Source organism: Leuresthes tenuis, unplaced genomic scaffold (genome assembly GCF_036924035.1).
Source record: "Leuresthes tenuis unplaced genomic scaffold, fLeuTen1.0.hap1 SCAF_1, whole genome shotgun sequence".
Taxonomy (NCBI): domain Eukaryota; kingdom Metazoa; phylum Chordata; class Actinopteri; order Atheriniformes; family Atherinopsidae; genus Leuresthes; species Leuresthes tenuis.
The window spans coordinates 30,687,628-30,811,879 of record NW_027325355.1 but is presented as its reverse complement, the minus strand read 5'-3'; the positions used below and the strand labels follow the sequence as shown (position 1 = coordinate 30,811,879).

The 124,252-nt window shown below is 43.4% G+C and overlaps 4 protein-coding genes across 4 annotated transcripts; 2 read left to right on the top strand and 2 right to left on the bottom strand.

Annotated features, from left to right (window-relative positions):
- Positions 1–36,017: 36,017 nt before the first annotated feature.
- Positions 36,018–57,181, bottom strand: nhsl1a (NHS-like 1a). The gene is made up of 8 exons (XM_072379139.1): positions 57,100–57,181; positions 55,191–55,301; positions 53,274–53,404; positions 49,559–49,793; positions 48,060–48,544; positions 44,172–47,970; positions 41,055–41,142; positions 36,018–37,941 (listed from the first exon to the last, which is right to left on the bottom strand). Exons 1-8 carry the CDS (start codon positions 57,155–57,157, stop codon positions 37,278–37,280), a joined length of 5,571 nt encoding a protein of 1,856 aa, XP_072235240.1. The 5' UTR covers positions 57,158–57,181; the 3' UTR covers positions 36,018–37,277.
- Positions 57,182–70,021: 12,840 nt separating this feature from the next.
- Positions 70,022–72,800, top strand: LOC140293994 (uncharacterized). Its single transcript, XM_072379569.1, has 3 exons — positions 70,022–70,165; positions 71,406–72,169; positions 72,338–72,800. Exons 2-3 carry the CDS (start codon positions 71,407–71,409, stop codon positions 72,706–72,708), a joined length of 1,134 nt encoding a protein of 377 aa, XP_072235670.1. The 5' UTR covers positions 70,022–70,165; position 71,406; the 3' UTR covers positions 72,709–72,800.
- A 263-nt stretch (positions 72,801–73,063) lies between these two features.
- fbxo3 (F-box protein 3) lies at positions 73,064–81,487 on the bottom strand. The gene is made up of 12 exons (XM_072379137.1): positions 81,353–81,487; positions 80,328–80,417; positions 80,085–80,248; positions 79,499–79,613; positions 79,218–79,422; positions 79,083–79,128; positions 76,393–76,477; positions 76,147–76,269; positions 75,957–76,072; positions 75,768–75,875; positions 75,608–75,690; positions 73,064–74,266 (listed from the first exon to the last, which is right to left on the bottom strand). The coding sequence occupies exons 1-12, from the start codon at positions 81,451–81,453 to the stop codon at positions 74,117–74,119; spliced, it is 1,386 nt and encodes a 461-aa protein (XP_072235238.1). The 5' UTR covers positions 81,454–81,487; the 3' UTR covers positions 73,064–74,116.
- Positions 81,488–82,090: 603 nt separating this feature from the next.
- LOC140291102 (NLR family CARD domain-containing protein 3-like) lies at positions 82,091–95,971 on the top strand. Its single transcript, XM_072379391.1, has 12 exons — positions 82,091–82,144; positions 82,337–82,445; positions 82,523–82,660; positions 86,497–86,575; positions 86,738–86,864; positions 87,093–88,989; positions 89,083–89,247; positions 89,731–89,889; positions 92,233–92,406; positions 92,822–92,983; positions 94,089–94,135; positions 94,258–95,971. The coding sequence occupies exons 2-12, from the start codon at positions 82,378–82,380 to the stop codon at positions 94,803–94,805; spliced, it is 3,564 nt and encodes a 1,187-aa protein (XP_072235492.1). The 5' UTR covers positions 82,091–82,144; positions 82,337–82,377; the 3' UTR covers positions 94,806–95,971.
- The last annotated feature ends 28,281 nt before the right edge of the window (positions 95,972–124,252 follow it).

Here is a 124,252-nt window from a genome sequence, read left to right as displayed (position 1 = left end):
AAACTCATGAAGGGCAGCCCCGTGATGAGGCTGGGAAACGCTGCAGGCTGCTGCTCTCACAAGAAGACCGTTGTTTTCAACAAAAAGCGCCTAAAGTTTCCGTGGCAGAGTTTATCTCTACCCGCCAGGCGACGCAAAGGTCGACTGAGGCGTACAGAGATTTGATGGAGGTCACGCTGTGTTCTCCAGTTTAAGATGTTAAACCTCTAAACCAAACTTCCTCATTGTCATAAAGAACTGAGTTTGATAACAGCAAAGTTGTTCAAGTGAGAAATAACGTGACGTCTGGATCCATTTGTCTGTAACACAACCATTTCCTGTGAATCTGTCGACCAATCACAGCCCGTTTTCACTGCTTCTGTTTAAAATGTTTGTCTGATAAATTTGGCAAAGTTTTAGTTTAAAAAAAGGTGATAAAATGGAAACAAACAGATGGTGAAAAAGCAGTTCTGGAGGTCAACTACGGCCAGGACAAGGTTCTGGTTCAAATATCTGGAACCCCATAAAAAGCTGTGGGAAATAAAAATTTGACATGCAATAATCTTTAACTCTTCACTTCAAGGCCCGGCTTGTTTTGTATTTCCTTTGGGGAAAAATACCCTAAAACTGTCCTGAACAGCTGCAGAGTCCCGCCTGGGCTCTATGGATCAGGAACCCTCGAGATGCATGAGGAAAAATATTGGTGTCTCTTTGAAGACGTCTGAAAACTGCAGCAGAAACTGACAGTTTTGCTTCCTCCAAACCAAAGTTATGAATCAGAGAGTGAAGAAAAGCCTCATCACGATTGACTCATTTGTCATGTGATTTGTGTGGTTTGTCTGTCTGATAGGACGATTACGCAAAGACTATCAAGATGAATTTCATGACATTGGTGGAGTTAGAGCATGGAAAGTAAGAGCCCATCACATCTTAATGTAAATTGTGAAAGGTAACACCGGCCGGGGCTGAAGATGTGCTCTCTGAGCTCCCATGTTCAACATTTTAAACAAACAAGTTCTCCAGTCTAACTGACCTCAACTCCTTCGTTTATCACGGACCTGCCAGGACACTTCATCACAGAAAGTAACTGGTGAGGTTTAGGAATCAAAACTACTTCCTCACTCCCATCCAGTCTGATAGGAGTACACTTGTTACCTCACTGGGTCTGCCAGGCTTTTTCAGTGTGCTAACACCTGCCCTGCAGCTGATGCACTGGACATGCCAATGCTAAATGCTAACAGCTTTTTCAGTGTGCTGACACCTGCCCTGCAGCTGATGCACCGGACATGCCAATGCTAAATGCTAACAGCTTTTTCAGTGTGCTGACACCTGCCCTGCAGCTGATGCACTGGACATGCCAATGCTAAATGCTAACAGCTTTTTCAGTGTGCTGACACCTGCCCTGCAGCTGATGCACTGGACATGCCAATGCTAAATGCTAACAGCTTTTTCAGTGTGCTGACACCTGCCCTGCAGCTGATGCACCGGACATGCCAATGCTAAATGCTAACAGCTTTTTCAGTGTGCTGACACCTGCCCTGTAGCTGATGCACCCGACATGCCAATGCTAAATGCTAACAGCTTTTTCAGTGTGCTGACACCTGCCCTGCAGCTGATGCACCGGACATGCCAATGCTAAATGCTAACAGCTTTTTCAGTGTGCTGACACCTGCCCTGCAGCTGATGCACCGGACATGCCAATGCTAAACGCTAACAGCTTTTTCAGTGTGCTGACACCTGCCCTGCAGCTGATGCACCGGACATGCCAATGCTAAACGCTAACAGCTTTTTCAGTGTGCAGACACCTGCCCTGCAGCTGATGCACCGGACATGCTAAATGCTAACAGCTTTTTCAGTGTGCAGACACCTGCCCTGCAGCTGATGCACCCGACATGCTAAACGCTAACAGCTTTTTCAGTGTGCTGACACCTGCCCTGCAGCTGATGCACCGGACATGCCAATGCTAAATGCTAACAGCTTTTTCAGTGTGCTAACACCTGCCCTGCAGCTGATGCACCGGACATGCTAAATGCTAACAGCTTTTTCAGTGTGCCAACACCTGCCCTGCAGCTGATGCACCGGACATGCCAATGCTAAACGCTAACAGCTTTTTCAGTGTGCTGACACCTGCCCTGCAGCTGATGCACCAGACATGCCAATGCTAAACGCTAACAGCTTTTTCAGTGTGCTGACACCTGCCCTGCAGCTGATGCACCGGACATGCCAATGCTAAATGCTAACAGCTTTTTCAGTGTGCTGACACCTGCCCTGCAGCTGATGCACCGGACATGCCAATGCTAAATGCTAACAGCTTTTTCAGTGTGCAGACACCTGCCCTGCAGCTGATGCACCAGACATGCCAATGCTAACAGCTTTTTTCAGTGTGCAGACACCTGCCCTGCAGCTGATGCACCCGACATGCTAAACGCTAACAGCTTTTTCAGTGTGCTGACACCTGCCCTGCAGCTGATGCACTGGACATGCCAATGCTAAATGCTAACAGCTTTTTCAGTGTGCAGACACCTGCCCTGCAGCTGATGCACCAGACATGCCAATGCTAAATGCTAACAGCTTTTTCAGTGTGCAGACACCTGCCCTGCAGCTGATGCACCAGACATGCCAATGCTAAATGCTAACAGCTTTTTCCAGTGTGCTGACACCTGCCCTGTAGCTGATGCACCAGACATGCCAATGCTAAACGCTAACAGCTTTTTCAGTGTGCAGACACCTGCCCTGCAGCTGATGCACCAGACATGCCAATGCTAAATGCTAACAGCTTTTTCAGTGTGCTGACACCTGCCCTGTAGCTGATGCACCCGACATGCCAATGCTAAACGCTAACAGCTTTTTCAGTGTGCTGACACCTGCCCTGTAGCTGATGCACCGGACATGCCAATGCTAAACGCTAACAGCTTTTTCAGTGTGCAGACACCTGCCCTGCAGCTGATGCACCGGACATGCCAATGCTAAATGCTAACAGCTTTTTCAGTGTGCAGACACCTGCCCTGCAGCTGATGCACCGGACATGCCAATGCTAAATGCTAACAGCTTTTTCAGTGTGCAGACACCTGCCCTGCAGCTGATGCACCAGACATGCCAATGCTAAATGCTAACAGCTTTTTCAGTGTGCAGACACCTGCCCTGCAGCTGATGCACCGGACATGCCAATGCTAAATGCTAACAGCTTTTTCAGTGTGCTGACACCTGCCCTGTAGCTGATGCACCCGACATGCCAATGCTAAACGCTAACAGCTTTTTCAGTGTGCTGACACCTGCCCTGTAGCTGATGCACCCGACATGCCAATGCTAAACGCTAACAGCTTTTTCAGTGTGCAGACACCTGCCCTGTAGCTGATGCACCGGACATGCCAATGCTAAACGCTAACAGCTTTTTCAGTGTGCAGACACCTGCCCTGTAGCTGATGCACCGGACATGCCAATGCTAAACGCTAACAGCTTTTTCAGTTTCAAAAAATGATGATATTTTATTCTTTTCTTGGACAGTTTCTACAATCAGTCAACTGCAGCTCTACCAAATCTGATGAGCTGATCCTGCTACATGAACTATTCCAGAGACAACAGCACAGTCTGAACAGCAGTGTCCAGTCCTCATCCACACCAGATTTGAAAGTCTCTCTTTACCTATTCTCCAGCTCTCACTTCACTTTGGTGACGGATTGACCGTTTCAACCACAGAAACATCCTGTTCAGGATGTTCCAGGAGTTGAATAAAGGCACCGAAAGTTTCAAATACATCCAGTTCCAATAACAGAAGTGTTGCGATGAACAGGGTCAAGCAAAATAAACAGCTGTACAACTCTGCTGGAGAATGAAACCACTGGGGAAAAGTTAAATATGTACATAGCTCTCCGGCTGCTTCATGCAACAAGTTTGTTTTATTAGGTTTGTATTATTTTATGGCTGTATGAAAGCCAGCTGCCACAACACCAGCTTTATAGAGAGCATAAATGCTCTTTCAATCTGGATTTTATGCAGATAATCAATCCTGCGGTTTGCCTGAAAACCTTTAGGACAAAAAACAACAGGGATCATTTAAATTCACATGAGGATGACACCGATTTCCCATCACATACGTTTCCTTTAAATGTTTTAATGCTGGTTTAGTGCTGGTTTTGTCACTTAAAGTCGGAAGAAGTTGCATTTTAAAGCTCTGATGTCTGGAAGATTCATTTAAACTGTTTATTTTAAGACACTGAATTATTTCTCTGTTGTTGAAAGACAGTTTTAAAGCAAAGCCTCTGCAGGATGTGCTAATTCTGTAAACCTCTGATGAGCAAAGTGGGCTTCATCTTACTGATCCAAATACAAAAAGCTCTCAAATGGCTGTGAGCTGTGGGCCATTTCTGCTGTTTCCACACCGGCTGCAGAAGGTTATTCAGTTTTTTCCCCACAGATACATAAAAGTAATAAAAGTTCTGCACTTAATTGAAGCAGAGGAAGGGGCAAAGGACTCATTCTTCAATGATGCAGCAGATGTACAGTTTTTTTAGAGGGTAAGAACATAAAAAAGGGCCTCATATAAAGGAGCTCTGAGGAGAAATAACTTTTTCAGTCATCAATAAGTTCCAACAAGCAGCATTTAATCTTTCCATGCCTCAGTCCTGAATAATAAGGTCACAGACACCTAAATTTAAATGACAGCAGCAGCCCCTCCCTAACTGATTCACTCATTCATCATTCAGACAACTCCAGTCAATGACTGACTTCCTCAGTTCAAACGGAAACCACAGACCACAGACTGATAACCATCTCATCACTGTTCAGGAAAGACAAGGATCAGTAAAGCGCAGCATCGATAGAAGTACTGACCCAGCCCGGTGTGCGACCTGCCTCCCCTCTCCTGGGCTTTTACTGCGTGTCCAGAGAAGCCCACCGGCGACCTCTGGTGCCGGCCGACCGGCTCCATCTGGCTGCGGTTGTCCGCACGCCCCTCCCCGCGGGTACCGGAGCCTCTGAGCCGGGCCGCCGAGGTGCAACGTCCCGCGGCCAGCAGCAGGAGGAGGAGCGCGGACAGGACCGGGAGCCGCGTGTGCAGCATCACTGTGGACCTGATGGAGCACAGAGGTGTGCAGATCAAAGTTAGAAATCTGGCTTCTCGAGATTTATAACTTTTCAACCAACAAGATTAAAAGTTGGAATGCAAGCTGATAAAATGCTGCCTCTTTGGCGCTAAATCCCTGATTTCCAAGAAAATTCTGAGAAGTCATTTAAATTAATATTGTTCAGATAGAAAATCCAAACATGCCACATGTGCACTTCTGCCGGTTTTACTTTCTGGTCCTCTTCAACGAGCTGCTCTCACCTCTCCTCTCTGCGCCTCTTCGTGCGTCTCAGCGCGCCTCCGCTCCCCGGCGCACGGCTCTCTGATCCCGCGTCGGGGAACGTGAACGACTTTCTGTTGTGTGTCTTTGGTTTCTTATCCCGGGTTAGTTTCGATCAGAACCGCGTGTCGTGCGCCGGAGCCCGGTGACATCTTAGACCGGTGTGGGGAGCTGACGGAATCCGTGGAGCGGATCAAGCACCTTCATCATCATCAGAATCAGCCTTTCTTACCCACTGCAGCTTGCAAGGAGCTGAACGGGTTCATACCTCTGACCTGCGGACCGAACAGAAGTGAAGTCCTGACCCGCGTTTGGCACGAGACACCTGCAGCCCCGGGACACCTGCTGATCCACTCTATTGATCAGGCTGATCAGGTCTGAGAGCTGCACCGCGCTCTTCTGAGCCTCCTCGTTCGTCTGTGGAAATAACCTCCGTCAGTTTTTCTCTCCACACGCGCAACTCTGCCAGATTACGGAAATAAGGGAGAGGAGGGGGGAGGAGGAGGTGCGTGCGTGCGTGCGTGTTTGGACAGTGCACACACATAGGCACACGTGCGAAGCAGAAGAGGAGTGTGACAGATAAGAGTTTCAGTCTGCAGACTGTGGTGCAGCACTCCCTCTCAGTGGATGGAGTGAAAAACGCTCTTCATCATCTCTGTTTGTACTTTTTGACTCTTAGTTTGCAGATAGGCTGGATTATCTACAAAGTCCAGACTGTTCATCAGCAAACCAAAACAAAAGTGGGACAAAGCCAGAACTGAAGAGATTTGAAGTGTCCAAAACAACCTAAAAACACAGACATTCTCGTAAAATGTCTCATATAAAGCATATTGGACATTCAACACAGACTGAGCATATGTGCTCTTTCTGTCTTCTTCTGCAAACAGGCCAGAATAAATCTGTGATGTCAAAGTTTATTCAAAGGCAAGCCTGAAAATCATCAAAACTTATTACAGGGTTCTGTCAGTTTTCAGGTGTGTTTTAACACGATGCCAAGGAGGAAAGACACCAGCAATGATCTCAGAGAAGCAGCTGCTGCTGCCCATCAGTCTGGGAAGGGTTATAAGGCCATTTCCAGACTATCTGGAGTCCATCATTCTACAGAGAGAAAGATTATTCACAAGTGGAAAACATTCAGGACAGCTGTCAATCTTCCCAGGAGTGGACGTCCCAGCAAGTTCACCCCAAGGTGAAGAAGCCCAGAGCTACATCTCAGACTCTACAGGCCTCAGTTAGCATGCTAAAGGTTAAAGGTCACCCCAAGGTGAAGAAGCCCAGAGCTACATCTCAGACTCTACAGGCCTCAGTTAGCATGCTAAAGGTTAAAGGTCACCCCAAGGTGAAGAAGCCCAGAGCTACATCTCAGACTCCACAGGCCTCAGTTAGCATGTTAAAGGTTAAAGGTCACCCCAAGGTGAAGAAGCCCAGAGCTACATCTCAGACTCTACAGGCCTCAGTTAGCATGCTAAAGGTTAAAGGTCACCCCAAGGTGAAGAAGCCCAGAGCTACATCTCAGACTCCACAGGCCTCAGTTAGCATGTTAAAGGTTAAAGGTCACCCCAAGGTGAAGAAGCCCAGAGCTACATCTCAGACTCTACAGGCCTCAGTTAGCATGTTAAAGGTCAAAGGTCACCCCAAGGTGAAAAAGCCCAGAGCTACATCTCAGACTCTACAGGCCTCAGTTAGCATGTTAAAGGTTAAAGGTCATACATATCAGACTCTACAGGCCTCAGTTAGCATGCTAAAGGTTAAAGGTCACCCCAAGGTGAAAAAGCCCAGAGCTACATCTCAGACTCTACAGGCCTCAGTTAGCATGCTAAAGGTTAAAGGTCATGACAGCACAGTTAGAAAAAGACTGAACAAGGATGGCTTGTTTGGAAGGGCTGCAGGAGAAAGCCTCTTCTCTCTAAAAAGAACATGGCAGCACAGCTTAGGTTTGCAAAGCTGCATCTGTTCCAGAAGTCTTGTGCTTTGTTCAATGTCCTTTGGACAGACCAGAGCAAAGTGGAGATGTTTGGTCCTAATGCACAGCAGCACGTTTGGAGGAAACCAAACACAGCATATCAGCACAAACACCTCATACCAGCTGTCAAGCACGGTGGTGGAGGGCTGATGATCTGGGCTGGTTCTGCAGCCACAGGACCTGGGCACCTTGCAGTCATTGAGTCCACCATGAACTCCTCTGGATACCAAAGTATTCTAGAGTCAGATGTGAGGCCATCTGTCCCACAGCTAAAGCTGGGCTGAAACTGGCTCATCAACAGGACAAAGATCCCAAACACAGCAGCAGATCTACAGCAGAATGTGGGAAAAAGAGAAGAATCAAGGTGTTGCAATGGTCCAGTCAGAGTCCAGACCTCAGCCTGACTGAAATGCTGTGGTGGGACCTTAAGAAAGCTGTGCAGAAACCAATGCTGCAAACCTCAATGAGCTGAAGCAGCGCTGGAGAGAAGAGGGCCGAGATTCCTCCAGAACCACGAGAGAGACTGATAATGGGCTCTACAGAAGAGAGACAACGCAGTTCATCCATCTTCTATACCCACTTTATCCGTCGGTCGGGTCGTGGGGGGGGGGGGGGGGGGGGAGCCTATCCCAGCGGTCATTGGACGAGAGGCGGAGTTCACCCTGGACGGGTCGCCAGTCCATCACAGGGCCACACACTCACTCCTAAGGACAAGTTTAGAGTCACCAGTTAACCTAACAGCATGTTTTTGGACGGTGGGAGGAAGCCGGAGAACCCGGAGAGAACCCAGGAATACACAGGGGGGAACATGCAGACTCCACACAGAAAGAACCAGCCGGGAGTTGAACCTGGAACCCTGCTGTGAGGCGACGGTGCCGAGTGTCTAATTCAGAAGCATTTATTTTGGAATTTCAGAGGAAGACATGAAGAGCTCCTAAATTCCTCGAGCTTGGTCATCATCTGTCCTCTGAGAGATATCTGAGGTGGTGAATTGTTCAGGATTCTGAGGCAGGGAGGCTGGCTGCAAGTGGTTCAGATGGAAAAGCATCACAATCCTGGGAAGCACAAAATTACCAAAAACAAGAGACTTCCCCAACCACACAACCAACTCTTAGCCCTACTGAGTACCAGGAAGACAAACTGGTAATGAGAGAGAGCAGCAGACTGGGGCATTTAAGCAGCTGAGAGGTAATGAGCCACAGGTGAGTTGAATGAGCAATCACCACCCAGCAGCCGGGCCAAGGGGAAAACAGAGACTGACAGGGGAGGACAGACAGGGGAAAAGGGAAAGGAAACAAAAGGAAAGAGAAGCAGCAGCCGGGTCCTAACACTGATACATGAAACCTTTTTCTTTTTCACAGGCCTGATGGAAGAGCAAAAACATCTGTACTGAGGAGTTTGGTGGTGGCAACGCTAATATGAAGCCAGGAGACCACCTTCTGTCTGTTTGGTTGGGTTTAGACATTTAAAACTTCAGGAAATCATCGTGGCTGTTCTCAAACTGACCACCTCACAACATCTGCTGCGTGTTTCTGGGTTACTGGGAGGCAAGTTTAAACGCCATCAATAAAAAACACGATGTGGACTTCCTTCTGAAATGCGTTTCTCCTGCCGGGAGTCATGCAGTCTGTGTTCTCTCTGTAATGAATGTTTCTCCTTCAAGCATCACCAGGAATTGTGGCCATTTTTTCTGTCTTTGGCGTCCTCTGCAGCTGGAGAAGGTCATAAAAACCAACTCTGTCTGAACCCTGTGCATTCACAGCTGTACATATGCATCTGATGTCATGCTACCAAGGATATCCCTCATATACTGTGATGTATGTGAGGAGCAATTAAAAAAAGACAGTTTATACTGTTATACACTTTATTTCTTTGTGAAATCAGTTCATGTGCAACATAAAGCAGACTGTTCCCTGTTCAGGAAGTAGTTGTCCTGCAGAGGCCTAAAGGCAAAAGAGCTTCAGTGGCATCTTAACTTATCAAAAAGCAGACTTGAAGCCCCTGAAGGATCTGGAAGTCTGGGATTCTTGTGCAGTTGTCGGTGTTTGATCGTCTCATCTTGAGTTAGCAGAGACTGAGGAGGGAGACAGTGATGGGTTTGTTAGAGAAGTTTGCAGACATGCTGGGTGAAGGAGGCTGCAGAGTCACAGTTTTATTCTATTCTTTTATTCTATCCTCATGGGTGCAAACATTTGTTTCAAGGGGATTTTAGGTGAGTTTGACAAGGTTTGGAGAGTTCATGCAAAGTCACATTCTGGGTTTGGGAACCATAAACATCCCTGCAGGATATCTGTTGGTGTTATCTGAAGGTTTGGGATGTTAGTGAGGGTCCATCAGGTTTTTAAAGCGCGTTTTTTTCAGGATATCTTTAAGAAAGCATCAAAGATTCTAAAAGGTTTCAGTCATCATGTAGTTTTACATGATTTAAGTATCTATAAAGTGCCTTGAAGAGGATGCTGATGAAAACAGTCAAAAATTCCATCTTTCTGAACTTTGGACCAAAATCTTTACACTTTTTTACAAAAGCATTGTCACGGCATGAAAAGGTTGCTTTGAGATTTTTGTTGCTTGGAACAGTCAATCTAAACCAGTATGGATCCACATGACAGAAACCCAGCAAATACTAAATTCCCTTTAAGGACCAGTGTAACACAAAATGGAAACACAACAACTGATCAACAACGGCTGAGGCTTCAAACGCACACCTCTTCCTGTTGGTGTGAATAGCGGTCTGTACTCTGAGTTCCACCCTTATTTGTTCATCTGCTTTATCAGATATCAAATCACTCAGCTGCACTCACTGTTAGCGTGTGTGTGTTTGACTGTGCATATAAACATATTTGCACATTGGTGCACGTACTTTACTTTAAGAAATGTGATCTTCCAAAGATCCGGATTTAACAGGAATGTATATGGGGACACCGACGGGTCACATGTATGTGTATTTGTATGTACAGCAGGTATGCGTGTGCACACGCATGTACATGTGTGAGTGGGTATTAATGTTGTTTAAACCTCTATTTATACAGGGTTTAAAGGGAGGGTTTGCAGAGGAATGACAGTCTATCTCAGAGAGGAGGCTGTTTATTCATGCAGGTCACTACAGTGCAGTTTTCTCACGACCATTGACTCCACTTTGTTCATATCCAGACCTGCATCACAGCGCTGCAGCGTTTTCTACATGCCCTGCTTTGGAATGTCTCCAAGAACCTCTGGCAACCTCCCCGAGGAGCCCATTAAATGTCTTTAAGGATACTTTAAACCTTTTTGACCTCAGTAGTCTGAGATATCAGAGGGACCTCTGGACTCCCAGAAGGAGTTACACAAGTTTCTTGGAAAGATGCCTCGAGAGCTTCCTCAAGTATTCCTCAAACCCACTTAATGGCTTGCAGAACCTGAAACAGCACTGAAATGTTGTCAAGTTCTTTAAGTGAAGTTCTTTAAGCGAAGCTCTTGAAGCAAAGTTCTTTCAGCAAAGTTCTTTCAGCAAAGTTCTTTAAGCAAAGTTCTGAAAACTAAGTTCTGAAAGCGAAGTTCTTTAACCGAAGTTCTTAAAGCGAAGTTCTGAAAGCGAAGTTCTTAAAGCGAAGTTCTCAAAGCAAAGTTCTGAAAGCTATGTTCTGAAAGCGAAGTTCTTAAAGCTAAGTTCTTTAAGCGAAGCTCTTGAAGCAAAGTTCTTTCAGCAAAGTTCTTTCAGCAAAGTTCTTTAAGCAAAGTTCTTAAAACTAAGTTCTTTAAGCGAAGTTCTTTAAGCGAAGTTCTTAAAGCGAAGTTCTGAAAGCGAAGTTCTTAAAGCGAAGTTCTCAAAGCAAAGTTCTGAAAGCTATGTTCTGAAAGCGAAGTTCTTAAAGCTAAGTTCTTAAAGCGAAGTTCTTAAAGCGAAGTTCTTAAAGCGAAGTTCTTAAAGCGAACTTCTTAAAGCGAAGTTCTTAAAGCGAAGTTCTTAAAGCGAACTTCTTAAAGCGAACTTCTTAAAGCGAACTTCTTAAAGCGAAGTTCTTAAAGCGAAGTTCTTAAAGCGAAGTTCTTTAAGCGAAGTTCTTAAAGCGAAGTTCTTAAAGCAAAGTTCTTTAAGCAAAGTTCTTTAAGCAAAGTTCTTAAAGCGAAGTTCTTAAAGCGAAGTTCTTTAAGCAAAGTTCTTAAAGCGAAGTTCTTGAAGCAAAGTTCTTTAAGCAAAGTTCTTAAAGCGAAGTTCTTTCAGCGAAGTTCTTAAAGCGAAGTTCTTAAAGCGAAGTTCTGAATGCGAAGTTCTGAAAACTAAGTTCTTTAAGCAAAGTTCTTAAAGCGAAGCTCTTTAAGCGAAGTTCTTAAAGCGAAGTTCTTGAAGCAAAGTTCTTAAAGCGAAGTTCTTAAAGCGAAGTTCTTTCAGCGAAGTTCTAAAAGCGAAGTTCTTAAAGCAAAGTTCTTAAAGCGAAGTTCTTAAAGCGAAGTTCTTAAAGCGAAGTTCTTGAAGCAAAGTTCTTTAAGCAAAGTTCTTAAAGCGAAGTTCTTAAAGCGAAGTTCTTTCAGCGAAGTTCTTAAAGCGAAGTTCTTAAAGCGAAGTTCTGAAAGCGAAGTTCTGAAAACTAAGTTCTTTAAGCAAAGTTCTTAAAACTAAGTTCTTTAACCGAAGTTCTTTAAGCGAAGTTCTTTAACCGAAGTTCTTTAACCGAAGTTCTCAAAGCAAAGTTCTTAAAGCGAAGTTCTCAAAGCAAAGTTCTGAAAGCGAAGTTCTTTAACCGAAGTTCTTTAAGCGAAGTTCTTTAAGCGAAGTTCTTTAACCGAAGTTCTTAAAACTAAGTTCTTTAAGCAAAGTTCTTAAAGCGAAGTTCTCAAAGCAAAGTTCTCAAAGCAAAGTTCTTAAAACTAAGTTCTTAAAACTAAGTTCTCAAAGCAAAGTTCTTAAAGCGAAGTTCTTAAAGTGAAGTTCTTAAAGCGAAGTTCTCAAAGCAAAGTTCTGAAAGCTATGTTCTGAAAGCGAAGTTCTTAAAGCGAAGTTCTTAAAGCTATGTTCTCAAAGCTATGTTCTTAAAGCGAAGTTCTTTAAGCAAAGTTCTTAAAGCGAAGTTCTTAAAGCGAAGTTCTTAAAGCGAAGTTCTGAAAGCGAAGTTCTTAAAGCTAAGTTCTTAAAGCGAAGTTCTGAAAGTGAAGTTCTTAAAGCGAAGTTCTGAAAGCGAAGATAACTGGCACAAAAGTGGTCATTCTTTGAATTTAGCTTTTGGTTTGAGAACTCTTCAGAAACTTCTCTGAAGGAAGAAAAAAAACATTGAAAATCATCCCAGAACCCCTGGAAGTTCAGAGGTTTTGGAGCCTCCGTGGGACACTTTAAAATACAAATCATGGAGGAATCATACTGTTCTCTAAAGATCCAGGAAGCTGGTACCTGGTAACCAAAACGGTCACCTAAACTAATGTCTCAAAGCAAAGTTCTTAAAGCTATGTTCTTTAAGCTAAGTTCTTAAAGCTAAGTTCTTAAAGCTATGTTCTTAAAGCTATGTTCTCTAAGCAAAGTTCTTAAAGCTATGTTCTTTAAGCTAAGTTCTTAAAGCTAATTTCTTAAAGCTATGTTCTTTAAGCTAAGTTCTTAAAGTGAAGTTCTCAAAGCAAAGTTCTTAAAGCTATGTTCTTTTAGCTAAGTTCTTAAAGCGAAGTTCTGAAAACTAAGTTCTTAAAGCAAAGTTCTTAAAGCAAAGTTCTTTAAGCGAAGTTCTTAAAGCAAAGTTCTTTAAGCGAAGTTCTGAAAGCGAAGTTCTTAAAGCTAAGTTCTTAAAACTAAGTTCTAAAAGCAAAGTTCTTAAAACTAAGTTCTTAAAGCGAAGTTCTAAAAGCTAAGTTCTTAAAGCGAAGTTCTTAAAACTAAGTTTTTTAAAGCGAAGTTCTTAAAGCAAAGTTCTTTAAGCGAAGTTCTTAAAGCAAAGTTCTTTAAGCGAAGTTCTGAAAGCGAAGTTCTTAAAGCTAAGTTCTTAAAGCGAAGTTCTTAAAGCGAAGTTCTAAAAGCGACGTTCTCAAAGCAAAGTTCTTAAAGTGAAGTTCTTAAAGCGAAGTTCTCAAAGCAAAGTTCTGAAAGCAAAGTTCTGAAAGCTATGTTCTGAAAGCGAAGTTCTTAAAGCGAAGTTCTTAAAGCGAAGTTCTTAAAGCGAACTTCTTAAAGCGAAGTTCTTAAAGCGAAGTTCTTAAAGCGAACTTCTTAAAGCGAAGTTCTTAAAGCGAAGTTCTTAAAGCGAAGTTCTTAAAGCGAACTTCTTAAAGCGAACTTCTTAAAGCGAAGTTCTTAAAGCGAAGTTCTTAAAGCGAAGTTCTTAAAGCGAAGTTCTTAAAGCGAAGTTCTTTAAGCAAAGTTCTTTAAGCTAAGTTCTTAAAGCGAAGTTCTTAAAGCGAAGTTCTTTAAGCAAAGTTCTTAAAGCGAAGTTCTTGAAGCAAAGTTCTTTAAGCAAAGTTCTTAAAGCGAAGTTCTTAAAGCGAAGTTCTTTCAGCGAAGTTCTTAAAGCGAAGTTCTTAAAGCGAAGTTCTGAAAGCGAAGTTCTGAAAACTAAGTTCTTTAAGCAAAGTTCTTAAAGCGAAGCTCTTTAAGCGAAGTTCTTAAAGCAAAGTTCTTTAAGCAAAGTTCTTAAAGCGAAGTTCTTTCAGCGAAGTTCTTAAAGCGAAGTTCTTAAAGCGAAGTTCTGAAAGCGAAGTTCTGAAAACTAAGTTCTTTAAGCAAAGTTCTTAAAGCAAAGTTCTTAAAGCAAAGTTCTTAAAGCTAAGTTCTTTAACCGAAGTTCTTTAAGCGAAGTTCTTTAACCGAAGTTCTTTAACCGAAGTTCTTAAAACTAAGTTCTTTAACCGAAGTTCTTAAAGCGAAGTTCTCAAAGCAAAGTTCTTAAAGCGAAGTTCTCAAAGCAAAGTTCTGAAAGCGAAGTTCTTTAACCGAAGTTCTTTAAGCGAAGTTCTTTAAGCGAAGTTCTTTAACCGAAGTTCTTAAAACTAAGTTCTTTAAGCAAAGTTCTTAAAGCGAAGTTCTCAAAGCAAAGTTCTCAAAGCAAAGTTCTTAAAACTAAGTTCTTAAAACTAAGTTCTCAAAGCAAAGTTCTTAAAGCGAAGTTCTTAAAGTGAAGTTCTTAAAGCGAAGTTCTGAAAGCGAAGTTCTTAAAGCGAAGTTCTCAAAGCAAAGTTCTGAAAGCTATGTTCTGAAAGCGAAGTTCTTAAAGCGAAGTTCTCAAAGCAAAGTTCTGAAAGCGAAGTTCTTAAAGCGAAGTTCTCAAAGCAAAGTTCTGAAAGCTATGTTCTGAAAGCGAAGTTCTTAAAGCAAAGTTCTGAAAGCTATGTTCTGAAAGCGAAGTTCTTAAAGCTAAGTTCTTAAAGCGAAGTTCTGAAAGTGAAGTTCTGAAAGCGAAGTTCTTAAAGCGAAGTTCTTAAAGCTATGTTCTGAAAGCTAAGTTCTTAAAGCAAAGTTCTTAAAGCGAAGTTCTGAAAGCGAAGATAACTGGCACAAAAGTGGTCATTCTTTGAATTTAGCTTTTGGTTTGAGAACTCTTCAGAAACTTCTCTGAAGGAAGAAAAAAAACATTGAAAATCATCCCAGAACCCCTGGAAGTTCAGAGGTTTTGGAGCCTCCGTGGGACACTTTAAAATACAAATCATGGAGGAATCATACTGTTCTCTAAAGATCCAGGAAGCTGGTACCTGGTAACCAAAACGGTCACCTAAACTAATGTCTCAAAGCAAAGTTCTTAAAGCTATGTTCTTTAAGCTAAGTTCTTTAAGCTAAGTTCTTAAAGCTAAGTTCTTAAAGCTATGTTCTTAAAGCGAAGTTCTCAAAGCAAAGTTCTTAAAGCTATGTTCTTTAAGCTAAGTTCTTAAAGCTAATTTCTTAAAGCTATGTTCTTAAAGTGAAGTTCTCAAAGCAAAGTTCTTAAAGCTATGTTCTTTAAGCTAAGTTCTTAAAGCGAAGTTCTGAAAACTAAGTTCTTAAAGCAAAGTTCTTAAAACTAAGTTCTTAAAGCGAAGTTCTAAAAGCTAAGTTCTTAAAGCGAAGTTCTTAAAACTAAGTTTTTTAAAGCGAAGTTCTTAAAGCAAAGTTCTTTAAGCGAAGTTCTTAAAGCAAAGTTCTTTAAGCGAAGTTCTGAAAGCGAAGTTCTTAAAGCTAAGTTCTTAAAGCGAAGTTCTTAAAGCGAAGTTCTAAAAGCGACGTTCTCAAAGCAAAGTTCTTAAAGTGAAGTTCTTAAAGCGAAGTTCTAAAAGCAAAGTTCTTAAAGCGATGTTCTTAAAGCGAAGTTCTTAAAACTAAGTTCTGAAAGTGAAGTTCTTAAAGCGAAGTTCTTAAAGCGAAGTTCTTAAAGCGAAGTTCTAAAAGCGAAGTTCTCAAAGCAAAGTTCTTAAAGTGAAGTTCTTAAAGCGAAGTTCTAAAAGCAAAGTTCTTAAAGCGATGTTCTTAAAGCGAAGTTCTTAAAACTAAGTTCTGAAAGCGAAGTTCTTTAAGCAAAGTTCTTAAAGCGAAGTTCTGAAAGCGAAGTTCTTAAAGCGAAGTTCTTAAAGCGAAGTTCTTAAAACTAAGTTCTGAAAGCGAAACTCTTGAAGCAAAGTTCTGAAAGCGAAGCTCTTTAAGCAAAGTTCTTTAAGCAAAGTTCTTAAAGCGAAGTTCTGAAAGCGAAGTTCTAAAAGCAAAGTTCTTAAAACTAAGTTCTCAAAGCAAAGTTCTTTGAGTGAAGTTCTTAAAGCGAAGTTCTTAAAGCGAAGTTCTGAAAGCGAAGTTCTTAAAGCGAAGTTCTTAAAACTAAGTTCTGAAAGCGAAGTTCTAAAAGCGAAGTTCTTTAAGCAAAGTTCTTTAAGCAAAGTTCTTAAAGCGAAGTTCTGAAAGCGAAGTTCTAAAAGCGAAGTTCTTTAAGCGAAGTTCTGAAAGCGAAGTTCTGAAAGCGAAGTTCTGAAAGCGAAGTTCTTTCAGCTATGTTCTTTAAGCTAAGTTCTTAAAGCTAAGTTCCTAAAGCTATGTTCTTTAAGCTAAGTTCTTAAAGCAAAGTTCTTAAAGCAAAGTTCTTAAAGCTAAGTTCTTAAAACTAAGTTCTTAAAGCGAAGTTCTCAAAGCAAAGTTCTTAAAGCTATGTTCTTTAAGCTAAGTTCTTAAAGCAAAGTTCTTAAAGCAAAGTTCTTAAAGCTAAGTTCTTAAAACTAAGTTCTTAAAGCAAAGTTCTTAAAGCAAAGTTCTTTAAGCTAAGTTCTTAAAGCTAAGTTCTTAAAGCTATGTTCTTTAAGCTAAGTTCTTAAAGCTAAGTTCTTAAAGCTATGTTCTTAAAGCGAAGTTCTCAAAGCAAAGTTCTTAAAGCTATGTTCTTTAAGCGAAGTTCTTAAAGCGAAGTTCTTAAAGCTAAGTTCTTAAAGCGAAGATCTTTCAGAAAAGTTCTTAAAGTAAAGTTCTTAAAGCGAAGTTCTTAAAGCTAAGTTCTTAAAACTAAGTTCTTAAAGCTAAGTTCTTAAAGCAAAGTTCTTAAAGCAAAGTTCTTAAAGCAAAGTTCTTAAAGCAAAGTTCTTAAATCTAACTTCTTAAAGCAAAGTTCTTAAAGCTAAGTTCTTAAAGTGAAGTTCTTTCAGCAAAGTTATTTCAGCAAAGTTCTTAAAGCGAAGTTCTGAAAGCGAAGTTCTTAAAGCGAAGTTCTTAAAGCGAAGTTCTAAAAGCGAAGTTCTCAAAGCAAAGTTCTTAAAGCGAAGTTCTTAAAGCTAAGTTCTTAAAACTAAGTTCTTAAAGCGAAGTTCTGAAAGCGAAGTTCTAAAAGCGAAGTTCTTTAAGCGAAGTTCTGAAAGCGAAGTTCTGAAAGCGAAGTTCTTTCAGCTTTGTTCTTTAAGCTAAGTTCTTAAAGCTAAGTTCTTAAAGCTATGTTCTTAAAGCGAAGTTCTCAAAGCAAAGTTCTTAAAGCTATATTCTTTAAGCTAAGTTCTTAAAGCTAAGTTCTTAAAGCTATGTTCTTTAAGCTAAGTTCTTAAAGCTAAGTTCTTAAAGCTATGTTCTTAAAGCGAAGTTCTGAAAGCGAAGTTCTGAAAGCGAAGTTCTTAAAGCGAAGTTCTTAAAACTAAGTTCTAAAAGCAAAGTTCTTAAAACTAAGTTCTTAAAGCGAAGTTCTAAAAACTAAGTTCTAAAAGCAAAGTTCTTAAAACTAAGTTCTTAAAGCGAAGTTCTAAAAGCTAAGTTCTTTAAGCGAAGTTCTTAAAGCAAAGTTCTTTAAGCGAAGTTCTGAAAGCAAAGTTCTTAAAGCAAAGTTCTTAAAACTAAGTTCTTAAAGCGAAGTTCTTAAAGCGAAGTTCTTAAAGCTAAGTTCTTAAAGCAAAGTTCTTAAAGCTAAGTTCTTAAAGCTAAGTTCTTAAAGCGAAGTTCTCAAAGCAAAGTTCTTAAAGCTAAGTTCTTAAAGCTAAGTTCTTAAAACTAAGTTCTTAAAGCTATGTTCTTAAAGCAAAGTTCTTAAAGCAAAGTTCTTAAAGCGAAGTTCTCAAAGCAAAGTTCTTAAAGCTATGTTCTTTAAGCTAAGTTCTTAAAGCTAATTTCTTAAAGCTATGTTCTTAAAGTGAAGTTCTCAAAGCAAAGTTCTTAAAGCTATGTTTTTTAAGCTAAGTTCTTAAAGCGAAGTTCTGAAAACTAAGTTCTTAAAGCAAAGTTCTTTAAACGAAGTTCTTAAAGCAAAGTTCTTTAAGCGAAGTTCTGAAAGCGAAGTTCTTAAAGCTAAGTTCTTAAAACTAAGTTCTAAAAGCAAAGTTCTTAAAACTAAGTTCTTAAAGCGAAGTTCTAAAAGCTAAGTTCTTAAAGCGAAGTTCTTAAAACTAAGTTTTTTAAAGCGAAGTTCTTAAAACTAAGTTCTTAAAGCAAAGTTCTTTAAGCGAAGTTCTTAAAGCAAAGTTCTTTAAGCGAAGTTATGAAAGCGAAGTTCTTAAAGCTAAGTTCTTAAAGCGAAGTTCTTAAAGCGAAGTTCTAAAAGCGAAGTTCTCAAAGCAAAGTTCTTAAAGTGAAGTTCTTAAAGCGAAGTTCTAAAAGCAAAGTTCTTAAAGCGATGTTCTTAAAGCGAAGTTCTTAAAACTAAGTTCTGAAAGTGAAGTTCTTTAAGCAAAGTTCTTAAAGCGAAGTTCTGAAAGCGAAGTTCTTAAAGCGAAGTTCTTAAAGCGAAGTTCTAAAAGCAAAGTTCTCAAAGCAAAGTTCTTAAAGTGAAGTTCTTAAAGCGAAGTTCTAAAAGCAAAGTTCTTAAAGCGATGTTCTTAAAGCGAAGTTCTTAAAGCGAAGTTCTTAAAGCGAAGTTCTTAAAACTAAGTTCTGAAAGCGAAACTCTTGAAGCAAAGTTCTTTAAGCGAAGTTCTTAAAGCAAAGTTCTTTAAGCGAAGTTCTGAAAGCGAAGTTCTTAAAGCTAAGTTCTTAAAACTAAGTTCTAAAAGCAAAGTTCTTAAAACTAAGTTCTTAAAACTAAGTTCTTAAAGCGAAGTTCTAAAAGCTAAGTTCTTAAAGCTAAGTTCTTAAAACTAAGTTTTTTAAAGCGAAGTTCTTAAAGCGAAGTTCTTTAAGCGAAGTTCTTAAAGCAAAGTTCTTTAAGCGAAGTTCTGAAAGTGAAGTTCTTAAAGCTAAGTTATTAAAGCGAAGTTCTTAAAGCGAAGTTCTAAAAGCGACGTTCTCAAAGCAAAGTTCTTAAAGTGAAGTTCTTAAAGCGAAGTTCTAAAAGCAAAGTTCTTAAACCGATGTTCTTAAAGCGAAGTTCTTAAAACTAAGTTCTGAAAGTGAAGTTCTTTAAGCAAAGTTCTTAAAGCGAAGTTCTGAAAGCGAAGTTCTTAAAGCGAAGTTCTTAAAGCGAAGTTCTAAAAGCGAAGTTCTCAAAGCAAAGTTCTTAAAGTGAAGTTCTTAAAGCGAAGTTCTAAAAGCAAAGTTCTTAAAGCAATGTTCTTAAAGCGAAGTTCTTAAAACTAAGTTCTGAAAGCGAAGTTCTTTAAGCAAAGTTCTTAAAGCGAAGTTCTGAAAGCGAAGTTCTTAAAGCGAAGTTCTTAAAGCGAAGTTCTTAAAACTAAGTTCTGAAAGCGAAACTCTTGAAGCAAAGTTCTGAAAGCGAAGCTCTTTAAGCAAAGTTCTTTAAGCAAAGTTCTTAAAGCGAAGTTCTGAAAGCGAAGTTCTAAAAGCAAAGTTCTTAAAACTAAGTTCTCAAAGCAAAGTTCTTTGAGTGAAGTTCTTAAAGCGAAGTTCTTAAAGCGAAGATCTGAAAGCGAAGTTCTTAAAGCGAAGTTCTTAAAACTAAGTTCTGAAAGCGAAGCTCTTTAAGCAAAGTTCTTTAAGCAAAGTTCTTTAAGCAAAGTTCTTAAAGCGAAGTTCTGAAAGCGAAGTTCTAAAAGCGAAGTTCTTTAAGCGAAGTTCTGAAAGCGAAGTTCTGAAAGCGAAGTTCTGAAAGCGAAGTTCTTTCAGCTATGTTCTTTAAGCTAAGTTCTTAAAGCTAAGTTCTTAAAGCTATGTTCTTAAAGCGAAGTTCTCAAAGCAAAGTTCTTAAAGCTATGTTCTTTAAGCTAAGTTCTTAAAGCAAAGTTCTTAAAGCAAAGTTCTTAAAGCAAAGTTCTTAAAGCAAAGTTCTTAAATCTAACTTCTTAAAGCAAAGTTCTTAAAGCTAAGTTCTTAAAGTGAAGTTCTTTCAGCAAAGTTATTTCAGCAAAGTTCTTAAAGCGAAGTTCTGAAAGCGAAGTTCTTAAAGCGAAGTTCTTAAAGCGAAGTTCTAAAAGCGAAGTTCTCAAAGCAAAGTTCTTAAAGCGAAGTTCTTAAAGCTAAGTTCTTAAAACTAAGTTCTTAAAGCGAAGTTCTGAAAGCGAAGTTCTAAAAGCGAAGTTCTTTAAGCGAAGTTCTGAAAGCGAAGTTCTGAAAGCGAAGTTCTTTCAGCTTTGTTCTTTAAGCTAAGTTCTTAAAGCTAAGTTCTTAAAGCTATGTTCTTAAAGCGAAGTTCTCAAAGCAAAGTTCTTAAAGCTATATTCTTTAAGCTAAGTTCTTAAAGCTAAGTTCTTAAAGCTATGTTCTTTAAGCTAAGTTCTTAAAGCTAAGTTCTTAAAGCTATGTTCTTAAAGCGAAGTTCTGAAAGCGAAGTTCTGAAAGCGAAGTTCTTAAAGCGAAGTTCTTAAAACTAAGTTCTAAAAGCAAAGTTCTTAAAACTAAGTTCTTAAAGCGAAGTTCTAAAAACTAAGTTCTAAAAGCAAAGTTCTTAAAACTAAGTTCTTAAAGCGAAGTTCTAAAAGCTAAGTTCTTTAAGCGAAGTTCTTAAAGCAAAGTTCTTTAAGCGAAGTTCTGAAAGCGAAGTTCTTAAAGCAAAGTTCTTAAAACTAAGTTCTTAAAGCGAAGTTCTTAAAGCGAAGTTCTTAAAGCTAAGTTCTTAAAGCAAAGTTCTTAAAGCTAAGTTCTTAAAGCTAAGTTCTTAAAGCGAAGTTCTCAAAGCAAAGTTCTTAAAGCGAAGTTCTTAAAGCTAAGTTCTTAAAACTAAGTTCTTAAAGCTATGTTCTTAAAGCAAAGTTCTTAAAGCAAAGTTCTTAAAGCGAAGTTCTCAAAGCAAAGTTCTTAAAGCTATGTTCTTTAAGCTAAGTTCTTAAAGCTAATTTCTTAAAGCTATGTTCTTAAAGTGAAGTTCTCAAAGCAAAGTTCTTAAAGCTATGTTTTTTAAGCTAAGTTCTTAAAGCGAAGTTCTGAAAACTAAGTTCTTAAAGCAAAGTTCTTAAAGCAAAGTTCTTTAAGCGAAGTTCTTAAAGCAAAGTTCTTTAAGCGAAGTTCTGAAAGCGAAGTTCTTAAAGCTAAGTTCTTAAAACTAAGTTCTAAAAGCAAAGTTCTTAAAACTAAGTTCTTAAAGCGAAGTTCTAAAAGCTAAGTTCTTAAAACTAAGTTCTTAAAGCAAAGTTCTTTAAGCGAAGTTCTTAAAGCAAAGTTCTTTAAGCGAAGTTATGAAAGCGAAGTTCTTAAAGCTAAGTTCTTAAAGCGAAGTTCTTAAAGCGAAGTTCTAAAAGCGAAGTTCTCAAAGCAAAGTTCTTAAAGTGAAGTTCTTAAAGCGAAGTTCTAAAAGCAAAGTTCTTAAAGCGATGTTCTTAAAGCGAAGTTCTTAAAACTAAGTTCTGAAAGTGAAGTTCTTTAAGCAAAGTTCTTAAAGCGAAGTTCTGAAAGCGAAGTTCTTAAAGCGAAGTTCTTAAAGCGAAGTTCTAAAAGCAAAGTTCTCAAAGCAAAGTTCTTAAAGTGAAGTTCTTAAAGCGAAGTTCTAAAAGCAAAGTTCTTAAAGCGATGTTCTGAAAGCGAAGTTCTTAAAGCGAAGTTCTTAAAGCGAAGTTCTTAAAACTAAGTTCTGAAAGCGAAACTCTTGAAGCAAAGTTCTTTAAGCGAAGTTCTTAAAGCAAAGTTCTTTAAGCGAAGTTCTGAAAGCGAAGTTCTTAAAGCTAAGTTCTTAAAACTAAGTTCTAAAAGCAAAGTTCTTAAAACTAAGTTCTTAAAACTAAGTTCTTAAAGCGAAGTTCTAAAAGCTAAGTTCTTAAAGCTAAGTTCTTAAAACTAAGTTTTTTAAAGCGAAGTTCTTAAAGGAAAGTTCTTTAAGCGAAGTTCTTAAAGCAAAGTTCTTTAAGCGAAGTTCTGAAAGCGAAGTTCTTAAAGCAAAGTTCTTAAAACTAAGTTCTTAAAGCGAAGTTCTTAAAGCGAAGTTCTTAAAGCTAAGTTCTTAAAGCAAAGTTCTTAAAGCTAAGTTCTTAAAGCTAAGTTCTTAAAGCGAAGTTCTCAAAGCAAAGTTCTTAAAGCGAAGTTCTTAAAGCTAAGTTCTTAAAACTAAGTTCTTAAAGCTATGTTCTTAAAGCAAAGTTCTTAAAGCAAAGTTCTTAAAGCGAAGTTCTCAAAGCAAAGTTCTTAAAGCTATGTTCTTTAAGCTAAGTTCTTAAAGCTAATTTCTTAAAGCTATGTTCTTAAAGTGAAGTTCTCAAAGCAAAGTTCTTAAAGCTATGTTTTTTAAGCTAAGTTCTTAAAGCGAAGTTCTGAAAACTAAGTTCTTAAAGCAAAGTTCTTAAAGCAAAGTTCTTTAAGCGAAGTTCTTAAAGCAAAGTTCTTTAAGCGAAGTTCTGAAAGCGAAGTTCTTAAAGCTAAGTTCTTAAAACTAAGTTCTAAAAGCAAAGTTCTTAAAACTAAGTTCTTAAAGCGAAGTTCTAAAAGCTAAGTTCTTAAAACTAAGTTCTTAAAGCAAAGTTCTTTAAGCGAAGTTCTTAAAGCAAAGTTCTTTAAGCGAAGTTATGAAAGCGAAGTTCTTAAAGCTAAGTTCTTAAAGCGAAGTTCTTAAAGCGAAGTTCTAAAAGCGAAGTTCTCAAAGCAAAGTTCTTAAAGTGAAGTTCTTAAAGCGAAGTTCTAAAAGCAAAGTTCTTAAAGCGATGTTCTTAAAGCGAAGTTCTTAAAACTAAGTTCTGAAAGTGAAGTTCTTTAAGCAAAGTTCTTAAAGCGAAGTTCTGAAAGCGAAGTTCTTAAAGCGAAGTTCTTAAAGCGAAGTTCTAAAAGCAAAGTTCTCAAAGCAAAGTTCTTAAAGTGAAGTTCTTAAAGCGAAGTTCTAAAAGCAAAGTTCTTAAAGCGATGTTCTGAAAGCGAAGTTCTTAAAGCGAAGTTCTTAAAGCGAAGTTCTTAAAACTAAGTTCTGAAAGCGAAACTCTTGAAGCAAAGTTCTTTAAGCGAAGTTCTTAAAGCAAAGTTCTTTAAGCGAAGTTCTGAAAGCGAAGTTCTTAAAGCTAAGTTCTTAAAACTAAGTTCTAAAAGCAAAGTTCTTAAAACTAAGTTCTTAAAACTAAGTTCTTAAAGCGAAGTTCTAAAAGCTAAGTTCTTAAAGCTAAGTTCTTAAAACTAAGTTTTTTAAAGCGAAGTTCTTAAAGGAAAGTTCTTTAAGCGAAGTTCTTAAAGCAAAGTTCTTTAAGCGAAGTTCTGAAAGCGAAGTTCTTAAAGCTAAGTTATTAAAGCGAAGTTCTTAAAGCGAAGTTCTAAAAGCGACGTTCTCAAAGCAAAGTTCTTAAAGTGAAGTTCTTAAAGCGAAGTTCTAAAAGCAAAGTTCTTAAAGCGATGTTCTTAAAGCGAAGTTCTTAAAACTAAGTTCTGAAAGTGAAGTTCTTTAAGCAAAGTTCTTAAAGCGAAGTTCTGAAAGCGAAGTTCTTAAAGCGAAGTTCTTAAAGCGAAGTTCTAAAAGCGAAGTTCTCAAAGCAAAGTTCTTAAAGTGAAGTTCTTAAAGCGAAGTTCTAAAAGCAAAGTTCTTAAAGCGATGTTCTTAAAGCGAAGTTCTTAAAACTAAGTTCTGAAAGCGAAGTTCTTTAAGCAAAGTTCTTAAAGCGAAGTTCTGAAAGCGAAGTTCTTAAAGCGAAGTTCTTAAAGCGAAGTTCTTAAAACTAAGTTCTGAAAGCGAAACTCTTGAAGCAAAGTTCTGAAAGCGAAGCTCTTTAAGCAAAGTTCTTTAAGCAAAGTTCTTAAAGCGAAGTTCTGAAAGCGAAGTTCTAAAAGCAAAGTTCTTAAAACTAAGTTCTCAAAGCAAAGTTCTTAAAGCTAAGTTCTTAAAGCTAAGTTCTTAAAGCGAAGTTCTCAAAGCAAAGTTCTTAAAGCGAAGTTCTTAAAGCTAAGTTCTTAAAACTAAGTTCTTAAAGCTATGTTCTTAAAGCGAAGTTCTTAAAACTAAGTTCTGAAAGCGAAGTTCTTTAAGCTAAGTTCTTAAAGCTAAGTTCTTAAAGCTATGTTCTTAAAGCGAAGTTCTCAAAGCAAAGTTCTTAAAGCTATGTTCTTTAAGCGAAGTTCTTAAAGCGAAGTTCTTAAAGCTAAGTTCTTAAAGCGAAGTTCTTTCAGAAAAGTTCTTAAAGTAAAGTTCTTAAAGCGAAGTTCTTAAAGCTAAGTTCTTAAAACTAAGTTCTTAAAGCTAAGTTCTTAAAGCAAAGTTCTTAAAGCAAAGTTCTTAAAGCAAAGTTCTTAAAGCAAAGTTCTTAAATCTAACTTCTTAAAGCAAAGTTCTTAAAGCTAAGTTCTTAAAGTGAAGTTCTTTCAGCAAAGTTATTTCAGCAAAGTTCTTAAAGCGAAGTTCTGAAAGCGAAGTTCTTAAAGCGAAGTTCTTAAAGCGAAGTTCTAAAAGCAAAGTTCTTAAAGCGAAGTTCTTAAAGCTAAGTTCTTAAAACTAAGTTCTTAAAGCGAAGTTCTGAAAGCGAAGTTCTAAAAGCGAAGTTCTTTAAGCGAAGTTCTGAAAGCGAAGTTCTGAAAGCGAAGTTCTTTCAGCTTTGTTCTTTAAGCTAAGTTCTTAAAGCTAAGTTCTTAAAGCTATGTTCTTAAAGCGAAGTTCTCAAAGCAAAGTTCTTAAAGCTATATTCTTTAAGCTAAGTTCTTAAAGCTAAGTTCTTAAAGCTATGTTCTTTAAGCTATGTTCTTAAAGCTAAGTTCTTAAAGCGAAGTTCTTAAAACTAAGTTCTAAAAGCAAAGTTCTTAAAACTAAGTTCTTAAAGCGAAGTTCTAAAAACTAAGTTCTAAAAGCAAAGTTCTTAAAACTAAGTTGTTAAAGCGAAGTTCTAAAAGCTAAGTTCTTTAAGCGAAGTTCTTAAAGCAAAGTTCTTTAAGCGAAGTTCTTAAAGCAAAGTTCTTTAAGCGAAGTTCTGAAAGCGAAGTTCTTAAAGCTAAGTTCTTAAAGCGAAGTTCTTAAAACTAAGTTCTAAAAGCAAAGTTCTTAAAACTAAGTTCTTAAAGCGAAGTTCTTAAAGCGAAGTTCTTAAAGCTAAGTTCTTAAAGCGAAGTTCTTAAAGCGAACTTCTTAAAGCAAAGTTCTTAAAGCTAAGTTCTTAAAGCTAAGTTCTTAAAGCGAAGTTCTCAAAGCAAAGTTCTTAAAGCGAAGTTCTTAAAGCTAAGTTCTTAAAACTAAGTTCTTAAAGCTATGTTCTTAAAGCAAAGTTCTTAAAGCAAAGTTCTTAAAGCGAAGTTCTCAAAGCAAAGTTCTTAAAGCTAATTTCTTAAAGCTATGTTCTTAAAGTGAAGTTCTCAAAGCAAAGTTCTTAAAGCTATGTTTTTTAAGCTAAGTTCTTAAAGCGAAGTTCTGAAAACTAAGTTCTTAAAGCAAAGTTCTTAAAGCAAAGTTCTTTAAGCGAAGTTCTTAAAGCAAAGTTCTTTAAGCGAAGTTGTGAAAGCGAAGTTCTTAAAGCTAAGTTCTTAAAACTAAGTTCTAAAAGCAAAGTTCTTAAAACTAAGTTCTTAAAGCGAAGTTCTAAAAGCTAAGTTCTTAAAGCGAAGTTCTTAAAACTAAGTTTTTTAAAGCGAAGTTCTTAAAACTAAGTTCTTAAAGCAAAGTTCTTTAAGCAAAGTTCTTAAAGCAAAGTTCTTAAAGCTAAGTTCTTAAAGCGAAGTTCTTAAAGCGAAGTTCTAAAAGCGAAGTTCTCAAAGCAAAGTTCTTAAAGTGAAGTTCTTAAAGCGAAGTTCTAAAAGCAAAGTTCTTAAAGCGATGTTCTTAAAGCAAAGTTCTTAAAACTAAGTTCTGAAAGTGAAGTTCTTTAAGCAAAGTTCTTAAAGCAAAGTTCTTAAAGCGAAGTTCTTAAAGCGAAGTTCTAAAAGCAAAGTTCTCAAAGCAAAGTTCTTAAAGTGAAGTTCTTAAAGCGAAGTTCTAAAAGCAAAGTTCTTAAAGCGATGTTCTTAAAGCGAAGTTCTTAAAACTAAGTTCTGAAAGCGAAACTCTTGAAGCAAAGTTCTTTAAGCAAAGTTCTTTAAGCAAAGTTCTTAAAGCGAAGTTCTGAAAGCGAAGTTCTAAAAGCAAAGTTCTTAAAACTAAGTTCTCAAAGCAAAGTTCTTTGAGTGAAGTTCTTAAAGCGAAGTTCTTAAAGCGAAGTTCTGAAAGCGAAGTTCTTAAAGCGAAGTTCTTAAAACTAAGTTCTGAAAGCGAAGCTCTTTAAGCAAAGTTCTTTAAGCAAAGTTCTTAAAGCGAAGTTCTGAAAGCGAAGTTCTAAAAGCGAAGTTCTTTAAGCGAAGTTCTGAAAGCGAAGTTCTGAAAGCGAAGTTCTTTCAGCTTTGTTCTTTAAGCTAAGTTCTTAAAGCTAAGTTCTTAAAGCTATGTTCTTTAAGCTAAGTTCTTAAAGCTAAGTTCTTAAAGCAAAGTTCTTAAAGCGAAGTTCTGAAAGCGAAGTTCTTTCAGCTTTGTTCTTTAAGCTAAGTTCTTAAAGCTAAGTTCTTAAAGCTAAGTTCTTAAAGCTATGTTCTTTAAGCTAAGTTCTTAAAGCTAAGTTCTTAAAGCAAAGTTCTTAAAGCGAAGTTCTGAAAGCGAAGTTCTTTCAGCTTTGTTCTTTAAGCTAAGTTCTTAAAGCTAAGTTCTTAAAGCTATGTTCTTAAAGCGAAGTTCTGAAAGCGAAGTTCTGAAAGCGAAGTTCTTAAAGCGAAGTTCTTAAAACTAAGTTCTAAAAGCAAAGTTCTTAAAACTAAGTTCTTAAAACTAAGTTCTTAAAGCTAAGTTCTTAAAGCAAAGTTCTTAAAGCAAAGTTCTTAAAGCAAAGTTCTTAAAGCAAAGTTCTTAAATCTAACTTCTTAAAGCAAAGTTCTTAAAGCTAAGTTCTGAAAGTGAAGTTCTTTAAGCAAAGTTCTTAAAGCGATGTTCTTAAAGCAAAGTTCTTAAAACTAAGTTCTGAAAGTGAAGTTCTTTAAGCAAAGTTCTTAAAGCAAAGTTCTTAAAGCGAAGTTCTTAAAGCGAAGTTCTAAAAGCAAAGTTCTCAAAGCAAAGTTCTTAAAGTGAAGTTCTTAAAGCGAAGTTCTAAAAGCAAAGTTCTTAAAGCGATGTTCTTAAAGCGAAGTTCTTAAAACTAAGTTCTGAAAGCGAAACTCTTGAAGCAAAGTTCTTTAAGCAAAGTTCTTTAAGCAAAGTTCTTAAAGCGAAGTTCTGAAAGCGAAGTTCTAAAAGCAAAGTTCTTAAAACTAAGTTCTCAAAGCAAAGTTCTTTGAGTGAAGTTCTTAAAGCGAAGTTCTTAAAGCGAAGTTCTGAAAGCGAAGTTCTTAAAGCGAAGTTCTTAAAACTAAGTTCTGAAAGCGAAGCTCTTTAAGCAAAGTTCTTTAAGCAAAGTTCTTAAAGCGAAGTTCTGAAAGCGAAGTTCTAAAAGCGAAGTTCTTTAAGCGAAGTTCTGAAAGCGAAGTTCTGAAAGCGAAGTTCTTTCAGCTTTGTTCTTTAAGCTAAGTTCTTAAAGCTAAGTTCTTAAAGCTATGTTCTTTAAGCTAAGTTCTTAAAGCTAAGTTCTTAAAGCAAAGTTCTTAAAGCGAAGTTCTGAAAGCGAAGTTCTTTCAGCTTTGTTCTTTAAGCTAAGTTCTTAAAGCTAAGTTCTTAAAGCTAAGTTCTTAAAGCTATGTTCTTTAAGCTAAGTTCTTAAAGCTAAGTTCTTAAAGCAAAGTTCTTAAAGCGAAGTTCTGAAAGCGAAGTTCTTTCAGCTTTGTTCTTTAAGCTAAGTTCTTAAAGCTAAGTTCTTAAAGCTATGTTCTTAAAGCGAAGTTCTGAAAGCGAAGTTCTGAAAGCGAAGTTCTTAAAGCGAAGTTCTTAAAACTAAGTTCTAAAAGCAAAGTTCTTAAAACTAAGTTCTTAAAACTAAGTTCTTAAAGCTAAGTTCTTAAAGCAAAGTTCTTAAAGCAAAGTTCTTAAAGCAAAGTTCTTAAAGCAAAGTTCTTAAATCTAACTTCTTAAAGCAAAGTTCTTAAAGCTAAGTTCTTAAAGTGAAGTTCTTTCAGCAAAGTTATTTCAGCAAAGTTCTTAAAGCGAAGTTCTGAAAGCGAAGTTCTTAAAGCGAAGTTCTTAAAGCGAAGTTCTTAAAGCGAAGTTCTTAAAGCGAAGTTCTAAAAGCAAAGTTCTTAAAGCGAAGTTCTTAAAGCTAAGTTCTTAAAACTAAGTTCTTAAAGCGAAGTTCTGAAAGCGAAGTTCTTAAAGCTAAGTTCTTAAAGCGAAGTTCTCAAAGCAAAGTTCTTAAAGCGAAGTTCTTAAAGCTAAGTTCTTAAAACTAAGTTCTTAAAGCTAAGTTCTTAAAGCAAAGTTCTTAAAGCAAAGTTCTTAAAGCGAACTTCTTAAAGCAAAGTTCTTAAATCTAACTTCTTAAAGCAAAGTTCTTAAAGCGAAGTTCTTAAAGCGAAGTTCTTTCAGCTTTGTTCTTTAAGCTAAGTTCTTAAAGCTAAGTTCTTAAAGCTATGTTCTTAAAGCGAAGTTCTCAAAGCAAAGTTCTTAAAGCGAAGTTCTCAAAGCAAAGTTCTTAAAGCTATATTCCTTAAGCTAAGTTCTTAAAGCTAAGTTCTTAAAGCTATGTTCTTTAAGCTAAGTTCTTAAAGCTAAGTTCTTAAAGCTATGTTCTTAAAGCGAAGTTCTGAAAGCGAAGTTCTCAAAGCAAAGTTCTTAAAGCTATGTTCTTTAAGCTAAGTTCTTAAAGCGAAGTTCTGAAAGCAAAGTTCTTAAAGCAAAGTTCTTAAAACTAAGTTCTAAAAGCAAAGTTCTTAAAACTAAGTTCTTAAAGCGAAGTTCTAAAAGCTAAGTTCTTAAAGCGAATTTCTTAAAACTAAGTTCTTCAAGCGAAGTTCTTAAAGCAAAGTTCTTTAAGCGAAGTTCTGAAAGCGAAGTTCTTAAAGCTAAGTTCTTAAAGCGAAGTTCTTAAAACTGAGTTCTAAAAGCAAAGTTCTTAAAACTAAGTTCTTAAAGCGAAGTTCTTAAAGCGAAGTTCTTAAAGCTAAGTTCTTAAAGCTAAGTTCTTAAAGCTAAGTTCTTAAAGCTAAGTTCTTAAAGCGAACTTCTTAAAGCGAACTTCTTAAAGCAAAGTACTTAAAGCTAAGTTCTTAAAGCGAAGTTCTTTCAGCAAAGTTCTTTCAGCAAAGTTCTTAAAGTAAAGTTCTTAAAGCGAAGTTCTTAAAGCTAAGTTCTTAAAGCAAAGTTCTTAAAGCAAAGTTCTTAAAGCGAACTTCTTAAAGCAAAGTTCTTAAAACTAACTTCTTAAAGCAAAGTTCTTAAAGCTAAGTTCTTAAAGCGAAGTTCTTTCAGCAAAGTTCTTTCAGCAAAGTTCTTAAAGTAAAGTTCTTAAAGCGAAGTTCTTAAAGCTAAGTTCTTAAAACTAAGTTCTTAAAGCAAAGTTCTTAAAGCAAAGTTCTTAAAGCTAAGTTCTTAAAACTAAGTTCTTAAAGCAAAGTTCTTAAAGCAAAGTTCTTATACCTAAGTTCTTAAAACTAAGTTTTTAAAGCAAAGTTCTTAAAGCAAAGTTTTTAAGCGAAGTTCTTAAAGCTAAGTTCTTAAAGCGAAGTTCTTTCAGCAAAGTTCTTAAAACTAAGTTCTTAAAGCAAAGTTCTTAAAGCGAAGTTCTTAAAGCGAAGTTCTTAAAGCAAAGTTCTTAAAGCAAAGTTCTTAAAACTAAGTTCTTAAAGCAAAGTTCTTAAAGCGAAGTTCTTAAAGCAAAGTTCTTAAAACTAAGTTCTTAAAGCGAAGTTCTTTCAGCAAAGTTCTTAAAGTAAAGTTCTTAAAGCAAAGTTCTTAAAGCTAAGTTCTTAAAGCGAAGTTCTTTCAGCAAAGTTCTTTCAGCAAAGTTCTTAAAGTAAAGTTCTTAAAGCGAAGTTCTTAAAGCTAAGTTCTTAAAGCGAAGTTCTGAAAGCAAAGTTCTTAAAGCAAAGTTCTTAAAGCTAAGTCCTTAAAACTAAGTTCTTAAAGCAAAGTTCTTAAAGCAAAGTTCTTAAAGCGAAGTTCTTAAAGCTAAGTTCTTAAAACTAAGTTCTTAAAGCAAAGTTCTTAAAACTAAGTTCTTAAAGCAAAGTTCTTAAAGCAAAGTTCTTAAAGCTAAGTCCTTAAAACTAAGTTCTTAAAGCTAAGTTCTTAAAGCGAAGTTCTGAAAGCAAAGTTCTTAAAGCTAAGTTCTTAAAGCGAAGTTCTTTCAGCAAAGTTCTTTCAGCAAAGTTCTTAAAGTAAAGTTCTTAAAGCGAAGTTCTTAAAGCTAAGTTCTTAAAGCGAAGTTCTGAAAGCAAAGTTCTTAAAGCAAAGTTCTTAAAGCTAAGTCCTTAAAACTAAGTTCTTAAAGCAAAGTTCTTAAAGCAAAGTTCTTAAAGCGAAGTTCTTAAAGCTAAGTTCTTAAAACTAAGTTCTTAAAGCAAAGTTCTTAAAGCAAAGTTCTTAAAGCTAAGTCCTTAAAACTAAGTTCTTAAAGCAAAGTTCTTAAAGCGAAGTTCTTAAAGCGAAGTTCTTAAAGCGAAGTTCTGAAAGCAAAGTTCTTAAAGCAAAGTTCTTAAAGCTAAGTCCTTAAAACTAAGTTCTTAAAGCAAAGTTCTTAAAGCAAAGTTCTTAAAGCGAAGTTCTTAAAGCTAAGTTCTTAAAACTAAGTTCTTAAAGCAAAGTTCTTAAAGCAAAGTTCTTAAAGCTAAGTCCTTAAAACTAAGTTCTTAAAGCAAAGTTCTTAAAGCAAAGTTCTTAAAGCGAAGTTCTTTCAGCAAAGTTCTTTCAGCAAAGTTCTTAAAGTAAAGTTCTTAAAGCGAAGTTCTTAAAGCTAAGTTCTTAAAGCGAAGTTCTGAAAGCAAAGTTCTTAAAGCAAAGTTCTTAAAACTAAGTTCTAAAAGCAAAGTTCTTAAAACTAAGTTCTTAAAGCGAAGTTCTAAAAGCTAAGTTCTTAAAGCGAAGTTCTTAAAGCGAAGTTCTTAAAGCGAAGTTCTTAAAGCGAAGTTCTTAAAGCTAAGTTCTTAAAGCGAAGTTCTTTCAGCAAAGTTCTTTCAGCAAAGTTCTTAAAGCAAAGTTCTTAAAGCAAAGTTCTTAAAGCAAAGTTCTTAAAGCAAAGTTCTTAAAGCGAACTTCTTAAAGCGAAGTTCTTAAAGCGAAGTTCTTAAAGCTAAGTTCTTAAAGCTAAGTTCTTAAAGCTAAGTTCTTAAAGCTAAGTTCTTAAAGCGAAGTTCTGAAAGCGAAGTTCTTAAAGCGAAGTTCTGAAAGCGAAGATAACTGGCACAAAGGTGGTCATTCTTTGAATTTAGCTTTTGGTTTGAGAACTCTTCAGAAACTTCTCTGAAGGAAGAAAAAAAACATTGAAAATCATCCCAGAACCCCTGGAAGTTCAGAAGTTTTGGAGCCTCCGTGGGACACTTTAAAATACAAATCATGGAGGAATCATACTGTTCTCTAAAGATCCAGGAAGCTGGTACCTGGTAACCAAAACGGTCACCTCAAAACACTTCAAATCAACTTCATTAACCTAATTAATCCTCATAAAGAAACTACTATCATAGCTTTGAAACCCCTTTACCGCCTGGGATCAAACTTCAGAGAAGGGAAGTGTTTTTTTCCACTTTGTGCAGCTCTACGAACCTCAGAAATAACACAAATCTACACATCTGTGGAGTTATTAAACACTTTGTTTGTAAATTCATACAGACTCTGTTCATCTTCATGGCTTTCAGAACCGCTTCACATGTCCGAGAAACTTTCTCAAAGACAGGATTCGAGCATTAAGAGACCAGAGACTTCATCAAATGAACTTAACTAATCAAGAAATCCTGTCAATGAATCCCAGCAAAGTCTCACGGCACCACGTTAGGATCCTTAAAACCTTCTCCAACGTCTGCCTGCAGAGTCGAGCAACACCTCTGGGAGCTGCTTTCTCCCGGATGAAGAAGGAATTAAAGAAGGATGAACAGGAACATGTTTGTTGACAGAATCAACCGCCGGTTGTCACGTTAGCAGCGGTGCCGTCTCTCTGGGATGATTGAGATGACTGAAAGCGTTCCGTTCTGCCAGCTTCACTTCGTGTTATCATTCCTCACACGTTTCTGCTGTCAGCAAACTGTTGCCATGACGACGGAACAGCGCACACACACACACGAGACATTTACCCGAATTCTTACACTTGCGATGAAACAAAGAGCCAAAAACAACACCAGGTGTGTGAAATATGCGATGGCTGCCATTCTCAGGTGTTTCGGCATCACTGGGCCTGGCGGGAGGGATGGGCCCCTGGCCACAAGCTCGGGGGCCCCTGGCATCAAGATCAGGCTCCCCAATACATATGTAAAATAAATCAATTCAGTGCTTGAAAAGGAGAGAAAAGAAGCCAAAGTTGAACATGTTACTACAAAGTAACCAAATGAGAAAAAAGAAAAACAACAGCAGTGATGTTTTTGGCTCAAAAATCAGACATTCATAAACTTCTGAGACTTCATAATGACACACATTAAACACATTCATGCACAGTCAGGGATCAAAGGTTACTCAAGGCCGTGGTAAACTATGTGTTCACAGAGTTTTTTAAACTCTAGAGACGTCCAAACACATCCAGTCTCCACCATAACAGCTCCATAAATCCGTCTCCAAAGTCTTAATGATTGACTCCGCGTCGTTTTTGTCTGCTTTATTCCCCCCGGATCGAACTCGCCGCCATGTAGATGCTCTGCTTCTTCGCCCGGCAGCCACACGTGTTCTGGCCTCATACCTCAGCCAGGCTGACATTAACAAAAAGTCTCATAAATAAAATGTCTTTTCTCTTTCTTGTTTTGAGGCAAATGAGCAATAAACATTTGAGATTTTCTCGTTCCTCCGGGATAAACACACTGCTGCATCTGACTTTCTCGACGTACAAAGAGACATTTCCTGACAGTGCGAGGAACAAACCGCCTGTTTGTTCTATCCGTATTACAGTTATCTGGGTTTCCTCTGGCACGAGTTGACCAGCTCACAAGATTTCCCTCACATTTACTGATTGTAAAACTCCTAATCTGACTGATCTGGTGGCGCTGGCACAGATTAATAAACTTCCTCTAAACCTCTGGAACATCCCAAAAGTTCCTTTGATGGCCTTCCATCCCTGATGACTTGTGAACATTGTTCAGAACCACTTCTGCCTCCCAGTTAGCACCTTCAGGAGCTCCAAAGTTTAATTAGGAACTCCTAGAACATACACATGAAGTCATCCAAACTGATTCAGATTCACCCTAAGAAGCTGTCAGAAACATCCAAGGACCCAACAAAGCAAAGCTTTGGTGCTCCATCCGGGTCGGGATGAGTCTCTGCCTCAGCTGGAGCATCTCTGGACCTGGTTCTGAACCTCCGGGTCGGGATGAGTCTCTGCCTCAGCTGGAGGAGTTTCAGCATCTCTGGACCTGGTTCTGAACCTCCGGGTCGGGATGAGTCTCTGCCTCAGCTGGAGAAGTTTCAGCATCTCTGGACCTGGTTCTGATCCTCCGGGTCGGGATGAGTCTCTGCCTCAGCTGGAGCAGTTTCAGCATCTCTGGACCTGGTTCTGAACCTCCGGGTCGGGCTGAGTCTCTGCCTCAGCTGGAGCAGTTTCAGCATCTCTGGACCTGGTTCTGATCCTCCGGGTCGGGCTGAGTCTCTGCCTCAGCTGGAGAAGTTTCAGCATCTCTGGACCTGGTTCTGATCCTCCGGGTCGGGATGAGTCTCTGCCTCAGCTGGAGCAGTTTCAGCATCTCTGGACCTGGTTCTGAACCTCCGGGTCGGGATGAGTCTCTGCCTCAGCTGGAGGAGTTTCAGCATCTCTGGACCTGGTTCTGAACCTCCGGGTCGGGCTGAGTCTCTGCCTCAGCTGGAGCAGTTTCAGCATCTCTGGACCTGGTTCTGATCCTCCGGGTCGGGCTGAGTCTCTGCCTCAACTGGAGCAGTTTCAGCATCTCTGGACCTGGTTCTGAACCTCCGGGTTGGATCAGAGATGGACAGACGGATCGGGGCTTCGTCAGCAGCAATGAGGGCGCTGCTCCGGTCCGTTTGGTGAAGCTGAGCCGGAAGGAGAAGCTTTCAGGTTCCTGCTCCATCTTTGTTCCAACCCTCACCTGAGCTCACAGATCTGGGTTCTGACCCAAAGAAGGAGGTCATTAGAATTAAGTCTTAAGAACTGAACATTGTCTTCAAAATCTCTGAAGTGTTGATAACACCCCAATGGCCAAGTCTCCTCGGACTGTCATCCAAAGCCTCCTCTGGAATCTCCTCTTTAGGTGCGCTTCCATCAGCCGGTTCCGATGCAGAAGTATCGCATCGGAAAATTATGATGGAAAAATTCGAATTCAAATCCCCTGATTCGCACAAATGAAAATACGCTCGCAAGCGCCGGGTTTTGGTTGATTAGAAAGGGATGGAAACAGCTGTGTTCGCATCAAATCTGACCCACCGACACTCCAGAGGTCATTAAATTAATTAAAGGGCATTAAATAACACCTCTTGCCGCCTTGCAGCCCCTCCAGGACTGACTGGGCGGACAGCTCCAATACCACGTGTGCGATTCTTAATAAAGGTTCAAGTCCTGTCTCCATGGTGACACAATCCGGGTCGGGAAGCCGGTAAAACGTTTACAGGCCGGATGTCATACCAACCCGCGGAAAACGGGAAAAAGTCCGTACTTTTGATGGAAACACATGATTCGAATTTCTTTTCACGCGCATTTCCCAATGATTCGAATCCCTTTTGCATGGAAACATGACCAATGACCCTTTAATTCTTTGGAATCTGCTCAGAGCCAAGTATGCACCACAAACAAGTAGCTTTTTGGATTTGTACACACCTGAAAAACTGTTCAGGAAACCGGAGCAGGACCAGTGTGTTTGAGCTCTGCAGACAGTGTGGCTCGAGACCGCCATCCAGTGGCCAAGAACAGAACTGCACCCTAATACAATCCAGAAACTTTCCAAAGAAAGATGTTCTGCTCTGACTACTGAAGTAGAGACCTGAAGACCTTGGAATAATCCTAACTCTATTAAAACCTATCAAGACTAGTTCAATTCGAAGCCCAATAACTGAGTACTTGTTGTGTTTTGGAGGGTTATTCATGGAGGACTCACATTATATTGATCTGGACGAAAAGACTTTCTCTTTAAAGCTTTCTGTTGCAGATCCTCTGACATTTAGTTGCTCCTGTGAGTTAAAGCATGCAGTAGTCTATGTCCGATTCAAATGATTCTCGTGGCTCTAAGGGGACAGAGGGCTTGTTGAGTAAATATTCTCTGCAGAACTTGAGTGAGTTGGCTGGAAACTGACCTGTAATAGTTTTTAAATACATGTTCTAACTGTTCATAAAAGCCATTATCGACGCCGAGTCTGATCCATAAATCCCACTTGTGTTCAGGAGTTGTTGTTCTGCCACCATTAGGCTAAGACTGGAGTCACTTATGCCGGCTCAAATTAAAACTAAATCCAAAAATGTAACGACCACGGCACACACACTGCAAAGGGAGGGAAACAACCTCAAAGAGGTTTAAAATAAACACAAAGGCATGCAAGATGGTTGCTTAAAATGTAATGCAAGGCAGCTGCAGATATTAGGACAGATACACCGACCACAGCAACGTGCAAAATAAGATCAGTCACACAATACAACAACAGAAATACGTAGAAATGCAAAGCAATTGCATGAATGTCTGCAACAAAGAGACAAAACAGCTGGAAAAAAAGCATAAAGAAAAGCCAAATAACTACAGACGGGATATAAGTCTCAACACAACTACAAGAAGACACCAAGTTAAGCACATATTAAACACAGGACTCACAAAGACACAATATGATCACCGAGCAGCGCGAAACACCTTCTAAAATATCTAAAAACGGATACAAATACAGATAAGCAATACAGCCACAAAGAGACGAAGTACATCCACTATAAGAAACCAACAGAAAGGCAACATAAAGCACCTAAAACAAAGAAAACTACTGCAAAAAGGAACAAAGACTCCACAGGGACACAAAGCAGACGGTTAAGATGCTGTTTTTCTTCCATTTGATTTCCTATTCTACATAATTAATTAAATCTATATAATCTTGAAGGAGGAAACAGACAAAAAAAACACAGCTGCAGAATACAATCAGTTCTTTATTGCTTCATTTCCTTTGTTATAATCATACAAATCCTTTTTCTTCTCACATTCGGCTCCCTTCGCGTCAGACTCTTCACTTCCACCATTCAGTTTCCATGTTATATACTCTTTTTATCATTATCACAGTAAATCCGAACCCTTTGCATTCACACAGATACAATATATTCGCTTCTACATTCAACATCTTCACCTTAAAGACTTAAATCCTCTCACTACCTGCTACGTTTAGAGAAACCTTCACCCGAGGCTCCGAGCTACAGATAAGAAACAAGAATCCAGCTGCAAATCTTACAGAAACACCTTAAGACAATGAAAGAGAAGGAAGAAACGGGATTATTTACAGTACAGGATCAGCTAGTTGTATTATCAGTGATAAAGTAAGTCAGTGTAGGTGGTAATAACACAGAAAATTAGACTTTTAAGGAATTAAACTGAGTAAAAAGCCCCTAAAAACACAAGATGCTGTTGAGATACTTTCCATGTTGCTTTAGCTTGAAGGGAAACAGTTCACTTATAATCATAAATCACTTTATATATCCAAAATGAGCTGATTTAAAAGTGACAGTTGAAGTTTTCTGGGTGTTTCCACCTTTGGAACTATGATGATATTATTATTATTATTATAAGTTTTACTTTATATGATGTTTTCATGCATTAAATCTGTTTGTTTTTATGTTCTGGGTAATTACTAATTTTACTTCCAATATGTCCAATGGCTGCAAATTAAAGGCTAGAATATTAAATATCGGTACAAAATCTTTAATTATTGAAAAGTTGCAGCTTTGTACTGGATTTCCACAGATAATAATAAAAAGTTTACGTCAGCAGGCCAATAATGAGTCATAAAAACCCTTTAAATACAACTGCTTAACATCATTATTCTTACACTACGTTATGACACTTTAAATGTGATCTCAAGAAAACAAACGTCACAAATGAGTTCAGTGTCAAAGTTAATAACCCAAAGGATTCATCCACAAAAGGTTCTCAGTAGTAAAGTGCAAAACAACCTAAAAGATACTTTGATTAACGAGACAACATGCACTCAGCAAGCTTGTTTTCTTGAGATGTTCATTCCCTAATCATGACGAAATCCGAGAGAAATGTTATGCACACGTCCTTTTCCGACCTGTCTGGCGTGTAAAAGTGGCGGCAGGTCCATCGGCGGTTGTGCTTCAGTACATTCAGCTCAATGTGTGCAGTTTTAACAGTTTTAAACACATTCAGGGACGACTTCTGCCCACAAACTTTGGCCTGTCGATCAAGAAGTCTCCACCAAGCTCAGGTTTGATTCTTTACAGTCTCCTGGTGACTCAGCATCATCTTCCTCCTCGCCTTCCCCTTCCTGGATGGCAGTCATGGGGGCGGCAAAAAGGCGGCAGCGAGCGGCAAAGCGCCGGCTGGCAGAGCAGGGAGGAGTGAGGGAGCGAGGGCGCATGTGGGAGGAGGAAAGGACGAAGACGGGAGAGGAGGAGGTGAGGAGGAGGTGACTGTGGGCCAGAACCCGCCGTCTCCACCTCAGCATCATAGAGAGGGTGCAGGCGGACGCTGGCGGCCCAGTCAGCGTCAGGCGGCTGCTGATGTCATCTGCTGAATGGGAGGGGCTTACGTGCTTCACGTGGCCCGGCGCTGGAGGAGGAGCCGGCGCCCTCTGGAGGATGGTGGCAGAAGATGGAGCCGGAATGACACGAAGCCGCTCAACTGCCGAGATACGAGACGACAGATCGGCACGACTGCCTTTCCTCAGCAGGAGCGCTTTAAAGCTCTCGCTCTTTGCTGACCTGTGACTCCCCAGGGATGCTGGTCGGGTCCGGTTGGGGAGGGAGTCGGTGGATGTCTCCCAGGACTGGGAAGAGGAGGAGGAGGAGAGGATGTGATGCCTCTCTTGTTCTGAATCCCTTCTTCCAAGCAGCTTCCGTTTTGACCTAAGAGTAGTGCGACAGAAATGAACAGTTAGATTCAGTCTGGGCCTGAAAGCTGAAGTCATCTCTTAGTGTCACTCAGACGAATAGCCTCGGTTTCCAGATACAGATACTGCTTTAGGTGCTACAGATACTGCTTTAGGTGCTACAGATACTGCTTTAGGGGCTACAGGTACTGCTTTAGGGGCTCCAGATACTGCTTTAGGTGCTACAGATACTGCTTTAGGGGCTACAGATACTGCTTTAGGGGCTCCAGATACTGCTTTAGGTGCTACAGATACTGCTTTAGGGGCTACAGATACTGCTTTAGGTGCTACAGATACTGCTTTAGGGGCTACAGATACTGCTTTAGGGGCTACAGATACTGCTTTAGGTGCTACAGATACTGCTTTAGGGGCTCCAGATACTGCTTTAGGGGCTCCAGATACTGCTTTAGGTGCTACAGATACTGCTTTAGGGGCTACAGATACTGCTTTAGGGGCTCCAGATACTGCTTTAGGGGCTACAGATACTGCTTTAGGTGCTACAGATACTGCTTTAGGGGCTACAGATACTGCTTTAGGGGCTACAGATACTGCTTTAGGTGCTACAGATACTGCTTTAGGGGCTCCAGATACTGCTTTAGGTGCTACAGATACTGCTTTAGGTGCTACAGATACTGCTTTAGGGGCTCCAGATACTGCTTTAGGGGCTCCAGATACTGCTTTAGGGGCTACAGATACCGCTTTAGGTGCTACAGATACCGCTTTAGGTGCTACAGATACTGCTTTAGGGGCTCCAGATACTGCTTTAGGGGCTCCAGATACTGCTTTAGGGGCTCCAGATACTGCTTTAGGGGCTCCAGATACTGCTTTAGGGGCTCCAGATACTGCTTTAGGTGCTACAGATACTGCTTTAGGGGCTCCAGATACTGCTTTAGGGGCTCCAGATACTGCTTTAGGTGCTACAGATACTGCTTTAGGGGCTCCAGATACTGCTTTAGGGGCTCCAGATACTGCTTTAGGTGCTACAGATACTGCTTTAGGGGCTCCAGATACTGCTTTAGGGGCTCCAGATACTGCTTTAGGTGCTACAGATACTGCTTTAGGGGCTCCAGATACTGCTTTAGGGGCTCCAGATACTGCTTTAGGTGCTACAGATACTGCTTTAGGGGCTACAGATACTGCTTTAGGGGCTACAGATACTGCTTTAGGGGCTACAGATACTGCTTTAGGGGCTACAGATACTGCTTTAGGTGCTACAGATACTGCTTTAGGGGCTACAGATACTGCTTTAGGTGCTACAGATACTGCTTTAGGTGCTACAGATACTGCTTTAGGGGCTCCAGATACTGCTTTAGGGGCTACAGATACTGCTTTAGGGGCTACAGATACTGCTTTAGGGGCTACAGATACTGCTTTAGGGGCTACAGATACTGCTTTAGGTGCTACAGATACTGCTTTAGGGGCTACAGATACTGCTTTAGGGGCTACAGATACTGCTTTAGGGGCTCCAGATACTGCTTTAGGGGCTCCAGATACTGCTTTAGGGGCTCCAGATACTGCTTTAGGGGCTCCAGATACTGCTTTAGGGGCTCCAGATACTGCTTTAGGGGCTACAGATACTGCTTTAGGGGCTACAGATACCGCATTAGGGGCTACAGATACTGCTTTAGGGGCTACAGATACCGCTTTAGGGGCTACAGATACTGCTTTAGGGGCTACAGATACTGCTTTAGGGGCTCCAGATACTGCTTTAGGGGCTACAGATACCGCATTAGGGGCTCCAGATACTGCTTTAGGGGCTACAGATACCGCTTTAGGGGCTACAGATACCGCATTAGGGGCTACAGATACTGCTTTAGGGGCTACAGATACTGCTTTAGGGGCTACAGATACTGCTTTAGGGGCTACAGATACTGCTTTAGGGGCTCCAGATACTGCTTTAGGGGCTACGGATACTGCTTTAGGGGCTACAGATACTGCTTTAGGTGCTACAGATACTGCTTTAGGTGCTACAGATACTGCTTTAGGGGCTACAGATACTGCTTTAGGTGAACAGTTAGATTCTTGGACATGTTCAGTCTGGGCCTGAAAGCTGAAGTCATCTCTTAGTGTCACTCAGACGAATAGCCTCGGTTTCCAGCCCCATTTTAAACAACTTTGTGAATCCTATCTGATCTGCCGAAGACGAAAATGAAGATGAAGACACACCAACTTGTTACTCAAAATGTCTTTTAGGTTTGTGGGCAAACAATAAACTAACATGACTGACCGGCATCTTCCCAGAAAAGATCTTATATCTGTATCCGTATCAGACCCATGATAAAAACTCTTTCTGTAATTGGTTTCAGGCTTCTCTTCCTCAATGTGGTGCGTGTTTAATATCTGTTGCATATTAAAACAACCGTGTGTGTGATCTAAGGCCAGTCTTTAAGTCCCAGTTTGAAGTTGCCCTTCTCAGCCAATACTCTTGCCCCGAAGTACAACACACTGGACTGGAAGTATCAAGTTCAGGCCACCACACGTGGTCCAAAATCGGTCCAAATACAAGCTAAATTTGATCATTCACAGCACAAACTGGAGGACGGCCACCTGGCAGAGCCTGGCAGTCATTACTGGACAAGAACACGTCCAAGTGTGCCAACATTCAGCCTCAGTCCCTTTGCTTCAGTGGTCAACTGGGTCTGCAGCATTTTCACGTGAAAGACAAAGCAGTCAAAAAGCTAGTGCATGTGCATGGGAAAAATAGAAACTACTGGATAGACAGCAAACAAAAGGACACGTTTGGAAAAAGCCTCTAGTTTAGGATACAAAAATAAGGGAAGGAAAGATTTCTGAAGACTGGGGGGGACTGAATAAAGGTCCATATTTAAGCTACACGGACAGCGGTTGGATTGGTTTCTACATGAGGTGGGAAAGACAAGGAGCTAGTTTCTGATCACACTCCACTCTCTATACATTCCTGGACAAGTCAGAGACTTTACCTGCAGCCACACCCAGACATGCAGGGTGTTCATGCTGTGCCTTCCCACACTGCACTGCTCCAGAGGCACAGGGAAGAGTCAAGCACACATGTGAGGATGCTCTTTCATGGAGGTAGAAACAGTGCTCAGCCTGTTTTTAAGTGTTTTCTACCTGTGGATGACAGCAAACAGATCCTCTGTGGTTCGAGGTCGACTGGAGACAAGCATCTGGTCCGCCGAAACACCGACAAACAAGTCATCTGTAGAAGACACAAAAGCGTTGGCTTATTATTCTTTAGTCAGGATGAACTTGAATTAAAAACATGCTCTAAACTACTTTACTTGCTTACAGGCCAGGCTCTGCACAGACCATCTATAAACATCTCTCGAGAGCAGAAATAGAGGCTCTTATTCAGCAGTTGCCAGACTACCAGCTGCTATCTTGTCCCTTTCATAGCAGCTGCATGTTTTTATCCTCTTTTAAGGTTTATTTGAGCGGGGAAACTTGACCTATTTTGCTCCACACTTGCATAAGAAAAAGGTGGACCTTAATTTATTAGAGTAGCAGTATAACTCCTAAAGAAGAACTGGGACCCAGTTTGAGGGCAACTTGTGGTTTATCTTTTTTAATTGAACTGTATTCAACACAACTAAACTGAACTGAAAACTAGACTGAATTGAATTGAATTGAAGGGAAATTAAGGGAAATCATGTAAATATGCTGTTCCACTATGTGATACTGCTTTAGGTGTTACAGATACTGCTTTAGGGGCTACAGATACTGCTTTAGGGGCTACAGATACTGCTTTAGATGCTACAGATACTGCTTTAGGGGCTACAGATACTGCTTTAGGTGCTACAGATACTGCTTTAGGGGCTACAGATACTGCTTTAGGTGCTACAGATACTGCTTTAGGGGCTACAGATACTGCTTTAGGTGCTACAGATACTGCTTTAGGTGCTACAGATACTGCTTTAGGTGCTACAGATACTGCTTTAGGGGCTACAGATACTGCTTTAGGTGCTACAGATACCGCTTTAGGGGCTACAGGTACTGCTTTAGGTGCTACAGGTACTGCTTTAGGGGCTACAGATACTGCTTTAGGGGCTACAGATACTGCTTTAGGGGCTACAGATACTGCTTTAGGGGCTACAGATACTGCTTTAGGTGCTACAGATACTGCTTTAGGGGCTACAGATACTGCTTTAGGTGCTACAGATACTGCTTTAGGTGCTACAGATACTGCTTTAGGGGCTACAGATACTGCTTTAGGTGCTACAGATACCGCTTTAGGGGCTACAGGTACTGCTTTAGGTGCTACAGGTACTGCTTTAGGGGCTACAGATACTGCTTTAGGGGCTACAGATACTGCTTTAGGGGCTACAGATACTGCTTTAGGGGCTACAGATACTGCTTTAGGGGCTACAGATACTGCTTTAGGGGCTACAGGTACTGCTTTAGGGGCTCCAGATACTGCTTTAGGGGCTACAGGTACTGCTTTAGGTGCTACAGATACTGCTTTAGGTGCTACAGATACTGCTTTAGGGGCTACAGGTACTGCTTTAGGGGCTCCAGATACTGCTTTAGGGGCTACAGATACTGCTTTAGGGGCTACAGGTACTGCTTTAGGGGCTCCAGATACTGCTTTAGGGGCTCCAGATACTGCTTTAGGGGCTCCAGATACTGCTTTAGGGGCTACAGATACTGCTTTAGGGGCTACAGATACTGCTTTAGGGGCTACAGATACTGCTTTAGGGGCTACAGATACTGCTTTAGGGGCTACAGATACTGCTTTAGGGGCTACAGGTACTGCTTTAGGGGCTCCAGATACTGCTTTAGGGGCTACAGATACTGCTTTAGGGGCTACAGGTACTGCTTTAGGGGCTCCAGATACTGCTTTAGGGGCTACAGATACTGCTTTAGGGGCTACAGATACTGCTTTAGGGGCTACAGATACTGCTTTAGGGGCTACAGATACTGCTTTAGGGGCTCCAGATACTGCTTTAGGGGCTACAGGTACTGCTTTAGGGGCTACAGATACTGCTTTGGGGGCTACAGGTACTGCTTTAGGGGCTACAGATACTGCTTTAGGGGCTACAGATACTGCTTTAGGGGCTACAGATACTGCTTTAGGGGCTACAGATACTGCTTTAGGGGCTACAGATACTGCTTTAGGGGCTACAGATACTGCTTTAGGTGCTACAGATACTGCTTTAGGGGCTACAGGTACTGCTTTAGGGGCTACAGATACTGCTTTAGGGGCTACAGATACTGCTTTAGGTGCTACAGATACTGCTTTAGGTGCTACAGATACTGCTTTAGGTGCTACAGATACTGCTTTAGGTGCTACAGATACTGCTTTAGGTGCTACAGATACTGCTTTAGGTGCTACAGATACTGCTTTAGGGGCTCCAGATACCGCTTTAGGGGCTACAGATACCGCATTAGAGGCTACAGATACTGCTTTAGGGGCTACAGATACTGCTTTAGGGGCTACAGGTACTGCTTTAGGTGCTACAGATACTGCTTTAGGGGCTACAGGTACTGCTTTAGGTGCTACAGATACTGCTTTAGGGGCTACAGATACTGCTTTAGGGGCTCCAGATACTGCTTTAGGGACTAAAGGTACTGCTTTAGGGGCTACAGATACTGCTTTAGGGGCTACAGGTACTGCTTTAGGGGCTACAGATACTGCTTTAGGGGCTACAGATACTGCTTTAGGGGCTACAGGTACTGCTTTAGGTGCTACAGATACTGCTTTAGGGGCTACAGATACTGCTTTAGGTCAGAAGAGTAGCAGTCTTAGTTTGGGCAGACTTAAGCTGTTTCTGTGGTTGGCAAAGGACTAACAGCACACGAGGAAGGTGTTCATCCTATTTTGGGCCGTCAGTGTAAAAGTGTCAAATGCAACCAGAACACATCCAGAGTCACTTTGGCAGTTGCTAGTTCAACATACAAATGGTGACTTCTCTTAAGGGCGTTATGTTTCCGGTTCCCAGACCTACAACTCTGAAAATAATGCTCTTAAATCCAAAAGGTCTGCTATAACTGAAGACCAGAAACCTCTTGGATCTGTAATAGGAACTATGATGACATCATAAGTGAATACCTCTGAAGGGAAAAACAAGTAAAAGTTCTGGGAACAAAAAGCTTTATCCTCTGGTTTATCAAACTAGTGGAACCGCAGGCTTGTTCTTATCTAGGTACCTTAGTAGCAGAGAGTAAAGAAATATAAATAAGTAAGATCACACAGTATCATAAACCATGACTCAAATGAACCCGACTCACCATCTGGACTTCTGTTGGCCTCCTTCACCTCTCGGTGTGTCCTCCCTGCTCCCTCCTGCCCCTCCTGTTCTTTGTCTGGTTCCTGAATCAGGAGGTCGGGCAGTGACAGCTCCTCCCGCAGGCTGTCAGTGGACAGCGCGCTGCTGAGGGACAACCTGCTCTGACCAATCACAGAGCAGGAACCTTCAGAGTCACTCGTCTCTTGATTGCACATTTTCATCATTCTCATCCTCTCTTTCCTGGCTTTTATCAAATCTCGTTCATCTTCAGATGAGGAAGAAGATGACGACGACGACGACGATGATGAAGGAGAGGGCTCCATGGTTGATGACATCATCAGCAGTTGCCTGCCCAGCCTCTTCCTCCTTTTTCTTCTTGCTTTGTCTTTGTTGGCCGAAGTCATCATCATCATCATTGTTGTCTTCCTCTCTTGCTGTTCCTCTCTTTCCCTCTCATCTTCCTCCTCATCTTCAGCCAGTGATGACCTCATCATTCTTCTATGAAACGTTTTCTCCTCATCCGGATGTTGTCTGGTCTTGACAATCCCACCACAGCAGGGTTCTGTTACCCCACCATGGACAACCCCTGTCCAGGTAGAGGTATTTCCATGGCCCTCTGATATACCCATACCTATTGTACCGGTGGGCCCACACTTCCCATAGATGTCCACGGCCCCTAAGGTGCAACAGGCCTCACTGAAAGTGGTTTTAGCCCTTGTGTTGTCCATAGTAACTAAGGTGCCACTGGTCCCCGTGGTGCTCTGAGTCTGGAAAATACTGCTGGCTCCAGTGGTCCCGTTGAGTTTTTCTCCAGTGTTTTTTGATGGAAAGGATTGTTTTGCTGTTTTTGGAGAGGTCATAAAGATATCTGGCTTCTTGTGCAAAATCTGTGGCTTCTGCCGCTGAGGGGAGCTGGCAGGTGAGTGTGTGGTGTTCATTGAGCCACCAGTGACTGGCGTACTATGGATCACATGAGTGTGCAAAGGTGCAGAAACAGAATCATCTGGAAGGTGTGATGGGCTGTTCGGCCCAGGAGAGGGTGATGTGATTGGTCCACCGCTACTGCAAACACTTGGTCCTTTTCTGATCTTGGGGGATGCCATCAGACCCAGAATGCAAAGATCAGGCTTCTTTGGTGGAACCGGCTTATCCGGAGAGCAGAGCTTTCCTGGGCTACAGGACTCTATCTCCTGATTATTGTGTTTATTATCAGCAAACACTGAATTCCCATCAATTGCACTGAGACTGTGTGTTTTATTTTTGTCATTTTTCTCTTCTTCTTTCTTGCTCTCTGACAGTCGTGTCCTGATCTCTTTCTGTTTGTCTGCAGGCTCTGTTAGCTCTGTTTCTATGATCTGTTGTTCCAGAGGAGGATGTTGGATAATTGTGTCAAAGGGATATCTGTCAGAATCGTGACATATTTTTACCCATGGACTCTCGGGAGGGGAGACTTGACCGTTTGTAAAAGTGTAATAGTCTAAATCCTTCTCTTGTTCACTGGACTGGGTGTTTTGGAGACTTTCACCATTGTTCAGCTGGGTGTGAGGGTCTCTTTGGATAGTTGTTCTGCCTTGTAGAAGATGAGCATCAGCTGGCTCATTCATTAGAATCCCAGTCTCAGTTTTTGTTTTGTTGTAATTCAGTTCAGATTGACTTGCTTCAGCACTGACTGGGCTGTTAAAGTTAGCCAATAATCCTACAGATAATTTAACATCATTGTTGGCCAGGCCTTTAAGATTTGCTTCATCTAACACATCGCAGTCCAGGTGAGCCTCTTCGCTTTGATTAGTATTAGCTGATGACACGCCAGCTTGGATATGGAGAGCTGAGTTAGCGCTGTCATGCAAGACTTCCTGGTTGTTGACGGAGCGAAGTTTGACACACTGCAAAGCGTGAGCAGTGACCAGGAGGGAGGGAGGCGGGGCTGTTTTAACACCACAGTCTGGAGACACACCAGGGTTTGGTGGAGAGAAGATAGAGGAGGAGGGTGCAGGGAGATGAGGAGGAGGAGGTGGAGGAGGTGGAGGAGGTGGAGGAGGATGGTCGGGCATGTCTGGGAGTTCTGAAAATGAGGGAGGTGGTGGGGAAGTTGGGGGAGGAGGGAAGTAGGATGGCACTGCAGACATGAGAGTGTGCTGGGAAGTCTGCCTCACAGCATAGGAGTAGGGAGGAGGAGGAGGCCGGGTGGAAGGAGGTAGAGGAGGAGGGGTGGGGAGGGCTAAAAGTGGGAGAGGAAGGGGAGGTGGTGGAAGATTAGGAGCACCAAGAGATGCCATGGAAGACACAGGAGCAGGGAGGCAGAACTTGGGAAAGGGAGGAGCTGGATTTGCAGGAGGAAGAGGTGGAGGAGGAGGTGGAGGAGGAGTGATGGAGAATTTGGCAAAAGATGGAGGAGCAGGGAGGCAGAACTTCCGGACCGGAGGAGCAGAAGGAGGTAAAGGAGAGGAAGATTGCAGAAGAGGAGGTGGGGGAGGGGGAGGTGGGAGAAGAGGATACCTTGCAGATGAATCAGAGGAGGTGTAGGAAGAGAGGGAAGATGTGGAGGAAAATGAGGAAGAGGGGGACGAGAGGAGGGATGACTTCCTTTCTGGCACAGGTGGCTTTGGCCTTCCTTCCCCCCGTGACTTAGTCCTGGGAAGAGAGGAGGCGGCAGGCGACAGTGGGAAGGTGGAAGAGGATGAGGAGGAGAAGAGGGAGACTGGAGGGAGGGAGAAGGCTCCGGGGCTCGCTGCGAGAGGGGAAGAGGGGTTGAGGGGGGAGGACACTGGAGTCCCAGGAGTGGGGGTGTTGGACTGGCTGGAGTAGCCGCTGGAGGGAGAGGCGAGGCGCTGAAGCCCAGCCACAGAGGGCTCAGGTGGGTGGTGGCTGAAAGGAAGTCTCAGTCCTTCGTCCTTTGAGCCTTGTAACCCGGGGGAGAAGGTGTACGCATGGTTTGAGCTCGTCGGGTTGGGGTTGCAAGGGGTGGAGTCAGAGGAGGTTGCCGTGGGGCAGTCTTGGCCTAAAGGCTCAAAGGTTGTGACTGTCCCACAGTTTAGCCCACTCTGCCGTCTTTTGGTGTTGCTGCGGGGGACCCAGGGATCGTGAAAGGCCTGGGGAGATGAGGTGGGTGTGCACGAGGTAGTGCGTTGTGGGCGGGGGCTGCGATCCAGACACGGGCTCAGTGAAGAGCGGGAGGATTTGCTGCGACCTGGCCTGCGCCTCAAAGAGTCGGAACGCATTGGTGGAGCAGGCGGGCGTTTGGACTTGCGCAAGGAAATGCTGCGGCTAACTGTGCGGGAGTAGTAAGAAGAGGTGCTGGACTTCCTTCTCTCCCGGTTGAGTGAGGGAGAGTGGGTCATCCTCTCTGAACACAAAGAGTTAGAGTCAGCGTTGGAAGGAGTGGAGCGTCCAGAGGAGAGGAGGGGTTCGCAACTCCAACCCTCTTCAGAGACACATCTGATGTCCTGGGTGCTGCCGCTGTGGACGCTGGAGCTAGGGGACAGAGGACTGTAGCTCCAACTCTCCCCACTACAAAAAACACCATCGTAGAAGCACTGAGCATCCAGCCTGGTGGCGGTCCGGTCATCCAGAGCCTGGTAGCTAAACTGAGACACTGATTCTGTGATAGAGGATGAGGATTCGGAGTTGGGGGAGGAAGGAACCTCTTTTAAGGGGCTTTTGTTGGCGTAAGACCACTCTGGTTGCAGGGCGGAGGAGTTGATGGGGGAGGAGGGGAAACAAGAGGAGGAGGGGGGAGACTGGGGTATGACTCGAGCAGTGGAGTCGAAGGGCAGCAGGGGCTTGAGGTCACTGGGGAAACCCTGGAGAGGAAAACAGCAGTGAAGAGATGGATTTAGTTTGACTTTTGTTTTAAAACATTTTATGTGGGAATAATTTCTGTTAAACTGACCTGATAGTTAGACGAGGAGTCACTGAGCATCCTGTAGGGGGTGTTGTTACAGCTGACCTCAGAGTTCAGAGAGGTGTTGGTTGGCAGACTGGGGAGGCTGTGGATCTCAGAGGATGATGAGCAGCAGGAGACGGGGGCCTTGTCAACACGTGGGGAGGAGGTAAGGGTCGCCATGAGGCTGGACATCCCCTCACCTCTTGGGGCTCGGATTCTTCTTGTTGACTCCTTTCTGATTTCTCCCGTCTCGTCCACTTCCACCTCTGTCTTCTTTTGTTGATGAAGGGAGGTGCAGCACGTGGATGCAGGTCGACCCACAGTGGAGAACTGACCAGGAAGATCCCCAGACACAGTGGGCTTGGGGATGACAGCATCTGGTATGGCAGAAACCGTCTTACGACGGCTCAGTTTACTATGAGGTCGTCGGGTCAAAGAGTCAGCATTGGAGAGTGTCCTCCGAAAACTGGCCTGACGATCAAAACTCTCCCCTAAAGTTTGAAGAAACGGAAAACAATGAAGACGTGAGGTTATGATGGAGTCTTTGGACATTCTGAATCCTGTCCCAATCCAAAGTTTGGCCCTGATACTGAGTTGAATCTTGTGTCAGAGTCCCTTTTCCTCCCCTTGGCCCTACCCTTCCCCTCCAAATGCCCCTTTTCTGTTTGGGATCAAACTAATGGCCTCCACTCACATGGCTAAAGGGTTAGCTCACCAAAAGTCATTGATATCAAAAAGAAAAGGGACACCTTACCTGCACAAAATACAAGGTTAGGGCCAGGTAATTGGACTAAGTTGGGATATTGGAACTGGTCCACAGTCACATCCTGAGTCCAGGTCATATTGAGTTTATATCATTGTGAATGATGAGGTCATGGCATTGTGAAATTTACAAAATTCAAGACTTCTGTAAAGCATTTTCTGAGTCCAGCTGTGCCTGTTACATTTATAGCAGCTGTCAGGCCGTGTCTAACTTAGCAAACTGTGTCACAACCAAGTGAAGTTATTGTCTCAAGCAAACCAGCAAGTGGAAAAAATGTTCTATTAAAGTGTTGTTGTGTTATGGATTGAATGTAACCGAGAAGCGTAAAATCAGTCGTTATGTGTTGGTCTCAGTCTCACGCTTAAAGGCGTGTTTAACACTTCCTCTTTATGAGGACTGTCAACATGTCAAGGATCAAGTGAAAGACTTAAGGACAACATCTGCTCTAATGTAGAAACACTCATGACGCCATTATACATCATATTTAAGGGTATGATGAAAAATCTGTTGTTCCATACCTGATCAGGACTTGTTGCTTATTTTTTAACAGTTAAATCTAAACTCCTAATTAAGTTTTAGGCAGATTTTTAACCATTTTCAGGTTTCAGTTCTGAGATGAAATCGAATAATACAGTCGAGGATGAGTTACAAGTCAGTCTCAAGCCCACATTTCACCTGTTTTTAAAGTTCAGATTCAAGTTGAGAGTCCTCAAAACTTAATTTGATCCGAGTACAGCTGTACCTGTTACATTGATAGGAACTATATCAGCCGCGACTGTGTCCGCCTGCTGCCTCATCCTCTCCTCTGGGGTCGGAAGCCTCTGAATCGGCTCCATCTCCATGTCGGCTGTTGACTCATAGGCCGGAGAAAACTCATCCCAACTGGAGGTGAGATTGACGGGGTTCAGGATCAAAGGGGTCATAGGTCGCATGTTGTTCAGGAAGAACCCCTCATCCTCCTCAGAAGTTGCTGATGACTGATAAATGAAAAGCCGTAACTCACACACTGTTTCAACGAGAGGCAGGGGAAATTCAGACGAGCTGAGCTGGACTCTAATGTAGAACCTCAGTTTAATCTAGCACAGTCTGGTTAGGTGTGATCTGCAAACTGCTCTACTTCAGGACAGTTCTATCCACTCTAGTTTATTCTAAAGGAGTTCAGTCCATGTTTACCTTTCTTCTCCAGACTGAAAGCTTGAAACAAACTGTAAAACAAGACCGAGAGAAAAAATCCAAGACTCTGGATCTCTGAGATGAAGAATGGTGAGAGGGAGGGATAAAAGGGTGAGAAACAGAATAAGAAATGAGGAAGGACACTCATTGCTGCAAGTCAATAGTAGAACAATGCTGTCAGTGTTTCAGTTTGACCAGCAGGAGTCAGTGAAGCTCAACAGTTCTCTTCTGCTGCAGCGGAAAAGAAGAACTGGATCAAAACGGACCAGAAGCAACAGCCGTATGGGCACGTCAGTTTTGGTCAAAACTGTCTCAAACGAAAGCTGATTGGTGAATGTTTTCATTGCATGAAATAAAAAAAAATAAGAGGCAGGAAACTGAGATTATACTGATAAATACACTGAAGAAACGAGCAAATCTTCAGAAACTGGAGCCATTGTGATTAAATAAGAAACGTTTCAGCTCTCATTCTAAACACATTTAAATATTTCTTTATATAAACTGAGTCCAGGGACCACAGACAGACAACAACAGAGATGACAGAAAGGTGACTGAAAGAAGATGCAAGATAAAAGATAAAACCCAAAAGATAAAATGACAACACACCGATTCAAAGTTACCGTAAAGAGTAATAATGAATGCTTAAAAACTGAAAAGATACACCAAGAGAAAGAACTCCCAAAACACACTAAATAACTGCTGTTGTAGACTGTTGTAGATCTATAACACAGACCGACAATAGTCATAAAGAAATATACATAACAGGGACACAAAATTACTGCAACAAAGTGCAGAATTAGTAGAAAAGGACTCGATTACAACGAAACTACTACAAATCCACACATTACGCAGACATGGGAAGTTTCTCATTGCTTTTACAGAACTGTTGTGTAAAATGATCCTTCCAAACTATACAATCAGCCTGACAGGACAAAATAATCCTTCCAAACTATACAATCAGCCTGACAGGAGAAAATAATCCTTCCAAACTATACAATCAGCCTGACAGGACAAAATAATCCTTCCAAACTATACAATCAGCCTGACAGGACAAAATAATCCTTCCAAACTATACAATCAGCCTGACAGGAGAAAATAATCCTTCCAAACTATACAATCAGCCTGACAGGAGAAAATAATCCTTCCAAACTATACAATCAGCCTGACAGGAGAAAATAATCCTTCCAAACTATACAATTAGCCTGACAGGACAAAATAATCCTTCCAAACTATACAATTAGCCTGACAGGACAAAATAATCCTTCCAAACTATACAATCAGCCTGACAGGAGAAAATAATCCTTCCAAACTATACAATCAGCCTGACAGGAGAAAATAATCCTTCCAAACTATACAATCAGCCTGACAGGAGAAAATAATCCTTCAAACTATACAATCAGCCTGACAGGACAAAATAATCCTTCCAAACTATACAATCAGCCTGACAGGAGAAAATAATCCTTCCAAACTATACAATCAGCCTGACAGGAGAAAATAATCCTTCCAAACTATACAATCAGCCTGACAGGAGAAAATAATCCTTCCAAACTATACAATCAGCCTGACAGGAGAAAATAATCCTTCCAAACTATACAATCAGCCTGACAGGAGAAAATAATCCTTCAAACTATACAATCAGCCTGACAGGACAAAATAATCCTTCCAAACTATACAATCAGCCTGACAGGAGAAAATAATCCTTCCAAACTATACAATTAGCCTGACAGGAGAAAATAATCCTTCCAAACTATACAATTAGCCTGACAGGACAAAATAATCCTTCCAAACTATACAATCAGCCTGACAGGAGAAAATGATCCTTCCAAACTATACAATCAGCCTGACAGGACAAAATAATCCTTCCAAACTATACAATCAGCCTGACAGGACAAAATAATCCTTCCAAACTATACAATCAGCCTGACAGGAGAAAATAATCCTTCCAAACTATACAATCAGCCTGACAGGAGAGAATAATCCTTCCAAACTATACAATCAGCCTGACAGGAGAAAATAATCCTTCCAAACTATACAATCAGCCTGACAGGAGAAAATAATCCTTCAAACTATACAATCAGCCTGACAGGACAAAATAATCCTTCCAAACTATACAATCAGCCTGACAGGAGAAAATAATCCTTCCAAACTATACAATCAGCCTGACAGGAGAAAATAATCCTTCCAAACTATACAATCAGCCTGACAGGAGAAAATAATCCTTCCAAACTATACAATCAGCCTGACAGGAGAAAATAATCCTTCCAAACTATACAATCAGCCTGACAGGAGAAAATAATCCTTCAAACTATACAATCAGCCTGACAGGACAAAATAATCCTTCCAAACTATACAATCAGCCTGACAGGAGAAAATAATCCTTCCAAACTATACAATTAGCCTGACAGGACAAAATAATCCTTCCAAACTATACAATTAGCCTGACAGGACAAAATAATCCTTCCAAACTATACAATTAGCCTGACAGGACAAAATAATCCTTCCAAACTATACAATCAGCCTGACAGGAGAAAATTATCCTTCCAAACTATACAATCAGCCTGACAGGAGAAAATAATCCTCCAAACTATACAATTAGCCTGACAGGACAAAATAATCCTTCCAAACTATACAATTAGCCTGACAGGACAAAATAATCCTTCCAAACTATACAATCAGCCTGACAGGAGAAAATAATCCTTCCAAACTATACAATCAGCCTGACAGGAGAAAATAATCCTTCCAAACTATACAATTAGCCTGACAGGACAAAATAATCCTTCCAAACTATACAATTAGCCTGACAGGACAAAATAATCCTTCCAAACTATACAATTAGCCTGACAGGACAAAATTATCCTTCCAAACTATACAATTAGCCTGACAGGAGAAAATTATCCTTCCAAACTATACAATTAGCCTGACAGGACAAAAATTATCCTTCCAAACTATACAATCAGCCTGACAGGACAAAATAATCCTTCCAAACTATACAATTAGCCTGACAGGACAAAATAATCCTTCCAAACTATACAATTAGCCTGACAGGACAAAATGATCCTTCCAAACTATACAATCAGCCTGACAGGAGAAAATAATCCTTCCAAACTATACAATTAGCCTGACAGGACAAAATAATCCTTCCAAACTATACAATCAGCCTGACAGGAGCTCAGTCAGTTCTCCTTGAGTCACTAAGCTGCTTCTTTCCACTGCAGTCTTTGGCCTCATTAATATTCATGACCAGCAACAGCAACAGCACAACTTCAGTCAGGAGCGTCGCTCACCATCTTCCTGCTATTCTCCCGCCACCGTCTGCGTCGGCTTCCCTCTGATTGGTCGAGTCCAGAAGATAAACGGAAGGTGGGGCTCGGTGGTTGTGGCTGAGAGCAGCCATGCTGAGTCAGCCCGTTACCCACTACAGACACATAAAGATAAAAGTCGTGCAGCAGTCAGTCATAAAATCAGCCAGACCTTTTCCACTGCTTTACCCAGAGGGGAAGAGAAGAAAAACTCATGCTGCCCTCCTGATCAATCAATGAATCCAGGGTATGCTGAAAAGAGCATCCTTTGTGTTCTGCAGCGGCTGAGATGCAGCAGAAAGCTGCTTGCACACCACTGCAGCCCTCTGCAGTCACACAGGGCTCAGAGTCTGGCTCTGAATCCCTCTATTTACACATCAATGAGGGTTAATCTGCCCAACCTGGGCTTGTTTTATTCCAACAGGAGCCCCCATGCCCTTTTACTTTCACATGTGTAGCTTAATAGTCGTTGTCTGAACAGAACAGATGTTGCTTTTGGTAAATGAACAACAAGGTCCAGTTAAATTCTCTGAAAGAGGGAGCATCTCGGATGAAATCCTTGAACTGGATTCATGTAAGAGGCTGATAAGTAAAAGCTTTACGTGCCGGAGCGGACGCTATTATACGAGTGTGTGCGGTCATTAAGTGAAGTCAGGGACTGCTGTTGTCTCTCAGCTAACTCTAATCCCACAACACACCCAGGATTTAAGGTTTGCCTGCACAGAGAGCACCGATTTCATTACAGGGAGCTCCATGCTGTGCAGAATCACAGTTTCAGTGCAATCTGCGAGAAAGCACAAAAGGATCTTTAAAGGAATTTACCGTCAAATTTATTAAAAAAAAGCTGAGAAGCTAATGAAGGGGAAGGAAAATATGATCTGATGCAACATCGTTTTCCTTGAATAGTTTGTTTTTGAAGCTTCACTTCTCAGGGACTTGGAACACGACTTGCTTTTTGTTGACCTGCCTCTCCTGCATTGACTCCGATCTTAGACTTCATCCCAAGCCTTAAAAGTCGAGTGATTAACTGAAAAAGATCTTCCACGCTGTAAATTAACTGATTATTTACTGTCGAAACTGTGAATGTCCCGATGTTGGTGGAGCCAGATGGTGACAGACTTAGACTCTTTCTGCTTCTAAGAAGTATTTGCACACTTAATACTTTCCACAATGAAATGATTTGATTGCAGCAAACTGATTAAAGGAAAAAAGCTTCATTTGAATTCTCATCTCTCCCAGCTGCCGGATCTCTTATCGTTTGACATCATGAACAGTTTCACTTTCTCTCCATACTTGGAACCAAACTCTTCCTGGTAACTCTTGAATCTTGATGCCATTTCTAGATTTTTCTGTTTTTTGGATGATTCTCTTTCACATTTTCCACGAAACAACCTCACTTACCTGAAGTGCTGATCTTAGATTCCTGGAACTGGTGTTTCTATCCGTCTTATAGGAAGTTGTTGTGAACAAAGACGGATCAACAGCTGAGAACATTGTCCAACTTTTACCATTTTGGCTCCAATTCTTTTCAGGGAACCGATTCCTTTGGCTTCTGAATTCATTTATTTTTGGTTGAAATGCTCTGAACGGTTCAAAGTTAGGTCCCCAAACTGGTGGAGAACCAGTCCTGTGACAGTGGGAAAGGCGTAACTAAGCTCACTTCACCTTTTAACTCTTCATTTCCAGGGTAGATTATACATCATCTGAGAGGTCCTACAGTTCTTAGATACCAATGCACAGCAGCAACTTTGTAAAAATACCCACAAAAGGATCCTTTGTGATTTGCTTTGTCTTTGCTTGTGTTATCCTGCTTTTTCAAGGACATTAGCTGAAAATGTTGGTTGAGCTAAATGTGTTGAGACGCTGTTTTGTGTCACAGCAGCAGTCTGTCAGTGCTCTCACCTCGCAGGTCATCAGCACTGCCGGATCGTCTCTTCCCAGGAATGAAGCGCAGACCCTGTTGAGGCTTCTGGGAAGTGTAGTGAACAGACCACTTAGAGTCCCTGTCCCCTGCTGCAAAGACAGAAGGAGAAACAGGAGTTAAGGCTGCTTTCTGCATTTAATCTCGTTACAGCAAATTCACTCCCAGACGGAGGCAGTGATGATCGGAGCTGCAGCTCTCAGCAGTTCTGAAGGTGACCGCAGCTGAGCTACTGGGATTTTCATGTGAGTGAATTCCAGTTTGATTTGCTGGAGATTTTACTGGACAGATGTGTTGACAGATGTGACATTTAAATCTCAGTTTTCTGCGATTTCCAGCAGAAAAACTGGCGCAAATTGCACTTTTTGACAGATTAGGAAAATGTTTTATGGGTCTTTAACCTCATTTCTCTGTCCTCCTGGATGATCAATACTTTTTCAAAGTGTTATTCCAGTCATTCATTTCCACAAAGTTTAAGAAAGCAAGGAAATAAATAACCATTACTGTTTGTCAGGCACCAAGAATCAACCACATCCGATGAAACAATCAATAAAACCGCAGCAAGACGTTGTGGAACCAAACAAAATAGAACAAAAAAGGACAAAAATTCTGCCCTTAAGGAGACTGAAATAGTGCTTCAGTCGGATTCTGTCTGGAAAATGTTGCTAAGTAGTCTTTATTTCAGCGTAAAGCAGCCAGGGTGACAGTGAGGATGCCTCTGTAAGGGGGGGTGTCCACTCATTCATCTGAACTGTCCAGCACCCTGTGGTTCTGAAGGGGACTCCAAATGTCCTCAAGGCAGACAGACGTCCAACTTGTCCTTAAACAGGGACCAAGTGTTCTCCAACGGTCAAGTTCTAGTTCAAGTTCAAGAGATTTTAACATCTCAGGAGATCCCAGTTAGCTCAGTTCACCCAGGCATCTTGATTTGGCTAATTGCATCATTCAGATGTACTTCTTGGGAAGAGGAAATAGTCCCCAAAGTGGGGCCTAAATTACATGAAATGGTTCACGAGATCTGAATCATGAGAAGCCAGAGTGATCTTTGAGTCAGCATGAAAGGTTTTTGAGGAAGTTCTGGGGCCAAAGTGGTTTCCATGTGGATTAAAAGGGACTTTTTAAAAGGCTCCTGGGGGCCCTTGAAGAGATCTTTAAGATCTTTAAGCCAGCTCCAGGTATCTGAAGGAGGTTCCAGGGATCCTTGAGATCATACAAGAAGGGTTTAAATGATTTTTAGAGAAGTTCTGTGGATCACAGAAAGGTCCTTGAAGGGTCCTTGAAGAGGTTAACTTAAATGATTTCTGAGCATACGGGTCCTTTAAAAGAGGTATGATGAGGCCAGAATAAAAGTAGGTCCCTTATTATGTTCTATAGATGTCTAAGAAGGACCAGAGATGCTTGGGCAGACCTCAGGATAAGGAGCTTGAGGAAGAAACACTGCGTGGGTCTCAGTTCTCCAGGGTTTTCCAGATATCACCATTGAAACGTGGTTCTTGAGCAGGTGTCAGGAGTTCTGAAGGAGATTTCATGCTCATGGTCATTGTGAGGGTTCCAGGGGTACTGGCCATCCTGACATCTCAAGGTGTCCTTCAGAGGATTCCTGTCATCGTGGTGCTTGAGGAGTAACGGAGGTCTTTAAATAGGCTCTTAATGACACCAGGTGCTTGAAGAGGTTCTAATGTTTTTGCAGAAGAAGAGAATCCCGTAATCCTGGGAGAAGGTGATGGAATCGATGACCTGAACCATGCTCCAAATGATTTTAACATGCGCCGGCCGGCCAATCAGGGGCCGTGGTTTTTATGAGCTCATCTCCAGAGAGCGACAGCTAAACGTATCGATGCTCTCTGACCCGGCGATTAATCTATCGATCGTCAATGCAGCAGCACTCACCTGTGGTCTTACTGAGGTATCGGAGGACGGATTTGATCGCTGCTCCGATCAGCACCATGACGACGCCACACTGAGGCTGCAGCAGACAGCCGGCGAGCAGCAGCAGTAATGCAGCTCGACTCGCTGCGACGCCGCTCTCCTCCCACTCCTCTCTCTCATTCCCCTTCTTAGTCACTCTCTTTCTTCTTCTTCACACACATATACGCATGTTGGCAGGAAGCCAGCACACGTGTGTGCCCTTCAAGAGTGGCACCAGGTGATGAAGGTTACCACAACGCTGCTTTTACACACACAAACATGAACAGGAGGCTTTGAAGATGAAGAGAAAGTGTGTTTCTGATGTGAGGCTGGTCATCTTTTATTCTCCGTGTTCTTGTGTTTCTGCCTTTGTGAGGACACACTCTTCCTCAGGGTTTCATTGATAATAGTCAGTGAGCACAGACACAGATAAATTAACTTAATGAGTAAAGTATTTGTTGTATATATGAGCCATTGTGTTTCATTCAGTCTCTTTATAGGTGTTTTGTCCTCTGACTCACATATAAAACAGGTTTCTGCCTTCTTTCACCTTCATAATATCATTAAAATCAGGACCATCCTGTCTCAGAGCAGAGAAACTGCTCCATGCATCTGTTCCTTCTGGACTGAACTACTGTAATTCCTTATTATTGTTCTGTCCCACATATTCTCTGAAAAGCCTCCAGCTGATCCAAAACCCTGCAGCCAGAGTTCTGATGAGATCTAACAGGAGAGATCATGTTTCTCCAGTTTTAGCTTCTCTTCATTGGCTCCCTGTTAGATTCAGAATAGAATTTAAGATTCTTCTCCTCACATAAAAAGCTCTTAATGACCGAGCTCCATCACATCTTAAAGATCTCATTGTTGGATATTTTCCCAGCAGAGGGCAGACCAAACCGCCTGGACAACGTCAGTTACAACAGCTGCTCTTTGGGGCGGTATTGCCTGAAATGAGCACTGACCAGCAGGGAAAAAGCAGCAGAAGAAGAAGAAAAGCCGGACAGAAAACAGATCTCCATCCCTTTCAGCTGAGGATTCCACCACTCTGCGGCGCCTTGCTTCTTTGGCTCCACGCCGTTCATGCACAGCGCTCGCTGGACAGTCGCTGGGGTTCATTTGCAACTGAAGCCTCCGTTTTCAGGTCACCAGAATTTGGGCGAAGATTTTATGTTTTACAGTGAACTGACTTGTAATTGGCTTGAATTGGACTGAATCTCTGAGGTGAAACTGAACTGAATTGAAAGAAAAAAAACATGTAATTTGTACCTTTGGTTGTAAACGGTGAGATGAGAAAGTATAATTTGTTGGTTTTTTGCATGTCATGTGCAAAGATGGGAAAAGCAGCCCATAAATATGGTAAAAGCTCCTAATTCTGATAATTTAGTTTTAAAGAATCATAAAAGGGGGGGGGGGTAGTTCAGGTGTCACAATTTACCTGTATTAACAATAATTGTGTTAATAAAAACATTTATTCACAGTCATTTCTCGTACCTTTGATGTTGTTTGATGTCTTTCTGTGTTTGTTTCTGTCTGTTTTATGCTATATTGTGCCTTTATAGTCTTGCTTGTAATTGTTATTTGATTGTTTCTTATCATATTTTGTCCCCGTGCTAATTTTGTATTTTTTAAGTCATTTTGTGACTTTTTGTGGCTGTTTTAGCAGCTTTTCACTGCATCTCTCGGTTGTTGTTTCGTGCTCCTCTTTGTGGACATAGAGTTTCCAGTTATCTTTAGTCTCTTTGTGTGAATCCATTTTAAATGAGTCTTTTTTTCTCAGTATTCTTGTTGTGTTTCTCTGTGTTCGCTGCATCCTTTTCTTTTGACCCTGGAACCCCGGTTCCCCTTTATCACTCATACATCCCATCAATGATCAATGCCTCCAGCTGAGTTGCTCCTTGCATCATGATAAATCTTTGTGTTAACATTCTGGAGGTACAAGGCCCAAGCTGGTAGTTGATGGAGTTAACCTTCACTATCACCTTCATCACCAGTCACAAAGTGGGACAATTCCAGTCTGTAAGTGTGCCGACTATGTGGGCCATGAGGAGCAGCTAATTATTGTCTTCAAGGCTGACAGCCTCTCTGTCTGTTCATCTTTACCTCCCCACTGTTTTAATTAGTTTCATTAATTAGACTCTAAGTAGGCCACAATAGCATTACGTCACATAGTCAGATCTGGTCCCAGAAGGTTATAATTTGGACTGCAAATGCTGTTTATCAAAGGGAAAGAGGGGGGTTCAACAAAATAATCAAGTAATAACTGATCAATTATCTGCGATCCAGATGTGGATCACATGGACTAAATGGCTGACATTCAGGTGGAAGTGAAGCAAACAGGTGTTGCAGCCATAAGGTCTGTTATAACGGAATTAGCCATTAGCCTAGCGTATGGAGCTGCAGCTAATCCCTCCACACACCCACACACACTCACTCAGAGGAGATTATGCACACAAGGGAGGTCATTAAGCGATAACATGGAACGCGGGTGTGTTATATGAGAATAACAGCTGTGGGGCGCTGTGATGCATTATTGATCAGACAGTTTCACAGTGTGTATGAGAGTGTGTGAACTGCAGGCTGCAAGCTTTTATATTCTCATCTAAATATGAAGAAACAGAGAGGCAAAGACTGTGTTCAGGACGGATTAAACCGGGACAAACTACACAAGCAGACTAATATGAAATCAGAATTAAGTCAAACTAATTATATTGTCAATTTCAAGACTCAAAATACCAGATCAGGCAAAGTGGGATTATTAACTACCAAACTCATCCAAATATGAGTAACTGGGAGCATCGAGGACGCCTAAGCTAGGCTTGCTGGGACTTACTAGGGCCAAGCAGAAGCACATCATGATACCTTCGACTAATCAGGACCAAAATAGCCAAAACAGGGAAACTGGTGCAGGACATCAGAGAGCCAATCTGGTCTGAATGTAATCATTTCAGAACAAAATAATAATGCCACAAAGACCAAAACAAAAGAAAATAGTCAAATCAAGCTACTTTTAGGCTGGTACCATTCAGGTACACTCTAGCCTAACTAGCTGTGTTTACAGATGGGATTAGACTATTTAGATTATTTCTAACAGAAATATTGGTCCAAGACATTAAAGAATCAGATTAGGCTTTATGGAATGATTTCTGTTCAAATCACAGTAGGTTGGACTATCCGGAAACCTTATCAACTCAACTGGATTAGCTGGCAGCACTCAAAGCCTAAAATAACCAAACCAGACGAGGTTTGGGATAATTTTAGAGCCAAGCCGGCCTGGATGGCAGCATCCAGGCCCAATAAAGAACATTAGGAATAACTATGAGTCTCAAAGATCCAGAACAAGCTCACTGCATCGATTTCATAAGAAAACAAAGTGACATCAAGTAAGTCGCAACAGTTTGAGTCCTAACAGAGTGCGTCAGGCTACCTGGGACACGACCAAGCCTAAACCTGGAAGCTAGGATCATTCAGGACCAGTTGGGAACAAAATCCAGTTACTGTGAGTGGAACCAAACTGGGCTGAACACAAATAGCTGGTTAAACCTCTTCAGCCCCGGAGTCCCCCGGTAAAGGGGGGGTGGAGGAAATTGGGTTTGATCCAGCTCTGATGAAGTTTCACAAGTGTTAGTTTTATTTTGATGCCAAGATGGTTTCTAAGTGCAGAAAATTAATTTGGGGCATGTTATTTATTAACCCCAGAAGGACTCCTGGGGCTGAACAGGCTAAAGTGGGTCCAAATTGATCAAAAGAGGAGTTGGTGGCAGCATGTGATGAGAGAAACTGGAGTTTTAAGTATTTTTAACTATCAAGGGACAGAGTAGCAGCAGTTCTTACATCTGTGCTGTAAGAAAACAGCTCTGAGCAGTACCTTTGTATAGAAGGGGTGTGCTTTGCAAAGGTTCCTGCATGGAGCTTCCTCCCCGGCGGCGTCTGAAGCAGAAGAAGTTGGCTTTGCACGTCTTGGTGGGCTGGTAGCGGTACTGTGGGGGCACTTCTGGCTCCTCAGAACGGGTCGTGAAGCTCATAGGGGGAGAGGCCGGCAGCGCATAGCCTGGACGGGGCTCTGGGGCTGGGGGGCTGAAACTGGTTCGACGCCGATGACTGAGGATGTGACATGAGGGACGCTGCATCTGGACAGGTGAGGACTGTGCTTGGGGTTTCTCATAAGCTCTGGGTGCAAGGAAGAGTTTCCCATGAGCCTCAGGAACAAGAGAAGGGTGAACATGGGGGCGTGGTGGGAGGTGCCAAGGACTGTTGCCGAGATACTGAAGGTGAGATGGGGGGGGCCTTTTGTCACCTCGAGGTGACCCTGGCCGACTGGCACCGCTGGCATTCAAGATGGCATCGTGCTGCTGGTGGATTTTAGCACTGAGCAGGCGCCGCCTCAGGCTGCCCTCCGTTTTTGGCTGCAGAGCGGCCATTTTGCGGGGAAGAAGTTCATCTCGCTCTTCATCGGGTCCCCCGTTCCAACAGCGTGATGTCACACCAGGACTCGCCCCGTCCCCACCCAGACATTCCACGTATGAAATCATGCTGTCGTCAGTAGTGATTATCTATAAGGTGAGCTGTCCCAGTCTTGCTACTGATCAACACGCACACTACTTCCTGTAGAACTCCAACTCTTCATCAAAAATGTTTGTGAAATTGTTCTTATTTTACATTATTCTGTAAAAACTCAACAAAAGCCTTTAGTCCTTCAGTCTTTGTATCTTCCAAAGTAAAATTATCACTCAAAAAGCAACATGTAAAACATAAGCACGCTTTAAAATCTCATACTAAAGCCTAAAGAAGTTAATCTTCAGAATGAAATACTGAGACTTCTGCTTTAGGAGGAACTCCACAACCTGAATCATACTTCATGATAAAAACTGATGAGAAAAGGTCTTTATGAGGGAATATTGTCACGGAAAAAAAGTATTTTCCATAAAAAAGCTTGTGTGCTCAGTCCCTCACAAAAGAACCAAACAAGTGATAAAATCTCCATGAATGTCCAGGTTTTGAGTAAAAACTCTGAAGCTCCAGGGAACCTCTCCTCATTCTTTCAAAGAAAAAGCTCAGATGTCCCAAAACCTTCCCCGTCTTCAGAGTCCAGAAACATGACGGTCCAACGGTGAATTTGCTGTTTCTTCAGACGTGTTGACAGTGTGCCACTCCGCTTCCTTTCCTCTCTCTAACTCTAATCTACTAACAAGGATTATCCAGGTCTGCAGATGGCCAGTGTGGGACAGATTTTTACCTGAACGCTCACACCACATGCTGCTTGTTGCTGTGTTACTGGGTCATGTGTGGGTCTCAGCAGCAGAAAACAGAAGGTCAGTGTCTCACATGGCTTAATTAAACTTCAGCTGCACTTGTTAAGCTTCTGATACTCAACATTTCGCTGTTGAAACCTCAACAGTGAGCCACAGAGTTGCACTGGTTAAAAAAGGGATTAACCCACTGCTGAAAATAGTCCCCAACAACTGCACTCAGGGCTACTGTTAGGAACTGTTGAAGGACTTATCAGAAGCCATAAATAGTTGTTCAGTAGGGCCTCCGATAGGCTGGTCACCGGGTAAACCTGCCCTTAGAGAAGTCTGTGAACCGTTTCTAAGAGTCGACACCTTCAGTAGGGCCTCCGAGAGGCTGGTCACCGGGTAAACCTGCCCTTAGAGAAGTCTGTGAACCGTTTCTAAGAGTCGACACCTTCAGTAGGGCCTCCGACAGGCTGGTCACCGGGTAAACCTGCCCTTAGAGAAGTCTGTGAACCGTTTCTAAGAGTCGACACGTTCAGTAGGGCCTCCGACAGGCTGGTCACCGGGTAAACCTGCCCTTAGAGAAGTCTGTGAACCGTTTCTAAGAGTCGACCGTTCAGTAGGGCCTCCGATAGGCTGGTCACCGGGTAAACCTGCCCTTAGAGAAGTCTGTAAACCGTTTCTAAGAGTCGACACCTTCAGTAGGGCCTCCGATAGGCTGGTCACTGGGTAAACCTGCCCTTAGAGAAGTCTGTGAACCGTTTCTAAGAGTCGACACCTTCAGTAGGGCCTCCGATAGGCTGGTCACCGGGTAAACCTGCCCTTAGAGAAGCCTGTGAGCCGTTTCTAAGAGTCGACACCTTCAGTAGGGCCTCCGACAGGCTGGTCACCGGGTAAACCTGCCCTTAGAGAAGTCTGTGAACCGTTTTTAAGAGTCGACACCTTCAGTAGGGCCTCCGATAGGCTGGTCACCGGGTAAACCTGCCCTTAGAGAAGTCTGTGAACCGTTTTTAAGAGTCGACACCTTCAGTAGGGCCTCCGATAGGCTGGTCACCGGGTAAACCTGCCCTTAGAGAAGCCTGTGAGCCGTTTCTAAGACTCGACACCTTCAGTAGGGCCTCCGATAGGCTGGTCACCGGGTAAACCTGACCTTAGAGAAGTCTGTGAACCGTTTCTAAGACTCGACACCTTCAGTAGGGCCTCCGATAGGCTGGTCACCGGGTAAACCTGCCCTTAGAGAAGTCTGTGAACCGTTTCTAAGAGTCGACACCTTCAGTAGGGCCTCCGACAGGCTGGTCACCGGGTAAACCTGCCCTTAGAGAAGTCTGTGAACCGTTTCTAAGAGTCGACACCTTCAGTAGGGCCTCCGACAGGCTGGTCACCGGGTAAACCTGCCCTTAGAGAAGTCTGTGAACCGTTTCTAAGAGTCGACACCTTCAGTAGGGCCTCCGATAGGCTGGTCACCGGGTAAACCTGCCCTTAGAGAAGTCTGTGAACCGTTTCTAAGAGTCGACACCTTCAGTAGGGCCTCCGATAGGCTGGTCACCGGGTAAACCTGCCCTTAGAGAAGTCTGTGAACCGTTTCTAAGAGTCGACACCTTCAGTAGGGCCTCCGACAGGCTGGTCACCGGGTAAACCTGCCCTTAGAGAAGTCTGTAAACCGTTTCTAAGAGTCGACACCTTCAGTAGGGCCTCCGATAGGCTGGTCACCGGGTAAACCTGCCCTTAGAGAAGTCTGTAAACCGTTTTTAAGAGTCGACACCTTCAGTAGGGCCTCCGATAGGCTGGTCACCGGGTAAACCTGCCCTTAGAGAAGCCTGTGAACCGTTTTTAAGAGTCGACACCTTCAGTAGGGCCTCCGATAGGCTGGTCACCGGGTAAACCTGCCCTTAGAGAAGTCTGTAAACCGTTTCTAAGAGTCGACACCTTCAGTAGGGCCTCCGATAGGCTGGTCACCGGGTAAACCTGCCCTTAGAGAAGTCTGTAAACCGTTTTTAAGAGTCGACACCTTCAGTAGGGCCTCCGATAGGCTGGTCACCGGGTAAACCTGACCTTAGAGAAGTCTGTAAACCGTTTTTAAGAGTCGACCGTTCAGTAGGGCCTCCGATAGGCTGGTCACCGGGTAAACCTGACCTTAGAGAAGTCTGTGAACCGTTTCTAAGAGTCGACACCTTCAGTAGGGCCTCCGATAGGCTGGTCACCGGGTAAACCTGACCTTAGAGAAGTCTGTGAACCGTTTCTAAGAGTCGACACGTTCAGTAGGGCCTCCGATAGGCTGGTCACCGGGTAAACCTGCCCTTAGAGAAGTCTGTGAACCGTTTCTAAGAGTCGACACCTTCAGTAGGGCCTCCGACAGGCTGGTCACCGGGTAAACCTGCCCTTAGAGAAGTCTGTGAACCGTTTCTAAGAGTCGACACCTTCAGTAGGGCCTCCGATAGGCTGGTCACCGGGTAAACCTGCCCTTAGAGAAGTCTGTGAACCGTTTCTAAGAGTCGACCGTTCAGTAGGGCCTCCGATAGGCTGGTCACCGGGTAAACCTGCCCTTAGAGAAGTCTGTAAACCGTTTCTAAGAGTCGACACCTTCAGTAGGGCCTCCGATAGGCTGGTCACTGGGTAAACCTGCCCTTAGAGAAGTCTGTGAACCGTTTCTAAGAGTCGACACGTTCAGTAGGGCCTCCGACAGGCTGGTCACCGGGTAAACCTGCCCTTAGAGAAGTCTGTGAACCGTTTCTAAGAGTCGACACCTTCAGTAGGGCCTCCGACAGGCTGGTCACTGGGTAAACCTGCCCTTAGAGAAGTCTGTAAACCGTTTTTAAGAGTCGACCGTTCAGTAGGGCCTCCGATAGGCTGGTCACCGGGTAAACCTGCCCTTAGAGAAGCCTGTGAGCCGTTTCTAAGACTCGACACGTTCAGTAGGGCCTCCGATAGGCTGGTCACCGGGTAAACCTGCCCTTAGAGAAGTCTGTGAACCGTTTCTAAGAGTCGACACCTTCAGTAGGGCCTCCGATAGGCTGGTCACCGGGTAAACCTGCCCTTAGAGAAGTCTGTGAACCGTTTCTAAGAGTCGACACCTTCAGTAGGGCCTCCGATAGGCTGGTCACCGGGTAAACCTGCCCTTAGAGAAGTCTGTGAACCGTTTCTAAGAGTCGACACCTTCAGTAGGGCCTCCGATAGGCTGGTCACCGGGTAAACCTGCCCTTAGAGAAGTCTGTGAACCGTTTCTAAGAGTCGACACGTTCAGTAGAAAAACAGCAAGTTTGCAGCTGAAGCTAAGAGGTGCCGACAGACGCTCTTCCAGGCTGCCGTTAAATCATGTCTGAGCCAAAACCAGGAGCAATAAATGTAAAAACACACTTCAGACAGAAGTAAAGTCCTATTTCATAAAAAAAAAAAAAACAGAAGTTTTCTGATGCCAGTCACACTGATTATGTGATTATTTTGGCTCAGAGTCACACTGGGATCACCTGAGTCCCGTCAATCTTCAGTTACTCCCGGCCAGCTCTCCTCCTCTGCAGTCCGTCTCGTCTGTTCTGACAGTTTTATTCGTGTTCTTGACATGAACATCTTACACTTCGTTGAAAAGCTTTGCCGACGGCAAATTTCATCATAGATGGATTGAGCGATTGAAAGAATTGGCGTCTTCCATGTTTTTTTTGTTGTGCCTCCACTTCACATCCCCTCTTGTCTACGTTTATGACAGTTACTGAAGGAGGTTCAGCAGGAAAATGTGTTGTAAATATCCGCTGTTCGTATGTCTGCCAACACTCTGCAGGATGAGACATTAGACTCTGAGGCACTGGTGTCGTAGTGTAGATTGTGTCTAACTTGCATTATCTCGACTAATGATCTCTGTGTCTGTTGTTATGATGATTCCAATGTGTTCTTTGATTACCAGGATTTTTTTCTACTCTCAGAGGAAGTGGGTCTTCTTTGGAAAGAAAAAAACAAAAAGGCAATACAACACGACCTCAAAGAGAGACACAGCTAATGCAGTTAGACTAAAATGACTTCAAAGATATGCAAAATGACACAAAACATCACAAATATTACCACAGAAAACAACAATAACAACACAAACATACGCACCACAAATGCAGATAAGAGCCAAATGGACACAACGAAATTAAAATGACCACAAAGGGAGAATGGAGCCACAGCTTCAGAGATATAAAAATGTGATAATTTGCTCACCATTCAGGCTGAGAAACGAGCAGAACCAGTCAGTGTGCCTCAAAACAAGTCAGAAACACATCGTTTAGGGTTCACATACTTCTCTGGTGTTGCTTTAACTGAACAAAAGGATGGAAAATTACTTATAAGAGACATAAAACAGCTACAATTAGACCCAAAATCACCACAAAGATATTCACAAATGACCTGCAAGGACATGCGTACAGAAGTGTGCCACAAGGAAACAAAGTGAAAGCACAACACGCCAAAGGGCCAAAAAGAAAAATCAGAAACAACCCTTTCAAAGAAATTAACAACAAACTAATGCAAAACAACCTAGATGAAATATCAAATGACCTCCAGCCAACAGAAAAGACACAGATAAACCACAATGAGCTGCAGGATGGAACAAAAAGAAATGCTACCCGGACTCAGTTTCTAATCTAACTGTAAGACTTCCAGAACCTGACAGGAACCTGCAGCAGCCACGTCTACGCTGTGTTACAGAGGCAGAACAGCTGTGTTTTGGAGGCTGAATGGGATGTTTCAGCCTGCCTCGACAGGCCAGCAGTCATTAACACACACACACATATCAACACAAAGTCAAGAATGCATGTCTCCTGACCCACAACGTTCGCCACGAGCCTCAGTTTCAGCACAATATTACAAGAAGCACAGTAACCATAGTAACTGTCACACAAAGGACCGCATCAGCTGTAATCTGGAAAACACAGCACCTTATTCCCCCCATTAATCTGTCTCTGTGCGCCCCCCCCACACACACACCAGAAAGGCTGTGGAGAGCAGTGTGTGCAGCAAAAAGACTTGTTCTCTCACCTTTAAAGCAGAGCATGTTGACCTCGCTCGCCCAGTGTCCCTTGATATGTATACGCACTGAAAAGTGTGTGAACCCGAGCAAATTGTGACGGAAAACACAAATTCAAACTCAGAGTCCTGCCTCTCGGTGCGTCTCCCTCCCTCCTCCTCCCAGAAGGACCAGCCTCTCCCTGCTCACAGAGCTCCACATCAGAATCGGTTTGTCTGATTTTCTGAATGTTTCCGTGCTTTTATGAACCACACGTTTATATATATATATATATATAGATGAATGTACAACAGTCCTGGCCAAAAATATGAATTCTCACAGTTTGCTACTTCAGTTTTCTTGATGGTGTTTTGCATAAACTCCAGAATTTAATGCAGAGTGATCAGATTCAGTCCCTTTTTTGCCATGAAAATGAATTTGATCCCTAAGAAAAGGACCTGCTGACATCATCTCAGTGATCCTGTTGTTCACAAAGACCAGGCTGGAGATCCCTCTGTGATATTTTCATGGCAGTGTGAACAGCTCAATGTGGGCCACTTCAACATGTGGTCATAATAGGATACAGATTGGACCTCAGTCTGAACGGTCAAATCGGAATTCAGGCAACTTCTGATCGACATTTGTCCCAATTCTGCGCAGACGGAAGTGACCACATCTGTCTTTTCTAAACACCAAGGGGAGAGCACAGGCGTGTGAATAGATGCCAGCTCCTGATTTCTGATTTGGGCCTCCTGTCTTTGTTGTTTTGAGCTTGTGCGGGTCGGTTCTGTACGTTGAACCGTTCAAACTGAAGTCTGATTTTGCTCACATTAAAAACAGGCCAATAACAAAAAAAATTAAATAATCGCACATGAGCTGTAAATTGGATTTAAGCATAAAGGTCCAGCAAGCACCAGGACCGTCTCCTGCAGGCGTTTCAGCCGTGGGATTGGGCCACTCCCAGTACAGAATGGTGGTGTCAAGAAGGGCAGCAAAGAAGCCACTTTTCTCCAAGAAGAACATCTCGGACAGACTGATTTTCTGCTGAAAGCACAGGGACTGGGAAAGTCATCATTTTCTCTGATGAAACCATTTTCCGATTGTTTGGGGGCATCCGAAAAAACGACTGTCCAGAGAAAGAAATCATGACAACAGTAAAGGATCCTGAGAACGTTCATGTGTGCCGTTGCTTCTCATCCAAGAGTGTTGCCGAAGAACACAGCCGTGAATAACGAATGGTACCAAAACATCCTCAGAGCCGCGAAGAGTTTGGTGAAGAACAACGTCTTTTCCAACATGATGGAACAGCATGGGGAACAAAACATGTCAGAACCTGGGATCAGTCCTCAAGAGTTGGGTGGACAAACACAAACTTTGGTCAAAAAGCATTGATTATGCAACAATTTGCTGCCATCAGTCAGAATTTGATTGCTATAAAAGCAGCGCAACACTGAAAAAGATCGACTCTTTGAATAAACTTGATGTAATTGTCAATAAAAGCCTTTGAAACCTATGAAATGCTTGTAATTATTCTTCTATGCATCATAGAAACAACTCTGCATCTACTCCTGATCGGGCTCTCAGTCCAGCAGACTCTGTGGATTAAAGCTTGTTTTTAAAGCCAACTAAACTCATCTTCCACCTGTTTTCACCTTTCAGGGCAACGAGATCGAGTCCGTCTCCGAATCCTACTTCAGGATTCCAGTAACTGGTGAAAGAAAGACTCAAACGTCAGTATATTCTAGTTCATAATGCTATAATAGGTCTGCTCCCAACTGATCTACGGTACTGAAGCTCAACAAACTGCTCCTGCTGCTTGGAATAAATTATAGATTCAAATGAATCTGAAGGAGCTGGTTTCACTAAACAAATGTAATCAAATTTTAAACAGATTGGAAGCAGATATGTCTGGTTGTAAAAGTTGTGCAGTGATTAACTTTTGTTTTTATCGTGATATCTACACGTATTTATTATGTTGTGTTCAGTGTGCGATTTTATTTTTTTTAGATTTTAAATGTTAAAAGTTTTTTTCCTGGTTAGAATAAATGTTAAAACAATTCTTAAATCACAGTCTTTTTCTGAAACATTTAAACTAATTTATTGTGAGAAGTTGCAACCATAAAACATGAGTCCTGTAACACCTTTGCCCCTAAAAGCCTACTGGCTTCCTGCTACTTCCATTATCATCTCTAACACATCCAACTACAGTGAAGAATCAGAACTGATGGGAGGCCCACAGCCTTATCTGATCATGTCACATGTTCAAATAAAGAATTTCTGGTTAGAAGTTAAAAGAGCTTGTTGTGCCTGGTGGATCAGAGGTCCCAGACCTGTTAGAGCGGGAGATATAGTGATGTCTATTAGCTGGTGTTTGTTTACAGAAATAGCTTTATTAATCACCCCCGTGTGTTCAGTGACCCAGTTACTGTGCAGCCGGAAACAAACCAATCAGCTGCTTTAAAATGTCTGCACCATCCAAATGTCTTTTTTTATTTATTTTATTTGTTTTTCTTTATAAATTGGATTACTTTATATTTCAATGAAATGGCTATTTACTGTAAGTAGAATAAATAACGCTTTGCCTGATAGAAAGAAGAAGATCTCGCGATAATTAAACTCCACGCGAGAGCTTGATTGAAGGACGAGTGTTATTGGTTTAGCCAGGATGGCTCAGACAGCCGATTGGCTGCGCTGGAGGTAAACACGGAAATGAACGCATGCCTCCCAGTGGGGGTAAAACATGGAAGTTTAAAAGGATTCAGATTATTTCCCTGGGTGGTTTTCCGGTCAGTTCAGACTGAGAAGCCTCCGTGTAGGTAAACAGAGGTGGTGGTGTAGGCAGGTGGGTGTAAAAGCTGTTTAAAGGTTGAGTTTTATCTAAGCTCGTTAGCATGTTAGCTGCGGTCAATTAGTACCGTTACTCCCGGGACAAACCGGGAATAACATGGAGAGGAGTAACATTACTGAGGAGATAACTCGCATACCTTTAACGTTTCCACTTTTCATTTGTCTTCTACTTCCTAATAAGATAATTAATGATTATTTTAACATGATGCTGACTAATTAATCGTTGGTAGTTCGAAGAATAGTGGAAAATTGCCTTTGTTTATATCATAAAGTCAGAAAACAGAAAAGCCTGATTTTTACGAGCTCAAAACTAACAATGTCAGGTGTTTCTTATTGAAAAGTGGTTGAAATAGCCGACGAGAATCTTAAATTGCTGGGTTTTTATCCGTTTTTTTCAATAAGTCATTGATAAACGTTTGCAGGAGAACATAAAACCTGCACAGTAAAATGTGGCATTAAATTAGTCTCTTAATCACAAGTATGCATCAAGATACTGTTTGTACTGTTGTTTTTTTCCTATTCTGGAATAATTTCATGATCCAGAAAATAAAGAAACAGGAACAGAATAACCCACAGTGATGCTTTGATATCATCATACCAGACTTTATGTAATCCTTAAAGTGTCCTGATGAACAGTTCTGCAGCTTTCTGAAGCTCTTTCACAGTTTTCTTTGGACATTTTCTGCTTTTTCCCTCATTTACAGTCCTTGTACCTGAACATTTTCACTGTTTTTTCTTTGTTCAGCCACTTAACTCTGAGCTATGAACCATTCAGGCAGAAAAAAGGCTCCTAACTCAAGGGATGAACCAGTGTTGTGTCGACACAGAACAGACAACTTAGCAAAGAAGCCATTTTAAACTGGATCTTTAGGCACTTTGTCACAAAGACACATCATTTGTTCCCATTTCTTTAGCTGCATCTATGAAAAACAGCAAAGAAAACACAGTTTGACAGACAGAAAATAGGATTTCTGCAACAACAAGGTGATTCCCAAAGAGCTATTAGCTGAAAACTTGGCATATCTCAGCATGGTGTGCAGTGTGTCCTTAAAACATTTGAGGAAACTGGACAAGTGGAGGACAAAAGAAGAAGTGTCAGGCCTAAAAAACTATCTACAGCAGATGAACAGGATCTGAAAGTGATGTCCTTAAGAAATTAAATGTTTACAGGTTAAAATAAACTAAATGTTTGAGCCTGAATGAATAACGCTGTTGATGTTGAATCCTTTTCACAGGATGTCTGTCATCATACAGAGCCGAGGTGAGGTGGGCGGCGGGGTTGCAGCTCACCTTCAGTGTCCTCACTGTGGCCATTTCTCCAAGAGTCACGCTCATCAGCTGTCACACATGGCGGCGTCTCACCCAACCTGCCTGGCCAGTGTTGTCGTTGGTCGCCTTGGCAACATCTTGATGTACCAGATCAGCGGCCGGCTGTTCCACTGCTGCGACTGCTTCTACACCAGCCGAGACTTCACCAAGCTCTACAAGCACATCATCACCAAACACTGCGTGGACGAGAGGGAGGGTGGAGGAGGAGGTGAAGGCCAAGGCGGGGATGATGGGAGTGAAAAGGGGGAGGAAGAAGAGGAGGGAGGGAAAGTTGCTCCTGAAAGAAAGAGGAGCAGTGAGGCCGAGGAGGAGGAGCAAGGCGAGGGGCCAGAGTCGGTTAAATCTGAAAACGAAGGGGTGAAAAACGTGCTAATGCTCGACGGCGGCGGCTATCGCTGCCTGATCTGCGGCTGGAAGCACAAGCACAAAGTCGTGAGTGTCAACCACGTGGTGCGCAAGCACGACCTCCCCAAAGCGTACGCCGCCCAGGCCATAAAACGGGAGGCCGCTGCACCCAACCAGATGCAGGGCGGCAGTGCGGAGGACGACGAGGGGGCCGGGCTGAGCGAGGAGATGCTGAAGGAGGAGGTGGAGGCCACGGCCAAGGTGGTGGGCTTCATCTCCAGCCGCTTCGTCTGCCTCATCTGCGGCTGGAAGACCAAACTGAAAGGTATTTCCCCTCTCATACATTTTTACAGTTCTGACACGTCACAGAATAAAGAGCTCGTCAGTTTCAGTGATCGGTAGCTTGTAGCCGCGAAGGACAATGATCTTCACCGTCTCCAGCATGGCTGCAGGTGTTCTGAGTGGGCGTGTCTCCACCTGTGTGCCTCTGCAGGCTTCGCCATCAGCCACGTGGTGCGCTGCCACGACGTGGAGCGGCGGTACAGCTGCAAGGAGTGCGGCCGCAGCTTCTTCCTGCCCAGCCGGCTGCAGCAGCACGTCAGGGTGGCTCACCGGCCCGGACGCTACGCCTGCCCCTTCTGCTGCTTCCGCTCCGAGTTCCTGGGAGGCTTCAGGAGGCACTGCAGCCGCTGCAATGCCCGGGAGGAGGAGGGAGGTGAAGCAGGAGGAGGAGCAGAAGTAAGGGAGGAGGAGGAGGAGGAGGAAGAGGAGACAGAAGAGAGGAAGGAGACGAGAGGGGCGAGGAAGCGAAGGAGCTCAGGGAGGTTGAGGGAGGAGGAGGAGGAGGATGACGAAGACGACTGAAAGGACTGAGGAGTCATTTTACATTTCCTGCACTTATTTAGGCTGCAGTTTGCTTTTAAATGACTACATTTCTGCTTCACTAATCCGAAATAAAAGGGATTTCTTTTGACATTTTTTGGCTTGATGGTTTCAGTCTGTTAAACAGCAGGAAAAGCTCAGAAATAAAATTCTGATGCTTTAGTCTGAAAAAAGCTCCAGTCCTGGTTACACTGAGATGCCGACGGGATGCATCTGAGCTGGAGAGGAAAAAATGGAAAACCACATGCTGAGTCTTTATTTATTTCATTCAAAGACCACCGAGCATCCAGAGAAATCCAGAAACTCTTTCCGATCCATGATCCAAACGCACACTTTAACAAAAACAAACCCCGGCGTTGTTCTCCATAAGCACATTTTATTTTGGATTAATATAAAGAAAACCACAGCTATAACCTGCACTTTTTCCACCGCCTTCATCTGTACGAGATGTTGAATCCCAAAGTGACGTCGCTTCCTCTGACGTGTTGCTGAAGAGATGCACTTTATCTTTAAGTTCTGACATCAGTAACGGATGTTCTGAGAGGACTTTTAATGCTCGTTGTACTCTTGCATTAAAACATCTGTATGGATGTTCAGAAACGTGCACAGCTGGGGTGAAACACTCGGCTCATTAGGAACCACATGTCCGGTTTGTTCCGACTCGGCTGCACACTGAATCCTTTTCTTATCTTTAGGTGAGACCAGTGAGAAAAAGCCATCCGAGCAGAAGTCCAGCTGCTTGTGTGGAGCCAGATTAGATCAACGCTTATTTAAAGGAAAACAAAGTCCAAATGTGTCCCACCGTGCTCCGAGTCTCTTTATTCGACGTCACTTTGGGCTCAGAAACAGATTTTTAATGTTTTATTGAACATAAGATTTGCAGCTAAGCTGTAAAAGAAAAGAAAACAGCCTTCAAGCCACACACGTACTTACTTTTTAACGCCACACACACATATAGGCTTCTGCACCAGGAGCATGATGAGGCCAAAGCAGAAGATCCTTTTTTGGATCTTGCACCTAAAGTGAAACCTCATTTTTCCGAACTGCATCGTGTCCTGAGGCTGCAGGTAAATCAGCAGCTTTTGGCTCCCGCAGTGGAAAAAGATGAGCAACTTTTCACAGAAAACTTCGCTCTCAATTTCAAACGCCAAGTCGACTTGTTCTACATGTAATCTGGAAGTCATTGTTGGCCGTTTAGCAGAATCTCTGCGGCAGAGATCCACCTCGTCCGAGTTTATCCATCAGTGTTGTGACAAAGTTTAGCAAACAGAAAATCTTTTCTAGAACACTGCACCTCATCAGGTTTAGCTTGGCAGCTGGAAGTCTCTGTATGGCTCTGGTTGATGCTGCCGTCCCATAATCCCCCGCTTCCTGACAACACGTCACCAGCTCAGATGTGTCGAGGGCACCGCGCCCCCTCCAAGGCAGCCATGTTGATTCCTCGCAGGTTGCCAAAGTCGTCTCCGTTGTCGTCATCATCTTCGTAGTAGAAGTCCTCGTCATCGTCGAAGCTCGACGTGTAGCTGGTCGAGGTCTTCTGCTGCAGAGAAATGGAAAGAAAAGACATTTTCATTATGATCCAAGAGAATTTTAAAGAGTTCTTTTCAGATTTTGAGGTCGGTTGTTGAGAAAAGAGTACGGAGCCCCAGAGAGGACATTCTGAGACCACCCTTGATGCTACATTCAAGGTCAAATGTTTGAGTTGAGCTGAAAGATGCGACTCCTGCCTGTGGGAACAAACAGCTGAGTGGTCATTTGGGATAACTTATCTAATACATCTCGTCTTTTTGTGCATCTTCGGAGCGCCAAATAAAGACGTTGTCAGATCAAACCGGTTGTCAAGACGACCTGATGAAAAGGAGCACTTCATTTTTCTGAAGCCTCTAACAAATGAGACTGAGCCTCAAACGCAGCCCTTCATGTTTTATTAGATGTTTTTCTGAGTGTTCTGGCGAGGCTGGCGTTCGGCTTTCATGACGCCATAATCACCAGACTGCGGTGCGCTCTCCGTGGTCCTGAACTGTCGAGAACAATGAGACATGAAAAGCGTAAAAAGAAAGACTGAAAACACGAACAGAGGTTGTTTTTGGGTTAAAATCTTAAATATCTAACATCACATAGTAAAATGAATGGTTGCTGTTTTTAAAGGTCTTTTCTGAGCAGAAGGAGGAAGAAACAGAACCCGCCTGCATTGCTGGTAAAGTAGCCGCTGACAGTTTGTGACTTTCTGCAGAATTTCGTTGGTCTTGCGGGTTTTCTTGATTCCTAAAATGAGTTAGCTGCGTTTGTTTCAGCAGATCTGCACAATGTAATGAGCTCACAGGCAGCATGTACAGAAAGGCTTCTCTGAAGTGGTCCAGAGTCCCTTTGCTCTCTCTTTTGAAGTCATTCTGGGATCGTTCTCATTGGAATTAGTTTCTATTCCTTTGAGCTCTTTATAGTTGTGCATCTTCTTGTGTACTTGTGCCTTTTTGCAGCGAGTTTGTGAGTTGGAGGTAATTTTGTCTCTTCTGTTTGCATCTCTTTCTGTCTGCTGCTCATAATTTGATCCGTTTGTGCCTCTTTTAAATGGTTTTTCATGTTCCATCTCTTTAGTCTTTTTGTTTCACACCTCAAAAGCTGTTTTGGGTCTCTTTTTCATCCCTGGCCGCTTGTCATTTTTATTTTTTGTGAGGTTGATTGTATTCTTTGAAAGAGGAAGAGCTGCTTAACGACCTACAAAGATGTCGCAGATGGAGATCGGATCAGCTGTGCACCGTAACTGAAATGCATGCATGATAAATATTAATAAATGTCCTGCTGGTGCGTCAAATGTGGCTGTAGCGTGATGACAAAGAGCCTCTGAAAACATTCAACGTCATGTCTGAAGTATGCATTTTACCATTTGACCTGATGGCTCTCTGTAGGGGGGGCAGACCATGTGAAAGCGAGGGATGGCCACCTGGAAAACTTCTTCTTTGTTGGCTACAAGAAGAGAAAGCATCAGAACGGGAACCCAACAGTGTGTGTGTGTGCGCTGCTTGAAAGTAAGACGCAGTCACCCAATCTGTGGAAGGTGTAGTGACCCTCCATGTACTCTGACGGGGTGGAAAAGGTGGTGCAGCTGGCGTACTCGTGCACTTTTCCAGGCGTCATGACGGGAAACTCTCCTGCACAGAAAGATTTATTTTCAGCAGCTGTCCTAAGCCAATCAGAGCTGCACATGTGGTCACGTGGCGTGGGTGACATACCGACCACGCCAGGCCCCTGAACCTCCTCCACGTTGCCATCAGAGGTGGTGATTTTCCAGTAGCGGCTGTCGAGCTGACAGGTGGCCTCAGGCGAGGCGCTGCTGGACATCTCTATTCTGCAAACGCACCGTTTACACGTTAAAAGCCGGCAGCGACACGCCGTGTTCGAGCGGCACAAAGCCACACCCACCTGATGCGGTAGGTGAAGAAGTAGTGAGGCGGGTGGACGGACGACAGCTCCGGCAGGAAGGAGGTAGAAACAGAAACGGTGATGTCATCTGTGGTTGCCACGCAACCTTTCTCATGCACATACCTACAGACATAAGAACCAAATTAAATCTACTCAATACCATTTTAATTTGTGGATAAAAGGCAAAAACTGAGTGAGAAATATTAAAGTTCTGTCTTCAGATTCACTTGTTTTATGTTCATTTACCTGAAGATCTGGTCTCTGATGATTGGATATTCTCCTGTAACAACGTTGTTGACGTAGGCTGTGAACCACTCTAAGAAACAAGAGCCTGAACATAGAAAACACTTTGTTTCAACATAAAACTCCAGACAATTCACCTGTTATATCCAAGGTTTCTGCAGCTTTCGTCACATTGGAGGCTTTTTAAAAGCAGCACCTGTAAAAGGATGAGGCCGACAGCTATCTACCAAAACCATCTTTCATTTAGAGGGTTTTGTTCATCAGTACGAAGTAATAAAAACAAAACAAAATGAGGGAAATATAACCTCACATTAACAAAGACAAAGTGAAGAACAAACCAGTGAAGTCTTCAGATGCAGCTTTGCAAACCTAAGCTGTGCTGCCATGTTCTTTTTAGAGAGAAGAGGCTTTCTCCTGCAGCCCTTCCAAACAAGCCATCCTTGTTCAGTCTTTTTCTAACTGTGCTGCCGTGACCTTTAACCTTTAGCATGCTAACTGAGGCCTGTAGAGTCTGAGATGTAGCTCTGGGCTTTTTCACCTTGGGGTGACCTTTAACCTTTAACATGCTAACTGAGGCCTGTAGAGTCTGAGATGTAGCTCTGGGCTTCTTCACCTTGGGGTGACCTTTAACCTTTAGCATGCTAACTGAGGCCTGTAGAGTCTGAGATGTAGCTCTGGGCTTTTTCACCTTGGGGTGACCTTTAACCTTTAGCATGCTAACTGAGGCCTGTAGAGTCTGAGATGTAGCTCTGGGCTTTTTCACCTTGGGGTGACCTTTAACCTTTAGCATGCTAACTGAGGCCTGTAGAGTCTGAGATGTAGCTCTGGGCTTTTTCACCTTGGGGTGACCTTTGACCTTTAACATGCTAACTGAGGCCTGTAGAGTCTGAGATGTAGCTCTGGGCTTTTTCACCTTGGGGTGACCTTTAACCTTTAACATGCTAACTGAGGCCTGTAGAGTCTGAGATGTAGCTCTGGGCTTCTTCACCTTGGGGTGACCTTTAACCTTTAGCATGCTAACTGAGGCCTGTAGAGTCTGAGATGTAGCTCTGGGCTTTTTCACCTTGGGGTGACCTTTAACCTTTAGCATGCTAACTGAGGCCTGTAGAGTCTGAGATGTAGCTCTGGGCTTTTTCACCTTGGGGTGACCTTTAACCTTTAGCATGCTAACTGAGGCCTGTAGAGTCTGAGATGTAGCTCTGGGCTTTTTCACCTTGGGGTGACCTTTGACCTTTAACATGCTAACTGAGGCCTGTAGAGTCTGAGATGTAGCTCTGGGCTTTTTCACCTTGGGGTGACCTTTAACCTTTAACATGCTAACTGAGGCCTGTAGAGTCTGAGATGTATGACCTTTAACCTTTAACATGCTAACTGAGGCCTGTAGAGTCTAAGATGTAGCTCTGGGCTTCTTCACCTTGGGGTGACCTTTGACCTTTAACATGCTAACTGAGGCCTGTAGAGTCTGAGATGTAGCTCTGGGCTTTTTCACCTTGGGGTGACCTTTAACCTTTAGCATGCTAACTGAGGCCTGTAGAGTCTGAGATGTAGCTCTGGGCTTTTTCACCTTGGGGTGACCTTTAACCTTTACCATGCTAACTGAGGCCTGTAGAGTCTGAGATGTAGCTCTGGGCTTCTTCACCTTGGGGTGACCTTTAACCTTTACCATGCTAACTGAGGCCTGTAGAGTCTGAGATGTAGCTCTGGGCTTCTTCACCTTGGGGTGACCTTTAACCTTTACCATGCTAACTGAGGCCTGTAGAGTCTGAGATGTAGCTCTGGGCTTTTTCCCCTTGGGGTGAACTTGCTGGGACGTCCACTCCTGGGAAGATTGACAGCTGTCCTGAATGTTTTCCACTTGTGAATAATCTTTCTCTCTGTAGAATGATGGACTCCAGATAGTCTGGAAATGGCCTTATAACCCTTCCCAGACTGATGGGCAGCAGCAGCTGCTTCTCTGAGATCATTGCTGGTGTCTTTCCTCCTTGGCATCGTGTTAAACTGACAGAACTCCTGCTTTTATAGAGCTGCTCACACTGACTGAGGATCAGTTAATCAGAGCATTGATCAGCAGCTCCTGGCTGCTTCTTACTGTGGAATCAGGAAGGGTTCCCTTAGTTTGGCTGCTACTCTTAGTTCCTGTGGAAGCTGTAAAGGTGGATTTATTGTGCTGTGAAAAAGTATTTGTCACCTTACAGATTTCTTCAGTTTTTGTCACACTTAAATGTTTCAGATCGTAAAGATAACCTGAGTAAATACAAAAAGCAGTTTTGAAATCATGAAAGGGGGCAAATACTTTTTCACACATCGTCTCTGCATTTTGTCACAGTGTTTGTTCAATGAACAAAGTGGAAAATGTCACATGTTCTTGTTCCTGAGGCTCCATTTGTCTTATTCTTCCACCTGCTGTGGACCAGATGATTTTTTCTTTGTTGTGTTCTGTGTGGTAAAATCTTAGAAATGAAAGAGGATTTACTTTCTTTTTCCCGATTGTGAGTTAAATATTAAAGAAGAATTTCTCTGACACGGTTTACGGCACATGGAAATCCAGATGTTCCTGACAAGTGTAAATGTGTGCTTTTGTCTTGTGATCACAGGTAAAAAATAAATCAATAAATCAAAGGTTACCCGCTACAGACAGCCTGAACGCAACCACAGGTAAATGATGGCAGCAGCTGTTTTTAAATTCAACAGACCTGTGATGAACATGTCGATGGCTGAAGGATCCTGAGCGGTCTGATCCTGGGACAGAGACAGAAGACTTTCAGAATAATGTGTTCTAAGTCTCATATTGCCTTGTGAAAGGCGAGGTAGACAGGAAGTGTACGAACGGGGCAGGGGTAGAAGCTCTCGCACATCCTGCGTCCCTCGGCAGGCTCCAGAGCCATGTACTGGCTGAGGCCGGTGTGGAAGCAGAAGGTGAGCGGGAGGCAGCGTCTCATGCCCTTTCTCTGCTGGAAGCCTCCAGCTGCCGTCTCCACATCCAGCAGGACCTCCGATCGGTAGTGGTTGGACAGGGACATGCTGCCCATCAGCCTGAGGACAGAGAGACAGACGGGTCAGTCGGGGAGGAGGGGGACAGCGTGGGACCGTCCAGCAGACAGATACCGACCCTGGGATCACCAGCTTCTGGCCGTTGTGGATGCGGTACGAGCAGCGGTAGTCGTCTGGAAGCTTACAGCCAATCTGAGCCTCAACGTTGTTCAGCTCCAGCTCTGTGACTCCGTCTGAACAGCAAACGCATGAAGCATCAGGGGTGCACACGACATGAATCCTGTTTGTGTTGGCTTAAAAAGTATCCATATATATAGTTATACTATGAGAAAAGCTGCAAGAATAAGAGTTTCTGTGATGGGGGGGGGGCTCCTCCTGTCTTTTGGGTCTCATAATACTATGTAGCAAGCAAAAGTGTTTTGACTGTCTGAACTCGGCTTCCCATAATAATGAATGGTGAGAAATGTCTTTTCCCATAACATTGTGTGATCAGCAAGCATAAACAATATAAATAGCTGAAGCACCATTTTGTTAGCAGACAACTCTGAGCAGCTTCCTGACAGGTTTTGCCGACTTGTCTCTTTCTTGCAAGAAATAAATGTTTTGTTTTAATCGTCTCCAGCGACTCTGAGCCTAATTTTGAAAGAATTTTTCTAACAGCACTGCAGGGTGTAAACACAAGATGTGTAGCTGTGTTGTCTGACCTTTGAGCGATGTGATCATGCGAGGACACCTCTGCTGCAGGAAGCTCTTCAGCTGCTCCCAGGCTCTCTTCAGCACCGCATAGTACTGGATGTAGCGACCCAGGTCCGAGTAGTACTGCTTGAACAGGCAGTACCAGGACAGGCCGCTCTGCAGCCGGTCAGCACTGAATACACACACACGAAGAAGTGTTTAGACCATTGTGGAGTCAGGGTGTGATGTTACCCGTGTCGCAGTGAACTCACTCTGTCAGCAGCCAGTGTTTGCAGCACAGGGATTTCCACAGAGGGTTGTGTTTGGAGAGGTCGTTGAGCCTCCTGCTGACATAGCTGCAACTGAAGAGACAGGCAGGAGGCGGAGTTACTCTTTAAAAGGCTGTTACAACATGGAGCTACTTAAAATTTCTACTGCATGAAACTGACTGTTTGGATAGTTTTACAACAGGAATCGGTACATGTTCACTCATTCCTTTTACTATATAAAGTCGAAAACCTGAGTCATTTTACACAAATCTAATCAAAGCATGCGATTAAAGCAGATTAAAGATCTTCTACTACAATAAAGTGAAATATTGAAATCCTATATTTATATGCAGGAAAATTACAGTCTGTGTGTACTTTAACTACATAAAGCTGATAAAATCTGTATTTTTCCACATATGTGCGTATAATTCTGTACTTTGGTAACGTTTTGCTGATCATATTTACATTTTGTGTCAATACTGTCAGACTTGTTGTGGATTCACATGAAAACAACAAAACCATCCTCCTTTCTTAATGTAGAAACTTGAAATATTCTAATATTTTACCTCCATGATGGGAAATGTCCATGGTTTTAATTTTAGAAATCTCGACACTTGACATTACACGAAGTAATTAATCATTCAAACAATTAACTGACAATCGTGAACAAACTGCTCGCAGCTGTTAGCAAGATGCTAACCGTAAACAAGATCTTTATCTTGTTTCCAAGCATTTTAAAGTCGCCATGTTAGCTCGGCGCTATATGACAGCTCAACTTTCCGTTATTTTCTCATTATTAGCCGATGTAAACAGCTGACACTCACTTTTAACACCTCCTTTTATGGGAAAGTACAAGTAAAACAGCAGCTACATGCTAAGCTAACGAGCTGCTGCCGTTTGGAATGAACGTCTGTTAGCCCTGCAGCTGCTCGCCTCTTGCAGTTTGTTTACGTCTCTGCGTGGAGGAAAACAATCGCAGTTTTTTACCCCACAGCTCTGTATGTTTGAGCTTGGTGTCAAATACATACTGGACCAGGTCTCTGAAGCTCAGGTAGGACAAAATGTGCAACAGCGGGTCTGAAGGGAGGTGATCCATCTGGAGCTCCGGTGAGGCTGCCATTGTTAGCATTACATTATCAACACTTCTTCTTCTCTGCACGATTTAGCGGCTTCTTCTTCTTCTTTGATGTTTAATGGCAGCTGACATCCTTGGTGTTGCCTATGCCGCCATCTACTGGACTAAATTTCTCTTTCTTTTTTCCTTCTTATTTCTTCTTTTCTATATTCTTTTAATTATTCCAGTATTTACCAAGAATCTTATTGTTATTCTCCTCCCTTCACGGTTTAGCGGCAGCTGACAGACAGCTTTAAATATACTCTGCCTCCTACTGTGGCTCAGCATAGTGAAAACGGATTTTAACCTGAACCAAAAACTGATCCTTTTTAGACTGAACGCTGTGTAGAATTAACAAATTAAAATCTGTGTTTTTCCTGAATGATTTTTAAATTCCTCACACATCTCACAAGCTGCTCTCTGTATGGAAGAGGTGTCTGGTGGATTTTGTTAGGTAAAAGTGCCAAATGGAGCACACTGGTTAGTGATACTCGGTTTAAAGGTTTAAATGGTTGGTTTTAATCATCAGAACAGACTAACAGGAAGCATGAGGAAACACCAATGGCTCCGTTAAACTGAGGAAAAGGCAGTGGGAATAACATGTTAAACCACATAAACACGCCCCTCCAGATGAATTTCCTGCTTGTTTAAAGTTTCACTTTCGTGACATGGCGACTGAGGGGATTTTGTGAACCCGAATCTGAAGGTAGAATAAACATTTTTTCCCTTTTTATCATGATTCACTCGTTAAAATCAGCTCTTGATAACTGAAATTCGACAGAATCGTGCCTGCGTTAGAATAAACAGACGCTCAACTCGAAGTGTAAAGTCCGAACTAAAGGAGACGGCGAATCCACCATTTTACAATTTTTTTACTCTTTGACTGTTTCCTCTGCAGCTGAAGGCAGGAAGTGTGTGAGCTGATGTGAATCCAGCAGCATGGATCAGTGTGAGGACACTAAAACCACTCTGTGTGGGGAACATGAGAGCCGGAGCAAAGCTCAGAGGTGAGACCACCGTCTCCAACTGTCCACGACTCTTCTCCATGTCAGAGCTCACCTCACCAAACCACCTTTATTCACAGGATCCAGCCTGGACCTGGACCTAAACCTGAAAATGAGCCTGAACCTGGACCAGAACCCAGCTGTGTGTCCTTTAAGAGCGACAACTCAATGTATCTTCCTATTGACTTCAAATCAGACCAACATCCGTCCTCTCAGAGGTGAGCTGAGTGTAAATGTTGTCACAGAGTAAAATGTAGCAGAGTCGGTCTGAACAGCTTTTATTCCAGCATGTGTTTAATGTGAGCTCAGCTCTGTTTCACATCCATTTCTATGTTCATATGTGAAGCGGTGTGTGTTGGAGGTTTCCCACAAACACAGCAGTCAAAGAGGAAAGAACGGCTGCTGGAGGAGGTGTTTCTGAGTGTCTGCAGGACAGCAGCTGGTCCAGCAGGTGGCACCTTTGGGCTTTGGCTCTAACAGTGTCGGCAGGAACTTCCACTCAGGTGGCAGGTGTTGCTGGATGGAGGAGGACAGACAGATTTATTTAGCAGTGAGAATGCTTATGAGCTGCATGGGGTTAGCTGACCATGCTAAAAAAGCTAAAATAGTGAAAATTTTAGCAGTAAAACTGTTGCTAAGGCTTTGGTTGAAGGAATTTGAAGTTGAAAAAGAAATTAGTGAAACGAATTGAAGCTGATTGGAAAAAGGCAGAAGTGTCAGCAAAGAAAAGCTGAAGGGTTAAAAACAACAAAAGGATTTAAAGGTAAAAGTCTTGAAATGTTGCTGAGTCATTCTGAGAGTTAAATTAAATGAATTCCAGCCTAATTGGACCTTAAATTGAATTTTAAAAGTGCAGAAGTGAGAGCTGAAGACGATTTCACCGCAGAGATGAACAGTTCTCATGAGAAAGGTCAAAGGTTAAATGGATCACCAGAACACTGATGTTAAATGGGAAACAGAGAAGAAAGAAAACTGGTTTAATGCAAAGCAGCTGATCTGAACAATGGACTGGAAGGAAATGGGCTCACATTTTACTTCAAGATGGAAGTTATGAAGACGCCTGAAGATGCCAAAGCAGCAGAAAAAAGTTCAACTTTAGTAAAAAACATCTGAAGGAACTGAAGGGTTGAAGGACTTTGAATGTTAAAAGAAAACAGCGGAATGATTCCACGCTGTTGGAAGAAGTGAAGACTTGATTAAAGAGTTGAAAGGTATTTCTGAAAGGAGCTGGATGAAGGCAGAAAACTGGAGGAAAGAGACAATGGGCTGGAATAGGTTGAAGTAATGAGGACGCCTGAAGATGCCCAAGTAGGTAAGAACTGGTTAAAGGTTTGAAAAGATGCAGAAGTCTCAGCAGTAAAAGGGTTAAAAACAAGAGAAGAAGAAGAAAAGAAGGGAAATGCAAAACCAACAGTGAAAATTTAGCAGAAGAAGAGAAACGATGCAGAAATATGTGAAAATGTAGCTGCTGATTTGTACTAGAAAAGCATTTTCTGGATTCTTAATTAGCAAAATATTCTATAAAGAAGGTGAAAAGTCAAGTGAGTCATAGTTGAAATGGCTGCAGCAGAAGAGAGATGTCATCATAGTGATGTCATGGCAGTGATGTCATCATAGTGATGTCATGGCAGTGATGTCATCATAGTGATGTCATGGCAGTGATGTCATCGTGTGTGAGCAGCTGCGGCTTCACCAGCTCCCTCCCAGCAGAACCAGCAGAAATGGCTGAATGGATACTATGACCTCCTGTGAGAAAACTGTGAGAGCGAGGAAAATAATCTGAGGACCGTAAGAACCAGAAGGGTTCGAGGAACGCGGGGATGCAGGTTTTATTTCAGTGGAGTGAGAGAGTTTTAAACGGCAGAGAATAATCTTTGGAGTAAAAAAGAATGTAAACCAGCTGGTTTCATCAGAGAAACAGTGAGTTTGTCAGCTGATTTATATCAGATGCATCATTTTATCTGTATGTCAGTCATTGATGTAATTCTGGGCATCAAGTCTGATATTAATCTTTGATTCAATGTCACACTTTCATATTTTATAACCATAAATGTCACATTTTTACTTTTTAATCCAAACTGAATTTTACTGAACATGTAAATTTAAATGAAACAAATTTAAATGTTTTTTCCTATCAGCAGCTTTCAGAGACCTGAACCTGAACCTGAACCTGAATCCAGCTGTGTGTCCATGAGGAGCGACGGCTCGATGCCTGATTATATTGACTTTAAAGCAGACCAGCGGCCTCTGAGGTGAGCTGAGAGTAAATGGTGTAACACTGTAAAATGTTCCAGAGTCACTCTGAACAGTTCTTATTCCAACTTGTGTTTGATGTGAGCTCTTATTCACATCATTTCATGTTCACATGTGAAACTGTCAGAGTGGAAAGAATGGATGTTAAAACAGGTGAAATATTAAGAATGATATTTATTATAGAAGAGCTGTTTCTAAAATAAATGTTCTGAACAATTTCAGCTGCTTTACAAACAGTCCAACATGAACAAAGTCACATGGATCAATAATAACTTTGATGGAAAAATGTCTGAACAGATTTTCAAAGGTTTTCACAAAGAAGAAAGTTTTCTGAAGGATCTGAAATGATTTCAGACTCAGAGAGTTTGAGTTCAGGGGCACAGATTAGGGATGGGAATCCAGAAGAACTGATCAATACAAAGTCATTATCGATGCTTCTTATGGATCCAGTTCTTCATAAATTGAGTCAGCAACCATCTGAAGTCCCAAAGACATGAAGTCTGGGTTTGGTGTCTTTGTGAGCTCCACACAGATGATGTGAATAAAATACTAACGTGATTAAAATATCAACCAATAACTTTAACTTCTAAATAACTTCAGCTTTCAGTCTCAGATAAGGACTTTTTTAGGTTCAGACGGTAAAAGTGTCACCTGAGCTTCCAGAGATGTGGATCTGCTGCAGAGAAAGGGTTCAATCAGGCTTTCACAGCTCATTCTGTGACCGTTCATCACTCATCACTTTGTGTTAGCTGCAGCATCAGTTTCTCTGTCAACATGTGAACAGCAGGAAAGGAGATAATATCATTTCATTTAGGCTGAGTCAGACAAAAACGTGTTAATCATGGAGCTAGTTTAATGTAACAGCGGATATTTACAGTCCCAGATGATCTGTTCAGATGGTAAACAGGAACCCTGCTGCTGCAGTGGTTCTCACATTCTGCTGTTTCAGCCCTGCTCAGAGCTGATATATGGCTTCCTCCTGGTGTGATGCAGCTTCAGCTCACATTTCTGGATGCAGCCGTGGACTGTGTTGAGTGGAAATGCTTTTCCCAGCTCCTCCTGAGCCCATGTGGCTGTATGGATCATGGTGGCCTGACGGTTTCTCCTGCAGTGCTGTCTGAGGGCTCCGAGCTCATCCAGCAGGGCTTTCTGTCCTTGGCCTTTCCACACTGAGACTTCCCCAGACTCCCTGAATCTGTTCCCAATATCCTGCTCTGTAGATGCTGAAAGAACAAAGTTCTTTACAGTCTGACTCTGAGGAATATTTCCTGAACTTATTGATGATTCTCTGATGGAGTTTGGCCCAAAGCGGTGAGCCACGACCCATCCTTGTTGGAGAGGCTGAACCTTTGGTGGAAGCTGCTTTTATACCCAATCCTGACACCCTCACCTGTCAGCAGGTAACCTGCTGGTTGGAATCTGGAATAAATCTGGAAACCACCAATGAACTGATTCCAGATTGAAGCTCTTGTTGTATTTTAGAAACTGCAGCTACAATCCAACCAACACGTCAGCTGGACTCCTCACAAACACACAAATCTTCTGTCTGTTCACACAGTTCTGTGTCCCTTCCTCCTCAAACTGCTTCATCTGACATCAGCTTCCTCCCACTGTTAGAGACACACTGAGCTCTTATCTTCTGGAACACATATGCTGCTGATGTGCAGCTTCAGAGTTAATCAGCTGCTTTATGGCTGCGTTCACTGTTCACATCCACACATCCCTCCATGGACCTTTACCTTGTGTTTGTCTCTGTGTGGACAGACACAATGTGAGCTCATTCTTCATGATTCCTCCACAGAGTGGACCAGCAGAGCTCAGAGGTTCCCAGTGGTCAGTCTGCCCAGCAGCATCAGACACAGCTGGACTCCATATTTATGGTCTGTACATGTACAGCAGCTACTTTTCCATCTATTCTGTTCACAGTCATCTCCAGGCTGCACTTTGCAGACCAGCGGATTGTCAGTGTGTCCAACATGGATCTGATGTTTGGCTCCATGATTTCAGCCTGATTGGCTCATTCATATAGTGTTCTGTTCCAGCTGCTGGAGGACAACATGCTCACTTTTGTGAAGGAGGAGCTGAAGAAGATCCAGAAGGTCCTGAGTCCAGATTACCCAGAATGCTTAGAGAGTCAGAGGGAGGGTGAGGCTGAAGAGCAGAGGTGGAGCAGAGAGGCATTAGTGAAGATCACAGTTCACTTCCTGAGGAGAATGAAGCAGGAGGAGCTGGCTGAGCGTCTGCAGAGCAGTAAGAGGATGTCTCTAAAGATTTAACCTGCTGGATAAATGACACATTTACTGATGTCTCAGCTCACAGAACAACACATGTTCAAATACTCATTCTTTACAGGGTGGAAATGTCTGTTTACTGATGTTATTTCTTGTCTTTATTCAGAACTTTCTGCTGCAGTTTGTGGAGGTAAAGTTAAATCTGCTCTGAAGAAGAAGTTCCAGTGTGTGTTTGAGGGGATTCCTAAAGCAGGAAACCCAACCCTTCTGAATCAGATCTACACAGAGCTCTACATCACAGAGGGGGGGACTGGAGAGGTCAATGATGAACATGAGGTCAGACAGATTGAAGCAGCATCCAGGAAAGCAGGCAGAGCAGAAACATCCATCAGACAAGAAGACATCTTTAAACTCCCACCTGGAAGAGAGGAACCAATCAGAGCAGTGATGACAAAGGGAGTGGCTGGCATTGGGAAAACAGTCTTAACACAGAAGTTCACTCTGGACTGGGCTGAAGGCAAAGCCAACCAGGACATCCACTTCATGTTTCCATTCACTTTCAGAGAGCTGAATGTGCTGAAAGAGAAAAAGTTCAGCTTGGTGGAACTTGTTCATCACTTCTTTACTGAAACCAAAGAAGCAGGAATCTGCAGCTTTGAAGAGTTCCAGGTTGTGTTCATCTTTGACGGTCTGGATGAGTGTCGACTTCCTCTGGACTTCCACAGCAAGGAGCCCCTGACTGATGCTACAGAGTCCACCTCAGTGGATGTGCTGCTGACAAACCTCATCAGGGGGAACCTGCTTCCCTCGGCTCGCCTCTGGATAACCACACGGCCTGCAGCAGCCAATCAGATCCCTCCTGGCTGTGTTGGCATGGTGACAGAGGTCAGAGGGTTCACTGACCCACAGAAGGAGGAGTACTTCAGGAAGAGATTCAGAGATTCGGAGCAGGCCAGCAGCATCATCTCCCACATCCAGACATCACGAAGCCTCCACATCATGTGCCACATCCCAGTCTTCTGCTGGATCACTGCTACAGTTCTGGAGGATGTGTTGGAAACCAGAGAGGGAGGAGAGCTGCCCAAGACCCTGACTGAGATGTACATCCACTTCCTGGTGGTTCAGGCCAAAGTGAAGAAGGTCAAGTATGATGGAGGAGCTGAGACAGATCCACACTGGAGTCCAGAGAGCAGGAAGATGATTGAGTCTCTGGGAAAACTGGCTTTTGAGCAGCTGCAGAAAGGAAACCTGATCTTCTATGAATCAGACCTGACAGAGTGTGGCATCGATATCTCAGCAGCCTCAGTGTACTCAGGAGTGTTCACACAGATCTTTAAAGAGGAGAGAGGGCTGTACCAGGAGAAGGTGTTCTGCTTCATCCATCTGAGTGTTCAGGAGTTTCTGGCTGCTCTTCATGTCCATCTGACCTTCATCAGCTCTGGAGTCAACCTGATGGGAGAAGAATCAACGTCTCAGGAGTCTGAAACACTGAAAGAGACTCTCTTCTACCAGAGTGCTGTGAACAAGGCCTTACAGAGTCCAAATGGACACCTGGACCTGTTCCTCCGCTTCCTCCTGGGTCTTTCCCTGCAGACCAATCAGAGGCTCCTACGAGGCCTGCTGACACAGACAGGAAGTAGCTCACAGGCAGGAAGTAGCTCACAGGCAGGAAGTAGCTCACAGACAGGAAGTAGCTCACAGGCAGGAAGTAGCTCACAGGCAGGAAGTAGCTCACAGACAGGAAGTAGCTCACAGACCAATCAGGAAACAGTTTATTACATCAAGGAGAAGATCAGTGAGGATCTGTCTGCAGAGAGAAGCATCAATCTGTTCCACTGTCTGAATGAACTGAATGATCGTTCTCTGGTGGAGGAGATCCAACAGACCCTGAGTTCAGGAAGTCTCTCCACACGTTATCTGTCTCCTGCTCAGTGGTCAGCTCTGGCCTTCATCTTACTGTCATCAGGAGAACATCTGGATGTGTTTGATCTGAATAAATACTCTGCTTCAGAGAAGGCTCTTCTGAGGCTGCTGCCAGTGGTCAAAGCCTCCAACAAAGCTGTGTAAGTGCAGAGATAGAGGGATGTGTATGAATATACTGCTCCTGGTTTTATAGGAGAGAAAGTCACAGATTTATCTCATTATTCCCTCCTCAGACTGAGCAGCATTATCCTCTCAGATAAAGGATGTGCAGCTCTGTCCTCAGCTCTCAGCTCCCCGTCCTCCAGCCTGACAGAACTGGACCTGAGGATCTACGACTCAGGAGTGAAGCAGCTGTCTGATGGACTGCAGAGTCCACACTGTAACCTGGAAGCTCTCAGGTCAGGTTTCTCTGCTGGTTCAGCTTCATACAGTCTCTGTGATGCAAGAACCTGAAAACATCTTCAGATCTGTTTTAAAATCTACAAAGTAAAATGCCTCCAGATCTGTGTCACTTTCCTCTGATCGAGTGTGCACAGCACAGCACACACATGAACTGTATGAAACTACAGATTAATCTGTATATTTGTGGATCAGCCTTTATGAATCATAGATAAAGTGTTTCTGTGTACAGTGAGATATTTGTGGCCGATGGGAGACCTTTTCATCATCTCTGCTGTGGATTAGTAATTAAAGTCCATTAAAACATCACTATAAAATACCAAGAATGAAAGCAGAGTGTATATCACCAGATTCAGAGACTCCTAACTAGAAGTTACAGAGATGTTGTGGCTGCAGAGCAGCTTCATATCATTATCGTCCCTTATTTGACTGTTTTCATTAAATGTGACTAAATTTAGGACTATTTAACATCTTCTCCTCAGGCTGAGCGTCTCACACCTCTCAGATGAAGGATGTGCAGCTCTGTCCTCAGCTTTCAGCTCCCCGTCCTCCAGCCTGACAGAACTGGGCCTGAGAAACTACAACCTGCAGGATTCAGGAGTGAAGCTGCGGAGTCCAAACTGTGGACTGGAAACTCTCAGGTGAGGCTGTGTTCATGCTGCAACAGAGTGGGATGAGTTCATGTCGTCACAGTTGATGTTACAAAAGAAGAAGTTAAAATGTGTCAGTGAATGAAAAGAAAAAGACTTTATTTATCCCAAAAGGAAACGATATCAGAGGGTGAAATCTTCAGTACAGAGTGAGAATAATTCTCCAAACACATGATAAAACAGATGAAAGTGTTAACAGCACTGATAGAAAGTCTGTGAGCTGTAACTGTCACTGCTTTCCATCTTCTTCTTGTTTAGGGACACCAAAGTATTTAAATTCAGTTCCTTGTTCCATGAAAACGAAGCTCAGGATTTACTGATGGATCCTAGAACTGAAGTCAGTCTGCAGAACATATCTGATCAGTTCCACATCTGCAGTTTCCACAGAGAGGACGCTCTACAGTCTGATGAAGAGTGCAGTGATGAAGCTGAAGGTGAACCTGTCACAGGTCTGACTGCAGAGTGATAGATGGCATCCAGAGTGTCAGAGTAGAGACTGATGGATGCAGATAGATCAACATTTCCTCCTCCACTCTGTGTCCACACAGTGCAGAAAAACTGCCTCATTTCTGTCCAAAAACTCCGTTTTACACACGTCACTTCAATCTGATTCATTTAACAGTGAGTCTGTCATCTGTCCAAATATTAGAAAAAGCTTAATTTATAAAGTCAGTAAAAGTTCCATCCACAGTCACAGCTGCAGAAAACAGGATTATCTGCATCTGAAACAAGTTCCACATCTCAAAAAGTTCTCTGAAGACAACAAGCTGCAGTTTCTCAGTGTCCGTGCTGATAGTTTGAGCTCCATAAAGAGGACTGTGTCATCAGCATAAAGACGGACACGACCATCAGCTCAGTGTGAAACTGTCAGTTATGGACATGGTGAACAGGACCGGAGAGGAGCTCAGTTTAGAGGCAGCCAACACTTCCCACCGAGATCTATCAGAGAGACATTATGACATCACTGAGATGATTGCATTATTAGACTTTGTTCCTGATGGCAGCTCTGAAGTCAGCATTCATCTGATGGGATCAGCTCCTCAGGTTTGTTCCCCATGAAATCCTCTGCTGTTTGAACAACATCCCTCTGGCGGACTGTCTCCAGACAACATTGGCGGCTTTACTCGGCCTGCCTGCGGATTATCCCCCGCTGGAGACTGAACGCGCCCATCGAGCCCTGGCTCCCGCTCCGGCCCCAGACAAGCCCCCGAGAAGCGTCTTGGTCCGGTTTCTGCGATATTCACAAAAGAGAGGCTGTGCTCAGAGCAGCGATAAAGAAACGCCACATCCACCATGGCGGCTCCCTGCTACGGTTCTACCCCGACACCGAGGGCAAAGCGCTGGCTCCTCATAAGAAATCCCATGGATTTGCCGACCCAGCCCGCCTCCGGTGTCTCCACAAAGGGCAAATTCGCCTTTTTGACAGCCCTGAGTCTGCGGCCGCATTCTTGGATGCCCTTAAATGAGGTAATTTCTTCTGCATCTCTGTCGTTAGCAGCTCTGATGGAAAAGGACGGACTCTACATGCACACTGAGCCCCCCTGAACACTGTGGGACCCCCACATGGACTCTGACAGAATAGTTGAATCATTCTGGGGCGTCTCTCAGCGGTTTATTGCTCAGCCTGGGCTGTGGACACTGTTCTGGGCTCTCAGTTGTTCCTGTGATCTACCTGCTGAACTAGGATTCGGACTATGTTAAGTCCGCCCAGTGACTTCTTCTAGGGTAGTTTGCTCCTGTGTACGGGGACAGGATGGGGGAGGGTGGGCGCTGCTGTTTCCATTCTTTGTTTCATTTTCCTTTTGTTGGATGACTGGAGTCGAGGTTTATTCTCTCATACAGCTGCTTGCATTGTGTTTAATTCCCCCGCAGTCAGCACAGTTATTTAATCATTTCCCAGCTCTGTGGCTCTCATGTCTAGTTCACTGAAACTTACTCCTTGTAATGTCCAGGGACTGGGCCGCGTAATTAAAAGGAAGAAACAAGAAAAGTCTGCTTTAGCATCACTTCAGGAAACTAGGCTCTCTGATGCAGAACATTTTTGTTTGAGTTTAATTGTGAATTTTAATCTATTTAAGTTTATGATCCCTGGAGTATTATTTGGAAGAAGTATTTGTATGATTCATATAGATGGAAAATGTGTGTGAGATGCTGAATGGAATCAATTACAAAGTTAATTACAAAAACTGAAAAAGCAATAAAAAGAGCATTAAAAGCTGATCACAGGCTTATAAAGCTGCTGTTCCCTGTAAGCTGCCTTTCAGTCCACATTCAGCATTAGAGGTGATTAATTCTGATGGCAGCTGTTCTTTTTCTCTGTAATTGTCTCTTCAGGCTGAGTGTCTGTAACCTCTCAGATGAAGGATGTGCAGCTCTGTTCTCAGCTTTCAGCTCCCCGTCCTCCAGGCTGACAGAACTGGACCTGAGTAACAACAACCTGCAGGATTCAGGAGTGAAGCAGGTGTCTGCTGGACTGAAGAATCCAAACTGCAGACTGGAAGCACTCAGGTCAGGATTGATTCCCGTCTTTCGTCAGGTTTCCAACCGGCTGTAAGATGACGGAAAACCTGTCAAGAGGATCTTTTTGTTGTCTTTTGTCAAATCATACTCATGACCTGTTGGAGCTGAAAGCCAACAGACACATTCAGAGCAGCCAGTTGAAGGGGTTCTCTGTGGGTTTTATGGATTAGGGAGCTCCCTCGTGGGATTTTTCTTTGGTTTCATTTGCACCACAGCTAGGATGCTGTAATAATCTAACAGCCAGCCAAAGACTTGACTCTCGCTCCATTCCTCAGTGTCATTGTTTCAGTCTTTAGAGGCTGATCTGCAGAACTGTCACTTATAATGGCAACATATACCCATGCTGAGCATGGACTGCATAGTGTGTACCATCTGCCATGAGTGTTGTTCTGTGTGCCTGCAGCCTGTCAGGATGTCTGATCACAGAGGAAGGCTGTGCTTCTCTGGCTGAAGCTGTGACCTCCAACCCCTCCCATCTGAGAGAGCTGGACCTGAGCTACAACCATCCAGGAGCCTCAGGAGTGAAGCTGCTGAGGGCCGCACTGAAGGATCCACACAAACTCAGGTAAAACTCCCTAAAATCTGCCTTACTGTGGGTGCTTCTCTCATTAAGTAGAATCTGCCGCTTCTTGGTGACCTTGAAGATGTTGCATGTTCCCATCAGCAGCCACAAAGCCCGGATGTTTGTATCTATTAAGCCTCTTCTGGACAAACTAACTGGGGAGTCTGTTATTCTCAGTGTCCTGATTTAGCCCGAGACTCCCCGACACAGCTGCTAGTTCTCAGACTTCTTATCACTTCCCAAAACAACGTTGCACAGGTGGTAAATATCAGACACCTCAAAACCAATCAAATCACTTCTAGCGCCATCAGTTCCACCCACTTCCTGTCCCGGGTTAGGGTGGCTGTGGCTGTGACTGTGGCTGCGGCGTGGCTGTAGCGTACAAGAGTCTCTGAACCGGTCAGAGGCCGTATTCACAAAGGATCTTCAGCCTAAAAGTTGCTCCTAACTGTAGGAGAGCTTAAAGTCCTCCAGAGGACTCCTAACTCAGTAAGACCTGTTCACAAAGAGTCGGAAAATGGCTGCAGCGACACCAAATGTTCTGGAGACGATGGCTTTGGTGCAGATCCTCCTCTTTTCTATAAAGCCGGCATCAATTCAAAGATGTGCCGTTGCCTCAGTGAGTCGTTTAAACTCTCCACAGTGCTCCTGTAGTCCAGCCTACTGCTCCATCCAGCCTTCCTCTGTTTCACCAGGACAGTTCTGGGGCTAACAAATGTGCTCCATCTGATAGAGGTCCCAAACCTTCTGGATCCATCTGTTATATGAAGGGGGGCTGGTTTCAACCATCTAACAGTTGCACACTTCAGTGCTGCTGTAAGTAATATATTTAAAAGATGTTTCTCTGCCCCCCCATTCAGTCCTTTAGGCATCACTCCTAATAGAGCCACAGCAGGATTCCGAGGTATATCCTGCTGGAAAAGCTCTTTAAGAGCATCAAAGACCTCTCCCCAGAGTGTCTTTAGTTTGGGACAGAACCAGAATAAATGGCTCTGATTGGCAGGATGTGCTCCACAACTCCTCCAGCATAAGCTGGAATGTGACTGGCTCATTCTAGATACTAGTTGTGGAGTCCTGAAAAATCTAGCAGTTCTTTTCCTCCTTTCAGGGTGGAGCCTGCTGGAGAACGATGGCTGACACCAGGTCTGAGGAAGTGTAAGTGTTCTTCATCTGATTCATGACATCCAGCCATCTTCACTGTCACATCCCTCACTGATCAAAGTGAACAGATGATAGATCAATAACTGCAGCTGGATTGTGTTTGTTCTCTCCATCAGATTCCTGTCGACTCACCATCGACACAAACACAGTGAGCAGGAAACTGAAACTGTCTGACAACAACAGGAAGGTGACACAGGTGGAGGAGGTTCAGTCATATCCTGATCATCCAGACAGATTTGATTTCTGGCTTCAGCTGCTGTGTAGAAATGTTCTGACTGGTCGCTGTTTCTGGGAGGTCGAGTGGAGAGGAACAGTTTCTATATCAGTGAGTTACAGAAGAATCGGCAGGAGAGGAGGAGGCAGTGACTGTGTGTTTGGAAGGAACGATCAGTCCTGGAGTCTGATCTGCTGTGATGGACGTTACTCTGTCTGGCACAATAACAGAGGAACAGACATCATCTCCTCCTCCTCCTCCTCCTCCTCCTCTGTCTCTCACAGAGCAGCAGTGTATGTGGACCGTCCTGCTGGCACTCTGTCCTTCTACAGAGTCTCCTCTGACACACTGATCCACCTCCACACCTTCAACACCACATTCACTGAAGAAGAACCTCTGCTTCCTGGGTTTGGGTTCAGGTCCTCTGGTTCCTCAGTGTCTCTGTGTTGAGCATAAAGAGTTTCCTCCTGTCAGAGAATCACTGTTGAACAGATAGTTCAGTCTCTACATGTCTGTCTCTTTCACTCAGAAACACCTTTTCAGATTCATGGATTCAGTCACTTTCTGGTTGAAACTCTTCTGAATGATTCCTTGGAAACTTCTTCCTCTTCCAGTCCTTTAAAGATGGAAGCTGCCATTCTTCCAGGATGTTGTTTTTCTGTGTTTCCAGTCAAAGCTTCACACTGAATATCAGTATGTTGTGTTTCTCTGCAGCTCACTGCAGCTGAGACCATTCAGCTGCAGTTAGTTTGCTGCACATGTGACAAACTGTGACATCAGAGAGGAATCACTGAGCCGCAGTCAGCCCAGATGAATTTCCAACCTGCTGACAGATCTTCTCTGGTTCTGCTCCAATGAGCAGAAGTTTGCTGAGCAGCCAGGGTTCATCCTGATGTTTCTCCACATTCACTTCCTGTTAGATGATGAAAGGACAGCTGGACTGGAACTAGCTTCTGATGCAGAATGTTGCTGAATGTTGCTGTTGAACGCTCACAAAGAGGCCTGAAATGATCCTTTACAAACAACATTTGGACTTTAACAACATCTGCTTTGGACTGAAAGGTCCTGAACGTCTCGGCCGGTTTTCCTGGCTGCTGCTGTTTGGATCCAGATGTTGCAGAGACTCTTCTTCCTTCTCTCAGTCCATGCATGTGTTTGTGAAGGCTGGTGTGAAAATGAGCTTTTTCTGCAGTAGAAGCTGAATGTGGTGATGTCCTGCAGACAGATGGACAACATCTGACATAAAGGCTTTAAAGTGAGAAGCTGGCTCAGTTTTCCATCTTATTTTCTCCTGTGATTGTTTCATGTTCAGAGGGAAGAGTTGGAAAACATTTACTGTTGTGTGAAATATAGAGTTTGCTGTGATCACATGATTTAAAGTGAACTGATGTGGACATCACAGGGTTTTCATGCATTTACATGCTTAATTTGTCTGTTTGTGTGCATGTGCAGACGGTAATAATACAGAAAGCAAATGTAACGCAGAACTAAATGAGCACGAATGTTTCTTGATTTCTATTGATGGTCATTTGTGAATAAAATGTGTGTTTAACTGTGTTGCTGGATATCCCAGCAGCTGTAATGTTGGAGTAAAGAAAGATCCAACAAGGACCAGAATGTGAACTAAAGAGGCAGATAAATCTGAGTGTGACACAGTCGACATGTTGCTGCGATCTGCATGTTTCCGACCCACAGAGGAGTCGCAGTCCAGCCGGCTGCTGGAAACACTGAAATCCTCTCTGCAGCTGCCATCAGGAGGGAAAGTCACCGCTTCGGGCTGCTTTGTAACGGGAGCTTTTAAAGCCTCCGGGTCGGCGTTCAGGCGTCACCGTGTTGGTCTTTGTAGAGCTAGAAGTGACTGTAACGGGACCAGCTGCTGACACCACCATGAGTGAGGGGAAAGGTTTGGAGGTAGAATTTAATCAGAGGAGTCTGTTTCTGAAGGGAAGTGTTTAAGAAATCCAGCATCCAAAGAAATGTTTCCAAAGCTGAGCTTTCAGTGAACTCCCAGGAATACTGTGTGTGAGCTGTTAGCTCCAGGTGTTAGACTGCTTCTGAGCTGCTTGGAGGCTTTGGGCTCCATCCCCAGGCAGTAAAACCCTATTTACAGCTCAGTAGCACACAGGTGGGGAAGAAATGAAGTGAAATGGATGTTTATCGCTGTGGTGAGATGGCTCAGAGGGACAGAGAGAATTTCAGTTCTCACAAGTTGCTTTCACTTTAGAGGATTTGATGAAACACATTTTAGTGTAAAACCCAAAGAGAAGAATCAGATGTGCTGACAGTTTGCAGCAGAATAAGCAGTAAAAAAAGAACTGGGCCAATATGAAACGCTTCAATATGTGTTTGGCACCTCGTGTCTTTGTCTGCGGTTTGTTTCTGAAATACATCTGAGTTCATCAAATATTAACACGATTTAGCTCAAATTTAAACTCTGAACAGGTTTAAGTATGTGACAAGTCATTAAAAAGTCTTGTTTTATATTTCCACATTTCCTTCATCTCTGACAGATCTGTCCTTTCTGTGGCAGCTCAGTAAAAATATGGAGTTTAAACTGACATCATGCAGTTTATCTTTACACCACAAGAGGGCGACACATCACCATCAATGAAGAGTCCCCTTCCTTCACAGTTCCAGCAGGTATTAGTTACATTAGAGCTGAACTGAACATGGATCAATAACATTTATTAGGTCCTGATCACTGGAGTCGGCCTAATTACAACAAGGGTAGTGAGACAATCTGGCAAAGACTGGTTGCTCCTGCAGCTCCTATAAAGGTGACCTGATGAGGGCAGATGAGAAGCAGGTGTGACAGCAGCAGCGATCCAGACTCCGCCCCCAGGAAACCTGCTCAGCCCCACCTGAGACTCAGAAACCAAAGCAGCAACACAGCCAAGCATGATCGGGACAATTAAGGGTCTCTGGTTAAAATGTTCAGACGGGTTCAGAGAACAGTTAGCGGCTCAAATCCCTTTAACCCAACAAACTCCAGAGCAGCGAAAAAGGTTCAAAGTACCAACTCCGAACTCCTCAGTTCTCTTTGAAGGTAAGAAATAAGAAGAAGTTCCTGACAGAAGTGGACCAAGTTGGAGCCTGGCTCCTGGATGTGGGGAGAAGCATTGGAAAGGAACTAGAGCTCCAGCGGGTGCCAACGGGAGTGTGTAGTAGGAAAGTGAAGCAAGTAAATATGGCACACTTTTCACCAGTTAAAAGTGTCCCAAACTGAAGTCTGTAAGAATGGGCCATTTTTGAACAGTTTAAGGGTCCGAAAATGCAGAGTGTAAACGAAGGGTTCACTTTGGCACACTTCCGCTATTGGAAAAGAGTCCCAAATTGGACTAATTTTGGCGGATGGTCCAATTATAGACAGGATGGGAACTAGAGCTCCAGCGGGTGCCAACAGGACTGTATGCCCGAGGAGGAGTGCTTAAGTGTGGCTTAGTGTTCCAGGCCAGGGACCTTAGCCCCCAAAGTGAGGCAAGTAAGACTGGGGAATTTGTAGGATTTAAAAGTTCCCCAAATGTGAAGCAAGTAAATATGGCACACTTTTCACCAGTTAAAAGTGTCCCAAACTGAAGTCGGTAAGAATGGGCCACTTTTGAACAGTTTAAGGGTCCGAAAATGCAGAGTGTAAACGAAGGGTTCACTTTGGCACACTTCCGCTATTAGAAAAGTGTCCCAAATTGAACTCATTTTGGCGGATGGTCCAATTATAGACAGGATGGGAACTCGAGCGCCAGCGGGTGCTGACCAGAGTGTGTGCTCGAGGTAAGGTGACCAAATGACACCGATTTCTGGAGACATTACTCATTTTATACGGTCTGAAAACGGTCCAAAGCTGGTTTATTTAAACAATATATAAACGAGAAGCATCCAGTTCAGCTTCTGACACCAGCAATCTTGAGTTTTGAAATGTTCCTTCCGTGATAAAAACAGTTTCCCAACTAATTGTTTGGAGTGATGCTCAAACGACAAAGACATTATTACCAAGTTTGAATCTTTATAATCAGGGATTGCTTCCCTGAATTTGTCGGTGAGAATGAACCAGGAGGGAAGTAAGTAGTGAAGAACAGCTGGTGGGCGGAGCTTTGACTGGTTCCAGGCAGAGTCGGCTTCTCTCAACACTGTTTAGATAAAGTGTAAGTTTGTGCTTTTCTCTAAAGAGTAATTAAGAGTAAGTGAATTCAAATGGGATTAAATGGTATTCCCGTTGTGTTTTTCCATGTAAGCCCTGGTTTTCAGCATCCTAAACAGTTATTTCAATGGTGAATAATTTAACACTTTAACACATTTGTTCTTTCCATTCTGATATATTATATTATATATATATACATATTGCTCGCTCCCACCCGCTCCCTCCCGTTCCCGCCCGCTCCTGCTGTGAATGGTTTACCTGCTTGAACATCTTCTGAAAAAAAGAAAAAGAAAGAAATTAAATAATAAAATTAAATTAAAATTATTAAAACAAGCAACAGTCTGGATAAGTTAAAGATATCGTGCAGATTTCATGCACAAACAAATGAGAAAAGAAATGTTTTTAACCTGGATTTAAAAATGTCTAAATTTGGTGACAGTTTAACTCCCGCTCGCTCCCGCCCGCTCCCGCTCGCTCCCTCCCGTTCCCGCCCGCTCCCGCTGTAAATGGTTTACCTGCCTGAACATCTTCTGATCTCTGTTAATGTTGGTTTCACCAACCTAACACTTGTTGAGCCACATTGTCTCACATTCACACCTCTATTCTCTGACCTAACCCTATAAGACCCACGGATGCAAATTTACAACTTTTAACAATTCTCAGGACCACATTTACATACAATGAACAAAAATATGAACGCAAGTTTTCTTTTTGCTCCCATTTTCCATGAGCTAAACTTAAAGTCAAATGTATTTGTGTAGCACATTTCATGTACAATTGCTGGTTGTGGTATAATTACAAAACATGTCCTACGTCCTAACCCTAACCCCTAACCCGTCTTATGCAATTTTGAAGACAATCATCAGGGGTTATTCATTTATTTTATGAATTTTACGCCTTTTATTTATTTAAAACTGTAAAAGAAAGAAATTAAATGAAAATTATTAAAACAAGCAACAGTCTGGATAAGTTAAAGATATCGTGCAGATTTCATGCACAAACACATGAGAAAAGAATTTTTTTTAACCTGGATTTAAAAATGTCTACATTTGTTGACAGTTTAACTCCCGCTCGCTCCCGCCCGCTCCCTCCCACTTCTGCCCGCGGCAAAGGTCATATTGCTCGCTCCCGCCCACTCCCGCCCGCTCCTTCCTGCTCCCGCTCACTCTCGCCCGCTCTCTCCCACTTCTGCCCGCGGCAAAGTTCATATTGCTCACTCCCACCCGCTCCCTCCCGCTCCCACCCGCTCTCGATCACTCCCTCCTGCTCCCGCTCGCTCCCGCCCGCTCCCTCCCACTTCTGCCCGCGGCAAAGGTCATATTGCTCGCTCCCGCCCACTCCCGCCCGCTCCTTCCTGCTCCCGCTCACTCTCGCCCGCTCTCTCCCACTTCTGCCCGCGGCAAAGTTCATATTGCTCACTCCCACCCGCTCCCTCCCGCTCCCACCCGCTCTCGATCACTCCCTCCTGCTCCCGCTCGCTCTCGCCCGCTCTCTCCCACTTCTGCCCGCGGCAAAGTTCATATTGCTCTCTCCCACCCGCTCCCGCCCGCGGTAATGTTCGGTCTCTGGTCCACGGTAATGTTCGGTTTCACGGTAATGTTCGGTCTCTGGTCCACGATAATGTTCGGTTTGACGATAATGTTCGGTTTGACGGTAATGTTCTGGTCCACGGTAATGTTCTGGTCCACGGTAATGTTCCGTCTCTGGTCCACAGTAATGTTCCGTATCTGGTCCATGGTAATGTTCGGTTTCACGGTAATGTTCCATTTCTGGTCCACGGTAATGTTCTGTCTCTGGTCCACGATAATGTTCGATTTCTGGTCGACGATAATGTTCGGTTTCACGGTAATGTTCCGTCTCTGGTCCACGATAATGTTCGGTTTCACGGTAATGTTCCATTTCTGGTCCACGGTAATGTTCCGTCTCTGGTCCACGATAATGTTCAGTTTCACGGTAATGTTCCATTTCTGGTCCACGGTAATGTTCTGTCTCTGGTCCACGATAATGTTCGATCTCTGGTCCACGATAATGTTCGGTTTCACGGTAATGTTCCGTCTCTGGTCCACGATAATGTTGTGTTTCTGTTTCACGGTAATGTTCCGTTTCATGTCCACGATAATGTTCTGTTTCGGTTTCACGGTAATGTTCTGTCTCTGGTCCACGGTAATGTTCGGTTTAACGGGAATGTTCCGTCTCTGGTCCACGATAATGTTGTGTTTCTGTTTCACGGTAATGTTCCATTTCTGGTCCACGGTAATGTTCGGTTTCACGGTAATGTTCGGTCTCTGGTCCACGATAATGTTCGGTTTGACGATAATGTTCGGTTTCACGGTAATGTTCTGGTCCACGGTAATGTTCTGGTCCACGGTAATGTTCCGTCTCTGGTCCACAGTAATGTTCCGTCTCTGGTCCACGATAATGTTGTGTTTCTGTTTCACGGTAATGTTCCGTTTCTGGTCCATTATAATGTTCGGTTTCACGATAATGTTCCGTTTCTGGTCAACGATAATGTTCTGTTTAGGTTTCACGGTAATGTTCTGTCTCTGGTCCACGATAATGTTCCATCTGTGGTCCACGATAATGTTCTGTCTCTGGTCCACGATAATGTTCCGTTTCTGGTCCACGATAATGTTCTGTTTCGGTTTCACGGTAATGTTCTGTCTCTGGTCCACGATAATGTTCCGTTTCTGATCCACGATAATGTTCTGTTTTGGTTTCAAGGTAATGTTCTGTCTCTGGTCCACGATAATGTTCCGTTTCTGATCCACGATAATGTTCTGTTTTGGTTTCAAGGTAATGTTCTGTCTCTGGTCCACGGTAATGTTCTGTTTCTGGTCCACGATAATGTTCTGTTTCGGTTTCACGGTAATGTTCCGTTTCTGGTCCACGATAATGTTCTGTTTCTGTTTCACGGTAATGTTCCGTTTCTGGTCCATGATAATGTTCTCTTTCACGGTAATGTTCTGTCTCTGGTCCACGGTAATGTTCTGTCTCTGGTCCACAGTAATGTTCTGTCTCTGGTCCACGGTAATGTTCGGTTTCAAGGTAAAGTTCGGTCTCTGGTCCACAGTAATGTTCGGTCTCTGGTCCACGGTAATGTTCTGTCTCTGGTCCACGGTAATGTTCTGTCTCTGGTCCACGGTAATGTTCTGTCTCTGGTCCACGGTAATGTTCGATCTCTGGTCCACGATAATGTTCGGTTTCACGGTAATGTTCCGTCTCTGGTCCACGATAATGTTCTGTTTCGGTTTCACGGTAATGTTTCGTTTCTGTTCCACGGTAATGTTCGGTTTCAAGGTAAAGTTCGGTCTCTGGTCCACGATAATGTTCTGTTTCGGTTTCACGGTAATGTTTCGTTTCTGTTCCACGGTAATGTTCGGTTTCAAGGTAAAGTTCGGTCTCTGGTCCACAGTAATGTTCTGTCTCTGGTCCCAAATTGAACTCATTTTGGCGGATGGTCCAATTATAGACAGGATCCATCCCGCTCCCGCCCGCTCCCTCCCGCTTCTGCCAGTTCCCGCTCTCTCCCGCCCGCTCCCTCCCGCTTCTGCCCGCGGCAAAGTTCATATTGCTCTCTCCCACCCGCTCCCTCCCGCGGTAATGTTCCGTCTCTGGTCCACGATAATGTTGTGTTTCTGTTTCACGGTAATGTTCCGTTTCATGTCCACGATAATGTTCTGTTTCGGTTTCACGGTAATGTTCTGTCTCTGGTCCACGGTAATGTTCGGTTTAACGGGAATGTTCCGTCTCTGGTCCACGATAATGTTGTGTTTCTGTTTCACGGTAATGTTCCATTTCTGGTCCACGGTAATGTTCGGTTTCACGGTAATGTTCGGTCTCTGGTCCACAATAATGTTCGGTTTGACGATAATGTTCGGTTTCACGGTAATGTTCTGGTCCACGGTAATGTTCTGGTCCACGGTAATGTTCCGTCTCTGGTCCACAGTAATGTTCCGTCTCTGGTCCACGATAATGTTGTGTTTCTGTTTCACGGTAATGTTCCGTTTCTGGTCCATTATAATGTTCGGTTTCACGATAATGTTCCGTTTCTGGTCAACGATAATGTTCTGTTTAGGTTTCACGGTAATGTTCTGTCTCTGGTCCACGATAATGTTCCATCTGTGGTCCACGATAATGTTCTGTCTCTGGTCCACGATAATGTTCCGTTTCTGGTCCACGATAATGTTCTGTTTCGGTTTCACGGTAATGTTCCGTCTCTGGTCCACGATAATGTTCCGTTTCTGATCCACGATAATGTTCTGTTTTGGTTTCAAGGTAATGTTCTGTCTCTGGTCCACGATAATGTTCCGTTTCTGATCCACGATAATGTTCTGTTTTGGTTTCAAGGTAATGTTCTGTCTCTGGTCCACGGTAATGTTCTGTTTCTGGTCCACGATAATGTTCTGTTTCGGTTTCACGGTAATGTTCCGTTTCTGGTCCACGATAATGTTCTGTTTCTGTTTCACGGTAATGTTCCGTTTCTGGTCCATGATAATGTTCTCTTTCACGGTAATGTTCTGTCTCTGGTCCACGGTAATGTTCTGTCTCTGGTCCACAGTAATGTTCTGTCTCTGGTCCACGGTAATGTTCGGTTTCAAGGTAAAGTTCGGTCTCTGGTCCACAGTAATGTTCTGTCTCTGGTCCACGGTAATGTTCTGTCTCTGGTCCACGGTAATGTTCTGTCTCTGGTCCACGGTAATGTTCGATCTCTGGTCCACGATAATGTTCGGTTTCACGGTAATGTTCCGTCTCTGGTCCACGATAATGTTCTGTTTCGGTTTCACGGTAATGTTTCGTTTCTGTTCCACGGTAATGTTCGGTTTCAAGGTAAAGTTCGGTCTCTGGTCCACAGTAATGTTCTGTCTCTGGTCCCAAATTGAACTCATTTTGGCGGATGGTCCAATTATAGACAGGATCCATCCCGCTCCCGCCCGCTCCCTCCCGCTTCTGCCAGTTCCCGCTCTCTCCCGCCCGCTCCCTCCCGCTTCTGCCCGCGGCAAAGTTCATATTGCTCTCTCCCACCCGCTCCCTCCCGCGGTAATGTTCGGTCTCTGGTCCACGGTAATGTTCGGTTTCACGGTAATGTTCGGTCTCTGGTCCACGATAATGTTCGGTTTGACGATAATGTTCGGTTTGACGGTAATGTTCTGGTCCACGGTAATGTTCTGGTCCACGGTAATGTTCTGGTCCACGGTAATGTTCCGTCTCTGGTCCACAGTAATGTTCCGTATCTGGTCCATGGTAATGTTCGGTTTCACGGTAATGTTCCATTTCTGGTCCACGGTAATGTTCTGTCTCTGGTCCACGATAATGTTCCGTTTCTGATCCACGATAATGTTCTGTTTTGGTTTCAAGGTAATGTTCTGTCTCTGGTCCATGGTAATGTTCTGTTTCTGGTCCACGATAATGTTCTGTTTCGGTTTCACGGTAATGTTCCGTTTCTGGTCCACGATAATGTTCTGTTTCTGTTTCACGGTAATGTTCCGTTTCTGGTCCATGATAATGTTCTCTTTCACGGTAATGTTCTGTCTATGGTCCACGGTAATGTTCTGTCTCTGGTCCACAGTAATGTTCTGTCTCTGGTCCACGGTAATGTTCGATTTCTGGTCGACGATAATGTTCGGTTTCACGGTAATGTTCCGTCTCTGGTCCACGATAATGTTCGGTTTCACGGTAATGTTCCATTTCTGGTCCACGGTAATGTTCGATCTCTGGTCCACGATAATGTTCGGTTTCACGGTAATGTTCCGTCTCTGGTCCACGATAATGTTCGGTTTCACGGTAATGTTCCGTCTCTGGTCCACGATAATGTTGTGTTTCTGTTTCACGGTAATGTTCCGTTTCATGTCCACGATAATGTTCTGTTTCGGTTTCACGGTAATGTTCTGTCTCTGGTCCACGGTAATGTTCGGTTTCACGATAATGTTCCGTCTCTGGTCCACGATAATGTTGTGTTTCTGTTTCATGGTAATGTTCCGTTTCTGGTCAACGATAATGTTCTGTTTAGGTTTCACGGTAATGTTCTGTCTCTGGTCCACGATAATGTTCCGTCTGTGGTCCACGATAATGTTCTGTCTCTAGTCCACGATAATGTTCCGTTTCTGGTCCACGATAATGTTCTGTTTCGGTTTCACGGTAATGTTCTGTCTCTGGTCCACGATAATGTTCCGTTTCTGGTCCACGATAATGTTCTGTTTTGGTTTCACGATAATGTTCCGTCTCTGGTCCACGATAATGTTGTGTTTCTGTTTCACGGTAATGTTCCGTTTCTGGTCAACGATAATGTTCTGTTTAGGTTTCACGGTAATGTTCTGTCTCTGGTCCACGATAATGTTCCGTCTGTGGTCCACGATAATGTTCTGTCTCTAGTCCACGATAATGTTCCGTTTCTGGTCCACGATAATGTTCTGTTTCGGTTTCACGGTAATGTTCTGTCTCTGGTCCATGGTAATGTTCTCTTTCTGGTCCACGATAATGTTCTGTTTCGGTTTCACGGTAATGTTCCGTTTCTGGTCCACGATAATGTTCTTTTTCTGTTTCACGGTAATGTTCCGTTTCTGGTCCATGATAATATTCTCTTTCACGGTAATGTTCTGTCTCTAGTCCATGGTAATGTTCTGTCTCTGGTCCACGGTAATGTTCGGTTTCAAGGTAAAGTTCGGTCTCTGGTCCACAGTAATGTTCTGTCTCTGGTCCACGGTAATGTTCTGTCTCTGGTCCACGGTAATGTTCTGTCTCTGGTCCACGGTAATGTTCTGTCTCTGGTCCACGGTAATGTTCGATCTCTGGTCCACGATAATGTTCGGTTTCACGGTAATGTTCCGTCTCTGGTCCACGATAATGTTCTGTTTCGGTTTCACGGTAATGTTTCGTTTCTGTTCCACGGTAATGTTCGGTTTCAAGGTAAAGTTCGGTCTCTGGTCCACAGTAATGTTCTGTCTCTGGTCCATGGTAATGTTCGATTTCTGGTCGACGATAATGTTCGGTTTCACGGTAATGTTCCGTCTCTGGTCCACGATAATGTTCGGTTTCACGGTAATGTTCCATTTCTGGTCCACGGTAATGTTCTGTCTCTGGTCCACGATAATGTTCGATCTCTGGTCCACGATAATGTTCGGTTTCACGGTAATGTTCCGTCTCTGGTCCACGGTAATGTTCTGTCTCTGGTCCACGGTAATGTTCTGTCTCTGGTCCACGGTAATGTTCGATCTCTGGTCCACGATAATGTTCGGTTTCACAGTAATGTTCCGTCTCTGGTCCACGATAATGTTCTGTTTCGGTTTCACGGTAATGTTCCGTTTCTGGTCCACGATAATGTTCTGTTTCACGATAATGTTCCGTTTATGGTCAACGATAATGTTCTGTTTAGGTTTCACGGGAATGTTTTGTCTCTGGTCCACGATAATGTTCTGTCTCTGGTCCACGATAATGTTCCGTTTCTGGTCCACGATAATGTTCTGTTTCGGTTTCACGGTAATGTTCTGTCTCTGGTCCACGATAATGTTCCGTTTCTGGTCCACGATAATGTTCTGTTTTGGTTTCAAGGTAATGTTCTGTCTCTGGTCCACGGTAATGTTCCGTTTCTGGTCCACGATAATGTTCTGTTTCGGTTTCACGGTAATGTTCAGTTTCTGGTCCACGATAATGTTCTGTTTTTGTTTCACGGTAATGTTCCGTTTCTGGTCCATGATAATGTTCTGTTTCACGGTAATGTTCTGTCTCTGGTCCATGGTAATGTTCTGTCTCTGGTCCACGGTAATGTTCGGTTTCAAGGTAAAGTTCGGTCTCTGGTCCACAGTAATGTTCTGTCTCTGGTCCACGGTAATGTTCTGTCTCTGGTCCACGGTAATGTTCTGTTTCGGTTTCATGGTAATGTTTCGTTTCTGTTCCACGGTAATGTTCGGTTTCAAGGTAAAGTTCGGTCTCTGGTCCACAGTAATGTTCTGTCTCTGGTCCACGGTAATGTTTTGTCTCTGGTCCACGGTAATGTTCTGTCTCTGGTCCACGGTAATGTTCGATCTCTGGTCCACGATAATGTTCGGTTTCACGGTAATGTTCCGTCTCTGGTCCACGATAATGTTCGATTTCGGTTTCACGGTAATGTTCTGTCTCTGGTCCACGGTAATGTTCGATCTCTGGTCCACGATAATGTTCGGTTTCACGGTAATGTTCCGTCTCTGGTCCACGATAATGTTCTATTTCGGTTTCACGGTAATGTTTTGTCTCTGGTCCACGGTAATGTTCTGTCTCTGGTCCACGGTAATGTTCGATCTCTGGTCCACGATAATGTTCGGTTTCACGGTAATGTTCCGTCTCTGGTCCACGATAATGTTCGATTTCGGTTTCACGGTAATGTTCTGTCTCTGGTCCACGGTAATGTTCGATCTCTGGTCCACGATAATGTTCGGTTTCACGGTAATGTTCCGTCTCTAGTCCACGATAATGTTCTATTTCGGTTTCACGGTAATGTTCTGTCTCTGGTCCACGGTAATGTTCTGTCTCTGGTCCACGGTAATGTTCTGTCTCTGGTCCACGATAATGTTCGGTTTCACGGTAATGTTCCGTCTCTGGTCCACGATAATGTTCTGTTTCGGTTTCACGGTAATGTTCTGTCTCTGGTCCACGGTAATTTTCTGTTTTGGTTTCACGGTAATGTTGGGTTTCACGGTAATGTTCGGTCTCTGGTCCACGGTAATGTTCGGTTTCACGGTAATGTTCGGTCTCTGGTCCACGATAATGTTCGGTTTGACGATAATGTTCGGTTTGACGGTAATGTTCTGGTCCACAGTAATGTTCTGGTCCACGGTAATGTTCCGTCTCTGGTCCACAGTAATGTTCCGTATCTGGTCCATGGTAATGTTCGGTTTCACGGTAATGTTCCATTTCTGGTCCACGGTAATGTTCTGTCTCTAGTCCACGATAATGTTCGATTTCTGGTCGACGATAATGTTCGGTTTCACGGTAATGTTCCGTCTCTGGTCCACGATAATGTTCGGTTTCACAGTAATGTTCAATTTCTGGTCCACGGTAATGTTCTGTCTTTGGTCCACGATAATGTTCGATCTCTGGTCCACGATAATGTTGGGTTTCGCGGTAATGTTCCGTCTCTGGTCCACGATAATGTTGTGTTTCTGTTTCACGGTAATGTTCTGTCTCTGGTCCACGGTAATGTTCTGTCTCTGGTCCACGGTAATGTTCGGTTTCACGGTAATGTTCCGTCTCTGGTCCACGATAATGTTGTGTTTCTGTTTCACGGTAATGTTCCGTTTCTGGTCAGCGATAATGTTGTGTTTCTGGTCCACGATAATGTTCGGTTTCACGATAATGTTCCGTTTCTGGTCAACGATAATGTTCTGTTTAGGGTTCACGGTAATGTTCTGTCTCTGGTACATGATAATGTTCCGTCTCTGGTACATGATAATGTTCCGTCTCTGGTCCACGATAATGTTCTGTTTCTGTTTCACGGTAATGTTCCGTTTCAGGTCCATGATAATGTTCTGTTTCACGGTAATGTTCTGTCTCTGGTCCATGGTAATGTTCTGTCTCTTGTCCACGGTAATGTTCGGTTTCAAGATAAAGTTCGGTCTCTGGTCCACAGTAATGTTCTGTCTCTGGTCCACGGTAATGTTCTATCTCTGGTCCACGGTAATGTTCTGTCTCTGGTCCACGGTAATGTTCTGTCTCTGGTCCACGGTAATGTTCGGTTTCACGTTAATGTTCCGTCTCTGGTCCACGATAATGTTGTGTTTTGGTTTCAAGGTAATGTTCTGTCTCTGGTCCACGGTAATGTTCTGTTTCGGTTTCACGGTAATGTTCCGTTTCTGGTCCACGATAACGTTCTGTTTCTGTTTCACGGTAATGTTCCGTTTCTGGTCCATGATAATGTTCTATTCCGGTTTCACGGTAATGTTCCGTCTCTGGTCCACGATAATGTTCTGTTTCGGTTTCACGGTAATGTTTCGTTTCTGTTCCACGGTAATGTTCGGTTTCAAGGTAAAGTTCGGTCTCTGGTCCACAGTAATGTTCTGTCTCTGGTCCCAAATTGAACTCATTTTGGCGGATGGTCCAATTATAGACAGGATCCATCCCGCTCCCGCCCGCTCCCTCCCGCTTCTGCCAGTTCCCGCTCTCTCCCGCCCGCTCCCTCCCGCGGCAAAGTTCATATTGCTCTGTCCCACCCGCTCCCGCCCGCGGTAATGTTCGGTCTCTGGTCCACGGTAATGTTCGGTTTCACGGTAATGTTCGGTCTCTGGTCCACGATAACGTTCTGTTTCTGTTTCACGGTAATGTTCCGTTTCTGGTCCATGATAATGTTCTATTCCGGTTTCACGGTAATGTTCCGTCTCTGGTCCACGATAATGTTCTGTTTCGGTTTCACGGTAATGTTTCGTTTCTGTTCCACGGTAATGTTCGGTTTCAAGGTAAAGTTCGGTCTCTGGTCCACAGTAATGTTCTGTCTCTGGTCCCAAATTGAACTCATTTTGGCGGATGTTCCAATTATAGACAGGATCCATCCCGCTCCCGCCCGCTCCCTCCCGCTTCTGCCAGTTCCCGCTCTCTCCCGCCCGCTCCCTCCCGCGGCAAAGTTCATATTGCTCTCTCCCACCCGCTCCCGCCCGCGGTAATGTTCGGTCTCTGGTCCACGGTAATGTTCGGTTTCACGGTAATGTTCGGTCTCTGGTCCACGATAATGTTCGGTTTCACGGTAATGTTCTGGTCCACGGTAATGTTCCGTCTCTGGTCCACAGTAATGTTCCGTATCTGGTCCATGGTAATGTTCGGTTTCACGGTAATGTTCTGGTCCACGGTAATGTTCTGGTCCACGGTAATGTTCCATTTCTGGTCCACGGTAATGTTCTGTCTCTGGTCCACGATAATGTTCGATTTCTGGTCGACGATAATGTTCGGTTTCACGGTAATGTTCCATCTCTGGTCCACGATAATGTTCGGTTTCATGGTAATGTTCCATTTCTGGTCCACGGTAATGTTCGGTCTCTGGTCCACGATAATGTTCGATCTCTGGTCCACGATAATGTTCGGTTTCACGGTAATGTTCCGTCTCTGGTCCACGATAATGTTGTGTTTCTGTTTCACGGTAATGTTCCGTTTCATGTCCACGATAATGTTCTGTTTCGGTTTCACGGTAATGTTCTGTCTCTGGTCTACGGTAATGTTCGGTTTCACTGTAATGTTCCGTCTCTGGTCCACGATAATGTTGTGTTTCTGTTTCACGGTAATGTTCCGTTTCTGGTCCACGATAATGTTCGGTTTCACGATAATGTTCCGTCTGTGGTCCACGATAATGTTCTGTCTCTGGTCCACGATAATGTTCCGTCTGTGGTCCACGATAATGTTCTGTCTCTGGTCCACGATAATGTTCCGTTTCTGGTCCACGATAATGTTCTGTCTCTGGTCCACGATAATGTTCCGTTTCTGGTCCACGATAATGTTCTGTTTCTGGTCCACGATAATGTTCTGTTTTGGTTTCAAGGTAATGTTCCGTTTCTGGTCCATGATAATGTTCTCTTTCACGGTAATGTTCTGTCTCTGGTCCATGGTAATGTTCTGTCTCTGGTCCACCGTAATGTTCGGTTTCAAGGTAAAGTTCGGTCTCTGGTCCACAGTAATGTTCTGTCTCTGGTCCACGGTAATGTTCCGTCTCTGGTCCACAGTAATGTTCCGTCTCTGGTCCACGATAATGTTGTGTTTCTGTTTCACGGTAATGTTCCGTTTCTGGTCCATTATAATGTTCGGTTTCACGATAATGTTCCGTTTCTGGTCAACGATAATGTTCTGTTTAGGTTTCACGGTAATGTTCTGTCTCTGGTCCACGATAATGTTCCATCTGTGGTCCACGATAATGTTCTGTCTCTGGTCCACGATAATGTTCCGTTTCTGGTCCACGATAATGTTCTGTTTCGGTTTCACGGTAATGTTCTGTCTCTGGTCCACGATAATGTTCCGTTTCTGATCCACGATAATGTTCTGTTTTGGTTTCAAGGTAATGTTCTGTCTCTGGTCCACGATAATGTTCCGTTTCTGATCCACGATAATGTTCTGTTTTGGTTTCAAGGTAATGTTCTGTCTCTGGTCCACGGTAATGTTCTGTTTCTGGTCCACGATAATGTTCTGTTTCGGTTTCACGGTAATGTTCCGTTTCTGGTCCACGATAATGTTCTGTTTCTGTTTCACGGTAATGTTCCGTTTCTGGTCCATGATAATGTTCTCTTTCACGGTAATGTTCTGTCTCTGGTCCACGGTAATGTTCTGTCTCTGGTCCACAGTAATGTTCTGTCTCTGGTCCACGGTAATGTTCGGTTTCAAGGTAAAGTTCGGTCTCTGGTCCACAGTAATGTTCTGTCTCTGGTCCACGGTAATGTTCTGTCTCTGGTCCACGGTAATGTTCTGTCTCTGGTCCACGGTAATGTTCTGTCTCTGGTCCACGGTAATGTTCGATCTCTGGTCCACGATAATGTTCGGTTTCACGGTAATGTTCCGTCTCTGGTCCACGATAATGTTCTGTTTCGGTTTCACGGTAATGTTTCGTTTCTGTTCCACGGTAATGTTCGGTTTCAAGGTAAAGTTCGGTCTCTGGTCCACAGTAATGTTCTGTCTCTGGTCCCAAATTGAACTCATTTTGGCGGATGGTCCAATTATAGACAGGATCCATCCCGCTCCCGCCCGCTCCCTCCCGCTTCTGCCAGTTCCCGCTCTCTCCCGCCCGCTCCCTCCCGCTTCTGCCCGCGGCAAAGTTCATATTGCTCTCTCCCACCCGCTCCCTCCCGCGGTAATGTTCGGTCTCTGGTCCACGGTAATGTTCGGTTTCACGGTAATGTTCGGTCTCTGGTCCACGATAATGTTCGGTTTGACGATAATGTTCGGTTTGACGGTAATGTTCTGGTCCACGGTAATGTTCTGGTCCACGGTAATGTTCCGTCTCTGGTCCACAGTAATGTTCCGTATCTGGTCCATGGTAATGTTCGGTTTCACGGTAATGTTCCATTTCTGGTCCACGGTAATGTTCTGTCTCTGGTCCACGATAATGTTCCGTTTCTGATCCACGATAATGTTCTGTTTTGGTTTCAAGGTAATGTTCTGTCTCTGGTCCATGGTAATGTTCTGTTTCTGGTCCACGATAATGTTCTGTTTCGGTTTCACGGTAATGTTCCGTTTCTGGTCCACGATAATGTTCTGTTTCTGTTTCACGGTAATGTTCCGTTTCTGGTCCATGATAATGTTCTCTTTCACGGTAATGTTCTGTCTATGGTCCACGGTAATGTTCTGTCTCTGGTCCACAGTAATGTTCTGTCTCTGGTCCACGGTAATGTTCGATTTCTGGTCGACGATAATGTTCGGTTTCACGGTAATGTTCCGTCTCTGGTCCACGATAATGTTCGGTTTCACGGTAATGTTCCATTTCTGGTCCACGGTAATGTTCGATCTCTGGTCCACGATAATGTTCGGTTTCACGGTAATGTTCCGTCTCTGGTCCACGATAATGTTCGGTTTCACGGTAATGTTCCGTCTCTGGTCCACGATAATGTTGTGTTTCTGTTTCACGGTAATGTTCCGTTTCATGTCCACGATAATGTTCTGTTTCGGTTTCACGGTAATGTTCTGTCTCTGGTCCACGGTAATGTTCGGTTTCACGATAATGTTCCGTCTCTGGTCCACGATAATGTTGTGTTTCTGTTTCACGGTAATGTTCCGTTTCTGGTCAACGATAATGTTCTGTTTAGGTTTCACGGTAATGTTCTGTCTCTGGTCCACGATAATGTTCCGTCTGTGGTCCACGATAATGTTCTGTCTCTAGTCCACGATAATGTTCCGTTTCTGGTCCACGATAATGTTCTGTTTCGGTTTCACGGTAATGTTCTGTCTCTGGTCCACGATAATGTTCCGTTTCTGGTCCACGATAATGTTCTGTTTTGGTTTCACGATAATGTTCCGTCTCTGGTCCACGATAATGTTGTGTTTCTGTTTCACGGTAATGTTCCGTTTCTGGTCAACGATAATGTTCTGTTTAGGTTTCACGGTAATGTTCTGTCTCTGGTCCACGATAATGTTCCGTCTGTGGTCCACGATAATGTTCTGTCTCTAGTCCACGATAATGTTCCGTTTCTGGTCCACGATAATGTTCTGTTTCGGTTTCACGGTAATGTTTCGTTTCTGTTCCACGGTAATGTTCGGTTTCAAGGTAAAGTTCGGTCTCTGGTCCACAGTAATGTTCTGTCTCTGGTCCACGGTAATGTTCTGTCTCTGGTCCACGGTAATGTTCTGTCTCTGGTCCACGGTAATGTTCTGTCTCTGGTCCACGGTAATGTTCGATCTCTGGTCCACGATAATGTTCGGTTTCACGGTAATGTTCCGTCTCTGGTCCACGATAATGTTCTGTTTCGGTTTCACGGTAATGTTTCGTTTCTGTTCCACGGTAATGTTCGGTTTCAAGGTAAAGTTCGGTCTCTGGTCCACAGTAATGTTCTGTCTCTGGTCCCAAATTGAACTCATTTTGGCGGATGGTCCAATTATAGACAGGATCCATCCCGCTCCCGCCCGCTCCCTCCCGCTTCTGCCAGTTCCCGCTCTCTCCCGCCCGCTCCCTCCCGCTTCTGCCCGCGGCAAAGTTCATATTGCTCTCTCCCACCCGCTCCCTCCCGCGGTAATGTTCCGTCTCTGGTCCACGATAATGTTGTGTTTCTGTTTCACGGTAATGTTCCGTTTCATGTCCACGATAATGTTCTGTTTCGGTTTCACGGTAATGTTCTGTCTCTGGTCCACGGTAATGTTTGGTTTAACGGGAATGTTCCGTCTCTGGTCCACGATAATGTTGTGTTTCTGTTTCACGGTAATGTTCCATTTCTGGTCCACGGTAATGTTCGGTTTCACGGTAATGTTCGGTCTCTGGTCCACAATAATGTTCGGTTTGACGATAATGTTCGGTTTCACGGTAATGTTCTGGTCCACGGTAATGTTCTGGTCCACGGTAATGTTCCGTCTCTGGTCCACAGTAATGTTCCGTCTCTGGTCCACGATAATGTTGTGTTTCTGTTTCACGGTAATGTTCCGTTTCTGGTCCATTATAATGTTCGGTTTCACGATAATGTTCCGTTTCTGGTCAACGATAATGTTCTGTTTAGGTTTCACGGTAATGTTCTGTCTCTGGTCCACGATAATGTTCCATCTGTGGTCCACGATAATGTTCTGTCTCTGGTCCACGATAATGTTCCGTTTCTGGTCCACGATAATGTTCTGTTTCGGTTTCACGGTAATGTTCCGTCTCTGGTCCACGATAATGTTCCGTTTCTGATCCACGATAATGTTCTGTTTTGGTTTCAAGGTAATGTTCTGTCTCTGGTCCACGATAATGTTCCGTTTCTGATCCACGATAATGTTCTGTTTTGGTTTCAAGGTAATGTTCTGTCTCTGGTCCACGGTAATGTTCTGTTTCTGGTCCACGATAATGTTCTGTTTCGGTTTCACGGTAATGTTCCGTTTCTGGTCCACGATAATGTTCTGTTTCTGTTTCACGGTAATGTTCCGTTTCTGGTCCATGATAATGTTCTCTTTCACGGTAATGTTCTGTCTCTGGTCCACGGTAATGTTCTGTCTCTGGTCCACAGTAATGTTCTGTCTCTGGTCCACGGTAATGTTCGGTTTCAAGGTAAAGTTCGGTCTCTGGTCCACAGTAATGTTCTGTCTCTGGTCCACGGTAATGTTCTGTCTCTGGTCCACGGTAATGTTCTGTCTCTGGTCCACGGTAATGTTCTGTCTCTGGTCCACGGTAATGTTCGATCTCTGGTCCACGATAATGTTCGGTTTCACGGTAATGTTCCGTCTCTGGTCCACGATAATGTTCTGTTTCGGTTTCACGGTAATGTTTCGTTTCTGTTCCACGGTAATGTTCGGTTTCAAGGTAAAGTTCGGTCTCTGGTCCACAGTAATGTTCTGTCTCTGGTCCCAAATTGAACTCATTTTGGCGGATGGTCCAATTATAGACAGGATCCATCCCGCTCCCGCCCGCTCCCTCCCGCTTCTGCCAGTTCCCGCTCTCTCCCGCCCGCTCCCTCCCGCTTCTGCCCGCGGCAAAGTTCATATTGCTCTCTCCCACCCGCTCCCTCCCGCGGTAATGTTCGGTCTCTGGTCCACGGTAATGTTCGGTTTCACGGTAATGTTCGGTCTCTGGTCCACGATAATGTTCGGTTTGACGATAATGTTCGGTTTGACGGTAATGTTCTGGTCCACGGTAATGTTCTGGTCCACGGTAATGTTCCGTCTCTGGTCCACAGTAATGTTCCGTATCTGGTCCATGGTAATGTTCGGTTTCACGGTAATGTTCCATTTCTGGTCCACGGTAATGTTCTGTCTCTGGTCCACGATAATGTTCCGTTTCTGATCCACGATAATGTTCTGTTTTGGTTTCAAGGTAATGTTCTGTCTCTGGTCCATGGTAATGTTCTGTTTCTGGTCCACGATAATGTTCTGTTTCGGTTTCACGGTAATGTTCCGTTTCTGGTCCACGATAATGTTCTGTTTCTGTTTCACGGTAATGTTCCGTTTCTGGTCCATGATAATGTTCTCTTTCACGGTAATGTTCTGTCTATGGTCCACGGTAATGTTCTGTCTCTGGTCCACAGTAATGTTCTGTCTCTGGTCCACGGTAATGTTCGATTTCTGGTCGACGATAATGTTCGGTTTCACGGTAATGTTCCGTCTCTGGTCCACGATAATGTTCGGTTTCACGGTAATGTTCCATTTCTGGTCCACGGTAATGTTCGATCTCTGGTCCACGATAATGTTCGGTTTCACGGTAATGTTCCGTCTCTGGTCCACGATAATGTTCGGTTTCACGGTAATGTTCCGTCTCTGGTCCACGATAATGTTGTGTTTCTGTTTCACGGTAATGTTCCGTTTCATGTCCACGATAATGTTCTGTTTCGGTTTCACGGTAATGTTCTGTCTCTGGTCCACGGTAATGTTCGGTTTCACGATAATGTTCCGTCTCTGGTCCACGATAATGTTGTGTTTCTGTTTCATGGTAATGTTCCGTTTCTGGTCAACGATAATGTTCTGTTTAGGTTTCACGGTAATGTTCTGTCTCTGGTCCACGATAATGTTCCGTCTGTGGTCCACGATAATGTTCTGTCTCTAGTCCACGATAATGTTCCGTTTCTGGTCCACGATAATGTTCTGTTTCGGTTTCACGGTAATGTTCTGTCTCTGGTCCACGATAATGTTCCGTTTCTGGTCCACGATAATGTTCTGTTTTGGTTTCACGATAATGTTCCGTCTCTGGTCCACGATAATGTTGTGTTTCTGTTTCACGGTAATGTTCCGTTTCTGGTCAACGATAATGTTCTGTTTAGGTTTCACGGTAATGTTCTGTCTCTGGTCCACGATAATGTTCCGTCTGTGGTCCACGATAATGTTCTGTCTCTAGTCCACGATAATGTTCCGTTTCTGGTCCACGATAATGTTCTGTTTCGGTTTCACGGTAATGTTCTGTCTCTGGTCCATGGTAATGTTCTCTTTCTGGTCCACGATAATGTTCTGTTTCGGTTTCACGGTAATGTTCCGTTTCTGGTCCACGATAATGTTCTTTTTCTGTTTCACGGTAATGTTCCGTTTCTGGTCCATGATAATATTCTCTTTCACGGTAATGTTCTGTCTCTAGTCCATGGTAATGTTCTGTCTCTGGTCCACGGTAATGTTCGGTTTCAAGGTAAAGTTCGGTCTCTGGTCCACAGTAATGTTCTGTCTCTGGTCCACGGTAATGTTCTGTCTCTGGTCCACGGTAATGTTCTGTCTCTGGTCCACGGTAATGTTCTGTCTCTGGTCCACGGTAATGTTCGATCTCTGGTCCACGATAATGTCCGGTTTCACGGTAATGTTCCGTCTCTGGTCCACGATAATGTTCTGTTTCGGTTTCACGGTAATGTTTCGTTTCTGTTCCACGGTAATGTTCGGTTTCAAGGTAAAGTTCGGTCTCTGGTCCACAGTAATGTTCTGTCTCTGGTCCATGGTAATGTTCGATTTCTGGTCGACGATAATGTTCGGTTTCACGGTAATGTTCCGTCTCTGGTCCACGATAATGTTCGGTTTCACGGTAATGTTCCATTTCTGGTCCACGGTAATGTTCTGTCTCTGGTCCACGATAATGTTCGATCTCTGGTCCACGATAATGTTCGGTTTCACGGTAATGTTCCGTCTCTGGTCCACGGTAATGTTCTGTCTCTGGTCCACGGTAATGTTCTGTCTCTGGTCCACGGTAATGTTCGATCTCTGGTCCACGATAATGTTCGGTTTCACAGTAATGTTCCGTCTCTGGTCCACGATAATGTTCTGTTTCGGTTTCACGGTAATGTTCCGTTTCTGGTCCACGATAATGTTCTGTTTCACGATAATGTTCCGTTTATGGTCAACGATAATGTTCTGTTTAGGTTTCACGGGAATGTTTTGTCTCTGGTCCACGATAATGTTCTGTCTCTGGTCCACGATAATGTTCCGTTTCTGGTCCACGATAATGTTCTGTTTCGGTTTCACGGTAATGTTCTGTCTCTGGTCCACGATAATGTTCCGTTTCTGGTCCACGATAATGTTCTGTTTTGGTTTCAAGGTAATGTTCTGTCTCTGGTCCACGGTAATGTTCCGTTTCTGGTCCACGATAATGTTCTGTTTCGGTTTCACGGTAATGTTCAGTTTCTGGTCCACGATAATGTTCTGTTTTTGTTTCACGGTAATGTTCCGTTTCTGGTCCATGATAATGTTCTGTTTCACGGTAATGTTCTGTCTCTGGTCCATGGTAATGTTCTGTCTCTGGTCCACGGTAATGTTCGGTTTCAAGGTAAAGTTCGGTCTCTGGTCCACAGTAATGTTCTGTCTCTGGTCCACGGTAATGTTCTGTCTCTGGTCCACGGTAATGTTCTGTTTCGGTTTCATGGTAATGTTTCGTTTCTGTTCCACGGTAATGTTCGGTTTCAAGGTAAAGTTCGGTCTCTGGTCCACAGTAATGTTCTGTCTCTGGTCCACGGTAATGTTTTGTCTCTGGTCCACGGTAATGTTCTGTCTCTGGTCCACGGTAATGTTCGATCTCTGGTCCACGATAATGTTCGGTTTCACGGTAATGTTCCGTCTCTGGTCCACGATAATGTTCGATTTCGGTTTCACGGTAATGTTCTGTCTCTGGTCCACGGTAATGTTCGATCTCTGGTCCACGATAATGTTCGGTTTCACGGTAATGTTCCGTCTCTGGTCCACGATAATGTTCTATTTCGGTTTCACGGTAATGTTTTGTCTCTGGTCCACGGTAATGTTCTGTCTCTGGTCCACGGTAATGTTCGATCTCTGGTCCACGATAATGTTCGGTTTCACGGTAATGTTCCGTCTCTGGTCCACGATAATGTTCGATTTCGGTTTCACGGTAATGTTCTGTCTCTGGTCCACGGTAATGTTCGATCTCTGGTCCACGATAATGTTCGGTTTCACGGTAATGTTCCGTCTCTAGTCCACGATAATGTTCTATTTCGGTTTCACGGTAATGTTCTGTCTCTGGTCCACGGTAATGTTCTGTCTCTGGTCCACGGTAATGTTCTGTCTCTGGTCCACGATAATGTTCGGTTTCACGGTAATGTTCCGTCTCTGGTCCACGATAATGTTCTGTTTCGGTTTCACGGTAATGTTCTGTCTCTGGTCCACGGTAATTTTCTGTTTTGGTTTCACGGTAATGTTGGGTTTCACGGTAATGTTCGGTCTCTGGTCCACGGTAATGTTCGGTTTCACGGTAATGTTCGGTCTCTGGTCCACGATAATGTTCGGTTTGACGATAATGTTCGGTTTGACGGTAATGTTCTGGTCCACAGTAATGTTCTGGTCCACGGTAATGTTCCGTCTCTGGTCCACAGTAATGTTCCGTATCTGGTCCATGGTAATGTTCGGTTTCACGGTAATGTTCCATTTCTGGTCCACGGTAATGTTCTGTCTCTAGTCCACGATAATGTTCGATTTCTGGTCGACGATAATGTTCGGTTTCACGGTAATGTTCCGTCTCTGGTCCACGATAATGTTCGGTTTCACAGTAATGTTCAATTTCTGGTCCACGGTAATGTTCTGTCTTTGGTCCACGATAATGTTCGATCTCTGGTCCACGATAATGTTGGGTTTCGCGGTAATGTTCCGTCTCTGGTCCACGATAATGTTGTGTTTCTGTTTCACGGTAATGTTCTGTCTCTGGTCCACGGTAATGTTCTGTCTCTGGTCCACGGTAATGTTCGGTTTCACGGTAATGTTCCGTCTCTGGTCCACGATAATGTTGTGTTTCTGTTTCACGGTAATGTTCCGTTTCTGGTCAGCGATAATGTTGTGTTTCTGGTCCACGATAATGTTCGGTTTCACGATAATGTTCCGTTTCTGGTCAACGATAATGTTCTGTTTAGGGTTCACGGTAATGTTCTGTCTCTGGTACATGATAATGTTCCGTCTCTGGTACATGATAATGTTCCGTCTCTGGTCCACGATAATGTTCCGTCTCTGATTCACGATAATGTTCTGTTTCTGTTTCACGGTAATGTTCCGTTTCAGGTCCATGATAATGTTCTGTTTCACGGTAATGTTCTGTCTCTGGTCCATGGTAATGTTCTGTCTCTTGTCCACGGTAATGTTCGGTTTCAAGATAAAGTTCGGTCTCTGGTCCACAGTAATGTTCTGTCTCTGGTCCACGGTAATGTTCTATCTCTGGTCCACGGTAATGTTCTGTCTCTGGTCCACGGTAATGTTCTGTCTCTGGTCCACGGTAATGTTCGGTTTCACGTTAATGTTCCATCTCTGGTCCACGATAATGTTGTGTTTTGGTTTCAAGGTAATGTTCTGTCTCTGGTCCACGGTAATGTTCTGTTTCGGTTTCACGGTAATGTTCCGTTTCTGGTCCACGATAACGTTCTGTTTCTGTTTCACGGTAATGTTCCGTTTCTGGTCCATGATAATGTTCTATTCCGGTTTCACGGTAATGTTCCGTCTCTGGTCCACGATAATGTTCTGTTTCGGTTTCACGGTAATGTTTCGTTTCTGTTCCACGGTAATGTTCGGTTTCAAGGTAAAGTTCGGTCTCTGGTCCACAGTAATGTTCTGTCTCTGGTCCCAAATTGAACTCATTTTGGCGGATGGTCCAATTATAGACAGGATCCATCCCGCTCCCGCCCGCTCCCTCCCGCTTCTGCCAGTTCCCGCTCTCTCCCGCCCGCTCCCTCCCGCGGCAAAGTTCATATTGCTCTCTCCCACCCGCTCCCGCCCGCGGTAATGTTCGGTCTCTGGTCCACGGTAATGTTCGGTTTCACGGTAATGTTCGGTCTCTGGTCCACGATAACGTTCTGTTTCTGTTTCACGGTAATGTTCCGTTTCTGGTCCATGATAATGTTCTATTCCGGTTTCACGGTAATGTTCCGTCTCTGGTCCACGATAATGTTCTGTTTCGGTTTCACGGTAATGTTTCGTTTCTGTTCCACGGTAATGTTCGGTTTCAAGGTAAAGTTCGGTCTCTGGTCCACAGTAATGTTCTGTCTCTGGTCCCAAATTGAACTCATTTTGGCGGATGTTCCAATTATAGACAGGATCCATCCCGCTCCCGCCCGCTCCCTCCCGCTTCTGCCAGTTCCCGCTCTCTCCCGCCCGCTCCCTCCCGCGGCAAAGTTCATATTGCTCTCTCCCACCCGCTCCCGCCCGCGGTAATGTTCGGTCTCTGGTCCACGGTAATGTTCGGTTTCACGGTAATGTTCGGTCTCTGGTCCACGATAATGTTCGGTTTCACGGTAATGTTCTGGTCCACGGTAATGTTCCGTCTCTGGTCCACAGTAATGTTCCGTATCTGGTCCATGGTAATGTTCGGTTTCACGGTAATGTTCTGGTCCACGGTAATGTTCTGGTCCACGGTAATGTTCCATTTCTGGTCCACGGTAATGTTCTGTCTCTGGTCCACGATAATGTTCGATTTCTGGTCGACGATAATGTTCGGTTTCACGGTAATGTTCCATCTCTGGTCCACGATAATGTTCGGTTTCATGGTAATGTTCCATTTCTGGTCCACGGTAATGTTCGGTCTCTGGTCCACGATAATGTTCGATCTCTGGTCCACGATAATGTTCGGTTTCACGGTAATGTTCCGTCTCTGGTCCACGATAATGTTGTGTTTCTGTTTCACGGTAATGTTCCGTTTCATGTCCACGATAATGTTCTGTTTCGGTTTCACGGTAATGTTCTGTCTCTGGTCTACGGTAATGTTCGGTTTCACTGTAATGTTCCGTCTCTGGTCCACGATAATGTTGTGTTTCTGTTTCACGGTAATGTTCCGTTTCTGGTCCACGATAATGTTCGGTTTCACGATAATGTTCCGTCTGTGGTCCACGATAATGTTCTGTCTCTGGTCCACGATAATGTTCCGTCTGTGGTCCACGATAATGTTCTGTCTCTGGTCCACGATAATGTTCCGTTTCTGGTCCACGATAATGTTCTGTCTCTGGTCCACGATAATGTTCCGTTTCTGGTCCACGATAATGTTCTGTTTCTGGTCCACGATAATGTTCTGTTTTGGTTTCAAGGTAATGTTCCGTTTCTGGTCCATGATAATGTTCTCTTTCACGGTAATGTTCTGTCTCTGGTCCATGGTAATGTTCTGTCTCTGGTCCACCGTAATGTTCGGTTTCAAGGTAAAGTTCGGTCTCTGGTCCACAGTAATGTTCTGTCTCTGGTCCACGGTAATGTTCCGTCTCTGGTCCACAGTAATGTTCCGTCTCTGGTCCACGATAATGTTGTGTTTCTGTTTCACGGTAATGTTCCGTTTCTGGTCCATTATAATGTTCGGTTTCACGATAATGTTCCGTTTCTGGTCAACGATAATGTTCTGTTTAGGTTTCACGGTAATGTTCTGTCTCTGGTCCACGATAATGTTCCATCTGTGGTCCACGATAATGTTCTGTCTCTGGTCCACGATAATGTTCCGTTTCTGGTCCACGATAATGTTCTGTTTCGGTTTCACGGTAATGTTCTGTCTCTGGTCCACGATAATGTTCCGTTTCTGATCCACGATAATGTTCTGTTTTGGTTTCAAGGTAATGTTCTGTCTCTGGTCCACGATAATGTTCCGTTTCTGATCCACGATAATGTTCTGTTTTGGTTTCAAGGTAATGTTCTGTCTCTGGTCCACGGTAATGTTCTGTTTCTGGTCCACGATAATGTTCTGTTTCGGTTTCACGGTAATGTTCCGTTTCTGGTCCACGATAATGTTCTGTTTCTGTTTCACGGTAATGTTCCGTTTCTGGTCCATGATAATGTTCTCTTTCACGGTAATGTTCTGTCTCTGGTCCACGGTAATGTTCTGTCTCTGGTCCACAGTAATGTTCTGTCTCTGGTCCACGGTAATGTTCGGTTTCAAGGTAAAGTTCGGTCTCTGGTCCACAGTAATGTTCTGTCTCTGGTCCACGGTAATGTTCTGTCTCTGGTCCACGGTAATGTTCTGTCTCTGGTCCACGGTAATGTTCTGTCTCTGGTCCACGGTAATGTTCGATCTCTGGTCCACGATAATGTTCGGTTTCACGGTAATGTTCCGTCTCTGGTCCACGATAATGTTCTGTTTCGGTTTCACGGTAATGTTTCGTTTCTGTTCCACGGTAATGTTCGGTTTCAAGGTAAAGTTCGGTCTCTGGTCCACAGTAATGTTCTGTCTCTGGTCCCAAATTGAACTCATTTTGGCGGATGGTCCAATTATAGACAGGATCCATCCCGCTCCCGCCCGCTCCCTCCCGCTTCTGCCAGTTCCCGCTCTCTCCCGCCCGCTCCCTCCCGCTTCTGCCCGCGGCAAAGTTCATATTGCTCTCTCCCACCCGCTCCCTCCCGCGGTAATGTTCGGTCTCTGGTCCACGGTAATGTTCGGTTTCACGGTAATGTTCGGTCTCTGGTCCACGATAATGTTCGGTTTGACGATAATGTTCGGTTTGACGGTAATGTTCTGGTCCACGGTAATGTTCTGGTCCACGGTAATGTTCCGTCTCTGGTCCACAGTAATGTTCCGTATCTGGTCCATGGTAATGTTCGGTTTCACGGTAATGTTCCATTTCTGGTCCACGGTAATGTTCTGTCTCTGGTCCACGATAATGTTCCGTTTCTGATCCACGATAATGTTCTGTTTTGGTTTCAAGGTAATGTTCTGTCTCTGGTCCATGGTAATGTTCTGTTTCTGGTCCACGATAATGTTCTGTTTCGGTTTCACGGTAATGTTCCGTTTCTGGTCCACGATAATGTTCTGTTTCTGTTTCACGGTAATGTTCCGTTTCTGGTCCATGATAATGTTCTCTTTCACGGTAATGTTCTGTCTATGGTCCACGGTAATGTTCTGTCTCTGGTCCACAGTAATGTTCTGTCTCTGGTCCACGGTAATGTTCGATTTCTGGTCGACGATAATGTTCGGTTTCACGGTAATGTTCCGTCTCTGGTCCACGATAATGTTCGGTTTCACGGTAATGTTCCATTTCTGGTCCACGGTAATGTTCGATCTCTGGTCCACGATAATGTTCGGTTTCACGGTAATGTTCCGTCTCTGGTCCACGATAATGTTCGGTTTCACGGTAATGTTCCGTCTCTGGTCCACGATAATGTTGTGTTTCTGTTTCACGGTAATGTTCCGTTTCATGTCCACGATAATGTTCTGTTTCGGTTTCACGGTAATGTTCTGTCTCTGGTCCACGGTAATGTTCGGTTTCACGATAATGTTCCGTCTCTGGTCCACGATAATGTTGTGTTTCTGTTTCACGGTAATGTTCCGTTTCTGGTCAACGATAATGTTCTGTTTAGGTTTCACGGTAATGTTCTGTCTCTGGTCCACGATAATGTTCCGTCTGTGGTCCACGATAATGTTCTGTCTCTAGTCCACGATAATGTTCCGTTTCTGGTCCACGATAATGTTCTGTTTCGGTTTCACGGTAATGTTCTGTCTCTGGTCCACGATAATGTTCCGTTTCTGGTCCACGATAATGTTCTGTTTTGGTTTCACGATAATGTTCCGTCTCTGGTCCACGATAATGTTGTGTTTCTGTTTCACGGTAATGTTCCGTTTCTGGTCAACGATAATGTTCTGTTTAGGTTTCACGGTAATGTTCTGTCTCTGGTCCACGATAATGTTCCGTCTGTGGTCCACGATAATGTTCAATTCAATTCAATTCAATTTTATTTATATAGCGCCAGATTACAACAATTGTCATCTCAAGGCACTTAAGTAATATAGTCCAATTCAAGCCAATTGGAATTCAATTCATTGTAATCATAATCCAATTAATTCATATAGAGCTAATTCAAAAAATTAATATCCTAGCTAAGGAAACCAACAGATTGCACCGAAATGTGTCTTCAGTCCAATCTCCCGTCCTGAGCGTGCCTGTGGCAACTGTGGAAAGGAACGACTCCCTTTTAACAGGAAGAAACCTCTGGCAGAACCAGACTCAGGAAGGGTGGCCATCCGCCTCGACCAGCTGGGGTTTGAGAAGACAGAAAAGAGGGAAAAGAGGGGGGAAAAACACCATAACGCCATTCAAAGGATATCTGTTGGAACAGGGAAACATAGGTTAATAACCACAATAATGTCACATGTACATAAAATCAATTTTGAAATTAAACAGGGGGAAAAAGAGAGCAAAGTGAGGAAAGGTGTGACAGATGAGGTCCCCCAGCAGTCTAAGCCTATAGCAGCTTAACTATGGGATGTTTCAGGATTACCTGAGCCATCCCT

What these genes read in the sequence shown, in the direction of transcription:
- LOC140293994 (XM_072379569.1), top strand. Translation starts at nt 71,407, where the DNA reads ATGTCTGTCATCATACAGAGCCGAGGTGAGGTGGGCGGCGGGGTTGCA. An exon ending in CTGGAAGACCAAACTGAAAG is followed by an intron (nt 72,170 to 72,337) that starts GTATTTCCCCTC and finishes GTGCCTCTGCAG; the next exon opens with GCTTCGCCATCAGCCACGTG.
- nhsl1a (XM_072379139.1), bottom strand. Translation starts at nt 57,157, where the DNA reads ATGGTGCTGATCGGAGCAGCGATCAAATCCGTCCTCCGATACCTCAGT. An exon ending in GGGAGAATAGCAGGAAGATG is followed by an intron (nt 49,794 to 53,273) that starts GTGAGCGACGCT and finishes TTCATTTATCAG; the next exon opens with TCATCAGCAACTTCTGAGGA. An exon ending in ACTCCTCGTCTAACTATCAG is followed by an intron (nt 47,971 to 48,059) that starts GTCAGTTTAACA and finishes TTTCCTCTCCAG; the next exon opens with GGTTTCCCCAGTGACCTCAA.
- LOC140291102 (XM_072379391.1), top strand. Translation starts at nt 82,378, where the DNA reads ATGGATCAGTGTGAGGACACTAAAACCACTCTGTGTGGGGAACATGAG. An exon ending in AGCCGGAGCAAAGCTCAGAG is followed by an intron (nt 82,446 to 82,522) that starts GTGAGACCACCG and finishes CTTTATTCACAG; the next exon opens with GATCCAGCCTGGACCTGGAC. An exon ending in CAACATCCGTCCTCTCAGAG is followed by an intron (nt 82,661 to 86,496) that starts GTGAGCTGAGTG and finishes ATTCCTCCACAG; the next exon opens with AGTGGACCAGCAGAGCTCAG.
- fbxo3 (XM_072379137.1), bottom strand. Translation starts at nt 81,453, where the DNA reads ATGCTAACAATGGCAGCCTCACCGGAGCTCCAGATGGATCACCTCCCT. An exon ending in AGCTTCAGAGACCTGGTCCA is followed by an intron (nt 80,418 to 81,352) that starts GTATGTATTTGA and finishes CTGTCTCTTCAG; the next exon opens with TTGCAGCTATGTCAGCAGGA. An exon ending in ATCAGAGACCAGATCTTCAG is followed by an intron (nt 76,270 to 76,392) that starts GTAAATGAACAT and finishes TTATGTCTGTAG; the next exon opens with GTATGTGCATGAGAAAGGTT.